Source organism: Prionailurus viverrinus, chromosome A1, assembly GCF_022837055.1.
Source record: "Prionailurus viverrinus isolate Anna chromosome A1, UM_Priviv_1.0, whole genome shotgun sequence".
NCBI classification, from domain to species: Eukaryota; Metazoa; Chordata; class Mammalia; order Carnivora; family Felidae; genus Prionailurus; species Prionailurus viverrinus.
In genome coordinates, this window is record NC_062561.1 from 175,533,107 (window position 1) to 175,676,655 (window position 143,549).

Below are 143,549 nucleotides of genomic sequence, written 5' to 3' on the forward strand. Positions count from 1 at the left end.
GAAAAAGGACTCATCCCGTAGCTCCCTTTCCTTGCCCACTCTGTGCCTCGGTTTCCCTTCTCACTCTCCTGTCTCGCGACACCAAACTTCACAATTTTTGCCTTCTTATGTGTATTTGTATTCACCTACTTTTCTATATTTTTTTAAATAATCAAATTGTTTTGATAATTTAGGAAAATTCCTTCTAGAAAATTATAAGACAAAGATCCTCCTATTTCCTTCCCACCCCCTGAAGATAACTATTTACTATTGAATTGGATTTCTTTGTATGGTATTTTTCTGTGGAGAAGGTTTTGCTGTTTTCACAGTTGTAATCATCCATAATTTCAATTTTGTATCCTGTTTCCTTCCCGGTTATTACCAGCTCTCCCCGAATAGAATTTTAATGACCGTAATATATTTCCTCATGTGTCTCGAAGTGGTTCACTTAATCATTTTCTATTTTGGAACGCCAAGTGGTTTCCAAATTCTTATCGGAGCTGATAACACAGGGATGAACCATTTTCTGCAGAAACTGATTTCATGTATCTGGCGGTACCATGAGGAGACCATCTTGGATGTAGAAATACAGGGACAAGAGGTGGGGGACACGTTTCCAGTTCTTGGTCGCCAGTGCGTCTCTCAAAATAGTTTGAACCCTGTGTGATCTTGCAGATATCTGTCGGGCCCCCATTTCAAATGCTTGGCCCGTCCTCGGGTGTGTGTGCAGAAATACACATGTGCGCTCATGCGTTTAGCATTTGTGGTGAGTCACCCTTCGGGCTAGGAAGGGTGGGTCTACGTAACCAGGGAAACAGCCCTTCAAAAACCTGCCACCCCCAGCTCAGTGTTAAAATAACCCGAAGAGGCTCCCGTAGGAGCAGACTGGCTTGCAGGTAGCATTTACCTTTCCAGTTCTGGCTCAGATTTTGGCTTTAACCCCGGGGCTCCTCCCTTGACTAAGATGTGGTCCCAAGACTGAACCTTTCTCCATCCCCCCCCCCCCCCCCCACACACACACACACCAACCCCGCACAGGGTAGAGTCCCCCGGGGCAATGTTCTCAGGGCTCATGTGACCATTTCCCTCCTCTGCTGTCTCCTCCAGCCAGGTCTCCGAGGGCCCTGGGAGGTACCCTCACCAGAGAGACTTCCATACAAATGTGCGGCTTCATGAATTGTCTTAAAATGAGCATGGTGTAACCACCACCCAGGTCGAGGATTCTCCAGACTAGGAAGGAGAGGCTCGGAAGAGTCGGGCAACTTGACCCCAAGGGCGCACCTCCCCGGTAAGCAGCGGATGCACGGGGATTCATTTGTTCATGTGACACATACTGTTGAGGTCCTACTATGGGCCAAACACTGGGCCGGATCCCTGCTCTCAGGGAGCTCACATCCTAGAGGTGGAGAGAGATTGTGCAGCAGGTAATCACGCAAGTGAACCAGGTGAGGGCAGGCTGTGGAAGTGGCCTGAAGGAGGGACACAGGGCAGAGAAGACCGCTTTGGACAGGCTGGTCAGCGCGGCCTCCCTGAGGAGGAGAGTTGGGAGCAGAAGGCTGAATGAGGAGGGGCTGCCCACACAAGGGGAACAGCCATCTTGGCAGAGAGAACCGCAAGCAAAAAGTCCCAATTGAGGGAACACGCCTGGGCGTTTGGGGAACAGGGAGAGGGCCGGTATGTCTGGGCAACAACGATGAGGGACAAGCGGAATGAGGGTGAGATCAAGGCAGGCAGGGGCTAGTCACACAGGGTCCTATAGGCTGCAGGAAGATTGGATTTGATTCCAAGTGCCATGGGAGGTTCCTGGGGGGGCTTTACCTACGGGAGGGGCACAATGAAATTTACAGTCCCGAAGGGGCACTCTGGGCGCTGTGTGGGGCAGGAGAGGAAACAGCCAGGCTAGTCTGATGGCCATGGCTTCAATTCAGGGGTGACAGCTGAGACTAGGATGGGGCAGCAGAGGTGTAGACAGGCCAAGGAAACAGAACCCCCGCACCTTCCAGAGTTTGTTTTTTTAATTGAGGTATAGTTCACATCCCATAAAATTTACCATTTCCAGGTGTACAATTCAGTGATTTTTAGTATCTGCACAAGGTTGTGCAACCATGACCACTATCTAATTCCAGAACCTTTTCGTCACCCTCCAAAGAAACCCCGTACTCATGAGCAGTCACTCCCCACTTCCTCCTTGTCCTACTCCCTGCCATCACTAATTTCGAAGGATTGGCCGATTTGGGACATTTCATAGAGAGGAAATCACGCAATATATGGTCTTCCACGTCCGGCTTCTTTCACGAGCATAACGCTTTCGGTTCATCCATGTTGTCCCATGAATCAGAACTTCATTTCTTTTTATTGCCAAATCATATACCATTGTATGGATATATCACCTTTTGCTTACCCCTTGGCCAGTTGATGGACACTTGGGTTGCTTCTACTCCTTGGCTATTATGAATAATATTGCTATAAATATTCCCACTCAAGTTTTTGTGTGGACATACATTTTCCTCCTAAGTACATTTCTAGGAGCGGAATCGCTGGGTCATGTGGTGATTCTGTATTTCATTTTTTTCGGGAGCTGTGGGACTATTTTCCAAAGAAGCTGTGCCAATTTGCACTTTCTCCAGCTGTGTATGAGAGTTGTGAGCTTCCACATCCTCACAAGCCAACCCTCGCTGGCCGTCCTTTTCATTCTGGCCATTCTAGAAGGGGTGAAGTGGGATCTCATTGCCGTTTTGATTTGCATCCCTCTGATGACTAACGATTGGGCATCTTTCATGTGCGTGTCGGCCATTTGTGCGTCTTCTTTGGGGAAATGTCTATTCAAGTCTTTTGTCCACTTTTTAATAGGGCCCCATGACGGATAAGACCCTGCACCACCCGGGTCCTTGCTATTTCTCTAATTCCTTCTCTTACTCCTCTCCTCTCATTCACTTGACTCCAGCCTTTCTGGCCTACTTACTGTTCTTAGAATCTGCCTCGGGACCTTTTCACATTCTGTTCTCTCTGCCCGGAATCCTCTTCCCCAGATATCTACATGACTCGCTCCTTCACTTCATCTGGGTCTCTGCTCCAGGGTCCCCTCTTCAAGGTCACTCTCCGTTGCCTTGCCCTGCTGTGTCGTTATACATGAACTTGTCTGTATGTCGTCAGCTTCATCAGAGCAAAGACTCTGTCATGTTCTTGTGTTCCCACCACCCAGAGAGCGCCTGGCACATGGTAGGCACCCAGTACAAATTTGTTAAACAAGTAAGTGCAAGAATGGAGACCAAGTCTGAGATCAGACAGCTGTTAGATATCCCAACTTAAAATTTCTAAGCATGGTAGCCCTGTTCACAGTGAGGTCAGGAGAGGAGGGTGTGGCAAGGGGAAAAAAGACGATGCCTTGGGTTGGAACAGGGCGGAGTTGAGATGTCTTTAAGACATCTTGGAAAATCAGCAGGAGGGTGGGCTGGGCTGGAGGCGGGCACTTAGGAGTCATTGGCACAGTGATGGTGACAAATCATGGGAGGCTGCCAAGGGAGTGTGAGAGGGTGGGAAGAAATGGGGACCTGTCCTGCGTGACTAAGGGTTCAGAGAACAGCAGGCCAAAGAATGCCAAGACAGGGCGTTGGGAGGGAGCGGGCATGGAGGGAGAGTCAAGTGTCACAGAGACACTGAGGAAGAGGAAACCTGAACAAAAGTAGTGCTTTCAGACACAGCGAGAAAATGAGACCTGGAAATACATTTCTCAGATCAATTGTTGCCTTAGTCATCCTTAGGAAAATAAACTGGCATTTCAAAAATAACCACAAAGTTTCAAACTAAAAGCAGACAAGTTATTTTCGGTGCAGAAAGGGCTGCTTTTGATCAAAGCAATGGAGTTTGGCATTTTTCCCAAAGGTCCCAGACTGGGCGCTCACCAGTTACGATGGATCCACCACAGGCCCCTGCAGGGATCTTCAAAAAAATGCAGAATTTGCTGTTAACGTTTACAAATTGGGAGAGTTCGTACAAAAACCCAACTTCAAGCTTCTTTGAAAAACTGGAGTATTTGGACACACTGGCCCCTCATTCCAATGAGGCATCGATTGGCAGCCTTCTTTATTTTATGTCTCGTTTCGGATGTTTCGGATAAACAAATAACTTGATTTAAAAAATTTTTTTCTTTTAATGGGTATCGATTCTTGAGAGAGAGTGTGTGTGTGAGTAGGGGAGGGGCAGAGAGAGAGGGAGACACAGAATCCGAAGCAGGCTCCAGGCTCTGAACTGTCAGCATAGAGCCCCATGCAGGACTCGAACCCACAAACGGTGAGATCATGACCTGAGCTGAAGTGGGACGCTTAACCGACTGAGCCACCCAGGCCACCCTGGATAAGCAAATAACTGAAAAAAAATTTTTTTACCATGAGAAATTTCAAGCATAGTAAGAAGTAGAGATGAGAATAATGTAGGGGCTCCCCCTGTATTATCGCCCAGGCTCGACAGTTAAGAACAGTCTACTTTTCCTGTTTCTTGAGGCTTCATCTCCAACAGCTTCTTTATCGTGAGGGACGGCCTGCAATATTTTAAGTCAAACTCAAGACATCATATGATTTCCCCCACAAATACAATAAAACGATTTCCTAAGAGACAGACTTTTAAAAATCATAATCGCAATGCTATTGTCATACTCAACAAAATTCGTGCTAATTCCTTAATATCATCTTACCGAAACTGTGTTTGATAAGACGCACGCATTACATTCGGTTGTTGTGTCTCTTAAATTTCTTCTCATCTGTAATAGTTCCTTCCCTCTCTCCTTTCCCCACCCCCTTCATTTGTTGAGGAAAGTGGGTCCTTTGTCCGGCAGAATGTCGTGTATTCTGGGTTTCACTGCTTGTTTCTTCCGGCTGTATAGACATGCCTGCCTACCCCGCTTCGAAACTGATGTGAGGTCACATTCAGATTCATCCGCTTTCTTTTTTTTTTTTTTTTTTGCAAGTATTACTCAATGCTGCTGTTTCCTTCGTATCGCTTTATATTAAGAGACTCACAGCGTGGGTCCACATTTTTCGGAATGATGAGCAGGTTCAGGTGGTGTCAACAGATCTCACCACGATCAAGTTCACCCTCAGATCACCAATGACCATTGCCTAAATCATGCATTCTCGGGGCGCCTGGGTGGCGCAGTCGGTTGAGCGTCCGACTTCAGCTCAGGTCCCGATCTCACGGTTCGTGAGTTCGAGCCCCGCGTCGGGCTCTGGGCTGATGGCTCAGAGCCTGGAGCCTGTTTCCGATTCTGTGTCTCCCTCTCTCTCTGCCCCTCCCCCGTTCATGCTCTGTCTCTCTCTGTCCCAAAAATAAAAATAAACGCTGAAAAAAAAAATTTAAATCATGCATTCTCAAAGGGGTTGATAAAGCCACCAAAGAGGCCAACATTAGTTTGAGAGGAGTTTAGAGAGGAAAAAGTCGTATTCTTTTAATGCATAAAGCAAAGGTATATATATATATCTATATATCTCTATATCTCTATATATCTATATATCTATATATCTATATATATCTATATATATCCATATATCTATATATCTATATATATCTATATATATCCATATATCTATATATATATACACACTGTATATATATACACACTATATATATAGTATATATATATACTATATATAGTATATATATATACACATATACATATACGTATATGTATACATATACATGTATACATACATATGTATACATACATACATATACATATATACACATATATACACTATATATATATATATATATACACTATATATATATATATATGTTCATATATAGTATAAACGGGTATGCAGTATATCTGTGCCATTAAAATTCCATGGTGTGGAAGGGGGCACCTGGGTGGCTCAGTCAGTTAAGCAACCGACTCTTGATTTCAACTCAGGTCATGATCTCCCGGTTCATGAGATCAAGCCCTCCGTCAGGCTCTGGGCGGACAGCACAGAACCTGCTTGGGATTCTCTGTCTCCTTATCTCTCTCTGCCCCTCACCCCCTCTCAACCTCTCTCTCAAAATAAATAAATAGACATTTAAAAAAATCCATGGAGGTTGTGATTAGGAAGAAAAAAGTGTCTAAAATGTCCCTAGGGGGATGATGATGAAAAGAAGTTTGGGAAACACTGGCATGGATGTATTCTTTCATTAGGGAAGGCAAACTGGTCATTTCCCAATGCTATCATTTTTTTGCCTGTGAGTCTTCTATAAAGAAGAACTTCTTATCAACAATTTGGCTTTTCTGCAATCCAATCTGTACAGGAAATGCAAGATAAATGCTTGTCTTTTGTTTATCAATTTTCAGCATAATGAGTTGGTGCCTAGCAACTTGCAAAGGAACCAAGGAGGTTTTTTTGTATCATTTTGAACTTACACATTTCATATGCTTTGCATGATTTTTCCATTCATTTTAGTGAGTTTTTTTCTCGATGCTCAAATTAATCTTGCTTTGACCAATGGAGTCCCTTCAAATAGGCTTCTGTGTCCCTTGCTGTGTTCCCAATAGTCTGTATTTCTTTTTTTTTTTTTTTTTGAATGTTTATTTATTTTTGAGAGAGAGAGAGAAGGAGAGAGAAAGAGAATCTAAAGCAGACTCCAGGCTCTGAGCTGTGAGCACAGAGTCCCATGCGGGGCTTGAACTCACGAACTACAAGATCGTGACCCAAGCTGAAGTCGGACACTTAACCGACTGAGCCACCCAAGCGCCCAGCAATAGTCTGTCAGTTATGACAAGATGTCCCAGATTTATTTTGGACATTTCTTCCCCAGATCTTCAAATCCCTGTTTCTCTGAAGAGCACTGATTCCTTCTAGAGGGGTAGGAGAATGGTGTGCAGACAGCACAGTGTGAGTGCTAAGGGTGCTTCTAGTTATATTGGGCGGAAATAGGAAATAAATACTTTTAGAAAGAGAAAAAAAAATAAGTTCATATAGCTGTTTCCAATTCAAATGAAAAATTACCTTTTGAACTGAACAGTTCTGATATACGTATCTTCATTTTTGAAATTATGCTAATTATCTTGGTTTCTGATGGAATTAATATAATTATTTATTTGCTTTATTCTCCATATTCTACATATCCTACATTCTATATATACATATATAAGATATAAATATGTATGTTTATATATATAAATTTATATACACATATAGGCTTCACAGAACACTTTTACTAAACATAACTAAACCTAACCCTTTTACATTTTTTTACTAAATATTTGACTACCAATTGCAGTTTAAAATATCTTCTTATGTTTTTTCCTTACTTCTAATTTTTTGTAATGTTTTATTTTATTTTTGAGAGAGAGAGCGAGAGAGCAGGCAAGTGAGTGAGCAGGGGAGAGGCAGAGAGAGAGGGAGAGAATCTGAAGCAGGCTCCAGCCTCTGAGCTGTCAGCACAGAACCTGACGTGGGGCTCGAACCCACAGACGGCGAGATCACGACCTAAGCTGAAGTTGGACACTTAACCAACTGAGGCACCCACGCGCCCCTAGTTACTTTTAAAAAGTAACTTGAAATAATTCTTCTGTGAATAGTTCTGCCACTCTCTTCCTATGCAGCGAGGTTTTGTTTTTTTCTTTTTGCTTTGCTTTTTAAAAATTATCTAAAACACCTACATCGTTACAAAATAAAACTATAAAACGTGGTATATTCTGAGAGACCTACCATCAGTCCCTGTCTATTTCTTTTGGTAGGATATCCCCCCTTATCCACAGGGAACAGGTTTCAAGACCCTGGTGGATGTCTAAAATCACAGAACTGAACACCATATACTGTTTTTTCCTATATATACGTACCTCTGATAAAGTTTAATTTATAAATTAGGCACAGTGAGAGATCAACAACAGTAACTACTAATAGAATGAAAACTTATAACAATGTCCTGTAGTAAAAGTTATGTGAATGTGGGCTCTCTCTCTCTCAACATACCTCATTACTCTGTGCTCACCCTTCCTGTGAGAATATATTATAAAATGCCTATGTGATAAAGTGAGGCGAATGACCCAGGTGTTGTGACGGAGCGTTAATTTACTATTGATCATCTGACCATAAATCAGAAGAAAGATCATCAGCACCTCTGGATCGTGGTCGACCACAAGTAACTTAAAACCACAGAAGGCAAAACTGTAGGAAGTTGTTGGGGGGGCGGTGCTATTGTATGTATGAAGTTTTGTATTTTCATTCTAATGGTTACCTTTAGATTAAAAGCTTTGTGTGATATCCATAGCCCTTTCTTTTTTTTTTTTTTTTAATTTTTTTAATGTTTATTTATTTTTGAGACAGAGAGAGACAGAGCATGAACAGGGGAGGGGCAGAGAGAGAGGGAGACACAGAATTGGAAGCAGGCTCCAGGCTCTGAACTTGCGGACCGTGAGATCGTGACCTGAGCTGAAGTTGGACGCTTAACCAACTGAGCCACCCAGGCGCCCTCCGTAGCCCTTTCTTTATCAGTGTGTCTGTATTGGTTTCCTACCAGGACAAATACTGAAATTAATGAGGACCTTTTTTCATCCTTCAGCATCTATTTTAAAGGAACAGCGTATATATTTTAAAGTAACATCGGTTTACTTCCAATGAATACCAATGAGGCCATCAATGAGATTATTCCACTTTTCATACACTCCCTTCTCTCCCCATGTTTTGAAAATTGTATCATATCTAGTTGTCAGAACATGTGACAATTAGATACCAGCCTGTCACTCCTGGCCCCAACACTTTAGTGTTTCTTTTAATGTTAAACACGCCCAGTGCTCCCCACCAGCCCTTGTGCTGAATCTTCTTCCTTTGTTTTCTGATTGTCCGAAGTTTATTCTTTAGTAGATTTCTCGGGAAAGCATTATGGGAATAACATTCTCTGCGTTCTTCGAAGTTCATGGCATTTTGTGCTAAGCCTTTTTTCCTTGGTCTACTTGACTGGATATGAAACCCTTGACTCTCATTTTCTTTCTTTGAACTTCTTAAATATGTCACTCTTTAGAATTCTGATGTTTCTGATGACAAACTCGGTATTAAACTGATTTTCCTTCCCGCTCAAAGAATTTGTGCATTTTGTCCAGATATCCAGAGTAATGCCTCTTCTCCCGTCCAAAAATTTTACTGAAATTTATCTTGGTGTTGGCCATTTGGGATTGTTTTTCTTGGGTTGGATAATTCAAGCGATTGCTTTTTCCAGAAAAGTTTCTCAGATTATAGTTTTGGCTATTTACTTTCTTGTGGTTGCAAGTTCCCCCTTTGGGAACTATCACATGCATGTTGGGCATTTCACTCTTTTGTAACTATCACTCTCTGCCAGATCTTGTCTTAGGGGCCTCTTCATTTCTGTTCTACATCTTTTTTTTTTTTTTTAAGTTTATTTATTTATTTTTGAGAGAGAGAGAGAGAGAGACAAAGAGAGAGGGAGAGAGAGAATCACAAACAGGTTCCATGCGGTCAGTGCAGAGCCTGATGTGGGGCTCGAACTCACCAACCATGAGATCATGACCTGAGCCGAAATCAAGAGTCAGATGCTTAACCCACTGAGCCACCCACGTGCCCTTCTGCTCCATTTCTTTTCCCCCTTCCCACCCCCCCACCCCCGTCATTCTCTCACTGTGATTTTCTTTTTAAATTTTTTTTTTCAACATTTATTTATTTTTTGGGACAGAGAGAGACAGAGCATGAACGGGGGAGGGGCAGAGAGAGAGGGAGACACAGAATCGGAAACAGGCTCCAGGCTCTGAGCCGTCAGCCCAGAGCCCGACGCGGGGCTCGAACTCCCGGACCGTGAGATCGTGACCTGGCTGAAGTCGGACGCTTAACCGACTGCGCCACCCAGGCGCCCCTCTCACTGTGATTTTCTATGGCATCTCTCTATTTTATCTCTAATTCGTTCCTGACCTTTTCCAATTCTGTTTTAGGTTTTTCTTTCTTGATTGCCATCCATAATCTTTTTATCCTTTTCTTCTCCTAGGTCAGTTTGGAATATTAGGTGATAGTTTTCCTCTGCTTGGAGCTATATGTTTCTTTTTTTAAAAAAATTTTTTTTTCAACGTTTATTTATTTTTGGGACAGAGAGAGACAGAGCATGAACGGGGGAGGGGCAGAGAGAGAGGGAGACACAGAATCGGAAACAGGCTCCAGGCTCTGAGCCATCAGCCCAGAGCCCGACGCGGGGCTCGAACTCACGGACTGTGGGATCGTGACCTGGCTGAAGTCGGACGCTCAACCGACTGCGCCACCCAGGCGCCCCTGGAGCTATATGTTTCTAATGGGTTTTTATTTTTCATAGATGTATTACTCTGATAAGTATCCTGTTTTTGGAACACTTTCATCACAATCTTCTTTCTGTTTATTTATATTTAAGTGAGATGGGTCTCCCCATACTTTTTGGAGGAAGTTCCTGCTGCTAAGAGATAATTTTCAGAAACAGATAAAATCGCACGTCTCATCCAGATGTAAATATGAACACATGTTAAAAATTGCATTCTGTTAATCCACCGGGGAACCGGGCAGATGTTGTGACTAGTTCAAAGACAGGGCCAGAAATGTACCAATGTATGTGGAGCAAAAGCGTGTCCAAATGAGTTGTAAATGAAGGCAAACTGTGTGTGTGCACAGAAGGGGTGACACGGGACAGAACCTATCTGTGTGTCAGTTACACACTATTTACGGGGCTGTAAAAGAGCCCCCACGAATCAGAATCTAATAAGGCTTAGGGTGAGCTGTAGACGATGCAGTTTTCCAGGGAAGAACCAGACGTCGTCGTCCCTGTGCAGAAGGTGGGGGTGGGTGGGCCAGCTCCCCCGCGACTCCCGCCCAGCACAGAGGACTTGCCCACACTGTGCTAAGAGACCTGACCCACCTGTAGCCGGGCTTGCACCCACACTAGGCCACGTCTGCAAAGGGGACCCCAGGCCCCGCGCTGAGTCTCCACTCAAGAAAACACAGGGTGGCCGAACTACAAAACGTACATTGTCCCAACCCACGCTACCAAACCGGTGAGTAATTCTCTACTTACCTTCTTCCTTTAATTTCCCATTTCCTCCTGGCCCCTTTTAACTCCCCCTCCATTCTCCCTTTAAGAACCTCAGTCACCTTTGTTCCGAGTCGGAGTTGGGCTCAGTTTATACCCGAGCCTACGTGCCCCGCGGCCCTGGTCTGAATAAAATCTGTCCTGGCACCTCCCACCCATGTCCAGGGCTGTTCCAGGGCTCTGGTCTGTTGTTCCCATAACAGTCTCTCAGTGCAGCCAGCTGGCTGTACTCACAGAGCTGTCTCTTCAGGCCCCCTCCCCCAGAAGCCTCTACACCTTTTTCCACCTTTGCCCACAGACTTCCTGTGCACGAGGTCCTTCTGCGTACTGTTCTCAGCGTTTTTCCCCTTCTGAGGGCGTTTCCCCTGCGTTTCGGAGAGCCCCGAGGGCCCAGGCCGTCCCAGCCCCCAGGCCCCCTCCAGCCCCTTGTACTTAACCTGCAAGTCGCAGCCTGTATGGGCCCCTGCCGGTCCTGCATTCACGTTTACTCCCCAGTCCTCCGGACCACCTTCGCCAGGTGACTAACGTTCAGCAGTCTGTGCAGGCCCAGCTCTTAGGACTTCTGGAAGCCCTCGCCTTCCCCTCCACCTGCTCTCACACAGCTGCAACCCAGACGTCTCTGCCCCCATCAGCGGCTTTGCTCCAGCCTCCCGCATTGTGGGATACTTGGTCACCAGGCTGTGTTAAATATGTCATCTGTGACTTCTTTTCTTTTGCTCCCCTACTTTTTCTGTGCATGGTTTTAAGAGGAGTTGGGGACGCTAAGAAATGACACTGTCACTGTCTCCACGGGCTTTGGCTGCGCCTTTTAGACAGGACATGTACCGTCCACAGAGCCAGGCAGGGTCCCCACCAGGCGGCTTCCCTTCCTTACTCATGACATATCACCTCTGGCCCCAGAAGTCTATTTCCACACAGCCTGTATTTGTTCTGGCTCTATTTCTAATACTCCACTTCTGTCTCAGTGCGTTGTCTCAGAACCTTTCCACTTAAATTTTTCTTTATTTTTTTAATATTTTAGATTTTTTTCTTTATAATACCTAAGGAATCTTTCCTCTTTCTTTCTTTCTTTCTCTCCTTCTTTCTTTTCTTTCCTTCTTCTTTCTTTTCTTTCTTTTTTTCTTTCTTTTCTTTCTTCTTTCTTTCTTTCTTTCTTTTCTTTCTTCCTCCTTTCTTCTTTCTTTCTTTCTTTCTCTCCTTCTTTCTTTTCTTTCCTTCTTCTCTTTCTTTCTTTCTTTCTTTCTTTTTCTTTCTTTTTCCTTTCTTTCTCATATCTCATTTTGTCTTTTTCTATACTATTTGCTTTGCTTTGTATTAAAAAAGGTGAGATTCAATCTCTCCCTCAGGCACTTTCCAGGTACCTTCTTGAATTCGCTAAACCTCAGTTTCCTCATCTGTGAAGTGGAAATGATATAAACACATCAAAGACTTTGAGAAGACTAAGCCTATGGTAGGTCCTCATCACTGCCCAGCAGCCTCTCTGACTGGACTGAGCACTGACAGTCAAGGACATTTCCAAGTGACCTATCGCATTTATCAAACAACTTTATGGGTTTTTTTTAAATTTTTTTTTAAATTTTTTTTAACGTTTATTTATTTTTGAGACAGAGAGAAACACAGCATGAACGGGGGAGGGGCAGAGAGAGAGGGAGACACAGAATCAGAAGCAGGCTCCAGGCTCTGAGCCGTCAGCCCAGAGCCTGACGCGGGGCTCGAACTCACAGACCGCGAGATCGTGACCTGACCGACTGAGCCACCCAGGCGCCCCTTTTTTAAAATTTTTTAATGTCTTTTTATTTATTTTTGAGACAGAGAGAGACAGACCATGAGCGGGGAAGGGGCAGAGAGAGAAGGAGACACAGAATCTGAAGCAGGACCCAGCCTCCGCATGGTCAGCACAGAGCCCGATGCGGGGCTCGAACTCACAAACCACGAGATCATGACCTGAGCTGATGTCAGCCGCTTAACCGACTGAGCCACCCAGGCGCCCCTTGTTTTGTTTTTAAAAACAGATGTGTATTCAGAGTGTTTTAAAATTCCTCTTTGAAGAAAGATCCCCTGTTGGGAAGAAAAAGAAGAAGAAAGGAAAAGGAATCCAGGAATCCAGATGGTTTTTCTTCTGCCTCCCCGGCCCCCGTCAGTCACTGCTTTTTCCCTGGGTCAGGGCTCCTCAGAGGAAAAGAAAAAGAAAAAGGCTTTCTGCCCACGATTCACATTAACCCCTCTTATGACCGTATTTTTTCCTTCTGAATTGATATCTCCCTGTGCCACATTTTTTAGTCTTCTAAAAAACTGCCAGAAATGATTAGACAGGAGAACAAAAGGACTGGGGACTCTGAAAGGTAAGGACTCCACACGTTTGAATTCAGTCACCTCTTTTATTATGCAAATACGGCCCCCTTTGATTCTGCCTCCCGTGTGTGGTTCAGTGGAGACTCCCAGGATAAATGGGGCACAGATGCAGAAATGAAGGTTCCACATTTCGCAAGCCCCTTTTCCTTAGAAATCGCCTCCCCACGGCCCCAACTGTTTCCTTAAAAATGTGGTCCAAATTCCTGGGGAGTGGGGTGGGGGGTATAAATTTTGAACCATTGTCCCTGGCTAAGAACAAAACCCAAAACCCCATTCGCTGGTGGCCTAGAGCTGCTGCCTCCGCCGTCCAGGTGCAGATCTGGGTGGTGTTTTCTGCCTGGGACAGGACATCATGGCTTTTACACTTCTGCTGAGCGCTTCCTGTTTGCCAGGCAGGGCGCCAAGTACTTTCCGTCTGCCCGTTGTCTCCGTTCACCCCCCACAGCTGCCTGAGGTGAGAGCTCGCTCAGATGATCTCGTGTCGCGGATGAAGAACCCAGGACTGACTCAGGTGGAGTCACTCTGGGATGGAAGCCCAGAAGCAGGTTCAAAGATCTGGGCACTGCGACACAAGGTGCACAGGGACCAGGTGCCCAAGCCTGGGGTTCTGTGTCGTCCTGGACACGGAGTTTGTAGAAACACAGCCAAACGAGAAAACTGGCACCATGTGCTCAGAAGGAACGAACGAATGAGTGAATAAGTGAGCGAATGAATGGATACCGATCTAAGAACACTGCGGGACGGAACTGCAGAAAGAACAGGGACCGTGGAGCCCGGCCTTTGGGTTTCAGTCCCAGCCGTGCCGGTCGGTGGTTTGCAGGGTGGTTTTGTGCAATTATCTACCTGTCTGGGTCTCATTTTGCTCATCCGTCAAATGGTGCCAGGAACAGCTCTATCTCAAGGCCGTGGGGAGGATAAAAAAATTTTAAATCCACAGGGAAGCTCCTTGTTAACAGCATCCTATAGAGGGAGACCTACAATTTATTGTCAAAACCAGATGTTACGTGTTGATTTGCTATGATTCCAGATCCACTTGTTCATGGCTTAAGTGGAGTTGTTTTGTTCGGGGGGTGAATTTGTTTACCCTGGGGAAGCGGCGTCAGGATAATGTCATCAAAACGTTTGTGCCACTGAGCGTTTATCCGTAGGAACATACGGGGTTGACATTAGGACTAACGGACAGTGAAACCTTAAATACCGGGCATCTGTGAGGACGTACCGAGAGCCATCAAGTCTGGGCAAAGCTACTCTTCGCTGATCTAAATAGCTCTTCGAAGACCTTGGGACATCAGTTCCTGCCATGGCAAGGCCACTCTTTGCCGGCGGTGGTGAAAACCATACAGTGGCCCCCGTGAAGGAGATCATCTTGCCTGCCAACACTGGGGTCTTTGTTCCACTAAAGCCTTGTGCCCCAGCAACAGCCGGCTTTCAATTCACGCTGGCAGCTGGACGTCAGCTGTTGGTTGGCTAAGCCAGCTCTTCCAAGAACTACGTCTTAGAAAGCTATACCGCGACCACACCTGGGCTTTCTTTCTTTCATCTCCCCTTTGCCTGGGAAAATGGTGTAATTAACCTATCAGGGGAGTATGGTATTTCTCCATTGGTTTATTAAGAGACATTATCCTGCATGCTATTGATTGTGAAATATTATCATACATTATAATTCCCACAGTGAACCCGTGTTAAGTAAATTATTGGCAAAGATGCTCTCAGTCTCTGAGCATGATTTGGACAAAATACCAGGGAGACTGGGACCGGGAGGGGGTGTTATGCAAAATGACACCTCGTCAACCCAAATGAGGGGTCACCCTCCTTCCCAGCGTGCAAACCGTGACTTCGGCTTCCCCAAGAACAGAAGAGCAATGCTTCAGGAGAAGGAGCCTGGAAGTGTTTTTTCAGGTCACTAACCTAGCCTTCTTGGCACCTGACCTTGAGTACCCGGCTCTGTCTCATCCGCTCACCGGTCTCAGGGGGCACTTCATAAAATCATACTGTTTTAGGTGTGTGGTTTGGTTTTGGTTTTGGTTTTGGTTTTTTTTTTTTTTTTGCATGCTGTTTCAGTTTAATTGAGCAGAGATCGAGATGATGGACGCCAGGAGTCTTATTGTGTGTTGGAGTCCCATGTCTGCCTCTTACAGGCTGTGTGATCTGGGGTATGATACGTAACCTCTCTATGCCTCAGTTTTGTTCCCTGCAAAATGGGGATGTTAATCCCCACGCTTATGAGTTGTGTGAGGATTGGGTGCTGAGCACAGCCCCCTAGCACCCAGAAGCCCTTGATAACTGGCAGTTCCCCTCCTTCCCTTTGCGTGAACCGGGGGGCCGGTGTGAGTACTGGAAATTGACAGTGAAATTGGATTGCGTGGCTGTGTGAGAATATATGACCAGGGCAGAAGCAACGGGCACTCTGCTCCACGTGCCCACGGCCCCCCCCCCCCCCCCCGCGGGAGCCCACTCAGAACAATACCTTACACTGGCCTTTCTGCCTTCACTTTCCCCAGTCTCCACTGTACCTCCTGGCCTCACCTATAAATAAACCACCACCCCAAGACCTGTTCTTTAAAGAACCCAAAGCGAGAAGGTGGCTGGTACCTGTTGTAGTCTGCATGCTTATGGGCCCTCCAAATTCATACGTTGAAATCCTAACTCCCAAGGTGATGGTACTAGGAGGCGGAGCCTTTGGGAAGTGATTCTGCCCTAAGAGTGCAGCCCTCATGATCGGGATAATGTCCCTCATGAAGGAGACTTCAGAGAGAGAGTCCCTTGCCCCTTCCACTGTGTGTGGATACGATGTGAGGATGGCTACGAAGGACAAAGCACGCTCTCTCTAGACGCCAAAGCTACCCGCACCTTGATCTTGGGGTCCAGAACAATGAGAAATAAATTTCTATTGTTTATAAGCCACCCGGTCGATAGTATTGTTATAATGGCTCCAACAGACTGAGACAATAGCTAACATACACTAAGTGCTGGCTGTGTGCCCAGCGCTGTGCTGAGCACTTTGCAAGCACCCTTTTGTGCAATCCTTGTAAAAATGTTACGAGATAAGAATTATTATTACACTCCTTTTACAGATGAGAAAACTGAGGCGCAAAGAGGTAAGTGATTTCCCCAGGTTCTTACGGCGGCTTAGTAATTTTCCAAGACAACGTACCCGGGCCAGAAGCCAGGTTTGCACTGGTTGATTTAGAGGGGTGGAAAAAATGTTTCCCTCTTCCCTTCTAGGTTCTTTGGCTGATCTAATAATTAAATTGACATAAGACAGATTAACGGGAGAAAAACAAATTTAATGTGTACATACAGGAGCCCCATAAAAATGTGAGACCCAGAGGCAATCAGGCAACGGAGGCTTATATACCTTGTGCGTGTGTGTGTGTGTGTGTGTGTGACAGGGCGGGAGGATTTGCTGGCAGCCGAGGAAGGACAAGGAGGTCGACAGAAGTGGTACAAGGTACCAAGGGCAGCAGAGAGGGCATTCCTGCGGCTCAGGCCTCCCCACCCATCTGGGGGTGCTTCTGCCACAGCTGGTTGTCCAAGGTGGCACCCGGGCCAAAAGACACGCCGCGGTGGCGACACGCAGAGCGGGAGCTGCCCGGCCCCAGACTGCGCATGCGGTGGTGGTATAGAGCTCACTGCTCTGGGCGCGGGCGTAGGATCAGAGCTCGCGTGTGCGAGCACCAGAGCACTGTCAGGTTGCTGCTGTTGGTAAAATGCTTCCGTACAACTCACAGACGCCCCCAGGCCCGCGGCTCTTGCCCCCTGGCTCTGGCATCTTCTTGGGGGACATCTGGCTCTTTGCAGGTTCATTTCTCTGTTCCATGGTGGTAGCTCCCCAGTTGGTCCCCCTGGGGCCTACCTGAGCCTCACCATCAGGAGGAGCCCCAGGTTCCTGGACCCCCGCTGTGATCGCGGCTCCAGTGCCTGTCCACCCCCCCCCCCACCCCCCTCCACCACCTGCGGCATGGGAGTGTGCTGGCTTCAGAGGGGCAGTGGCAGAGGCCTGTTCCAAGGTGGCCCTGCAAGGCTCTGAGGCTGCAGCTGCCCGTGGGTCTTGGGCAGTTGAGCTTGGTGCTTCTTGGTACAAATATGGGGACACGGGTCACAGGCGTAGGGCCACTCGTAGGGCCTGTATGCAAGCACATGTGCACTTGGAGATTAATGAGGGAGCCGAGGGTCTTTGCACAGACGGGGCAGGTGGGGTTCTGCTCACTCGGGGGCCTGTGACCTCAGCTTCTGACTTCACCTTTGCCGAGACAGCGGCGGCCACCTCTGCCAGGCCCGGCAGCCGGGCCTCGGGGGCCTCAGGTCCTGTCTGGTGGAAGGACAATCCTTGGTCCCACAGGGCACGTGCAGCAGCTTCCAGGCCCCTGTGAACTGTCTCTGGCAGCTGAGGCAGCTCAAGGCTTTGGGGTTCTTGCATTCTAAGTCCTGGCAGGGGTCGGACGTCTACGAAGCTGACAGTCCGGCTTCTTGTGTTCCGTGAAAGCAGTGATGGTCTCCAAAGGAAAGACCAACAGGCGGCGGCCGAGGTCAACAGATCTAAGTGTTTGTCAGTCCAGGGCTGGTGGTGGCGAGGGCGGTGGATCAGTGGCATCGACAGCACCCGCTCACTCTGCGCGCTGAGGTCGCCTGTGCGTTGGGGGCACCCAATGGAGTGGCAGGGTTCGCTCCGGGACTGCCCTGGTGCAGGCACTTCCTTTCCGGGAGAAGGCTCCAGCCCTGGCGCCAGTAGGGGAGGCGCATCTGGCCTGGGCTTCACTGGATGACAAGGCCCGGCCTTTGCATCTCAACGTCTGTGCTGGAGGCTGGCGGCTGGGGCCCGGTCTTCTTGGCAGGGCGTGCAACTGGCCTTGTGGCGGGAGGGACATAGGGAGAGGGCCAGGCGGGCTGGCCGCTGGAGGTGGCCTGGGCCAGGTGCCCTCAGACCGAGGGGTTCAGGTGAGTTAGCAGCTTGGGGCTTCCAAGGGGAGAAGAGCAGATAAGCACAGATGAATGGTAATCAAACGTTTGCCCTGCCATGCAGATAAGTCTTTCAGATAAAAAGGTTTCTTTGGCAATAACTCTCCTTCTGACACAGGACCTTTATCTAAATTCTTTCAGGCGCGTTAGGGAGAGGTAAAAGTTTCCCTGAGTCGGGTGGGTCTTGATTGCCTTCAGCTCAAAATAATCCCCGCGTCAAAGTGGCACATCTCGCGGTGGCCTGCTCTGCTCGCTTTCGATTCTGTTCCGCTATGTCTGTTTCATTCGTTTGATGTGAGCAATCCCTGCAGGGAGTTTGAAGGATTCCTCCTCGCGGGCGGTAGCGGGCGGATATCTAGGAGGATATCTAGGCGACACGGATGTATGGGTCAGGCGTTACGGATGGAATGAGGATTCTGACCAGGGGAAGAGTTTAGCGGAGGCTTAGCGGGAGGCTGTCAATGTGTTCTGATGGCACTACTCGAGGGGTACAGGAGTTGGTTCCCCACCAGAGGCGTTCTCGGTCCTCTTGACTCATGGTGAGGGGCTGGTCCTCCCTGGGGCAGGGAACTCTGTGCTTCTGTGGTGAGGCGGGTGCCGTGCGGGGAACCCCCCCCCCTCCATGTCATTCACTGGGGCACATTTCTGGTGCGAGGGGTCAACAGATCTCGCCCTTCCTCGAACCTGCAGCATCCACCCAGCTCGGGTCTTTTGGCTTGTGAGTCCCTGCCGAAGCTGGGGAAACTGAGCCTCGCTCATGCTCCACGCGCACGGGGTGCCTTCCTTCTGACTCAAGTCAGACTCAAGTCTCCGTGGGGGCCATTCTGACACAGGCACGCTGAGGAGAAGCCTTTAATTTTAGCTCTTGCTGATGAATGTCTGACCCGAGTCCCAGGAAACTTCATTCCAAAATTAGATTCCAAGAATTGAAGTGTGGTGTTTTCAGTTTGGAGGAAATGAAAGTCTAGAAAACCTGAGGCTGGGAGGCCATAGAAATGAGACTGCCCAGTCGCGGCCCAGGGACCTGCCCTCCGGAGGCGCAGACTCAAACACCCAGCCTGGCCTCGTACTGGCCGAAGGCCTCCGGGCCAGCCGTATAATCTCTCTGCTCCTCAGTTTCCTCACCCAGAGAATGGGATGATATCAGCCCCTGCTTCATACATTGCCGTGGGGACTAAACGGCAACGCGCACAGATCACTTAGCACGGTGCCTGGGGCATAATAAATGCTCAATAATCATAGCAGAGCAGAGGGCTCAGGGGGCATAAGGCCCATGAAAGATGAGGGCAAGGGGACGACTCAGGGAGACCCTCAGATGGTGGTACAGCTCTGACATTTGGCCAGGGCAGCATGCAGTTGTAGAGCAAAGATTGTTCTTAGAAGACTCGCACTGGACAGAAATGGCCTGGCCCGAGTGCCCCTGCCACGCCCAGCCACCGGCGGGTACTTCCCAGGAAGAGCGTGGCCTCAGCTAGAGCTGGTCCTGAGCGCTGTCTCCCAGCAAGAGGCTGGCGGCCAGACGCACGTCTTGGAACTAAGAAACTGTCGGGCCTCTCTCCAGCTTTTGGAAACCACCCCCCCTTCCATGGGGACTGGCTTCTCCTCAGGACCCACCTTCCTTCCCCACCGCAGTGGCTTTCCTCAAGTCCTATCCTGTTTAGCACCGAGGCTCGGAGAGCCTGGGGACTAGGGGACACCCAGGGGTGGTCTTGGGGCTCTAGCTCCCCTAGTGCAGGCCCAGGTGTGGGTGTCATCTACATCTGCTCCCTTTTTTTTTTAATTTTTTTTTTAATGTTTCTTTATTTTTGAGACAGAGAGAGACAGAGCATGAACAGGGGAGGGTCAGAGAGAGAGGGAGACACAGAATCCGAAGCAGGCTCCAGGCTCCGAGATGTCAGCACAGAGCCTGATGCGGGGCTCAAACTCACAGACCGTGAGATCATGACCTGAGCCGAAGTCGGACGCTTACCCGACTGAGCCACCCAGGCACCCCCACATCTGCTCCCTTTGACATCTCCCCACCTATGGGTGGACACACCCATCTATAATCTTGCTGGTCCAGCAGCTAAGTGGGGATCCAGCTTTGTCCCCTCTGCCACTGCTCCCATCGAGGGGCAGGGGCCAAGCCTCCTCCCCAGCTGACGCTACTCTTGGCCAGGTGACCTGCTTTGGTCAATGGGATACCAGTAAACACTGGGTAAACAGAGGCTTCGTAAGTGCTTGGGGGACTGGGACCTTTTCCTCTTGGAACACCGTCCTGAGGCCCATGCAAGGAAGCCGGTCTAGCCTATTGGAAGATGAGAGGCCGTAAGGAGGGGCACCAAGCAAGGTGTCCCAGCCAACAGCCAGCCTAAACTACCAGGCAGGGGCCATCTTAGACCTTCCGGCAACCAACGCAGCTGCATGAGGGAGGCCAGGTGAACCAGCCGAAGATCACCCAGCCAACCCACAGAATCAGGCAAAGTAACGAACCCTCACTGTTTTAAGACACTGCTTGGAATGTTTATTACGTAGCCATAGAGAGCTGATACACAGGTACCCATATAAACACCGCCCGAGGAGAGAAGCGAATTCTCTGAAACCTTACAAGTCCCCAGGAAGGAGACACGTGGTCCCTAGCCGCCTAATTTGTAGAGGTTGCCCCTCACACCTAGGGTCACGCGAGGGATCAGAGGGGGCAGAATTTGCTCCCAGACTGTGCCTTCCGCATTTGGGAATGGGACACGGGCCCATCCCTGAGTCACATAGATGATGGCTGCTCTCTTAGACAGCAAAGACTCAGAGGAGCCCTGAAATTGACATACATCAGGGCTTGCTGGAGGGTCACGCCCATCTCTAGTTTCTGTGGCAGGGGAGCCGAGGGGGGAGACTTCTTTTGAGTGCATGAGGGGCTTATGCTTTAGAAGTCAGCCAAGGTGTGTGTGAGGGTGTGCTTGACTTGTTAATTAATCAGTGCATTCAGCAGCCACTTATTGAGGTCCAACTATACGCCATCCACTCTGGAAATTTTCTCAGAAGGAAAGGACACCTACTTTGACCCCAATATAAACCAAAAAGCACAGACTAAAACGTTTCAGCTGAGACGTGTTCGAAAATTAAAGTTATTTTATTTTTCCTACTTATGAAAGTAATGGTTACTCGTTGCAAAACATTTAGAAAAAAAAGCATATAACAGAAATAAATATCACTTGAGTCTCTGTCACAGATAACATTTTGGTATTCTTGGTTTCACCTGGATTTTAAGAGGGGCCATTTTGGTTGGGCTCTGAAGGATGAGTAGGAGTTTTCTGGGCATATCAAAGATGGAAAGGCCATTCCAGAGATAATGGCATGTCCATGTGGAAGAACGTGGACGTGGTTTGTGAAAGCTGATGGGAAAGGGTCAGGAAGGCCAGAGGGAAAATGCCGACTTGGACAGGCTGGCAGGGCCTCAACGGTCAGATCCAGGAACCAGAACTTTGTCAAAGGGCTTCAGGAGAGGGTGAGCCTGTTCAGACAGCGTGAAGGATGAACTGGAAGGGGGAACCCCGGCAGCAGGTGCCCATGAAGGCTCTGGTCCAAGTGGAACAGACGATGGTCTGAAACAGGGTTGTAGTGACGGGGACCGCAGAAGATACGCAACCTCAAGGAGTAAGAAGCAAACCCAAAGACAGGTACCTTTTGATTGTTACTTCGCACAGAGACCATTACATCCTCTGTTGGGGAAGATGTGAAGAAAGGGGTCCTGTTGCTACAGTGGAAATTGGCATCACCTTTTTGGAGGACGGTCTGTTTACTGGCCATGTGATTTGGGGCAAGGGAGCCAACCTCTGTAGGCCTCAAGGTCACTGCATGAGAAATGAGGACAATGAGAGGATGTATCTTATAGACTTGATAAAAGACTTCAATGAAATAGTGAGTAAAATGTGCTTATAATGCCTGGCACTTCAAAGTCAATGCTAAATATAGTCAGCTTCTATCCTTATCGTCACCGCCATCACCATCAAAATTTGAAAAGGTCACAGCCTACGACCCAGCTAATCTCACTTCTAGGAATTTCTCTTTTTTTTTTTTTTTAATTTTTTTTTCAACGTTTATTTTTGGGGCAGAGAGAGACAGAGCATGGACGGGGGAGGGGCAGAGAGAGAGAGAGACACAGAATCGGAAACAAGCTCCAGGCTCCGAGCCATCAGCCCAGAGCCCGACGCGGGGCTCGAACTCACGGACCGCGAGATCGTGACCTGGCTGAAGTCGGACGCTTAACCGACTGCGCCACCCAGGCGCCCCTCTAGGAATTTCTCTTAAAGAAACAACAGTGTCAGGGGAATAGAAAACTACATACAGGAATATTCACCACAGCATTTTTTTTTTTTAAATAGAAAAACCACGGAAATAATGGCACTGTCGATTGATCGGGGAAGGGTAAGTAAATTCTAGGAATTATTATACTGAACTTCTGTAAAACTCCTAACAAGAATGAGGAAGACCTACCTTTGTCACCTTGAAAAATGTCCACAGTGGGGGCACCTGGCTGGCTCAGTCAGAAGCCCAGGTGATTCTTTTTGGTCTTTGGGTTGTGAGTTTGAGCCCCATATTGGGTGTAGAGATTACTTAAAGAAAGAGAAAAATTTTTAAAAGTAAGAAAAATACCCACGGTATATTTTTAAGGGGAAAGAATGAGGTTGCATGTAATTTAATATGTATACTAAGATTTCTTTGATTTTTATTTTTAAGTTTTGAGAGAAGAGAGAGCACGACCAGAGGAGGGGCAGAGGGAGAGAGAGAGGATCCCAAGCAGTCTCCACGCTCAGCGCAAAGCCCGACCCAGGGCTCAATCCCATGACCCTGGGATCGTGACCTGAGCCAACCAGGCGCCCCCTAAAATTTCATTTTTATAGACAAAGCCAAACCACACCCATTACAGGTGAGCATGCATGTTTGCATCCGCACATACGCGGTCTGGATAAACACAGACCACGTTATTCTGCAGGTTTCCCTCGGAGATGCAGTGTTGGGAGCTGGGACCGGGAAACGAGAAGAGGGAAGCTATCACTTGATCCATTTCCGTGTTCTCTTAGTCTATTCTTCGAAGCATGTATTATTTTTGCAGTGCAACTTAAAGAGCTCTTTAGGCCAGAGAGGTTGAGGCTAGACGGAAGGCAGGGGGAGGGGGAGGAGAGCAACACAGAGCCAGGGCGGTTGCTGGGATGGGAATGAACAGAGAAGCAGGTGCGTGCCCAGAACTGAGCACCTGCAGGGCTCCAGAAGCTTCATTTTTTTTTTTTTTTTCAAAAGGCAATCTCCCTTCCTACTAGAGTCTCTACAGAGACATCCTGTCCACAACCCACACGTTGCCGTCTTGGGGCCATCTACTGTTTGCATGCAACGCTCTTCCGGGGTCCTTTGCACAGGCTGCTCCGAACGGAGCCTTAGTGGTGGGGTTTGGGGTCAGAGGCTGGCTCCGCCCCTCCTTCGGGTGGCAGGCAGGCTGAGGGGAGGGCGGGTCCGGGCAGGACACGAGGCACAGCTGCTGTACTGGCTCAGTTCTGCCTCTGCCACGTATTAGCTGGAAGCTCTCGGGCCGGGGCCTGAAATGTCACACTTGCATCTGTGAAGCGGTTATTTCACAGCGTGTCGTGAGATTCAGTGAGGTGGTGAAAAGGCAAAATAATTGCGCGGTGAACGTTAGCCATCTCCATAAATGGGGGCTCACTGGTGTTTGGGTGGATTTAAAGGATGACACACGTCCGTCCGCAGCATTAGCTCAGCGGAGGACATTCATACACTGCGGTGCCTTAAAAGCCCCCCTGAGCACCTCCAAAGTCATTAAATTATTTGCAAGTAATGGGGTGCCTGGGTGACTCAGTCAGTTAAGCATCTGACCTCGGCTCAGGTCATGATCTCACGATTTGTGAGTTAGAGTCCCGCATCAGGCTCTGCACTGACTGTGGAGCCTGCTTGGGATTCTCTCTCTCTCTCCCTCTCTCTCTCTCTCTCTCTCTCTCTCTCTGCCTCTCCTCAAATGTCTCTCTCTCAAAATAAGTAAACTTAAAAAAAAATATTTGAAAGTACCCTCGATCTCCAGAACAGTGGTTCTCAACCCTGGCATGACCTGGGGAGCCTAAAATGCCAGTCCCCAGGCCACCCCCAGATACTGATGCAATTGGTTTGGATAACACCTGAGGCATGGGAACTGGGGAATGTTCCTCAGGTGGTTTTGGAAACCGGGCGTGAGAAACCCTACTCAGATGGGGCACCCTCTTAACACCCAGCTGACTTTTACGGATGCATCTCCCCATGGCTGCCTCACTCTGTGCCCAAAACCTCTCTTTCCTACTCTCAACTCACCGACTTAGAGCTGTGGTCCACGCTTCTCTGTCCTCTGCCTCTCCTCTCTCCACTTGACATTGTCAGGCTCTACCTGCAGCTTGGGATTCCTTCGTGTTTTTTCCTCCACTGTGCAGATTTTGCCCTTGCAAAATGGGCACTCATTCTTCTGGCCAGAGGGAAACATCTGCTGTGTTCCTGTGCTTCCTGCATCTGTCCCCACCTGCACCCACCCCAGAAAGCGCCAGCTGATGGGACTCTGCCCGGGAATGGGGTCCCGGTACCACCCCACCCCTTGCATTCTGAGCCAACATTATTATTCGATCTGTGCCAGGAGGTTGCATCCTTTAGCATTTCAATACAGTAGCTGGTTTAGTCTCTATTTTTAGCTTGTTATTATGTTTTTCTTTTTTTTTTTTTAAAGAAAAACTGTTCTCTGTGTTACCATCTTTCCTGGAGATTGCACATGATTAAAATACATTTCATTATAAACGGGAATAAGAGGGCAGAACGTGTTCTTGATTGCAATCACACACGATGAAATGATTTCCTGGCCACTGGAAGCTAGCTGGGATGACCCCCCTGGACTACTAATGTTTGCCAAGCTGACACCGTGGCCATACTGGCAATGGCGTTTGTCTGTTTTTTCCATTCGAATGCTATTGCAGAAAAAATAAAAAGACCAGGGAAGGAAAGTCTTGATTTGGGGTTCTCCGTTTACCTCTTTTTTAAATTTTTTTTAACATTTATTTATTTTTGAGAGAGAGACAGGAGTATGAGTGGGAGAGGGGCAGAGAGAGAGAGAGAGAGAGGGATACACAGAATTGGAAGCAGGATCCAGGCTCTGAGCTGTCAGCACAGAGCCCAACATGGGGCTCTAACCCATGAACTCTGAGATCATGACCTGAGCTGAAGTCAGAGGCTTATCCAACTTAGCCACCCAGGCGCCCCAAGCGTTTACCTCTTTTAAGCTTCGCAAGACCAAAGAGTGGGTTTTACTGTCTCCGTTTTACAGATGAGAAAACTAAGGCTCCGTCCGAGAGGGGAACTGGCTTTTCCCATATCATGAAAATAGCAAGTGGCAGAGCTAGGATTTGACTACTGTTTCTCCCCTGCACAAAACCCTTCAGAATGAGCCCAGGCTTTCAGGATGAACATGATGCTCCTCCTCTGGGCACTGAAGGGATCTCACTACTCTACCCCCCCTCCCCCATCCCCCACCCAGGAGCTGGCATCTTCCTGAGAGCACTGGCCTTTGCACAGCGTATTTAGCCACCCTTTCTCCGCTCTCCAGGTCCTCCCATTGACTGTTCCGTCCAACCAGAAGCCCCCATTTTCTTCATCGCCCCTTTCTCTTCCCCATCAGTAATTCCTCCTCATCCTTCTGATGTCAGATGATGTCCCATTCCCTAAAGTCCCCGCCCCCCATTCCCAGCTCCCCTCCCGGAGCTTTTAGGGTTCATCCTCCTGGTGTCACTGGCCTGTGTCACAGCGCCGATGGCCCTGAGGGTACGCCCTCGGTCCGTCTACCATTGTTCTGTGTTCTGCCCCACCCCCACCCGCATCAGGTGCTTCCACGGATAGATTCTTCCCCGCCTGTCCTACACCAAACCTGGCCATCTTTCCAGCTTGCCGCAGCTGGAGAGATCGTCTTTCTCAAAGCGTCCTCTCCTCTCTTCCCGAGTTGGCCTCGGAAATTCAGAGATGCAAGTTCTCCTGCCACCACCGTCCCTTGCCTTGGGACACCTGCGGTCAGCTGCGGGGAGCGTGGTGGGGGCTCAGCCGCGCGATCTCGCAGGCAATGCTGCGCCCTAGTGGCGCCTCTTAGCGCTGCAGCTCCCTCCCACCGGAGCTCGGAAACCAGGGGAGCCCGCTTGGGACTGGCAATGATCCTATGAGGCAGATAAAGCCAAGGCATTATTCAGCAGCCTGAACTTGACGTTCTTCTGCTTATAAAAGGAATACAGATGCATTCCAGAAAGTATGTGACACGGAAAACTATAAAGAAAACAAGGATTGCCTGTAAACCCAGAGACACCAACTGTTCACCATTTTGGTGTATATGCTTCTAATACGTCTTTTATACAGATCCGTGCATTTATTAGAAATTTGGGGTTGTCCTACACAGAGGTTTTAAAAAATAGTATTCAATGTGTCCTGAATTCCGGAGCAGAAGTCTGAAAACTCGGAAGAGCATAAAGGAGAAAATTTAAAAATCACTTATAATCCCATCATCCAGAGATTGACTTTCTTCTCGACTTATTTATATTAGCGACAATGGACTGTTATTAATCCATTTATCTATATATCTTGCAAGAATCCCAATCAGAAAAAAATTTTTTTTAAAGTTCCCAAGGGAGGGGCACCTGGGTGGCTCAGGCAGTTCAACGTCGGACTTCGGCTCTGGTCATGATCTGAGTTCGAGCCTCACATCACATTGGGCTGGCTGCTGTCAGCGAGGAGCGGGTTTCAGATCTTCTGTCCCCTTCTCTCTGCCCCTCCCGTACTTGTGGTCTCTCAAAAATAAGTGAAACCTTAAAAAAAATTAAAAGTTCCCAAGGGAAAACGTATTGTTATATTTAGATTACCCTACAGTAACTTTTTTTCCTGCCTAGTAATTTCTCTGGAAATACCCCTCAACCTCCCCCTTCCTCCAACCTCCGTCTGACCTTGCATCCATATGGCTCCCGTGGGAGTAGGCAGGCCTTCCAAGAACCTGAGTGTACTCATCTGTGGGATTAATTCTTAGAAGAGGAATTGCTTAAAACAGGGCATGTGCTTTTGTAAGTTTTCATAGATACCGCGGACTGTCTTGCAGGGAAATCATAGCAGGTTGCACACCCACCGGCGGTCATGGGAGTGCCTGTTTCTCAGCAGGATCCCCCACAGAGTGTCGTCAAACTTTCAGCCCCTGGGATCTGCACTTGAAGCTTAGCTACAAAGTGCTGAGGGCGTGTGCCCCGCGCCAGGCACCCGGCTAGTGTTGTCTCTTTATGAACACTCCCCGAATTCTCACAAGTAGCCCGTGAGGGAAGCGGTGTTACTTTCTTGCTACAGAGGAGGACACTGAGGTTCAGATTGCTTAGCCTGCCTCAAATCACGGAACGGAGCTGAATTCGACCTCAGCCTTTCATCCTAACAACACCGCGGTGGTTCATTAACGTTGGATGCATCAGAATCGCGCGGGGGAGGCTTGTTCAAAGCTGGCTGTGCCCCACCTTCAGACTTTCTGATTCAGTACTTATGGAAAGGGCCTGAGAACACGCATTTCTAGTTCCCAGTGTCGCCGCTGCTGGTCCAGGGAATGCATTTTAAGAACCGTCGCTCCATGGGGCGCCTGGGTGGCGCAGTCGGTGAAGCGTCCGACTTCAGCCAGGTCACGATCTCGTGGTCCGGGAGTTCGAGCCCCGCGTCGGGCTCTGGGCTGATGGCTCAGAGCCTGGAGCCTGTTTCCGATTCTGTGTCTCCCTCTCTCTCTGCCCCTCCCCCGTTCATGCTCTGTCTCTCTCTGTCCCCCAAAAAATAAATAAACGTTGAAAAAAAAAATTAAAAAAAAAAAAAAGAACCGTCGCTCCTGATTCTTATTTTAATCTGGGACTTTATCTGGAAACGACCTCGCAGACCTACACGTTCCACAAACCTTGTGTGTGTGTGTGTGTGTGTGTCTGTCTGTCTATGGGAATGTGAATAATCTTTCACAGTTCTTTGAATGAACCAAGTTAGGTTTGTGGCCAGTCATTCCACTTCTCCAAGTCTGTTTTCCCACCTTTGAATGGAGATGAAACCTTTGGGCGAATTATAAGGAGTGATATACGAAAAAAAAAAAAAAGCGTGCAACCACTTGGAATATCATAAAATGCTATTCCAAAGTCCGTTATAATTATTCCTATTAATGGAGAAGCTGTGAAATACAGTGGGAACTACTTGAGATTGACAGGCCTGGATTGAGATGGTGGCTGGGCCACTGTGTGACACTAGACAAGTTAGTGCACTTTGAGCCTCAAATTCTGTTTTTTTAAAAAGTTTATTTTGAGAGAGAGAGCGCGCGCATGTGTGCACGAGCGGGAAAGGGGCAGAGAGAGAGGGAGAGAGAATCCCAAACAGGCTCTATTCTGTCAGCACAGAGCATGGGGCTCGATCCCACGACCCCGAGTTCATGACCTGAGCCCAAATCAAGAGTCGGACGCTTACCCGGCTGAGCCACTCAGGTACTCCTTCTCTTTAAAGAGATGGGGATTGGGGCGCCTGGGTGGCGCGGTCGGTTAAGCGTCCGACTTCAGCCAGGTCACGATCTCGCGGTCCGTGAGTTCGAGCCCCGCGTCAGGCTCTGGGCTGACGGCTCAGAGCCTGGAGCCTGTTTCCGATTCTGTGTCTCCCTCTCTCTCTGCCCCTCCCCTGTTCATGCTCTGTCTCTCTCTGTCCCAAAAATAAAAATAAAATGTTGAAAAAATAAAGAGATGGGGATATGATGGGCTCCTTGAGGATTAAATGTGCATCGTCCCAAGTGTCCTTTCTGCTCCAGAGGCTTTAGGGGCAGTGATGTCCTCAGTGTCAAAGGAATGCAGCTTGGTTGCTGGCAGCCATTTCCCCTCTCAATTTCCAGGGACGATGTTTGTTTCGGGCTCTAGCCCCAGAAAATCCTACTCCACTCCTGACACATCCTGGTGATGACACAAAATGGATTCTTTTCTGCAAGGAAACGGGAGGCCTCGTTTTCAGATTCCTGGGAAGAGTCCAGTTTGAACCCAATGATCACACGGATCCTTGCCTGGTACCGGTTGTTCTAGGTGCTGGAGATATGGCAGTGGACAAAACAGAAATCCCCGCCCTCATAAGCTTATTGATACTGGTTTCCTAAGTACGTCAACACTGAGCCTTGAACTTTCTTGGAATCTGGTGGGGGGGCAAAATATGCAAACCCATGGAAAATTGTAGGTTGATCTGAAATTGACACAAGGACACTCAGATCTCAGGGAACACCAAGAGGTTCGGCTACAGCCAGAACTTGTCAAGCTGTCCCTGGGGCTCCTGTTATCCTGCAGGTTCTGGTTTGGGAGGTCTGGAGTGGGACCTGAGAAGTTTCCTTCCTTCCTTCCTTCCTTCCTAATGTTTATTTTTGAGAAAGTGAGAGCGAGCGAGAGAGAGCGAGAGAGAGAGAGAGAGAGAAGGTGTGTGGGGGGGAGAGGAAGAGAGAAAGGGAGGTACAAAATCCAAAGCAGGGTCCAGGCTCCGAGCTGGTAGCACAGAGCCCGACGTGGGGATTGAACTCGTGAACCGAGGGGTCATGACCTGAGCCGAAGTCAGACGCTTAACCAACTGAGCCACCCAGGCGCCCCGAGAACTTGCATTTCTAACACACTTGGACATTCTGGTCTATGGACCACGCTTTGAATATCTACATTTTAAGTGACATCTTATATTCATCACAACAAACATGACCTTATTTTTCTTCAGCTTTCAGTAAAATTCTGCATATGCAAAACCAAAACCAAAACCTAATTTTGAGTATTCCAGTGGTTTACGTTCTCAGACAGGGCTGGAAGTCTGGGTGTCTGATCTTGGCTGCCACCGCAGTTTTCTAGTGACCAGGAGCAGCCCTGGGCATGCGCTTCACCGTTGGAAGCCCCGCTTTTCTCATCTGCGAGCACAGACTTTTCCTACCTTGGTCTCGTTTAGGCAAAACCTTGTTAGACATTTGACAGGATGCATCCAAGTGTCTCCGTTTGACCATTTTAACCTGGGAATTGTAGTTAGGCTGTGGGTTATCTCTGGGAAGGTTGCTGGGGTTCTAAAATCTTACCATTAATACCGAGGAACTGGTATTCTCCGTGTCTCTAGAACTCATAAATATACCACGGGCAGCCATTCATTGAATGTTTACGAGGCGCCAGGCGATATGCGAATTGCTGTACGGGGACGGTCTTGCTCATGTTTACAACTCTATGAAGTAGCTTCAATTATTTTCTCCACATAACCAAAGCGAACAAAGGAAACTGAAGGTCACAGAGAATGTCGGCTGCCCAAACACATCGACTGCCACAGTGGGTACGACCAAGATTCTACCAGCTGTGACTTCTGGACCCACGTTCTTGAGTATAATTAATCTAAGTGATGGACGGAGGGACGGTAGCAGAACAGATGCAGAGACGTGAACGACAAGGTTACAATGCGCAATCTTTTATTGAGTCTGTTAGTAAGGCGCTCCCCAATCTTGGGTTAACTTAGATTTTCTCTCTGAACGACAGAAAATGCTAGCTCCACATTAGCAGCTGACAAACAGTATGAAAGCAAATTCACCTCACCAACCATGTGCAGTGGGACATCCCCCCCCCCAACCCCCCCCCGTGCTCGTAACAAACGTTCCTGGAATGACACCACGGGGCGGGGGGGGGCAGAGGGTGGGTGCCCGGCGCATATGGTGTTCGAGAAGGTGGAAGACTGGTAGCCCCACACAGGAAAACATTTCCTGCCAAAGGCACCACAGAAAACTGTCTCATTAGGAGTTCCTGATGGTAGCCAGATGTTAAGTCTGAACGAAAGTACCATCGACTGTAACACAAAACCACATCGCCCTTTACATACAAATAAGAGAGAGAATTTATTTTCAGTCTGAGTTTATTTAACATTTCATCCAGTTGAACGGAAATAATACATTGACTCCAACACTGGCAAAGACACCACGCTAATACTGAATAAGATCTGCCAGTCAGTAATACGTACAATCATAATTATCACGTGACTAGAAATATGAACAACTATTTACCTTTATAAGCTCATTGCACTTCATGTGGACTTTTCTCCAGAAAAGATATTTCTAAGAGATCAGCGAAATTGCCAATCTTGGTTCATTTGTTCCTTTTTATAAACCACGATTAAATGATACAGTTAATATTTCTATATAAAAGCATCAGGGGTTGGAAGCCTCAGTAAGTGTTTAAAAAGACACATCTCCATGTTCATTATCCCTTCTGCAACAGTGCTTTGGTCCTACCTTCCTGGTGTGTACAAAATTTTGGTTAGTTCATCAAGCGTCAAGCCAGTTGCTAGCTGATTTCTCAATGAAGGTTAGGATTCTGAAAGGGACCTACCAGTTAATGGGGGAGGGGGCGGTGAGAATTCTGAGATTAGCTGGGGCAGGTGGGGTTGGCGTCAAGCGCTTAGTTAGGTTAAAAACCACCCTTGCAGCACCTCATGGAGATCTGCCTTCAATTTCAGGCTCTTACCGCTACTTAAAGAGAAGCATCTACGGCAACAAAATACATCAGAATGTCATGGGGAACCAATTTGCCTCAAATGGTTTAAGACAGAAAATCTCAAAGAGAAAATTCTGGTGGCACAAAGGAAGGCTCGAGGTGCCCCCAAGCTTCAGATCCATAATCCTTTCAGAGAAAAAGAGAAACACGGACACAAGGCACACCATTTTTTCTTTATGAGGAAATACAGACTGGTCACATCGTCGGGAAAAATCTGTCGAAACTAGCTTCTACATTCCCCCCCCCCCCCCCCCCCCCCTTACAAGTCTCTGAATTACAAGTGAACTGAGTGGTCTTCACTCAACAGAACAACCACCTAGCATATGCCTGGAACATCTACAGACGTGAAACATAACCTGTTACGTTAAAAATAGGTGAAGCTACTACAGATGATGTAAACACTGGCCCACGGATTCGTTATTTTCAAACAGGGTAGAATGCAATAGACAATATTCAAGGAAAATTCATTTAGTCACTGATTCACATACACAACATTTCCGCATCTTTCTGAAAGCCAAGGAGATCTAGAAGAATGACCAACACAGGTAGCTAGCTGGAGCTGGGCTCTCACTCCTAAAGAATCAAACAAACCAGATCCAACCCAGTCACACAGCACCGGTATTGAATATACTTCCAAAATCCGACACGTGTAACATTTCTGTGATTTGATTATTTGGTGTAAATAACCGAATCTAAGGTCAACAAGCGCGAGGTAAGATTAACTTCGTAAGAATGTAAAACAGAATAAATTTAGAAGTCAACCAAAGAAATCCCCCAGCAACGTGAATGCACATGATCGTGGCCGGCAGGAACAGCTCATTGCACTTGTCTATTACTGTGCCTTGCGGGAAGTACATGGGGGAGCTTTCAATCCTACAAATCCAAAAGATATGTCACTTAGTTGGGGTTGCCCACTGCCCAGACTGGAAGTAAACTTCCCTTAATGTTTAGGAGTCCAGTTTTTTACAGCTTAGCCTCAGAGCTTTGTGTGTTCCCAAATCACTGCTGAGTGATTTGAAACAAGAACAGGAAAAACATTCAGTATTTCAAACGGATTTCCTTTTCGCTCACTGATAATCAGTAAGTATTTATTGAGTATATACTGAACATCTACTCTATGCCTAACAGTGCTTTTTAAAACTCTGGGGGAGGGCTGGTATATTGTCTTTGAAAAACAATTACTATAAAAGCTACAGGAAGGTATTTTTGTAGATTACACCGTGATTCAAATGTAAGGGAGCCAACGGGTGTCGGGCGCCAGGCCCACACCAGGTGCTGTGCTGTAGGTGGCAGCTTGACTCTAAAAGGCTAATGTGGATCTTGAAAAGGTTTCTGTCACTGGGAGAACCCGGGTTGAACAGGCTTCTCCTCACCAGGTCTGCAGCAGGCGGGACAAGCTGCAGAGTTTCTTCCCCTATTTTATAATCCCTTGTTAAAGTACACGCGCCGTAACTCAGGATAGGTCTCTCGGATCTTGGCTTGCAGCTCAGCCTCCAAGCTCGTCACAGACATGGAACTGGGATAACGGAGAAATGACAGGATTATTACATGGGCAGAGCAGGGAACTAGAATCTGCAGACGGCAGAGAAGGGACCTTTCCGTGCCACCCCTCACCACCCCCCCACCCTGCCCCGCCATGACTGGTATTGTAAAACAGGGTCCTGTTTGAAAAATGCTTCCTGGGCCCTGAAAGTGAGTGTCCAGTTCCTTTTAGACAATTAGTTGTTGCTAAAAATCCAAGAAATACACTTAAGAACCCAACAATTCTTAGTTTTTTTAATGTTTATTTATGTTTTGAGAGACAGAGATGGAGAGAGTGAGTCCTGGAGGGGCAGAGAAAGAAAGAGAGAGAGAGAGAGAGAGAGAGAGAGAGAGAGAGAGAGAATCCCAAGGAGACTCCATGCCTTCAGCGTAGAGCCCAATGTGGGGCTAGATCCCATGAACCATGAGATCATGACCTGAGCCAAAATCAAGAGTCAGATGCCTAACTGACTGAGCCACACAGGAGCCCTAAGAACCCAACAATCATTAAAGCTTACAAACTTCTTCACTGGGAAAAATAAGCAATGCCACTTCCAGACCCTGCTGGTATTGGGAAACGTGGTAATGCCACTGCCCAAAGAGAACAATCTAATGTTCACCATTAATAAAAAAGACACGTATTTAGTGGATTTTTTTTAATGTTTATTTATTTTTGAGAGACAAAGAGAGAGCATGAGCAGGGGAAAAGCAGAGAGAGAGGGAGACACAGAATCTGAAGCAGACTCCAGGCTCTGAGCTGTCAGCACAGAGCGAGATGCAGGGCTCGAACTCATGAACTGTGGTCATGACCTGAGCTGAAGTTGGACGCTTCATTGACTGAGCCACCCAGGCACTCCAATTTGGATTCTGTAACACTAACAATTCACTGGCACTAATATGCTTTTGTCCATTGTATAATAATACATGCTTATTGCAAAACTTTTAGAAAACACTAAAATGGGGGTGACTGGGTGGCTCAGTCAGTTGAACATTCGACTTCAGCTCAGGACATGATCTCAGTTCATGAGTTCGAGCCCTGAATCAGGCTCGCTGCTGTTAGTATGGAGCCTGCTTTGGATCCTCTGTGCCCCTTCTCTCTCTGCCCCTTCCCTGCTCATGTTCTTTCTCTCAAAAATAAATAAACATTACAAAAAAAGAAAATACTAAAAATTGCAAGAGACAAACATCACTCACAGTCACACACCACTGAGAGACAACCTCTGTTAGTCTTTGATGAATTTTTAAAAAGTACTTGAATGTATTATATGCGTATATATATTAAAGCTTTTTTTGTTATAAATGCATATTTATTATACAAAAGTACGAAGAAAAACTGTCCAGAATACTTACTACAGAAAACCCGGTAATATTTTGGTATGTAATTAATCTTTTACTTTTAAATGTTTATTTCTTTATTTTGAGAGAGAGAAAGAGAAAGCATGCGCTGGTGAGGTACAGAGAGAGGGAGAGAGTGTCCCAAGCAGGTTCCGAGCTGTCAGAGCAGAGCCTGACCTGGGACTCGATCTCACAAACCGTGACCGAGCTGAAATCAAGAGTCAACGCTTAACCAACTGAGCCACCCAGTCGCAAAAATAAACATTTATAAATAAATAAATAAATAAATAAATAAATAAATAAATAAATAAATAAATACTGGAGTAATATGTTTCTTGGCAGCTGAGTAAACTCCGCCTGTAAAACCACCTGGTTCTTGTGTTTACTTTGTAGGAAGAAGTTTAAATAATCCTTCTGCTTCCTTAATGGTGATATGCCAATTCAGACTTTCTAATGTTTTAGCATTGTTAACATTTTCTAGGAACCTGTCCGTGTGCCTGTTTCCAAATCTACTGGTGTAATGATGTCGATAATATTCATTTACCTTTTTAGACTCTGCGAGGTCTCTAGTTATACCTCTTTTTCGTTCACAACACGATTTGTTCCGATTGGCGTCACAAGATGACCATCCATTACTATTTCCAAAGAACCAACTTTTGACCTTTTGTTTCTGGGCCTACCTCCTTCCTTTCTCTTTCCCTGGAGTTTATTCTTTTTGTTCCTTTTGAACTTCAGTTGGACATTTAGCGCACTGATTTTCAGGCATTCTTCCTTTCTAATATAAACACTTAAAGCCAATCATTTGTCTCAGAGCAACGTTTTTGCTGCTTCCCACAAATTTTGATAAGGAGGGTTTTTATTACTTATTTGTACAGTAGAATGGGTAACTGTAACATATTTATACAACGGACTATTATATAGCAGTCAGGTAAATGAACTTAGCTACATGCAATAATGCGGAGGAATCTTAGCTGTAGGACATTGAATAAAAAAGAACGAATACCAGAAGACTCTACATAGTAATGACACCCTTGTCTAAAAAGTTCCCAAAGAGGCAAAACCAAACATTAGTAATACATATATGTGTGTGTATATACATTATATATATAAAATAAAAAATTTTAAGGGGCACCTGGGTGGCTCAGTCAGTTGAGCAGCCGATTTCGGCTCAGGTCATGATCTCACGGTTCATGGGTCCACAGGCCCCGCGTCAGGCTCTGTGCTGCCAGCTCAGAGCCTGGAGCCCACTTTGGATTCTGTGTCTCCCTCTCTCTCTGTCCCTCCTCTGCTTGTGCTCGGTCTCTCTCTAAGAGAAACATTAAAAAAAATTATTTTTTAAATAAAAAATAAAAAATTTTAAATGCAATTGTATGATAACTATGAAGTTCTGCATAATGGTTAAATCTGCAGAGGAGGCAGGGAAGCACCTACAGAAAGATGTAACTGACCGGTGATCTTTTTATTCGTGAGTGGGCAGTGGGTGCACGGATGTTCACTGTATCATTAAAGTAAACAAAATAAAATAGGGTCATGCTCGGACCAATAAGAACAGTGTGTAAAGAACCAGGGAACAGGAGTAATCCTATTCTAGGGAACTTATGAGTAAGAAACAAAAAGAAAAATAAGCAAATGTAGAAGCAAAAAAAACCCAGAGTGATAAGCTTCATTTTTCGATAGGGGAACACAAAAGAGTGCCCTTGGTCTCCCAAATGTGGAAACCACGTACTCTCCAAGGACAGGTGACCTCACGGCACCAGTTGTTACAGAAAAACTTTGAAGGTCCATACCTAGAATTTGAATCAATCATAACAACAAATGTTAGAACAAATACAGTGTTTTTTCTCATAACGCTTAAACAAAACCAAGGCCTATGTAAGGAGCTCCTTTATGGATTTTCAAATCCTTTAATCTCACAATTAGAAAAGCTATATTTATTAAGGGTTTACTTTGTATCAGGTGCTCTCCTCGGCATTTGACATACACTATTTCTGAGTCACCGAGTACAAGGTCAACTGTTGGACACTGGTATATACTGGGGAAATAAACTTTTCTTGCGTTAAGCCCTGAGATTCTGGGGTTTGCACAAGTAAATAGGTATGATTAGCCCTCTTAGGAGATGGAAAAAAAAATGCATCTGCCCTGGGCTTAGAAGAGGTTCTAAAGGTCCGGCCCTCTCCCAGGGGAGGGCAGGGCTCTAGGCATCCAAGTGGTACAAGGCTCCCTCTCCTGGAGATTTAGTGCCCTATTTAGTACCAGTAGGAGCCAAACACAGAAGTGAAAGAGCAGGTGAGAAGTGGAGTTCTCTCTCAGGTGGAGGGGACCTGATACAGTTAGTTCCAGAACACTTCATCATGCTTTGAAAGCCTAGGGCATTAGAGACCCTACGTTTGAAGCCTGTCGGCCCGTGAAGGTGCCACGAAGGCGGCAGCAGCCTGGTAATCCTCAGACAGAAGCCAAACAACAAAACGCTGCTCTCTGTGCTTTCATGTCAGACCAGGAGGAGGCTGAAGACCTAGATTTATCCGATGCTGATTTAATGCCCGTCAGTCCCGTTCTTACATCAAAAGCAGGACTGAAGGGTGGCCTGGGATGAAGGCACACGATAAGGCGTTTGAGGCGAAAAGCCAAGTAGGAAGAAGGGAAGCCAATATACCAATCACTGAGACTAAGTGTGTGTAGCTGCTGTCCCTGGGGCGGATCTCAAATTCTAGTGCGTCTGTGTTACAGCTGCATTTGCCAACGGACTGGGCGACCAGGAGCCGTATCTAAAGTTTTCTAAAAGCACACTTGTACCAGGAGTTAACGTGATTCTTACAAAAGAATAAAGCATTTTCAAATGTGATGGTAGAGCTGGATCAAGAGAGTTTTGAAATTAAGCAGATGTGTGTTTGATTCCTGCCTCTGTCTTGTCCTTTGAGGGACGTGGCTTCATTCATCTTTGTGAATCTCAACGTCCATACAAATGAAATGGAACAGCAGCACCTGCGTCTTCAAATGGTTTTTAGGATTAAAGCTGGTGATCACTCCGAAGAATAGCAAATACATACCTTTTCTGAGGAAACAGAGCACAACACAGCGGCGTAGCAAACACCAAACTTAGGAAAACGGAAAAGAAAAAGACAAGTCAGAGCCTTTCCAATGGCAACTTTCAGATCCTTTGTCTGTCTCACTTTTATAACGATCCTTCAAGTATTACATTTCCTCCCCAAAAATACGTCCTGTTTATGTAATTTTATCACCAGGGACTGTCAAAATAAGTTTAAAAAAAATCGGAGAAATATCCAGAACTTAAAAAAGAATCACACAGAGTCCCAAATGTTGTAGGTTTCCCTTTGCTTCTATCCAATTGTTGGGACCATAAGTGCCCTAAGTTCTGGGATCTGTTCTGGGTCTCACTTTCAAAACCTGTGTCTCACATTACCTACCCATTGCTTTGCCTTTCTTATGCTGTATGTTTACCTCCAAAAAGGAAATTAAGTATGTAAAAGTGATTCCACTCACCAAAAGCCAACTAATCCAACTTGAATAGGTGCACTCATCCACGGGAACCTCTGTGTGGAGAAATAAATTACTTTGAATGCTTTTTATACAGGCTCTTCGAGACAATTTCTCCTGATTAGCGGGAAGGAAACTCTCCACACTACAAGACCCAGATTAGTGAAATGTGGGGGGAACACTGCAGCAGGCACGTTAGTTCTGACTTCCTGCAGCCTCCTTGATCTGTCAGTAAATGCCCATGCAGAGATCAAGTGGCTTCTCATTTTTTTCTCTTGCACATATAATCTGAGAGATGCTTGGCTCTAAACAGGTGGAGAAATCATTACCATTTAATTGTAATTCACCTCTTGGCTGGGGAGGCTATACAGCCTGGTGTCAAGGTTGGAAGACAAACAAACCTGTACTCAAATCTCTGCCCTGCCAGTTCGCTCCTGACAGTGGGGGAAAGACAGGCAGAGCCCAAGCGCTCCAAGCTTTTGGTTTTCTCGTCTGCAAAACGAGGATCACAGCGGGTTTCCCAACAGTGAATGAGAGAAGGTATGTCAGGTATCGGTCACGAGGCACCTAGAACGGTGCCTGGAACGTAGCAGAAACCCAACATTTCCCTCCTCCCCCGCATCTTCCCTTTCTTGCTTTTAGTTGCTGTCAATATGGTTAAAACTATTGCTGGCACAGAAAACTTGTGCCTTTCACTTTTTTTTTTTTTAAATGGAAACGAAGGAGTTGGTTGGTCTTTCAGAGAATAAGCAGTTAGCTTTTTAGTTTTCCAAAAGGAGTGGTACCAAAAAACACAATATAAAGAACGGTGAGGTATACGGTTATAGAAACAAGGCCACTGAAACGTCTGCAACCAAGTTGTGAACCGGTCGTTATGAAATCAGCCAACTTAGTGAAGAGTCAACACAAGCTGTTAAAAAAATCACGACCCCCAAGATGCTTGCATGAGAGGCATACCCTCGTCCCCGAGAAGACTCCTCTGGAGAACAGGTACATCACGTAGGGTAGTGCGGGGGGGAGAGAGGCATGTACTAGAGAGGAAGGGAGAAATGTCATCAAGAGAGGACACACCCACCCCTCCAAGGACAGTAAGAAAAGGACACACGGTATCTTGGGCAACTGGCTTGGAGCGATGATGGATATTCATCAGGAGATGTAAATCCTCGCCCTGGCACTGCCCAGACTTGTGACGTCCGCGCTGGGTGACAGGAAGGCAAGCTCAGCAAGGAGATTTTGTGAAGGATGAACTTGAGCCCCTGAGAGCGGCCTTCTTATTTCAAGTGGACTCTTGTCTGAAGCGAAGGGGGCTAACCTATTAAACCAGGGAGCCGCTGCAAGTAATCTCCAAGGACGTGTGCAAGTGAGAGGCCGACTGTGCCTCATGCCAATGGTTTCCACGGAAAGGCTCTCGGTAGTGACAAGGATCCTGGAGAACTCTGACTTCATCCAACCTGGATGTCATCCTCTCTCCTGACTCCTCTCCAGCACCCCGTCCGCTCAACTCATCCCCGCTTTTTAAACAGCACTTAGCCTGAGACTCAGGGAGCTGTGGATGTTTGGTCTTCCCTCATATGCTCCCACACCTCGAACTGTGCCAACAGAGGCTATCCTAAATAATAGTTTCAATGAATGAGAGACACTACCCATCAATTTAAAAGGTATATATTCATGAGGCCAATGTGCAAAAGGTTAATAGGACTCTAAAATCTTCCCTCCGCCAGGATCGTGATCTTTTCCCCAACAGCTTTACTGACTTATGGTAAAACGCACATATTTGATGTATAAAGTTTTGATACATGTATTTGGCTGAGAAGCCATCACGACGATCAAGATAATGAACATATCCTTCCATCCCTAATGCTTTCCTTGTGCCTTGTGCCCTTGGCAATTTCTCTTTCTGAACCCTCCCCCACCCCCGCCCCCCCCCACCCCCCATTCCCTGGCAACCTCTGATCTCTTGTCACTATGTATCAGTTTATATTTTCCAGCATTTTATGTACAGAATATATTCTTTTGTGTAATCATTTTGAGGTTCATTCAGGTGGCTGCACGTTATCAATAGTTCATTACGTTTGCTTGCTGAGTTAGGTCTTCTATTGCATGGATACAGCACAACTTGATAATCTATTCTCTTGCTGATGACCATCTGGGTTGTTTCTGGTTTTTGGAGATTGCAAATAAAAGTAAAGCTGCTGTGAACATCCGTCTTTTATAGACACATGCTTTCATTTCTCTGAGGTAAGTACCTAGGAGTGACATGGCTGGGTCAGGTGGTAAACATCTGTTTCACTTTTTAAGAAACTACCAAACTATTTTCCAAAGTGGTGGTACTGGTTTTCACTCCCACTAGCAGGATATGAGAGTTCTGGTTTCTCCACATTGCCACCGACATTGGCTATGGTCAGTCTTTTTGACTTTAGCCACTCCTGGAGGTGTTTAGTGGTAGCTCATGTAGTTTTTACGTGAATTTCCCCAGTAACTAAAGACACTGAGCATGTATATGTATATAAACACATATATACATGTATATATATGTATATATGTATATATTTGGGGAAACGTCTGTTCAAACCTTTTGCTCATTTCTTTAAATTGGGTTGTTTTCTTGAACGAGTGTTGAAGGCTTTTTATATCTTCTGTATAGAAGTCCTTTATCAGATACAAGCTTGCATAGATTTTCTCCCAGTCTGTTTGCCTTTTCAAAACTATAAAGTTTTCAAAAAACAGAACTTTATCATTTTGATGAAGTCCAGTGTATCAATTTTTCTTTTATGGACTGTGCCTTTGCTGCTGTGTCTAAGAAATCTTGGCCAAACTCTCAAGTCTCAAAGATGGTCTCTTCTATATTTTGCCAGAAATTTTACAGTTGTAGATTTTTACGTTTAGAGTCTATGAACCACGGGGAGTTAATTTTTATATATGGTACAGTCAATTCCCTATACATAGCCCACAACCTGGCCATCTGGAAGTTTCCCAATAAGCCATGCTGTGTGTCCTCTCTGAGCTTCTGTGGACCATGTATCCTTGGCCACCATTCTTCAAGTCTCTGCCCACCTCCTGCATTTGGGGGAGACATTTCTAATCCCTCTGTGCTGCATTCTGTAATCACCAAGTGTTGGAACCACTGCCTTGTGCCTCTTCCTGTCACTGTGCTTTCTGGCTGTTGAGAGCAGGGCTCTGTCTCTATGACTCAATTACCCAGCACATTGCTTGGATTGTAACAGGGCATTCAGCAAAGGGCCGCTGAGTAAATACATGAGTGAATGAACAAATAAATGCTACACTCACACTTAATTAACAGAAAATCCTGAAAATACACTGAGTAGACAGAGCTGTCCACCTTTGTTAAAAGGAATAAGGAAGAAGCAGAACTAAGGGATGAGGAACTATTATCTGATCTAAACCATAGTAACTTTATTTATTCCTAATGAAAGTGCCAGCAAGGTAAAGAGACCACAGGAGTTATTCTTCAAGAATACCATTCTTCAAAGTGCCAGATTTTAGGCAGTGAACTTTCTGATTTATTGCAAAGGTTTCTGTGAGTCACCTGCCCACAGCTGATGCTTTTTTCTAGCTAGCACTCCACTTGGAAAAAGATAAGGCGTAGGGGGGAGGGATGAGTCATACCGAATGCTCCCCAAGCTCACCATTAAAAAAGCCAAGAATGTCCAATTCGTGTCATGTTGGCAGAGGAGTTTGGTCATGTCCAAGGTAAAAGCCCAGGCAAGTGCATCCTTACAGAGGGGCACATGCGGCCGCTAGAGCTGTGGGAACAAACAGGGGGCCAGGCGAGGCAGACATCACCCACATGGACGTTACGAGCTGCTGAAAAATGATCTCTGAAACCTCCGTGAAAGGAGCATGGTAAAGCTTGCCTTTCAAGATGCACATGAAAGCGCTCCGAAGATGGAAATGTATGGCTATTAACACACGACACCTCTGCCTATGTTTTAGTAGCAGCTACACTATCCCTTCAGTCCCATGGGAACTCTCTACTGAGCAAAATGCAGTCCTTCAGCCTAACAGCAACCCTGCACTCTTTCGGGGAGTGGAATGTGTGTATGAATAGCTCAACATTTAGCCACTGCTTTTTCAAAGCAACGTCCTCCACTGAGGTCTGAAGGGGTGCAGCCACAACCAGACCCCCGGTAGCTAGTGAGACCCTGGGACTGATCCACGAGCTACTCTGACCGCCTCTCCCAACCTCACCCCGGGGATCTGCAACCGGCAGCCTCTGCCAGCTCCAGGTGAGGGGCGGAGGGGCGGAGGGGCAGGCTGGGGAGCGGGGCAGGCAGAGGGCTTCTCCGTGAAGGATGTGTGAGGTGGCACACCTCCAAATTATTATTAAGTACATGATATTGAGCGAAGCTAAAAACTGCAAACTGAGGTGGGGGAGGAAAACAAAATATGTATTCATTTATTAACGTGAAAAAGCCTAAAAGAGAGTGGCAATGGGGGGTTAACTGCCTGGCTCATTTGCTGCTTCTTTCATGTAGAAAATGCTGTTAGGCCGAAACAAGAAAATGATGCAATATGCACAACTACGTCCCCTGTCCAGTGTTTGTCACTCAGAGTAACTACAGCAATTTTTCCAACAATGCCGAGACCCCAGGAGTGCCAAGGCACGACTGAACTGGGAGAAGGATGTACCAGCCTCATTTCCATGCGTTTTCTCCAGTGACCTAACTTTTCAGCATTAACGTAGCTTCCAATGCAGACTTTCCTTGAGAATTTCTGGGATCCCTAGCCATGATCGGGATACGCGTCAGCAGCCACAGGGCACCACGTGCCCCCAGGCTGCAGCCAGACTCTGCAGAATCGAGTCCCACCCGCGGTGGACACAGTGAGACTCGGAGCCCCTGCTCCAGAGCCAGGATGCCGAGATTCTTCTGCTGGGTGGCCTTTGAGAGACAGAGAGAAGAGGACGGGAGGGCTTCGGCAGTGGGGATGCCGTCACTGAAGGTGGCCTCCCAACAGCTTTCACAGTCACCTTGCAGATTCATGACAATCATAACCTTGTGACACGATCGGCAGAATGAGCCACACTGATGACCCGTCTCTTACGAAAGCGTCACTTTTATCGTCAGACGAACTATATAAGATGACAGCTTCCAAGTCTTGTAACCAACCTAGAAATCTGGTCTTGCTTCAAAAACCTGATTGTTTCTTCAGTTCAGCAGGAGTGGGGGGTTAGATTTATTTTGATCCTCCACTGCTCCTGAAGTTGGCACGCCAAGACCTTAGGAGCTATCAACCAGGCAGAGCCAAAAAGGCTGCCTGGGCTGACGTATGCCCTTGCAGAAACAGTGGGATCCTAATGCCTTCCCAGAGCAAGAGCCGGCAGAGAAGAACACAGGGCATCAATTCAACGTCTGCAAAGTTAGGCATGTACTGGATGGGCCACTCACCACTAGCACCCTGAAGAGTGATGTTGAAAAACCCCGTTGAAATGAACGTGATAGGTGTTTTCCTTCAAAGCCGAAAGCACTTCCCATAAGTAAAGCGGGGATCAACAGAAGAAGGAGCACTGCATTAGTTTTTTTCAGATTTTCTGAAAAGCACTGAGATGTCAAAGCTGATGAATTCCAGATGTATATATAGTCTGGTAGTTTTAGGATACAGTCACTGTTCAAGTACGTAAACTAACCCGTTAGCAGCTTTTAAGAGTCCATCTTCTCTAAGCTTTGCACCAGAAGGAGAGATGGGCAAATTTTTTTCATTAATTCTTAAAATAACAGCTTAGTGAAGTAGGTAAAATGTCACGTGAATCCACAATGACATTTTGGTCTATACCGATAGCTTTACTGCTTAAATACATATATATATATATATATATATATATATATATATATATATATAAAGCTGTTTTGTATCTGGGGACAGTTCAATGGCTACAGGGCCACCATGACATGCTACTGCACAATTCATACTGATGTGCAAGACTGCTGTGGGAGGGTGCTCAGGGAATACAACTCTTTCATGTGCCCACAGCTCCCAAGAAAGAATACGAGAGAAGGTGCTGGAGAGAGGGTCCCCTTTCCCTAACATGGGGTTGGTGCAGGGACAGGCCACAGCCTGGGTACATGGGTCAAATGAGGCACTCGACGTTACCGTCTCCTCACGGCATACTTTCTGGTTTCCTTCTCTAAGAACATAATTGTATTGCAAGTGTTTATGAAGTGTTCACTTAGTGGTGACTGTAGCTTTCCTCCTGGGGCCCATTAGAATTCTCCTAATCGTGAGATTAGGATTAGGAAACCATTCAGGAAGTGTTTGGCCTGTGAACTAGGTCCTTTTTCAAAGCTTTATCGTGTCTCTTCGATGTTACATTTCTGTTTCTAAGACCCAAAACAATTCACCCCAAGACAGCTGCGGTCTTTCCCACAATACACTTGTTCCTTCAGCAAGGAGCCTGCCTCCTTTCTCCTGGTAGATGTAACAAAGCCACTTTCCAAACCGCATGAGCCACGAGTCACCCGATTCTACCATATCCCAATTGTTAAAGCACTGGAAAAAGAAGATGATGCGTGAACACTATTGCTTTAAACCGCGGATGCTACAAACAGCAGTGTAGGAGCATTGAGAGTCCTCGGTCACAGTTTCATCCTGTGATGTTTTCAGACCTTGAAGGGAGGTGGCTGAGAGACTAATGAATTACTAGATATGATCACCAAAGAAAAATACACGGGGCACTATATTCAGGGTTCAACAAAGCTACTACTCCAAATGACGTTTCCATTTCCGGTAGTCGGCATAGTGACCTATCAACACATCACTCCAAATTCACACCATGTCTTCATTATCACCTAGCTAGGCATCCCAGTGATGACGAGGATGAGTGTCTCACTCATCCCGAGGGTGTGACCTCTCGAGAAGTGAGCAGCCACCTTCCATGTATGAAAGCTTTTTCAAATATCTGAGATCACAAGTAAAATGTTCCTCGAAACATCTTTTTAGTTACGCGAGTGCCCAAGTGCCAACGGCCTTCAAACTCTTTACTCGCTGTGTAGGAAATATTCTGCACAGTTTGAAATCCGAAAGGGTTGAGGCAGAGACAGAAGTGGGGCTTACCTTTAGGAAGGCTTTCTTCTCCAAAGTGTTCATGATAAATGGAGGGATGGCTGCGAGTAAAGACAGATCCACCTAAGTCTTAATATTTATTTTCAGCTTACGTTTTTTTCAACAATTTCACAAAACGCTTATGTCACTTTTAGGCTATTTTCACTGGCAGAGTGCAATTATTTGCAGTAATTCTTTAAAATACTTTAGTATTTAAAAAAGATTTTAAAAATAATGTGATGGTCTTTACCAGCCAGAAAATTTTATAATCTTGAAGGGAACTTTAGATTTTACTTTAAGTATGCAATAGTACACATATCAGGAACTTTTTTCTCCTGTGTTAATAAAACACATGCAACCTCCCCCAGGCATCCATCCCACGTAGGGGGAGAAAAAAGAGAAAAAAGAAAAAAAGATTCCTGCCTGGAGTGACCCTAGAAAAGTTACCTAACTTCTCTGAGCCTCCGCTTTCTGTTTTCCTCATTGATAAAGTGGAGAAAATTCTATCAAACTGGCTGTGACGGTCAGATACAATGATGCACATAAAACTTCGGGGAGTGGTAGTTCATTTATTATTTACTCACAATTTCCATCAGACTAAACTGTCACGTCAACCACTTCAATATGGCAATTACCTCTATAGATTTCACTGGGAAAGAAAGATTGTGTTTCTCTTCTGGGGACTAAATAATGTTTAAAATAACCAAGCCTCTAGAAATAGATCTGTTGGGCTGGCTGAACTCCAAAGGGGAGCCTTGTATTTCAAAATGAGAAAGAACAAAACTAAAATCAAACACAGATACGGGACAGAAGCAGGAGTTGCAAGCTTGATTTTGGCAAATCTGGAAACCCGGGCTCAGCAGGCGCGTTGGGGAGGGCGCTGCGGCCCCTCGTAGGTTGGGGACAGTGTATTGGTGCCAGACTCGGGGGGACTCTTGGCCTGTTTCAGGACTGCGGTTTCCACAGTGCACCCACCTCCAGAGCATACACTGCTGTCTCGTGAGGGTGCCACGAGGGTGCCTCTGTTGAATGAATTAATGGTGGCGAAATCGGATAATCCCAATTGGCTGGGATGCCACTACCACGTTCCTCAGAGTTTTCCTTCAGGCCCTTTTCTTCAACTTTTGCTGCCTACTCCTACTTATCCCCTGATGAGATTCACAATGACAAAATGAACTTAAAGACAACAAAATATACTAGTGGGACAACCTGACAGCAGTTGATTAAGTAAGTAGGCTTCCCCTGAGAGCCTGGTTAATCGCCAAGTGCTTTCTGCATTCAGTTTAGATGGTGAAATTAATCATACGAGTTTCCATTTGCTGCTGTAAACAGCACTAGACCTTCCAGACCATCTGGTTTCTGAGTAAGTCTGAGAATCTTCTCTCGGCCTTTGGTCTGAGGGTAGCTCTAGAAAGCCCTAGGAGTGGCCCAGAGTTTCTCAGAGGAACTAAACACAATGCAGATTTTGGCTGGCGCTTGTGTTGACTCCAAGCCCTGCGAACAAAACTGAGTAGAAGCTTGGTGCACATCTTAAGAGGTGCTCTAACCATCCTGACTTGGTGTGTGTTCTAAAGGGTCTCCAACTGATACAAATCAACCTCCAGCAGAAATTATTCTGATTCAAGAACTTTCGAAGTTTCTTTTTAAGAGTGATGAAAATCAAATTCTTTGCCTTCAGGTTCTCATAACCCATACTGTCACCGCCCAGGTCCACACCTGTCCCCAACACTGGTCTGCTGTGGTGGGCCAGCTTCCCGGCCAGTCTCCCCAACCATCCCACCACCACCGCTGGCTCCCTCTGGCCTCCACACGGCACCCACAGCACCCCCACAGCGCCAGGCGTCGTGCAGCAAAAGCCTAAGAAAGATGACCCCACGCCCCTGCCCAAACTACCCCGTGGCCACTCAGACTACAGTCAGGCCTCGCTGACTGAGAGCTACTAACCCATGCCCGGGGCTGCCATGAGAATCCTGGAGACGACCACCTGTGTGATGGCTTGTTTTGCAGCATTGGCCGACTCGCCCAAGCGGTTCCCATTCTCGTCTGTGACGGGAATGCCGACTTTGAGTTCCCTGCCGAGCAAAACACATGCAAAGAGGTTCACAGACGCCCTCTCGTGAAAAGGCTGGAAACAGCACTGTGCTGTGGAAGATCAAGTCCCCACTTAATCCAACTAGCCACTCAGGTGTCACTTTTGGCACTAAGGGGCCTGTTTTCAAACACCACGAACAAGTTGTATGACGGGCACAAAAGTAAAATAACACTAGCGAACTCCATTACAGAAAGTATCTCATTTTGAGTAACAATAGGACTCAAAGGGCAAGTATGCTAACTTAAAGATAAAGCTAATTCTTATGCTCACGTGCAAACCTGAGCAACTCTCCAAATGAGAGACACATATATGATATGTGCCATCAGTAACCTAACTGCCTAGACTGACGTAGGACTCGTTAGTACGTGGCACTACTGGGTATTAAACTCTAGTTACTAACACTAAAAGTACAGCTCCTATGTGTTACCCTTCCTCGTTATCCATTCCAAACTGCTTTTCCTTGTCCTTTCTTCTCTCCTAATTTTTTGCCAGTGCTATAAAATACTTTCAAAAATAGACACGAATATTATTTTAAAGCCAAGAAGACGGTTCTGGACTGTGGTGGGGGAGAACCTATTTTAGAGAATACACTTGCAGTGCAGAGACCTTCTCTGCCTAGCCCTAGCACAAACATTATGTTAGCTTGAGATCCTCGTTTTAAACGTTTTACTACACAGAAGCAGAAAGAATATTCTATCCCCCCACATGCCCACAGAATACTTTAGTAACTAGCAGGTCATGGCTAAGCTTGCTTCATTAATGGACCCATCTCCGCGCCCGTGACGGATTATGCTGAAGCAAACCCCACGTCTCCCGTAGTCTCCCGTAATTCCGTCTGCAAAGATTAACATGAACTTGTAATAAAAGTTCCGACAAAACTAATTATTCCAAGCGGCTCCACTGTCAAGCACCAGTCCTTTCGACGACTGCACGTGGATCTTACCTTTGCCTCATTAACGGGATATTAATGCAATTAGCAGCAGCTACCGCAGCAAAGGGAACAAAACGTCCTATGAGTGGTGAGACGTGCTGCAGAAAAGAGAATTCCAAAAGCATTACCTTACTCTGCCCGGATGACTAAATGCAAACACTTATTTCTCCCTGAAAACCGCTAAAAACCCAGAGCCTTCTTTGCACGGACGCTCAGGCCAGGAGTACTTTCAAAACTCGTGGCCTGGTGGTGTCCATCTATTTCCCGCATGGGCGCACTTCCGGGACACGTGACAGCTTAGCCTGGCTGACGGACTGGGGGGCTTTGGAGTCGCAGAGTCTGGAGTCCACGTACTGGCATCCCTACCTCTCCGGAGGTGTGGGCGCAGGCACGTTCTTCTGCACACAGCCTCTAGCGGGCAGTTAGGGTCAGGGGACATGGGGCACGGTGCCAGGGACAGACCAGGGGCTTGGCAGACGGTGTGGGTGACGGCACCTCCCAAGCTCATTGGAAGACACAACCGGACCTGAACTATTCTGGGAAATAACTGAGAGGCTTGGAGCCAGGCAGGTGAGAAGAAATTCAGAAGCTCTGCTACAGAAATGAGAATCTGGGTACCTTGGTCAATGCATTGAGTCCCAGAGCTGTTGCTACGGCTCCAGTTGTGGCGGAAACATAAGCTGTTCCCAATTCACTGAAAAGAAAGAGAAAGAACGGTGCGTGAGAAAGGAGGGCCATCAGGAAACTTGGGCTCGCCGTTTTCTAAAGAAATGAGGGAAGATGTGAAAGAGCGTGACTAAGAGCGGAGAGCCCCCAAAACAACACCCGCTATCAGTCTACACATAGAAACGCCGAAGGGGAGCAGGCGGACCCCGGAGAAGGGGCACCCCTAGGACACAAGCCGACTGCCACGTACGACGAGCGGCCACAGGGAGCCGGTTCCAGGGTGGGACGCAGGGGCCGTGCGTGCACGACGCCACAGTGCGGGGTGGAGGGAGGAGCAGCCGGGTCTGCGTGTTGGCAGCACGGCTGCTCAAGCGAAAGATACTTCCCCAATATAAACATACACACCGAAAGCAAACCTGCGCCGCTGTCGTTCTTAAAACGATAGAACCTGTCGTATGGAACTACTGAAAGTCCCGTCCTCGACAGGCAGCCAAGCACAGCGCTTTTCTCTCACTTTAAAAGAAATTTTAGTTCAAAGGGTTGGAAGAAACGAAGGTGTGATAAAACTGCTGGTGGCGGATTTCCACAGCCTTTGTTCCATTTGGGGAAAGAAGACCGTGTGGACCGTCAAAAGCCATTTGAAGTGATGCAACGAAAAAGAAAACACTTCGAAGTGTTGTACAAGTTGAGCTAAAAGCTGTGGTTAGCTAATCTCTTCAGGACATTGAAACAGTTGTTTACAGGACTGGCTCTGTAGATGATTTATTTTAAAGACAAATCCTGGGGCGCCTGGGTAGCTCGGTCGGTTAAGCATCCGACTTCAGCTCGGGTCATGATCTCCCGGTTCGTGAGTTCGAGCCCCGCATCGGGCTCTGGGCTGACAGCTCGGAGCCTGGAGCCTGCTTCGGATTCTGCATCTCCCTCGCTCTCTGCCCCTCCCCCCGCTCATGCTCTGTCTCTCTCTAAAATAAATAATAAAAACATCAGTAAAACCCCAGAAAGACAAATCCTGTATGAGAGTCCCCCTGATTTCCACAGAGATCGCACTACTGAGCCTGCTACTTTGAACGCTGCTGTCTGGCCACAGGCTCAGGGTAGGTGGGGGCTGTCTAAACTTGCCACAGGCGTTCTGCAGGGGGAGCTCGAGGGTGTGGGAGACAAACCCACCTACCAGCACCACTAACAGCACGAGCCCTGAGAAGGGAGGAGAAGAAACACTACTGAAAACTATGCCCCGTGATATTCCGAACAGTATCAACAATTCGTACGGCACTGAATCAAGGGCACGCTGGAGAAGTCAGGGAACAGTTAACTCTTACAGTCTTACTTTACAGTGAGGGGAGCGTCTCCACTTCTGTTGGTGTAATTGACCACGGCATTGAAGGACTGGTTAATCCACTGCCAGAACAGCACCGCCGGTGTGGTCCTAAAACAGAGCGATCCATCACACACCGGCCATCGCCTGTGACCTAGCCGCTGTGCAGAACAGAAAATGTGAACACCAGTAACCAGAGGGGAGATGGACTGCGGAAGGAGGACGCTAGGGCAGAGACCGTGCATTCTGGGTCGAGGGCTTCGGACCTGTACGGCGGGGCAGATGCTCGCCCTCTGGTTCTCAGCTCCCTCGTTCTTTAGATACGAGTAACACCAAGCTCAAAGGGTTACAGTGAGGAGCAAGTTATCTTCCTTACATTTTATCTTAAATCTGTAAAGAGCCTGGCATACATACAGTAGGCACTCAACAAATGTCAGGTTCCTTCTCTTGGGGAAAAAAGCAGCCATTTGTAGGCAAAGTAGCCCTGATGCCTCCTGACCAACCACATGCACAAGCCTAAGTGTCCATGTCTATAGCTGCACCTACACTGTGTGTCATATGAACGGATTCAAAAGAGAATCTGCTTAGAGCGTTTTTTAATTTTCTTCCCTCCATCTCATTTTCTTTTGGGTCTAAGATTTAGGGAAACATTCAGTCTCCTTTTGAACAACGAAGAGAATACTGTTTATTTAGCACAGGGAAAAGTTAAAACAACCCCCTAGAGTTACAACATCTATACGAAGTGGAACTCAACGTGAAATGACATTTCTTTCAATAAAACTATTCACATACAAAACTGTACTTGAAGCTTCTGTGATGTAAAACGAACTGCTGTCGGGGCGCCTGGGTGGCGCAGTCGGTTAGGCGTCCGACTTCAGCCAGGTCACGATCTCGCGGTCCGGGAGTTCGAGCCCCGCGTCAGGCTCTGGGCTGATGGCTCAGAGCCTGGAGCCTGTTTCCGATTCTGTGTCTCCCTCTCTCTCTGCCCCTCCCCCGTTCATGCTCTGTCTCTCTCTGTCCCAAAAATAAATAAAAACGTTGAAAAAATTTCAAAAAAAATAAAAATAAAAAAAATAAAAAAAATAAAACGAACTGCTGTCACATTTCCAGAACTTACCTATAAAACGTCATCATACAACCTGTGATGGTCATGTTCATTGGGACCTGAGCTGACATTCTGCCTATCAAAATCATCTTTTCACCAGTGTCAGGATGAAAAGCTGAATCATAGATGTATTTTGCTCTCCATAACTCATTTTCTGTGAGACCAGGAGGAACAATTCCTTGCCTAGGGAAACAAGAAATAACAAGGGAAATTTCATCTTAATTATCTCACCAGTGCTCTAGAGATGTGTAGCTAGAAAGTTCTTGAGTTTCCGCTTACCTGAAACAACCGTGCCTGCAAGTTACTAAGTGAAATTTTAGTAACACAAAAGACAGTAAACACAATGTACATTTCACACCCGTATATCTCAAATCATCTGTAATTTTGAAAAACAAAAACTTACCTTATATCTTGAAGTACTCAACTCTGAAATATCCTTTGTTTTAAATGACGTATTTAAAAACGTATCTTGAGGGGCGCCTGGGTGGCTCAGTCGGTTAAGCGTCCGACTCTTGATCTTGGCTCAGGTCATGATCTCACAGTTTGCGAGTTCAAACCCCATGTCGGGCCCTGCACTGACAGCACAGAGCCTGCTTGGGATTCTGTCTCTCCCTTCCCTGTTCTCCCCCCTCTCTGTCTCTCTCTCTCAAAATAAATAAGTAAAATTTTTAATAAAATTAAATAAATACATTTTTATTTATTTATTTATTTATTAATTATTTATTTATTTATCTTTAACTTTGCAAACTCTAAAACATTTTTAACCAACTAGACAAAAGCCGTGGCGATCAAGAACATTAATTTATTTTTATTTATTTTATTTATTTATTTATTTATTTATTTATTTATTTATTTTTAAATGTTTTTTTATTTATTTTTGAGACACAGCATGAGCAGAGGAGGGGCACAGAGAGAGGGAGACACAGAACCCAAAGCAGGCTCCAGGCTCTGAGCTGTCGGCACAGAGCCCGACGCGGGGCCCAAACCCACAAACCGCGAGATCGTGACCTGAGACAAAGTCGGACTCTTAACCGACTGAGCCACCCAGGCGCCCCATTAATTTATTTTTAAACCTACAGTTTGAAACCCTAGGTTAGAAAGGCTCATGGTCTTGTTATCAAAGAAACGCATGTTCGTTGCTAAACGTTTAGAAAACGCAGAAATTCACTACTGCAATGAAAACCACTCAACCCTGTAACTACTCATTCCCACCGGCGCTGTTGTAGTAAACGTGCTGCCAGTGTCTTGCAGGACCTGAATACGCCACTTAGGACCTTTATAAAACAGCAGACCCACTGCCTTATGACCGCCTTTTTAAAACGAGAAGTATTTTGTAAATACTTCTATATCATCTATACTGGGTTGAATTCATATCCACCCAGAACCTCAGAATGTGACCCTATTCAGAATCAGGGTCTCTGCAGATGTAACAATTAAAATGAGATCATGCTGAATTAGGGTGGGCCCTAAATCCAATGACTGGGGCCCTCAGAAGAGCCATGTGCAGACAAAGATGGCGGTCCCGTGGTGGCAGAGGCAGAGACTGGAATAATGTAGCTGCAAGTCAAGGAACATCAAGGAATGCCTCGGGCCACCAGAAGCTGCATGAGGGGAAGAAAGATTCTCCCCTAGATCCTTCTCAGGGAGAGGGAGATGGCTCTCCCCACACCTTGACTTCAGACTTCTAGCTTCCAGAACTGCAACAGAATAAATACATTTCTGTTGTTTTAAGCCACTCAGCTTGTGGTAGTTGGTTACAGCCGCCTGCCTTAGGAAACTAACACATCATCTTTTCAAATGCTACAGCATTCCACTGAACCTCAGATAGCAGATTATCCCAATCCCTTATTGTTGGACATTTTAATTGCTGCTAATCTTTTCATTTGTAAAGGATGAGGAAGTTAATCTTCTTATAAATAAATCTTTTCTGCATCCAAGATTATTTAGAAACGAGTACATTTGCTGTGGCAAAAGTTATATGAAACATTGAGACTCTAAATATGCCTTTTATCCTTTTCTTTACTTGACTGTTTTTTTTATTATCAGTGGCAGCAGCAACCTCACTGTTTAAGCAACTCACATGTACACTTAACACACTGTGGTTGATCTGGTTAGTTGTGTTACCGGCTGTCCAGAACATGTTTATCTTTATGTGGTCAGGTAGGAACAAACACCTAGAAAGGCCTGACCCACTGCAAGGTTGTACAAACATTCACCTCTACATCCTATACTTTCAACATTGTTTTGTTGTTGTTGTTGTCAATGAAGTTTTTAGTTTATTTGGAATTTATCTTCAGTTATGAAAATGTGAAATTTGCTTAATTTTGCTTTCCCCCTGGCTGGTCTACCGTGCTAACACCAAGATTTAAATGTTACAGTCATCATCTGCTGACATCCTGTGAATGCCAGGCTTGGTTTTGGGGCTTTCTGTGCAGTTCCCACTATCTACACCTTGTGGGGCCGATTACCACCCTTTTACAGTGCATTTTACGCCTGGTAAGAACAGAGGTCTCTCCTACCATGACTCCTCATTTTCCCTTTCAAAAGCCCCTGAATTATACTCATTATTCTTCCAGACAATGCTTAAAATTATTCTGTCAGTTTTGGGGGCGCTTGGGTGGCTGAGTGGGTTGAGCGTCTGACTTTGGCTCAGGTCATGATCTCGCCCTTTGTGAGTTCGAGCCCCTGGTCGGGCTCTGTGCTGGCAGCTCGGAGCCTGGAGCCCATTTCGGATTCTGTCTCCCTCTCTCTCTCTGCCCCTCCCCGACTTGTGCACACACGCATGTGCGATCTCTCTTTCTCTCTCTCAAAAAAATTAGTAACTACTAAAAAAAATTAAAAAGAACTATTTTGTCATTTTTCAATACCGATTTACTTATTTTAGAGAGAAAGAGTGGGGGGAAGGGGCTGAGAGAGAGGGTGAGAGAAAAACCCAAGCAGGGTCCAGCACAGAGCCTGATGTGGGACTTCATCTCATGAACTGTGAAATCATGACCTGAGCCGAAACCAAGAGTTGGGATGCTCAGCCGAATGAGCCACCCAGGTGCCCCTATTTTGCCAATTTTATATGTGAACACAATTGTATTTGGATTGAAACTCTGTCCAGACTGACTGCATGTTTCTCCAGTTACTCAAAGGCTTCTCTTAATGACCCTCTGTGGTCGTCTAACTTCTTAACGCCTCCGGGTAAGTATATGCCCAGATGTTTCATATACAGGTATATACGTGTTTTGGTCTTAGGAATGATATTAAAAAATATTGTCTTATTATTGCTGGTATACGGCAAACTATTGACTCTTTGGGTGTAGCCCACTCATATTCTCTTATTTGTCCCACTAGCTTTTTAGTTGATTGGTAAGAATATCGGAAGGAAGGAAGGAAGGAAGGAAGGAAGGAAGGAAGGAAGGAAGAGGGAGGGAGGGAGGGAGGGAGGGAGGGAGGAAGGGAGAGTGGGAAGGAGGAAGGGAAAAAAAGAAATTGTCTCATGTTTTTAGATCTCTACATCTTTTTTTAAGTTTATTATTTTTTTTAATGTTTATTTATTTTGGAGAGAGAGAAAGACAGAGCATAAGTGGGGAGGGGCAGAGAGGGAGACACAGAATCTGAAGCAGGCTCCAGGCTCTGAGCTGTCAGCACAGAGCCTGATGCGGGGCTCAAACTCACGGACCCCGAGATCATGACCCGAACCAAAGTCGGACACTCAACCGACTGAGTCACCCAGGCGCCCTTTAAGTTTATTTATGGAAGCAATCTCTGCATCCAACACAGGGCTTGAACACAGGACCCTGAGATTAAGAATCACATGCTCCACTGACTGACCTGGCCAGGTGCCCCTCTTCCTCCTTTTTTTATGTTTACTGAGTTAGTTAGAGCTTCTAGAAAAATACTATACAATACAAGCATCCCTGACTTGCCCCTGACTTTAGAAAGAATGCCTTCTAGTGCAGGATTTTTAGGAGTGTTCTCCTGGATGTAAAAAGGGCCCACGTTCAAGTTTGAGAAAAAGGATTCAACAGCTTTCTTTAGTCCAAGACTTCATGGAATATTTAAAAAGTCAATGGGATAGGACATCCTCAAGAATGGCATGCAGGGGCATGCCTGGCTGGCTCCATAGGTGGAACGTGCAACACTTGATCTGGGGGTTGTAAGCCTGAGCCCCATGTTGGGTTTGGAGATTACTTAAAATCTTAGAAAACAAAAAAAAAATGGGATGTAAACTTACTCAAATTTGACTACGGAAGCCAACTTGTCTCTCCCTCTCTGGGTGTCTCTCTCCTTCTCTTGGTCTCTGGTGTTGGGGGGAAATATCCCACAGGATTGCTTTTCTGCAGAACTGTCTGGGAAGTTCAGTTCTCCTGTTTCATCATTTAGTGCGATACTGGCTGCTACTGTGGAATGTGTGTTTCTTACCATATTAAAGACACACTGTACCTTATTCCCAGCTGAGAAATTACTTTCTGAGAAACACATGGATAATTTCACCTTTTTTTGGGCATCTATCAAGATGTGACTTTCCTGCTTTGGTGTGATAGATTACAGTGACAGATGCCCTAAAGTAGATCATCTTTTTTATTCCTGGAATAAACCCTACCTGTTCAGGTTTTAACGTAAGGCTGGATGTGATGTGCCAGGATTTTATGTCGGAGTTTTGCCTTATGAATTTGTAAGATGGGCCACTGCTTTCTTTCAGCACACTTCTGTCATTTACAGTACCAGGGTTGCACATGAATTGGGAAGGATCTCCTTTTTTTCAGGAAATTACATCAGCTTTATTAAGGTATAATTTAAACGCAATAAAAGTCACCCATTTTAAATGTACGATTTGATGAGTTTTGGAAAATGTACACAGTGGTGTGGCCACCTCCAGAATCATGGTATGGAATATTTTCATCTCCCCAAAAGTTCCTTCCGTTCCTTTCTGCCACTTCCTGGCAACCCCCAGTCAGCTTCCACCTTTTCCTCTGTATCAGAACTGGCAAACTACAGCCCATGGCCTGCTTCTGAATGGTTTGTGTGCTAAGAGTGGTTTGTACGTTTTTAGACAGTTGTTTAAAAAAAAAAAAAAAGAAAAAAAAAAAAAGGCAGCGTGCTTGGGAGGCCCAGTCAGTTAAGTATCTGACTCGTGGTTTCGTTTCAGGTCATGATCTCGTGGTTTCGTGAGTTCGAGCCCCATATCAGGCTCTGTGCTGACAGCGCAGAACATGTTTGGGATTCTCTCTCCCTCTCTCTCTGTCCCTCCTCACTCATTGCTCTGTCCCTCCCTCTCAAAATAAATAAATAAACATTAAAAAAAAAAAAGCAAAACAACACAGAAGAATATGCAAGAGAGAATATGCAGACTGTATGGCCTGCAAAGCTGAAAATATTTACCACCTGGCCCTCTGTGGGAAAGGTGGGCCACCCCACGCCCTTCACCGCTGGAAGAGCACCCCGGTTCACTCCCCACGTCTTTGTTTCTACTCTCTCACCGAGACAGCTCCGTCATTAATGCCCTGCCACTGCCTCCCGAGAAGCTTCATCATGCTCTTACAAAGAACCGTTAGCTTCTTTGCAATGTGTTTGTGCCTTTTCAACCCCTCTGTCTTTTCCTCTCCACCTCTCCTCTTTTTATGGCGCTTGTTCCAGATTCATAGAACACCTGCTTTTCTGAATTCCTGACTGTGCTTCTGCTGTCCTCCCTGCCTTGTTCTTCAGTACTTTCGTATATGCTTCTAGGACTGCTGTCCGGCTATTCTCTCTTTACGCGCAAGCACATGCTAAGATCCGGCCAGACTCAGAGCTGGTCACAGAGTTTACAGGCTGCCCTTGGTTCCTTCCCCAACCACCCACGTGACCAACCACCAAACTCCCGCCTTGTGTATGCGGCTTGTGGCCCGAGTGCCCACTGCTCCGATTCTCAGCTTCCGGCGGACTCTCCCCGAGAGCAGGAGTCTGCAAACTACTGTTTCTGGCTTGTCTGCCTCACTAGCTAAGAGTGGCTTTTAAGTTTTTAAAAGGATTGTTTAAGAAACAACAACAACGCAAACGCCAAACTAAGAAAAACAGGTGACAGAAACCCTTTGTGGCCCACAAAGCCCGAGATATTCTTGTGTGGTCTTCGATTGAGACAGGTGTGACCACTGCCTTACTAGAGCATCTGTCTTCTCTGACCTCACGACCGACTCTTTGAGTTGATGAACTGCAGCCCAAACCTACAAACCTGCCACCGGCATCTTTCCATCTGAGCTCCTGCCTATGCGGTTTATTCACTGAGGTTCCAGCTCAGAAGCAACCAACCTACCCTAATTCTTAACAACTTGTTTTCTACACGATGCTGTCTCCATCTGGAGACAGAAAGATACACAGGGGGCTACAGATGCTGGGGTGTACTTAAGAGGAGGAGGCAGAGCGCTGGGAGAGGGGACCTCACAGATTGGTACTTAGGAGCTGGAGGGATGGCTGTCTTATTTCCAGGTTACTGTGAACCCTGGGTATCTGCACTCAGGCTCAGCATAAAACAGGATAAGCTGTGTGTTCCTATTTCCTCTTCTTTTTGGTTAAAAAGAAAGTTGTAAAATCACTAAGTGAAGGTTTAGAGACAATAGGTCACGTGACAACCTATTACTATAGTCACCAAAAAGCATAGCCGTTAACGTTACCTGTAATCATGCACCACTCTTCTAGCATTCTCTAGTTGTTCGTTGCTTAACAGAATATTCCTGGGGTCTGTCACAGTGAAGAAATGATTGGCTCGTCCAACAAAGGTGCTTTGATCCCATCGAGGTTCCTTGATGTTAATGTTTGCTGGAAGTTCTCCAGACATCGTCCTGGACTCTGCAGAGGGTCAAAAAGACAAGTCTAGTCAAGGCTCACAATGTTCCAACAGGTTTCACAAACTTAGAGTCACATCAGCCTTCAGGCAAAGATTTATGTACATTCCTATTTACAAAAATAACTTGGCTATAACTGGCAGAAGGACCATCTACATCCAAAGCTTACTTTGTCCACAAATCCCACCTGATCTTAACCAAATTTCACTAATTTCCCACCATATTTCTCTTTATAAACACATAGTATCTCATCACTCCTTAACTTTTGGAAGCCTAGAAATACTCTAGAAAAAAAGAAATATAAAAAGTTAAAATTAACATCAGCAGTAACAGGGTCTGAAGTTTGAAACCCCTTTTCTCAAACTACTACTGCACTCTGGTCTATTAAATTTGTTGTTTCTACCAGTAGAAGTGACTAATGCAAAAAAGGGTTAAGTAAATGCTAAACATCCTACAATTAGAACAAGATTCAGATTCAGGCAGGCTTGTTGAGCATATAAGCCACCAATCAAAAAGACAAGTTATGTTCTTCAATCTAACATAGTGGAAAAAGCACAGTGACACAATCCCATGAATAAGAGTAAAACTGTAGCATTTAGTGTAGTTTGTGGCTAAGGACCATTACTATTTTCCCCAAAGTAAATAATTTCTTCCTCTGAGTGATACGCACTTATTTTTAAAACTGCACTGAATTATTAAAATGCATGCTTATGGTAGTATTCTGAATAATGTAAGCTTATTGGAGAAAACACAGAAGAAACAAAACCTCTGCTAATTTAGCCACACTGAAATAAACATCTTTAATGTTTTGGTAATTCCTTGCAGGCATTTTTTTATACATATTATCATATAAGTAAAAAAATAAAGTTGATATCATACTCTGTATTTTAATTTCCTCATTTTTTTTGTTTTGTGCTTATTTCATGAGCATTTCCCACGGCACTAAATATTCATTTTGGGTATATAACAACACCTTTAATGTTTAAGTTATTTCCAGTTTTTCACCATGATAAATCATGTTGTATCCTTGTCTCTGATCTCTTCAAAGCTGGTGATCTCCTTAGGCTTGATCTCTGCATGACATTAGCAGATTGAAGGACTGGATCACTATGAAGGCTTCAAACCATTGCTTTTGTATTCCTGTCTCCCTCCCCTACATTTCTAATACCAGTTCGAACAGCAGCTTTCTTCTCCAGGTGCTTCACAAGTTCTTAGGTACGGTAAGATGCCAGGTGCAGACGCTAGGCACTCTGGTCACCGGGCTTTATCAAACTCTCAATACGTATCACAGCCCACCGGATCAAAAGCGACGTGTTAGGACAACAGACGTGAGAAATCTAGTGCGTGTGACATAGCCGGTCAGGAAGAGTGAGAAGGTAAAAATCAGGTCGGCTCTTCATAAAGCCAGCTGGACTAGCAAACACAGATGAAGCCAACTGCAAAGTTAATGGGAAACCATACTTCTCCCAAGGTCACGATGCAGCTGTAAAGTGTCATAACACTGTCCCCTTCTTTGAGTGACCACTGCTTTCTTATCTCACCCAGACACCTTGTTTTCTATAATCACAAACTGTTAGAAACTTTGCTATTGGAAATCCAACAGAAAGAACGAAACATTCCACTCTTCACAAAGAAAAGGAGCCTGCTAGTATCCAAAATCTATAAAGACCTCACCAAACCGAAAAAGACCTCACCACACCCGAAAAACAAACAATCCAGTGAAGAAATGGGCAAAAGACATGAATAGACACTTCTTTAAAGACATCCAGATGGCCACCAGGCACATGAAAAGATGCTCAACGTCACTGCTCATCAGGGAAATACAAATCAAAATCACACTGAGATATTACCTCACGTAGGTCACAGTGGCTAAAATGAACAAATCAGGAGACTACAGATGCTGGCGAGGATGTGGAGAAACGGGAACCCTCTTGCACTGTTGGTGGGAATGCAAACTGGTGCAGCAGCTCTGGAAAACAGTGTGGAGGTTCCTCAAAAGATTAAAAAATAGCACTGCTAGGAATTTACCCAAGGGATACAGGAGTGCTGATGTATAGGGGTACTTGTACCCCAATGTTTACAGCAGCACTCTCAACAATAGCCAAATTATGGAAAGAGCCTAAATGTCCATCAACTGATGAATGAATAAAGAAATTGTGGTTTATACACACAATGGAATACTACTTGGCAATGAAAAAGAATGAAATATGGCCTTTTGGAGCAACATGGATGAAACTGGAGAGTGTCACGCTAAGTGAAATAAGTCATACAGAGAAAGACAGATACCATATGTTTTCAGTCTTATGTGGATCCTGAGAAACTTAACAGAAGACCATGGGGGTGGGGAAGGGGAAAAAAAAAGTTAGAGAGGGAGGGAGGCAAACCATAAGAGACTCTTAAAAACTGAGAATAAACTGAGGGTTGATGGGGGGTGGGAGGGAGGGGAAAGTGGGTGATGGGCATGGAGGAGGGCACCTGTTGGGATGAGCAGTGGGTGTTGTATGGAAACCGATTTGACAATAAACTTCATATTAAAAAAAAGGAAAGAAAAGAAAAGGAGCCTGGATTCCCAGCCTAGGTGTGGAGTTTATCACAGAGTTTCTGGACACGACATTCCACAAATTTTTAACTCTGTAATTTCCAAGGAAACAGGGCAGTGGGACCACTTCAGGGTCTAGACCTTAACACGCAGCCCTGGTTGAAGCCAATGAAAATACTGTTTCACTGAACTTCATCTAAAGTCCACTGTTCTCCAAGATGCTCTATAAGATTTATCTCCTCCTTTGTTGGTTCCTCTGGTGTGTGGTCTCCCTCAACGCAAGAAGCCAACGAACGTGACTTTGTTGACTACAGCTTTGTCCCTGCTGGGTTTTGGCTGACTGGGCTATGGTAAGAGAAAACGTCTTAAATTTCAAACTAGAACACATCAAAATCAAGGGCTATGTAGTACACATCAAAGAGTTGTGCCACTGTTATGAGAAATGTCTAAATTATGAATTCGAATACATCAAATGTGTTACTTACAAAACATACAAAAAGCAAAACAAGAACTCCAATTCACACCCAGGAGAGCAGTAGCTTCCAGACTTGTTTGCTGAGACACCTTCGTGCCCCGCAGGGAGTGGAGGGGACTCAGCAGGTGGGGCTACAGCAAAGGATGTTGACAAGGAGTGACCAGCATGAGGAAAAGCAGGACAGGGTGGTGTCCTAGAAAACAGGCCAAGTGAATCCCTTGGTAGTCCAGCTGGCCAAAATGGAGAACACCTTGGTAGGCGGTTACTCCCATTTTGGGAATGTGAAGACGGGAGAATACAGCCCCCTGAGGAGCCTGTCTAGGGGGAGGGGAACACTGCAGAACTCTGCACGTTCTAAAAACTCTCAGCAATGGTGGCTGCAAGTAGGGAGAGATGGTACACACACGTTAAGTGTTCCTCCTTAGGGACCGGTTTGTCCCCGCAAAGGCAATTACTATCTCCTGTCTAGAGATTCTGACCCAGTAGGCCTAGCAGAAGGCCAGGCATGAGATTTTTTTTTTTTTTTTTTTTTACATTTATTTGTTTTTGAGAGACAGAGAGACACAGAGCACAAGTTGGGGAGGGGCAGAGAGAGAAGGAGACACAGAATCCGAAGCAGGCTCCAGGCTCTGAGCTGTCAGCACAGAGCCCGATGCAGGGTTCGGACCCATGAACCGTGAGACCATGCTCTGAGCCGAAGTTGGACGCTTAACCGACTGAACTACCCAGGGGCCCCTGACCCGCCATTTTTAACTGCACCACACAAATGAGGAAGACGGAGGCCCAGAGGCTGCAAATAACTTGCCCGGGTTGTGTGACTGGTGCTGGTGGCTGAAGACAAGCTGGACAGCCCAAAGCAGGACTGCACTCCCGGGCATTGGTCTGACAGCTCTCTCTACTCTACCGCTCTCATTTAGCTATTTTTCCCCTCAAAGTACATCAATTAACGCCTGCACAGAACTGGTATCTTTGAGGCCCTCCTTTTTTGTTTAAATACTAACATGTCTACGGACACACTGAAGTTCTGCACTACAAGGACCCTGTGGTGACCCTAGAACATGTGAGCAAGAAGCAAGCTGTGGAGGCCTTCTTTGCCTAAAGGAGGAGTCCTTCTTTAGGCAAAGGAAAAGGGGAGAGATGGAAGAAAGGAACCCCAACACGTCTGGAGTTTCTATTACATGCCAGGAACTGGGCTAGATGCTAGCCTAAGAGTGCCAGCTCCTGCTACACGCCGTGGCAGAAGAGTCTACCTCAGCTCTCCTGACAGCGTGCTCAACGAGGAGGAAAGCAAGATCCTGAGATGCTACTCACAACTAATCCTCACCTACCCAGCAAGGGAGCTAGGAGGCTGATCTTCAGACTCCTGGCCAAGCCCACCAAAACCCCAACCCTGAAAGCTTTTAGTGATGGGCCCTGTAAGGACCTGTGGTAGGCAGAATGATGCCCCTCCCCAACATGTGCACGTCTTCGCCGCACGCACGGTCACCTTCTGTGACCAAGGGACTCTGCTGCTGTGACTAAGGCAGGGCTCTTGAGACTGGGAACCACCGGGGCTTACTCAGGTGGGTCTGATACGATCACAAGAGCCCCCACGAGAGAAAGAGGAGGGCAGGTGAGGCAGAGCCGGAAGAACAGATGTGAGACGAGCAGACACTGGGGTGACGTGAGGCGGTGAGCCAAGGAACATGGGCAGCTCCTGGAAGCTGCAAAAGTCAAAGAGCCTCCAGAAGTAACACAGACTCATTTTAGACCACCGGACTCCAGAACTATCAAATAATGTGCTGGTTTACAAATATTAATTTTGTCGTGGTCTGTTATAGTGGCGAAAGGAAACTAATACAGCACCGTTCTCCCTACTTAGAAAGGATTTCAAATAGCACATTGTACATTGTACTGTACACTGGCATAAGAAATACCAGTTAGCCTTCATAACCTGTCTCTGCCCCCCCCCATGCATTTCAAAAACATGAAGCCTCATCAGGAATGTCATATTAACACGCTTACCAAGACAGCTGGTCTCAAACCAGGTAAATTTTTAATTATTAACTGTGATGCCCATGTTTCAATTAGCCAAGCCTTTTTCACACATGAACCTTCAAGCACACTTCCACTTTCTCAACTTTAAACAAATCAACCAGTGTCTAGAATCAGGAGTTCCACTTTAGGGTTTTTTGGTTTTTTTTTTTTCTTTTCAAAAATGTATTTCCTATTCCACATTAAAAACCAGTAGGGCCATGGGGCACCTGGGTGGCTCAGTCGGTTAAGCGTCTGACTTCAGCTCAGGCCATGATCTCACAGTCTGTGAGTTCGAGCCCCATGTTAGCTCTGCACGGACAGCTCAGAGCCTGGAGTTTGCTTCAGATCCTGTGTCTCCCTCTCTCTCTGCCCCTCCCCTGCTCATGCTCTGTTTCTCTCCCAAAAATAAAATAAAAACATAAAAAAAAGGGGGGGGCCCAGGAGTGGTCCCACCACTGCCCTGGGGTACTTGTCTCCCCTCCTGTCCACGCCCGGGCCTGGGTGCTCTGACTGCAGACCAGACAGCAGCACTTTGTGCACCGAGCCAGGGTGCTGGGGGCTGCAGGCTGAGGGGGCACCGAGGCACTGCTGGGGACCCCTCTTATCATTACCCCAGGCACGCTGCATTTTGTACCTGGAGCTGGCTAAGGGAGGGGACTGAGACCCATCTGGATCTCTGATCACGCAGCCATCTCCAGGGTGAATGGGCCAGCGTGGCCTCTGCCACCACGCGGGGGTCTCTGAGGCATGCCCCCTTTCTGCCTACTTGCTGGGCCATGAATGGGCCTGACCGTTTGGTCAAACCACCACGTCTTGGGTGCCCACTGACTGGCAGATGGCACTGGCCCCCACATACTGGGTACTGACCAGCTGTTTGAGCTGGAGGGTTGGGGGTGCCCCCCTTGGGCACCTCTGTAGGGAGGAAGCCGAGTCTCCAGGGGTGGGAGGAGAAGGAATGAGCTTGGTTTCCTCACAGTCTGGTTCACCCATAAAATGAGCAGTCATCTGAAGGTTTGGGGTTCCTGGGCTAGCTCCCTCACCCTGACTGGCTTGAAACTGGTCCAAGATCAGACACCTTTTTAGAGAGATGTTCTCACACACAGCTGAGCACATGGTTCTGACAGTTTTTCATGAACAACGGATGCTGACAGTTTTATGACAGATACTCATCAACTAGGAATTTCTGCAGAGAACACCGGAGGAAGTCATCATGATGTACAACCTTGTGATACTGGTGGCAGGAGGAATGATCAAGAAGCCAACATGGTTCAGAAGAAAGTTTCAGAGAACAAGATGTACGTCTCTGGACTGCCAAAGCAGCACGGATAAGGAAAAATGCAATACCTTAAAGGGATGCCTGCACAGGACGCCAAAGAATGTGTTCAAGAATGCGTGAGTTTACCGGCTTTATCACACCTGAAGCGAATGAAAGAGTCATCTCGAGAATCAGAAGACAGCAGTGGGGGGGATGTCCCCTTCGCACATCTACCTGAGGCCTTCACAGTTACGCGGAACTGCTGAAATACCTTCAGAAATGATGCCACAGAGAGAGAGACAGGACTGTGGAACATCACAGCCACGGAGGCAGTAAGTGAAGACCTCCCCCAGCAGGAACTTAGGAGCCAGTTCCCGGCCACTGTGACAACTGCACATGCCCAACAGCAAAATGTTACGGTTTACACAACACCATCTTGGCACACTTCTGACGTTCAACAGACTCAGCTTGCACGATCTGAAATGATGGAATAGGGGTTGCTGAGGAGGGAAGGAGGCTGTGAAGAGTCCAGAACAGAGATATTACGGGGAAACGGCTGGTGAAGGTGACCTCTTTATATGTTAAAGTAGCTGTAAGGAGCTTCCTGAAGCCTGACCAAATGAGGTATGAATTCTTACTCAACAATCTTTTCCATGAGGGGTGCCTGGGTGGCTCAGTCAGTTGAGTGTCTGACTCTTGACTTCAGCTCAGGTCATGATCCCAGGGGGTTGTGGGATTGAGCCCCGCATCAGGCTCTGCACTAAGCATAGGGCCTGCTTAAGATTCTCTCTCTCTCTCTCTCTCTCTCTCTCTCCTTCTGCTCCTCTCCTCAGCTCATGTGCTCTCTCTCTCTTAAAAAATACATACATACAGGGGCACCCGGGTGGCTTAGTTGGTTAAGCATCCGACTCTTGGTTTCGGCTCAGGTCATGATCTCATGGTTTGTGAGTTTGAGCCCACACCTGACTCTGTGCAGGCGGTGTGGAGCCTGCTTGGGATCCTCCCTCTCTCCCTCTCTCTCTGACTCTTCCCCGCTTGTGCTCTCTTTGTCTCTCTCAAAATAAATAAATTAATTAAATAAGCAATTAAATAATAATTAAAAAAATATACAGACATACTTTATAAGTTTTCTGTGGATGACTGACATCACTTTGCAATTAAAAGAAAGGCAAAGCGGGGCGCCTGGGTGGCGCAGTCGGTTAAGCGTCCGACTTCAGCCAGGTCACGATCTCGCGGTCTGTGAGTTCGAGCCCCGCGTCGGGCTCTGGGCTGATGGCTCAGAGCCTGGAGCCTGTTTCCGATTCTGTGTCTCCCTCTCTCTCTGCCCCTCCCCCGTTCATGCTCTGTCTCTCTCTGTCCCAAAAATAAATAAACGTTGAAAAAAAAAATTTTTTAAAGAAAGGCAAAGCTTTATCACTTAGAGACAAAATCACTTGGAATGAACTCAGGATGTGGCTATCTGGCACCATTAATAATTAGAGAATTAGACTGGATTTAAATGAAATTTCCAAAAAGATTATTTTACAAACTATATATGTTGATTCATTAATTAACCCCTGAGAGGGGACAGAAATAATCTCTTAGGAGAAAACTGTCAGAATTCAAACCCTTGGCTAAGGGTTTGCATAAATATAGTATCAGGGAGCTTCATCAAAATAAATTTCTCCAAGCCTTTTTATTCATTAATTCACAAACAAAATTACTTGATATATTCAGTATCCACTGAAGGCCTCCCTTGTACCCAACACCGGCTTGGTCTTGCGTTTGGAAAGACCCAATATATACTGTGAACAGTAGTTGAAAAACAAACATTTTAATGATCACAACCTAAACTTCCCCCCAAAAACCTGCAGACATCCTTCGTACACAGAGCTTATTATATGCATGGACATCGCCCAACTCTGCCGATAAAGTCTTTAACTGAGTTATCAGATCACAAATCTTGCTGAGTGACTCTGGTATCCAACTCTGTACATAATTCTCAAGAATATCCGTCATATGGAGTAAGCCTGCTCTGAAGTACACAATGACTAAGTCACAGAATCCATAAGCTTTTAAAGCCAGAGTGGCATGACAAAGTTCCTCTACTCATAACACAGGACTACATTATCTATCATGGGCCTACTGGCAACGTTAATGAACTCCATCTCCTTCCAAGTCATTATTCAAATTACATCACAATCTTCGCGAACAATTCTGGGAGGGCATTTCTGTTAGGTGTCACACAGTCCGTGCACAGATATACAAAGGCGAAAACCACCCCCCAGTTCCTAGAACCAGGACCACCTTGTACTACAGATAAGCCTTCACGGCTGCTGAAGTCTGCACCAATTAGGCAACGGTGATCCGTTTGGTTTCCATCCGTTTGGTTGTACTTAACCAACTGTCTCATAACTTGGGATCCCTGAATGGAGGTATAGTGGTTAGGAGACTGTGTTTGTGGAGGCAGCAGATCTGAGTTCAAATCCCAGCTCCACCAATGACTCTGCGACCTTGTATGCATTAGCCCACTGTTCCAAGTTTCTGGATCTTTATGGATGAAACTGGGATATTACCTAATAACCACCACTAATATTTAACAACCATCTGTTCTAAGAGCTTTCCTTAGATTACCAACTCTTCTAACCCTCACAACAGTTCAGTTTCCTGAGCTAACCTGCTCAAGTACGTAGGGGTATTGAAACGTTAACCTAAGTCCTCTGGCTCCTCCAGAACCCTGCTCCTGGGAGAAGGGGTTGTAACCAGGATAGCATTTCCCCGGAGATTCCGATTCAGTAGAGCTGTGGATGTGGTCTTGGAAATAGATTTTTAAGAAATACACCAGGGGAATCCTATGATTAGGTAAGTTTGAGAAACACCATGGGAAGAAGATAAAAATAATAAATAAATAATGACCAAATGCCCTCCCAGTTAAGGGAAGATGCTTACCCTTTTGGAGGGCCAGTGTAGACATTTAGATGACTCCCTGGCCGTTAATACTGGTTGCTGGGTCTGTTCTTTCTGGCTGGTTCCTGATGAGAGTAGCTTCCTGCCCTATGGCCTGGTCCTGCGAGCACTTACCCTGACAGTGTATGGAATCAGAACGGGACTGGACCAAATGCACTGTGGACTAGAGTCCTGATTCTGTCACTTCCTTTGTAGGCACGTCACTGGGTGACTCATTTCACATCTCTGAGCCTCAATATTATCATCTATAGAATGGAGATAAGAGATGGCTCATAGAGCAAGCTGAGGTACACAAGACAGCTTTAAACCTTTATTAATTGTAAAATGCTAAATAAAGGTAGGAAACGTTTCTAACAAGCCAGTTTCCTGTGAGTGGATGTCCTCACTGGCTGAAGTCCTGCCCATAAATACAGTCACTGGCAATGGTGGTGGTGATGGGGTTGGGGGAGAAACGGACTGGAGCTTGGCTGCTTGAAGATGATGATCGAAAATGTCTATCAAAAATAACTTCCCTCCAAGATAAACTTTGTTTCAAACTTTTAGCTACATGCCAAGAAAATGCTTAAATATTGGAAAAAATTTTTTTGCCAAAACTTTGCAGGAAACAAGTTAGCAGAGAATATGCTTTTTATCAGGGACTTAGTAACAAAGACCTTTAACCCTGGCTAAAGATTAACGATGGAAATTAGATTATTAAACTGTACCCTTGCTGTTGATTAAAACAACTGCAGTTTGAAAGAGGTAAGAAAGCCTAGTTGCCCTGGTTTAGTTAGGGCCAGGCAGGTGTGAAACACCCCGTCAAAGTCACTGTCTGGGCGATGTGACTGAGTGCCCACTATGCCAGATGCTAGGCTTTCCGGGATTATTCGATGCCGAAGCCTCATTTCTGTTCTCCAAGAAAACGTCCCCAGTTTTGTAGAGTTGCTCAGAAAAATCAAGTTCCACACCCAAGATGGCACAACCTGGAATCAGTGCTTCTGTCTGACTTTCCACCACGTTTCTGACCCCGGGGGGCCCACAGGTGATGTGCCTGCCAGGGGCAATCACCCTAACTCAAGAAGCCTAAACAGCACATTTACTAATTTGTTTGGGCTGGTCGTCCAGGCACAGGGTTCCTTTCTCGAGGGTGTGGCCACACAGGAGACCAAATTACAGACCAGGAAGTTGAATCCTGTGCAAAGAACTAGATTCCTTCAAAGCGCATTTCCACTCATCAATGGCTTTCTGTTGCACACTCTCCTCTATTCCAGGGGGGCTTTTCTAGAACCGAGGGAAGACATGGAGAATTAATGCCTTCTGCCTATCTCCCTGTCAGCACCCTCCCCGCCCCCTACTTCCCACCCCACAATGCAGATCCCACTCTTGGATTAACTTTAAAACATCCCAGTGACAATACAATCATCAGTCATATTCCAGCAGTCAAGATCAACTTTGGGTATGGGTTTCTTAATCAATTTCTTAGGATGGGGTGAAGTTCTCATCCATTTTCTTTCTTTTTTTTAATGCTATTGGTTTCTACTTGAGATGGTGGCATCAGCCTATACAAATGTTAACATACTATTTTAGACATATTCAGTTGAATATTTTACCACCCACTTTAAAGAATCAAATCATGGGGGCGCCTGGGTGGCTCAGTCGGTTAAGCGTCCGACTTCAGCTCAGGTCGTGATCTCGCGGTCCATGGGTTCGAGCCCCGCGTCGGGCTCTGTGCTGACAGCTCAGAGCCTGGAGCCCGTTTAGGATTCTGTGTCTCCCTCTCTCTGACCCTCCCCCGTTCGCGCTCTGTCTCTCTCTGCCTTTCAAAAATGAATAAATGTTAAAAAAATTTTTAAAAAAAGAATCAAATCATGTTATAGATACTGTACCTGAAAATATGTGACAAAGTAACAGTTAACTAAAATGTCAATAACTTTGAACTTTGTATAATTATATACAGGTTTGATACTTACTTTAATTTTTCACTTTCCAGATAAGTCAGCCTTTTTTTTTTTTATTTGATTACTGCTACCGATGTCTTACCTTTAACCTCATACAAAAGGTCAGTTCCACCCATGATTATACTCCAACTAAATACATCTGACCACTGCCTGCATAGGGGGATGGACGTAGATGCCATCCATATTTTTATTCTAAGGCACTGGAGAGCAAAGAAGTTGGACGATGGACCGATTCGTAAGGTCACTGCTGCTCTGGTCGTCCTCTAAGATTTCTGCCCAGGAAGCGAAGAGGGGGAGGGATGTTTCCTCCCTGTTGGCATCTTGCTACATCCATCTGCATGAGATTTCATGAGACTTCTACAGAGCATTAAGAGCATTCTAAATATATGACCACCTCTGAAGTCCAGCCAGACTTTGCTTTGCTATGCACGTTCCTCTCTGACAACTACACCAGATACTGTCCCTTTTCTGAAGGCCCACGGGGCTTAAAAGCCTGCACCCTCAATCTAACCCTTGAGGGCATACTTAGAGCAATTATACGTAGGGCTAAGACAGGATCTGATAGATCTTCCCTTCCAAACACTGTCATTTTTGCAAGCTGGACACCTGCAGTCCTAGGGAGAAAGGACCTGCTAGAGGCCCCAGAACTTCTTGGTAGAGCCTCCACGCATCTTTTCAAAGAGATCCCCCCCAATCCTGTATACCTTGTATGTCAAGTCTGACTCCAGCACCGTTAAGAGTCGCAGAGCCTCCTTATTTACCTGCATACCCACCTCCCACCTATTGCAATGCCTGGAAGCAGCTCAGTGAACTGGGGATAGACCAAGGAAGAGAAAAGCAAGAGGCACCCGAGTCAAAATCTAGAAGGCGAGGCAGAAGAGAGAGTATGAGTTTGAGAGAAGTACAAACAAAATGCAGTGGGGGTTCAGAAGGCAGCTGTCCATGAGGTGGTTAAGTGCTTACGCTCCGAAGTCACTCGGAGGTAGGTGTTGTCATTCAGGCACCCAACGCATATTCACTGAGGGTCTACCTAGTACAGGAGATTGCTGGATGTAGGTAGGGACAGATAGGTGAGCACGACAAACAGGCCCTGATCACAAGATGAGAGAAGAAAACGAGCAAGTAAACAGTTAATTCCAACTGGTGACAAATGCTATTGAAGAAAACCCACAGGGGTAACCTAACAAAGAATGGTTGCGTGAGGGGGCAATTTTAGACAACACAGTCATGGGCAACACTTAAGCTGAGACGTGGCCTTGCTCTACAGATGGCCAACTGTGCGACCTTGTGCTGGTTACTTAACCTCTCTGAGTACCAGCTTCCTCATCTGGATCATGGACACCACCACCAAGCACCTCACGGGGCTGAAAGAATGTAAAAGTAAATGGACCGAAAGAAATCACTGCACAAGCTTAGCAGATACCGTGGTTGTCATTCCGGGGAGGTTGGAGACCCGTGACACGTGGGAAAGATCAAGAGGGCATGGAGATGCAAGGTGGGGCCAGGACCACTCGCTCCCCTCTTTCCTGCAAGATCACGAGTTCTAGGGCAGGGGCCGGGTGGTCTCTAACCCGATCAAGGAGCCCTGCTCTGCGCCGGGAGGAGAAACCAAGAGCTAAGAGTGTGGGGACATGAGGGTAGGGTCGGTAACACCTGGTCACCAGGCAATCACTCGCGCCCGTAGCGCGGTGGCCTGTCCCCGCGGCAGCCATTTTGGGTGTCCTCACCGCGGGGAGTCTGGTCACGCGGCCGAGCACAGCGTGGCAGGGCGCGTGCGGGCGTGGATGGGTGAGCCCCTTCCCGTCCGGGGCAAGACCGCACTCCACCGCCGCGGCTCAGGGGGCCTCGGGGACAGGTCGGGCTGCTGCAGGTGGGGGGCGGCCAGACAGCGGGAGGGCAGGGGTCCCCAAGGTGCCGGGACCCCTGGCCCGGGAGTCCCCGGCACGGCGCGGGGGTTCCCGACCTCCGCCCGGAGGGGGAGGGGGGTCTCCGCGCAACCCGCCTGCCGGCCCGCGCCGCGCCGCCCCTGCCCGCGCCCCTCCGCCGGGCTCCCCGCGCGCTTCCCACCCACCCCGGCTCGGCCCGACGCCCGCAACTCACCGCTCCCCGCCACCCGCCGCCCGCGCCGCTGGCACTCCCCGCTCAGCGCTGCCCGCGCCGCCACCGGAAGCGATTCTCCCGCCAGGGCGGCCCCGCGCGCCGCCGCCGCCCCGCGCGCGCGCCCTGGGAGCGCGTCCCCGTGCGGAGCCAGGCGGCCGCGTGGAGCCCCGGGCCCGCCCCCGACTCGCCGCGCCCTCCGCCTGGCCTCGCGCTGCGCCCGGCGCGCTCCCTCGTGCCCGCGCTCTCGCTTCTGGCCCCTCCCCGCTCTCGGGCCCCGCGGTGAAGTCCCAACTTCGGCCTCCAGGCGGTCGGGGGCCCTCTCTGCTCAGGCCGGTGCCAGCGCTTCCCATTTGGGCTTGCCCAGTGGAAATTGGGCAAATCATTTCTTCAAGGCCAGCGTCTGGTATAGAGTTCGCAGCCGCTCATTCAGTCGCTCATCCATTCATTTAAACCCGTGTCCCCCCGAGTGTGGAGTTAGCCACAACTGGTGCCACAAGGCCATTTTAGGTGGTACAGGTGCCACGGTCTGACTTACGTCTTTGAAAAGACTCGCTCTGGCTACGGTATGGAGAATAGGCTGCAGGACATGGAGACAGAAAGAGGTCAGTAGGGTGGCTACCCTGGTTAGCCAGGGAAATACGATGGCGGCTTGGACGGCTTGGACCAGGTTGATACAAGTGAGGCGGTGAGAATTATTGGGTTCTGGGTATATCTTGAGGATAGATGAAATGCAGTATATGGTGAATTACATCATGTTCATGGAGAGGAAGACTCCATTTTTTTTTAATTTTTTTTTCAACATTTATTTATTTTTGGGACAGAGAGAGACAGAGCATGAACGGAGGAGGGGCAGAGAGAGAGGGAGACACAGAATCGGAAACAGGCTCCAGGCTCTGAGCCGTCAGCCCAGAGCCTGACGCGGGGCTCGAAATCCCAGACCGCGAGATAGTGACCTGGCTGAAGTCGGACGCTTAACCGACTGCGCCACCCAGGCGCCCCGGAAGACTCCATTTTTAAAGTCCTAAATTCTTCCCCCAAATAACCTGTAAATGTAATGCAATCCCAAACAAAATCCTGACAAATCCAGTGGGTATAAGAGTGTGTATGCACAGCTAGATAAAAGGACTATAAAATGTATAGGGAAAAACAAAGAACCAGAAATAGCCAAAACAATTTTGAAGAAACAGAGGAGGGGGGAGTGATTCATGCTATAAATACAGAGAGGTAGTATGTTTGTGCAACAAATAGCTTAGTGCAGCCAAACAGCGATACCCTACATGGACCCTGCACGTATAGAAATGTGCTCTGAGCTGGCATCCCAAGTGAGGGGCGTAGGTTAAATATTCACTAAATAATGCTGGGGCAATTGAATCTTTACTTCTACCAGACACAAAACTCAGCTCCAGGTGGATTAAAGACCCAAGTATGAGAAACAAAGCTCTCAAGTTTCTAGCAGACAATAGAGGAGGGTATGTTTATGACCCTGGGAGAAGGAGTCACTCTTAAGGAAACACAAAAAGTACAAAATAGAAAGGCAAGATTGAAAAGTTAAACCTTATGAAAACTCAAAAATTCATGCTCACCAACGATACCATAAAAAGTGAAAAGTTCACAGACTGGGAGGAAATATTTTCAATGCATGGATATGGTAAAGAATACCTACCCAGAAAATATTTTTTAAAAATTTACAAACTAATAAGAAGAAACCACCCAATGGAAAGACATACAAAAATCATGGCTATGCAGCTCACAGAGAAGAAAAAAGAAATCGTCCCGATGCATAAGTAAAGATTTTCAAGCTGGTCAGTAATTTATTTGGACACTCAGCACGGGTTTCACAAAATTTTTGGTAGCACTCCTTATCCTCAGAATTCCTACGAATGTTGAAGCAGTTTATGTTCCTTACCAAACCCTGTGCAAGTGTTTGGCTCAAAAAGATGGAAAAAAAGAAAAAAGAAAGAAAGAAAAGAAATCGTTCCTTCACAGGGCTTATTGGCAAGGAGATAGAGATGTAAACAAGTAATTACAAGAAATGATTACAATTCAATATAAGAATTGCAACAGTATAATGCGGGCTGTATAGCTAAGTGCCGAGAGCTTGGAGGAGGGACTGACTAGCTTGCCTGCAGAATGGGGTTGCAAGAGAGGTAGAGTAGATACAGAGCGTATCAGTTATCTGTTGCCACAGTGATGTTCTAGCACAGCCACGAAACCTCAGGAGTATACAACAATGAACATTTATTTTTGTGCCTGAGCCTATGTTGACTGGACGTTGTGCTGATAGGAGCTGGGCTCAGCAAGGCTTACTCATGTCTGGTCAGCTGTGGGCTGTCAGTGGCTTTGTGGATCCTAGCAGGGCTCTTTTACATGTCTGGGGACTCAGCTGGGACAATTGGACCGACAAGGGGGTGGAGGGACAGAGATAGATATAGAAGAAGGAAACTCAGTGCTTCTTGAGGCAAAGGCTTAGGAGTGACACATCTTCAGGATGCCTGGGTGGCTCGATAGGTTAAGAGTCTGACTCTTGATTTTGGCTCAGGTCGTATCACAGTTCATGAGTTCGAGCCCCGTATTAGGTTCTTCACTGACAGCCCACAACCTTCTTGGGATTCTCTCTCTCTCTCTCTCTCTCTCAAATAAATAAATAAACATTAAAGAAAAAAAAGAGAACTGACACGCCTTCACTTCCAATTCATTCCCCTTCTTGTTTCATTTGATCCTAGTCAGATCATCAATCTTTTATCTTCTCATACCTACCACGTTCTGGGTACGAGACCCAAGCTGGACCAAGCAGAATCCTGTCCTGTGTTTATATGTAGACTCGTCCCCTTCCCTCGCCCCTATTGGAGTTACAGAGCTGGGAGAACATGGATAAGGGGCTATTGGTCAGGGCGGACTTTCTGCCAATCTACAGAAGAGAAACTAAGCTGAAAGATGCAAGGGAGACAGAGTTCAGATGACATCATTTCAGGCCTTGGAAAGCTACTCACATACACTCTTTTCTTTTTTAAATCACAAAGTTCTTTCAAGTTAGATTTCCATTCCTGATAGATTTGGGGGAAGGGGACTCCCAGAGATGGTTGCACTCAGCTCAGATTTGAAAAAGTAGGAAAAACGAGGCAGAGGAAGGAAGTAGAAAGGAGCTGAGGATGCAGAAATAAAAAGTGTCCATTGTATCAAATAAACGGCCTTTGGAAACAGCTTCCATGGAAACTAAGATCGTAGTTTTCAGTTTTGTTGATAAGGAAGCTGAGTGCTTGGGAATTCTTGCGAGGCTTGCATCAACAAAGGTTGCAAAACCCTTGCATTTTAATGTGGACTTTGAACTGTTCAAGGCATGGCAAAAATAAAACAATGCTTAAGTCAGCAAAGAAGGGGGTACATTTCTGAGCATAGTAAAAGTTCAGTGAGCTGGAGAAAGATCTTGCTGAGTATCTCACAAGATGACGTTTTCCTCACAGTAGAACAGGGAATTTGGTGAGAATCTTTTTTTTTTCCTTTTATGTTAACATGCTAATGAAAACTTTAAGCTCCAGATTATATCGGCAAAGTTATTTATGATGATAAACTGAATACATAATCGTATGAATGTGAAAAGAATGGAAAAGCTCTTGTACACACTCCATGCTATTCCCCAACGCTCTCCCTGACAGACTTTTTTTTAGTACGTTTCCTTCCAGTATTTCCTTTTCTTTTCTGACCCACCAAACTTCGGTTCATCCCGTGCTTTGGCTTCTGCTTTCTGTCCATATAACAGAAGCATGTGGCCCAGTGCTTAAGAACACAGGCTCTGGACGCAGACCAACCTGACTTCTGGTTCCATCTCTGCCCTGATTGGTTTACGAGACCCAAAACCAGTGGGGACCTTAGCTTCTCTGTCTCTAAAAACTTCGCGGTGCTGCTCTGAAAATGACCTGAGCTGATCCTCTCCTGAGAAGGAAGGACCTGGAGGCTGTGTGTCCAGCAACTCAGCAGAGCCTTATCGAAGGGAGGAAGGGCAATAATACTAGTTGTGTGCCCACTGTGAGCTGGGCACAGAGCAGTCCTTTTCACAACGCTCTTCTCTAGTCCGCACAGAAACCCTGAGGGGTGAACTACTTGTAGCGGTCAGGGTTCACGAGTCAGAACCAAAAGGATACATCTCTCTTTCTTTCTGCGCCCCCCCCTTCTTTCTTTCTCTTTCTTTCTTTCTTCCTTTCTTTCTTTCTTTCTTTCTTTCTTTCTTTCTTCCTTCTCTCTCTTTTTTTCTTTCTTTCCTTCTTTCTTTCTTCCCTTCCTTCCTTCTTTCTCTATTTTTCTCTTTCTCTTCCTTCTCTCTTTCTTTTTCTTTCCTTCCTTCCTTCTTTCTCTTTTTCTTTCTCTTTCCTTCCTTCTTTCTTTTTCTTTCTTTCTTTCTTTTTCTTTTTCTTCTCTTTTCTTTTCTTTTCTTTCTTTCTTCCCTTCCTTCTTTCTTTGTCTCTCTTTTTCTTTCTTTTCTTTCTTTCTTTCTTTCTTTCTTTCTTTCTTTCTTTCATTCTTTCCTTCCTTCTTTCTCTGTCTCTTTTCCTTTCTTTTCTTTCTTTCTTTCATTCTTTCATTCTTTCTTTCTGATGAGAGTTTCTGATAAGGAATTAGCTCACACAGCTGGGGGCAGCAGGCAAGTCTGACGTCTGTAGGGCAGGACAGCCCCAGACAGGAGTTGATGCTGCAGTCTTGAGAGACGGAACTTCTCTAGGGAAATCCGTCTTTGCTCTCAAGGCCTTCAACGATTGGATGAGGCATACCCTCATTGTGAGGGTCATCTTCTTTATGTAAAGTCACCTGCTTGTAGGTGTTAATCACATCTACAAAGCACCTTTGCAGCAGTTTCTCGAATTGTGTTTTATGGAATAACTGGGTCTATAGCCTAGCCTAGTTGGCACTTTAAACCTCAAACTCCTCTTCACCTGATTTTACAGCTCCACTTCCACTCGTGCCTCTAATAATCCATTCTCTGGTCTTTTGAAAAAGTGAATCAGGGGCGCCTGGGTGGCGCAGTCGGTTAAGCGTCCGACTTCAGCCAGGTCACGATCTCACGGTCCGGGAGTTCGAGCCCCGTGTCAGGCTCTGGGCTGATGGCTCAGAGCCTGGAGCTTGTTTCTGATTCTGTGTCTCCCTCTTTCTCTGCCACTCCCCCATTCATGCTCTGTCTCTCTCTGTCCCAAAAATAAATAAATGTTGAAAAAAAAATTTTTTTTAAAAGAAAAAGTGAATCAGATCATGTCATCTCTTGTTTTAAAATCCTCAGCATCTCTCAATTTTACTAATCATAAAATATGAACTCTTCGCCATGGCCTGTGGGCCCTCATGCTCTGTCTTGTCCTATTTGTCCAGTGAGACCATATGCCATCCTTCCCCTTGTCCGTGTTAATATTGCCAAACTTGCTGAACCCTGAACAGGCCAACTTATTCCTACCTCAGGACATTTGCATATGCTGTTCTCACTGCCTAGAATGCTTTCAGGTCAAATGTTTCCTCCTCAGGGAAGCCTTTCTTGGCCACCTGAGTAGCCTCTCCTACGCACACTGGAGCTCTTCGTTCTTTTCCTTCCTTTCCTGTATGGTCACTATCCAAAATGACCTTGTTTATTTGTTGACTTGTTTCTTCTCTGTGTCATCTACCATCAGAGCAAGTGTTTTATCTGCCGTATTCTCCACTGAATCACTCCAGAAATTTCCCTCATGCCCTTTCTTGGTCAGTACATTCCTACTCCAAATGTAACACTATCCTGATTTCTCTTACCTGCTTTCCATGATTTCCATCACTTGTTTCTTTCTTTTTTTTTTTAATTTTTTTAACATTTATTTATTTTTGAGACAGAGAGATAGAGCATGAACGGGGGAGGGTCAGAGAGAGGGAGACACAGAATCCGAAGCAGGCTCCAGGCTCTGAGCTGTCAGCACAGAGCCCACCACGGGGCTCGAACTCACGGAGCACGAGATCATGACCTGAGCTGAAGTCGGCCGCTTAACCGACTGAGCCACCCAGGCACCACCCCATCACTTGTTTCTAACTGGTTTTGTCTGTTCTGAAACTTCATCCAAATGGAATTATACAGCAAATGCTTGTGTGTGTGTGTGTGTGTGTGTGTGTGTGTGTGTGTGTGGCTTCTTTCACTCAATATGTTTTTGGGATTTATCCGTGTTGTTGGATTTAGTTGTAGCTAGTTTTTGCTCATTGTGTAGAATTCTGTTTTATAAGAATTTACCACAGTTTTGGGGGAATGGACATTTACAGTGTTTCCAGTTTAGGGTCATGAAGAAAGTTGCTATGAACATTCATATGATTAACTTCTTATGGATATAAGAACAGATTTTTTTTTTTTTTTTTTTTTGCATTTAGTTCTCAATGTGCTTTGACCCATAAGCTCTGCCTCCGGGGTGATATTTCCAAGATATGAAGCTCATGTTACACTGCAGCTGAAAGCCTGTTCTTGCCCTCCAGTTAAGTTCAACCTCCTTGGTATGGCATTCAAGGCTTTTTGACACTGACCTCAACCTCCAATCAGTTTCACCTCCTGCCTTACACCTGCTACAGGCACATCTTCCAGCTCACTGTTTCCAGAATGCCCCAAGCTGTTTTCCTCCTCCTGCCTTTGCATACACTTTGGCCGGAATAACTGTCTCCCAGAGAGTCTTGATACGTGGACAAACTGTTACACGTCCTTCAAAGCCCAGCTCGAAAGACACCTCCTCCAGGAAGCTGCCCTTCATCTGCCAGGCACTTTATTGTACTTGCCATTGGGTGCTTTAGTGTTAATCTCTGGCATTCATCATGCTTTGGTTTTAATATTGTGAAATCACTTATTTCATCACATATATTTCTGTAATCACGGTCTGTTTCCTCTTCTTGTCTGTGAGCTGCTGGAAGGCAGACAAGGAGCTCGGAGTTGTGAAGTGACATACCTAAGGCCACGCAGCTGCTGTGACGCTAAGTCAGGTGCTCTTAACACTACAGCACACGGCGGAGTGCGGGCCAGTCACCGCGCATGAGGCTGAGACCGGGGGTTGGAGCTCAAAGGCCCTCGAGGGTCAGCTGGGTCGTGAAGGCAGCAGCGAGTATGGAGCTGAGCCCAGGGAACGTGGCAGAGTCTGCCCAATCCGGCAAATTATTGCCATGGAAATACGGGCTTTGGGGGGGGCTCCCTGTCTGAGAAGCCAAAAATCTGTAAAAGCTGTAGAATTTCCTAATTGTTGAATGTTGACAACTAAGTTCTTATTTTATTTATTTTTAATTTTTTAACAATTTTGTTTAAATCCAAGTTAACATAGAATGTAATCATGATTTCAGGAGTAGAATTTAGTGATTCATCACTTACATGTAACACCCACTGCTCATCACGGGTGCCCTCCTTAATGCCTGTCATTAAGCCTTTAGCCCTTTGGCCCTTCCCCCCTCCACCTCCCCTCCCGCAACCCTCCGTTTGTTCTCTGTATTTAAGAGTCTCTTATGGTTTGTCTCCCTCTTTGTTTTTATCTTATTTTTCCTTCCCTTCCCCTATGGTCACCTGTTTTGTTGCTTAAACTCCACATATGAGTGGAATCATATGATACTTACCTTTTTCTGCCTAATTTATTTCCCTTAGCGTAATACACTCTAGTTCCATCCGTGTTGTTGCAAATGGCAAGATTTCATTCTTTTTCATCACCGAGTAGTATTCTGTTTTATAGGCACACCACATCTTCTTTATCCATTCATCAGCTGAGGAGCATTTGGGCTTTTTCCATAATTTGGCTATTGTTGATAGCACGGCTATAAACATTGGGGTGAATGTGCCCCTTTGAATCACATTTTTGTAACTTGGATAAATGCCTAGTAGTTCAATTGCCAGGTCATAGGGTAGTTCTATTTTTAATTTTTTTAAGGAACCTCCATGCTGTTTTCCGGAGTGGCTGTGCCATTTTGCATTCCCACCGAAAGTGCAAAAGCGTTCCCCTTTCTCTGCATCCTCACCAACATCTGTTGTTGCCTGGGTTGTTCATTTTAGCCATTCTGACAGGTGTGAGGTGGTATTTCATTGTGGTGTCGATTTGTATTTCCCTGATGACGAGTGACGTTGAGCATCTTTTCATGTGTCTGTTAGCCATCTGGATGACGACTAAGTTGTTATTTTAGATACGAGGTAAGACAATCAGCAGACATCTGTGGGCTGGATTAAGGCCTCTGTTCACTAATTTGCTCCTTGCACACAGAGCCTTATGGTGCTAAGCCTGCCATCTGATTTTTCTTACCATTAGGATGCTAATCTTTAGAAGGCTAAAAACAAAAATGATCAATGACTGCTTGTGGCCCAAGCACAGATTCCCCTGTAAACCAAGCGAAATCTCCTGGTTCTCCCTGACATCCCATTCGTTTATTGGTCCGCTTGCCACATTCTCTGATGCTGCGTTGGGTCGGGGCACAGGAAGGTGCTCTGGGCACCAGGACGAGTTAGACAGTCTTGCCGGTAAGAGGCTTCGGGTCCAGTGAGCCAGTGAGCACAACGCAGGCAGGGCCAGGTGGTCTAAGCAGCCGACCTAGAGCCCAGAGGGAGGAACAACTGGCCTGTTCTGGGCACACGTCAGGGAAGGGCTCCCACAGAGGTGATAGGTGAACCAGGGCTTAAGCGACAAGGAAGAGAAAGTGAGGTGAAGAGGCTTGAAAGGCTGTTCTCTGCAGAGGGAATAGTATGTGCAACAGTGTAGAGGCCCAACCCGTTGGGGGCGGATGAGAAAGCTGCAGCTCATGTGGGCAGTGCTGTGCATGGGGTAGGCCTGGGGTGGCAGATCTCAACGAGCAGGGGTGGGTGGAGAAGGGGCAGGCCTAGCCCTCTCCCCGCCCCCGATGGGGGTTGTGTAGCTAGGTGATATGCGGGAATTCTGCCTGGGAGGCGGGTTGAGGTCAAAGCTGGAGGGAGTGGGGTCCCTGAGTGGCTCAGTCGGTTGGGCATCTGACTCTTGGTTTTGGCGCAGGTCATGATCTTATGGTTCATGGGTTCGAGTCCCGCATTGGGCTCTGCACTGACAGCACAGAACCTGCTTGGGATTCTTTGTCTCCCTTTCTATCTCTTACCCTCCCCTACTTGTGGGCTCTCTCTCTTGCTCTCTCTCAAAATAAATAAATAAAACATTAAAAAAAGAAGAAACAAAGCTGGAGGGAGTATCCTCATGGGGTTGCTTTACTGAAGAGGTTAGGAGAGAGTGGGGTCAGGGCCAGAAGTCAGGGACCAGGAGGCGTCAGCAAAGCAGAGAGGCCTGAGTAGCGAAGTGGACAAGTGGGGAACCAAGGGCATTTCTCCAGGCAGAGTACAGGCAGCATGAGATTTCACGTTGTTTTGCCCAAGTCCTATGAGGGACCTTTTAAAACAATGACTTTCAACCCCGGCTCCAGCTTAAAATCACCTGGGAGCTTTGGAAAATTCTCATTTTTTCCCCTATTCCTCGGACAAATTACATCAGGATCTTAAAAGGTGGGACCTGAAATCTAGATTTTTAAAAAAAAAAATGTTAATGTTTATTTTTGAGAGAGAGAGAGAGAGAGCACAAGCAGGGGAGGGGCAGAGAGAGAGGGAGACACAGAATCCGAAGCGGGCTCCAGGCTCTGAGCTGTCAGCACAGAGCCCAACGTGGGGCTTGAGCTCATGAACCGGAAGATCTGGGCCGAAATCAGATGCTTAACTGACTGCGCCACCCAGGCGCCTCTGAAATCTGGATGTTAAAGCTTCAAAGTGCAGCCAGGGATGGAAGCTGTTGCTCTTAACAGGATGAACCAAACACCAAAGAACCAACAAAGTCATCCTTCAATTGGTTCAAAGCGGCCCTCCATTCTGGAGACACAGGGGGTCTGCCTCAGGATGTAAAGTGGTAACTGTAAAGACTTGACCTGCTGTCCCCCCCCCCCCCCCCCCATTAGTAAGGCTGGATTGTGGTCAGCAGGCGAACAAGCCTTAGACTCCTGCTCCTCAAATGCGCAGACAATAATCCTAAGAGCATTCCTGTTTGGGGGTGAAAGCCCAGCGTGTGTCACATACAGAGCATCTGAAAAACACATCATGAATTGGCTCTTTGTTTAAAAATAAAGCAACACTAAGTATCTCTTGGAAGCCAATTATGTCTTTAAATAGGTCCTGGAGGCTAAACATAATGTTGATTATTCTGAGAAAGCTGACTCACTCCATTATGAGTTTTAAGGGACTGCTTCATTAGTCAAATTAATCTTAACATAATAGGGCAGAAGTGAGGAAGAAATAACGCTTCACATTTCTTTTTGCTCCGGTGAAGTACGTGCTGTTCCATTTCTTTAACTCTTCAATGAAGAATCCATATCCTGCTTACTCTTCAGATCGGATCCATTCATTCGTCCGACATCTACTTACTGAGCACCTGTTCTGTGCCGGAGCTAGACAGGCACCCGTGAGACTGAGCCCCTCCCTTTGTGCAGTTTACTTTCCCACTGGGGAGAGGGGCACTGAGCCAATACATATGGGATTTCAGGAAGTGAATAGTGGAATGAAGAAAACTGGTTAAGAGGACAAAGCAAGGTGAGGGGCTCCTGGGTGGCTCAGTCGGTTAAGTGACCGACTCTTTGATTTTGGCTCAGGTCATGATCTCACGGTTCACGGGTTCGAGCCCCACGTTGGGCTCTGCACTGATGGCATGGAGCCTGCTCCGGATTCTCTCTCTTCTCTCTCCCTCTCTGCCCCTCCCCACTCATGCTCCCCCCCCCTCAAAAATAAATAAATATTAAAAACAAGAGATCAAAGCAAGGTGAGGATGGGGTTGGAAATTCAGAGGGGATGTTCAAGGAAGGCTTCTCTTTGGAGGTGATGTTGGAGCAGAGACCTGAATGAAGGGAGAGAAGGAGCCATGCAGAGGTCAGGGGAGGAGCATTCCAGACAGGTGAGGGCAAGTGTGAAATAGCCTTAAGACTGAACTGAATGCAGAGGCTGCAAAAATACCTTTGAGTCGATATGTGAATTTCTGAGAAGAATATTGATGAGGCAGACTCAGGGCTCCAGCTGGCACATACAGTGCCTCTGTAGCAATTATAAAAAGTCACCCTCTTTGGCAAATGAGTTGCAAAAAGCCACTCCTACCTGTGATTGAAGGAACCCCAGGTCAGCTGGCTTATAAGCAGAGCCCCTGCTGGATTCTAGCTCCTCCTCATTCTCTTGAGTGGGGAGGCATATTTGTGCAGTGCACAGACTATACGACTGCACATAGCAGCCCTCACTGGGATTCATTTAAAACTGACTAACCTAAGTTGCAGGAAAATGGCAAGACGGAATACTTTTTTTCTGGTTATTTTTTCTGGGTTTTAAAACTCTCCCCGAGAAGCCTGAAACAGTTGCAGTAGAATAATATTTTGAGAGTTTAGCTGGTTAGCTGATTAACTGATCTCTATCCTCAACACTCTTTGCTGTCTCCCTCACTTCTCTCCGAATGACCCGGCTGTTCTGCGTTAATTTCCTCAGTGGAAAGTTGCCACAGGGCAGAAAGGAAGTTTTTCCACTCTGATCTTCAGTAAACCTGAGCTCTTAGGGTAATGCAAAGAGGTTGAGTTGGAGACACTCTGTTTGGATTAAATGTACGCTTACATTTATTCACTTTATCCCCATTCTCTGCTTTTCATTTTCCTTCCCTTGGTAGGCAACAGTTCTAACATGTTACTATGTATCCCGGTAGAAAGTGTAATGTTGTTTTGGCCGCATGGTTTTTAAATGATACAAATGGTGAAATCATGCTCTGCTGGACACCTCCTTTGGTGTCTTGCTTTGTAACTCAACACCAAGTTTGGGAGATCTGTTTACATCGTTTTGTCTGCGCCTCGTTTGTTCCTTCTACCTATGGATAAATTCTGTGGTGGAGAGCCACTCGCTATATTTTACTTATCCAGCACCCATTACGAATACCCAGGGTGCCCTCCACGTCTCAGTGCCGTAAACAGATCTGTGATGAATATCTTCTCACGTGTCCAGTGATAGTCTTGCTTGATAAAGACTCTGGGAACGCGCTCAGGGGGAAGGTTTCTGTGCATACAGACATGCTCAATGTGGATGAGCACCGCCAGAGGACCCTTCCCAACGGCGGCAATATCGAAACACGCCGGCGGTGTGCAAAAGGGCTCCTGGTTCTCCACCTCTCACCAAGAACTGACGTCATTCTTCTCTCTGATCTTTGCCCCTCCGGTGAGAACAAAGCACCGTGTGGTTGTTTTACTTTGTATTTCTTTAGCTGTTGATGAATTTGAAGATCTTCGTATCCATTTATTAACACTTGCTTGGGCATATTCTCTGCCTATTTTTTTCAAACAATTTCAAAAGCTTCCTGCTTTTGTTACTGTGCAGATATTCAGTGTCTGTTACAAACACGGCAAGTGCCTTCTCCCGGTCCGTCATCTTTCTCTTAACTCTGTGGACAGTGTGGTTTTCCGAGCAGAAATGTTTAATGTCAATGTAATTAAATCCATCAACGTGTTACCTTATGTTTTGAGCTTTTGAGGTCTTGATTTAGATGGTCTCCCCAGATATGCTCCACTATCTAATTCTTAAGTTGTGTAGTTTTATGCTTCACATGTAGGTCTTTAATCCATCTAGGATCTACTTTTGTATATAGTGTGAGGTAGGGATTCAACTTTATTTTTCTATACATCCTTTGTATCATATAGGTGTGTGTGTGTGTGTGTGTGTGTGTGAACACTTGAATCTGTTCACTTCATCCCACTGCTCGGAATCCTTCAGTGGCTTCCTGTCACACATGGAATAAAATCCAACCTTCTCACTTGGCTCTTGAGGTCCTTATGCTCAGGCCCACATGTCTCCCTAGCTTCATCTCTCACCACTCTTGTCCACTCCAGACGCCCAGGCATTGTTTCCTCAAATGTGCCAAGTTCTTTCTCACCTCAAGGTATGCGCACGGGCTATTTTGTCCTTTCTGGAAAGCTCTCCTGTCCCGCTCTTTACCTAGCAGAATCCTTCATTCAGGTCTCAGGTCCTCTGTTACTTCCTCAAAGGAGTCTTCACGGACCCACACTCTGTTAAGAAGGTGTGTGAGTTAGGATAGGTTGTGTTATGCTGCACTAACAGATCGCCCCCAGATCTCAGTGACTTATAGCCACAGCATGTCCATCAAGGGTCAGCTTGATCCACAATGGCTTCACTCTGGGACAGACTGATGGACAGCCTCTACCTGGGACATTGCTGGACTTAGGGAAAAGAGAACAGAGATGATGAACCATGAGCTGGATTAAAGGAATCCGTCTGACAAAAATGCATGTCGCTTCTAGCCACATTCTAGTGCTCAAAGTAAGTCATATGGACACATGCACAACAGGGTGTGGATGCTTAATGTTCCTATATGGAGGGTACCATGACTTCTATGGACAAGCTTGAAGTCAGTGAGCTTGAGAAGTAGAATCTTCTCCCAGGAAAGGGTAAGAATTATTTTGAACGATAATATAATCTACCAAAAAGGTTGTTCCCAGCCTATATTCTTATTTCCTCCTTTTTTTTTAAAATTTGTTTATTTTGAGAGAGAGAAAGAACCTGAGCAGGCGAGGGGCAGACAGAGAGGGAGAGCGAGAATCCAAAGCAGGCTCCACGATATCAGTGCAGAGCCTGACACAGGGCTTGAACTCAGGAACCATGAGATCATGACTTGAGCCGAAATCGAGTCAGACGCTTAACCGACTGAGCCCCGCCCCCCCCCCCCCCCGCCAGTGCCCTCTTATTTCTTCTTTTTTCTTTCTTTCATGGCAAGTTATAGTTGTCAGTTTTAAATATATCCACACTTATTTAAAAACTGTGAGGGGGTTCATGGAAGGTTTTCGATAAATCATTATGGAATGAAAGAACACATAAATATGAAAAAACACAGAGAGAGCCCACTCTTTTCAATCAGATGGAGTTAGGTGGGAAGCCCAGACCTGTCTCTTATTAGTATGTGATCTGAGGCAAATTGACAAATATTACTGAGCTTTCAGTTTTTTCTTATTTAAAATAAAGACAGTAAAACTTCCCCCCGGGCTGGCCCATAGATGGCGCTAAAGACATCAGTTTCTTTCCTACATTGTTGCTTTAGTAGCTGTCATTCTTCTGGTGTGTGTTTCATTTTAGCCCACCTGAGCATGAACACGACCCACCGTTATTGTACTGCAGCAAATACAAAAGAACCTTTTTATAGTGCTTTGACTCAGAAACATCATTGATTTGGCATTGGCTGTGCTTTGCAATAATTTGACCCAAGTGGATCGTAGTGATCTATGGCTTTGCCACTGTGTCTCATATTCTCTAGTTACCCTGCTAACTCTGGCTTTAAAAAAGCAACGACATCTGGGGCGCCTGGGTGGCTCAGTCGGTGGAGCGTCAGACTTCGGCTCAGGTCATGATCTCGCGGTTCGTGCGTTCGAGCCCCGCGTCGGGCTCTGTGCCGACAGCTCAGAGCCTGGAGCCTGCTTCGGATTCTGTGTCTTCCTCTCTCTGCCCCTTCCCCATTCATGCTCTGTCTCTCAAAAATGAATAGACGTTAAAAATTAACAAAAAAAAAAAAAAAGAAAAAAAAAAAAGAAATGACATCTGGTAAAGAAAAATGCAGTTTAAAAACCTTCCAGGAATGATAGATGCCAATTTGAACAGTGTTCCCTATGATGGCCAATGATTACGAAAGGCCTTGTGTGAATGAAGGTGTATTACACTGGCAAGACCCTGAGCTCAGGCATCACCAAAGAGACTTTTATAGATACTTGAGGCCTCTTGCATGGTTATTAAACAGAAAACTGAGTTAGATTCTTGTAAATATTTCCTTCCTCCAACCTTATCTAAATGTGTTTCCCCAAAGGCTGTACTGTTTAGGATTTCTTCCCCTGAGTAGAGCTGTGGGCAGCTATTTTTTTGTTCCTTTACCTTTAATTAGGAGGGATTCCTCTGCAAGCCTGAAGATAAAATTCCTCTTGCTAGGATTAAATCCAACAGGGTGATGCCTAAAGAAATATAAGACCTAATAAAATAATACATTAGGGGGCGCCTGGGTGGCTCAGTCGGTTGAGCATCCGACTTTGGCTCAGGTCATGATCTCGCAGTCCGTGAGTTCGAGCCCTGCGTCGGGCTCTGGGCTGATGGCTCGGAGCCTGGAGCCTGCTTCCAATTCTGTGTCTCCCTCTCTCTGGCCTTCCCCCGCTCACGCTTTGTCTCACTCTCTCTCTCAGAAATAAAATAAACATTTAAAAAAAAATAATACATTAGGAAGTAATAGATTTTTTAAGGGGCAAAGGGTGAATAATAGTTGCTGTGATATCTGGTAGCCTCAGGTAACAACATGGAGGGAACAATGAAAGATTCTGCTCATCCCTGCCAATCCCAGTTCACAAGGTGGCTCTGACGATTAAAGCTATATATAACCCATGACTTAAAAGCTGGTGTCCTAGGCATATGATTGGGAGGCTGGCTGTGGGAACCAAGTGAGAGATGTTGAGACCTGAATTAGGAGAGTATTTGCAGAAGTAGAGAAAAGGGGGCAGATGCCTCCGTGAATCCCAGAAGAACGGGCAGAGGTGTATGACTTCGAACATCCAAAGTCATACATGAGATGAGAAAAGGCGACAGGTTACGCGTAGGTTTCTGTTGTGGTACCTGGGAGGGCAGAGGCGTCTTCGACCAAGAAAGGAATCACAAGAAGAGCAGCAAATCTTGAAGGAAGACGACGAATTCAACAAAGGACACAGCCGTACGACCTGGTGGAGATGTTGAGTAGACAGTTTGCAACGCAAGAGTTTCCGAGAGGTGGGCGGCCAAACTCTGGGGCTACACGACGTATGGGCAGTACGGAAAGGAAACCTGGTCCCGAGGCCCCCAGGATTCTGGCTGCAAGGTTATTGGCCATTCTCCCAGCCCTTCTCAAAGTTCCCTATCTCTTCCAAACTGGAGCCGCTGAGACATATGGGGGCTTCTGTGTCACGAACACAAGACCTGTTGGGTATGCTTGAGACTCCCCCTCCCCATAAGCCTCTAAGTAAAAACATATTGGCCTTGGGGCGCCTGGGTGGCACAGTCGGTTGAGCGTCCGACTTCAGCCAGGTCACGATCTCACGGTCCGTGAGTTCGAGCCCCGCGTCGGGCTCTGGGCTGATGGCTCGGAGCCTGGAGCCTGTTTCCGATTCTGTGTCTCCCTCTCTCTCTGCCCCTCCCCCGTTCATGCTCTGTCTCTCTCTGTCCCAAAAATAAATAAACGTTGAAAAAAAAATTAAAAAAAAAAACATATTGGCCTTAAAAATGCTTTTGGGTTTCCAAAGAAGGGGTGGGTGCTTTTTACATGTCTTCCGATCGTCCGACTTCATCTTTCATTTCTTCTCTTCCCTCCCCGACCATCACTTTCTCCAAGTCTTTGCACATATCGTTCCCTCGGCCAAACATACCTTTCCCTCCTTCTTCATCCCGATGATTCCTGCCTTTATTTTGCCATGTCTTCTCTGGGAAGTCTCCCTTGGGCCCAATCCAGCCTCCAAAAGCTGGGATGGGAGCTTCTACTCTTTGGAGAAGCAGTCAATCAGTTAAAAATCCCAGTGTCCAAAAGTGGGGATTTAGTGAACGTTGGCTCCCAGGGTTCCAGGTGGAGGTGGCTGGGGCAAGTCAAAGGATCACTGGAAGCAAGTGGGTACGCTACATTGTTCACGGAATCTACTGAATGTGATTGTTGGAGGGAATGACAGCTTTATTTATTTATTTTTTTTAACGTTTATTTATCTTTGAGACAGAGAGAGACAGAGCAAGAACGGGGGAGGGTCAGAGAGAGGGAGACACAGAATCCGAAACAGGCTCCAGGCTCTGAGCCGTCAGCACAGAGCCCGATGTGGGGCTCGAACTCGCAGCCCTCACGGACCGCGAGATCATGACCTGAGCTGAAGTCGGCCGCTTAACCGACTGAGCCACCCAGGCGCCCCGGGGAATGGCAGCTTTAAATGAAATAAGTCAGTGGGAGGACCCACCACTATAGAGAATATACAGGCTCTTCTGTTAATTAGGAAGATTCAGGCACTTCCTGTATCCACTATTCCTCCTTGTGGGCCAGGCAGGTAACACTGGTGTCTCTCATTGATTTGAATCCAAATAAAACACAAAATGCGAGTTTTGTTGGGTTTTTGCTCTTTTGTTTCTCGCATCAGATAGAGCTCCCTGTCGTAAGTAACAGAAATGCACTACGGCTAACCTCAATGAAAACAGATTCCCTGGAAAGTTAGCACTGGACAGAGGGCAAGGTGGCAGAACACGCCTGGGAGTGGATGGGGAACAAAGCGTTCTCCGGAGGCAAGAGTTACACAAAGTCTCACAGCAGACGGTCAGGGTGACCCCGATGGGATGGGTGACTGCCAAATGCTTGCAGCCTCTCTGTCGTCCTGCTTGCGAGTCAAGTCTCAGGGAGGAAGCATCCTCAGGTCATTGCCCACCCTTTCTGCTACAGAGGGTCAACCGACCTTATCACACCAGCAGAACGTGATCAATAGAGAACAGGAAACTCCCTGCTACAAATCTCGATGCTTCTACCGGAAGAAGGGGGACCGGTTGCTGAGCTGCCAAAACCCAACAAATGACATTTGACCAACAGCATGTACTAAGACAGAATGGAAAGTGAGGTGACATTTCCTGATCTCCGCCTGCCTACCTACCTGGCATTTCTTGGCCGGGATCCCGTTTAATCTCAACAACCTTGTACGGCAAATAGTAGTGTTTGCATTTTCGGGGCGGGGTGAGCAAAGGAGGTCAGAAAGGTGAAGGCACTTAGACTAAGTTCCCACAGCTAGATTCGAATGGAGCCAAGATTCAGGGCCAGGCCTGTCTGACTCCTTGTCCCTTCTCCTGCATTCCACGCTGTTTTCTTGCAGAGTTGGGACACCTGAAGCTGGGGGGTAAGACTGGCTGGTGATTACGTCCTGAGGAGGGGACATAATGTAACCAATGGCAGAGGTAGGCTGGGAGACGGGCCTCAGCTCACGAAGTCTGTTCTGAAGGATTCTCTGGGCCTTTCCAATCATACATTGTCTCATGGACCCAACAGACAAATCATCAGCTTTTGTTCTCCACAGAGCATCGATTTCCTGCCTTAAGAGCCTGCTGAGGCATTTTCTCTGCAAAGCGTCTCCCCTGGGCTTCGTGTTTTCTGTAAATGGCCTAAAGAAGTATCTTTAAGGTGACTTAAATAGATTCTATATTTACACAGTATAAACAATTTTCTCAAATTAGGCTGTCTTTCATCTTAACTTAGTTTATGATTTTGCCAGCAAGAGCATTAATTTTTTTCTTTCCACGAAACTGAGACTCTTAGCAAGGCTATATTGTGTTGTGTGAAATGTATCTATCATTTATCACAGAAGTATAAACTCTGTGAGGATAAGAATGTTTGTTTTGTTTGCTTCTGTATTCCCAGCACCTAGAGAAGTGCTTAGCCAATAATAGACACTCAATGAACATTTGTGGAATGTGTGACGGCATTTGTAAACATTCCGTCTTTTCTCAGAGAGTTGGCTCTGTCCACAGCCCCAGAAGACCATGCTTGGCCAAACTGATTCCTTGTGTCCCTCAAGACTGAGGGATTTAGGCAAGGGGAAGGGAAAATTCTGTAGCTACACTAACAAGTGAGCCAGGGCTAGATTTGGTGCTCGTGTCAGCCCAGAGCAGTGGGTCAGCAGCAGTCGTAGGGTGCAAAAAAACACAGGAAAAAAAAAATCAGTATCGTTTAACAAGTCTCCACTGCCAATCCCGGTTTAACCTTCCCTTCCCTTGCCAGTTTCCTTTGCTTTTTTAGATTTGAAATCTAAAATGTCAACACTTCTATTCTCTTGGGATGAGCACTGGGTGTCGTATGGAAACCAATGGGGCAATAAATTTCATGTATTAAAAAAATAAAAATAAATGCGCTTTTGCTAAAAATAAAAAAAATAAAATAAAATAAAATGTCAACACTTCTCTTTCCAAACAAGATGGCATAACCGGGCCTAGATCGATCCCGCCCACTGAAGCAGCCAATAAAATGGGCAGAATCTACAAAACGAAACAGTGGTTTTCAAGACAGCAGACAGCAGGCGACAAAGGACAGGGACCCCAGAGAGACCGGAAACAAATAAGGTCAGCCCGACAACCACCCTTGCTTACTGACTCGGGATTTCCGGGCCATGGCGCGGGGCGGGGGTGGGGGGACACACGTGGAGTCTGGTGGACTCCTTGAGTTGAAGAGTCAGAATTGCAAGTCCAGGAACACCAAGGCATCTAGAGGACCTAGAGGTCGTAGAACAGAGTACTGGAGAGGAGAGACATGCAGAGAAAGAGACAGAGAGAGAGAGAGAGAACTCCAGATTCCTTCAGAGTCCTTTTGAGCATTCGGCAGAGAACCCATGAGTGCATGATATGAGGAAATGGGAGTGTGATGATTATAAGGGACAGTATCTGGAACTCATACAGGGCCAGGAACAGTACTTGCTCCCACCAACCAGACTGGAAAATCTCAAAATTCGCAAGGTGTTTGGTAGAGTTCACAAAAGAATCTGGCCTCAGTCATGGCAAAGAATTAGCCCTGGACTAAATTCTGCTCTGGTTCTATCTAAAAAGCCTTAAAAGCAATACCTGAAAGGATCAAACTGTTCTTAAGTATAAATGGGTTCTGGAGCAAAGCTCAAGGATATTTGTAGGAGTATTAAAAGACCTAGCTAGCACCCAGACCAGATAAAATTCACAATATGTAGCATCCAATCAAAAATTGCCAAGCGTCAAAAGAATCAGAAAACTACAACCCATACTGAGGGGAGAAAGCAATCAATTGAACTGACATACAAGTTGGAATTAGCAAACAGGGAGGTGAAAATAATTAGAGCTGTATTTCATAGAGTCAGAAAGTTAAGTGGGGGCATGCGGAATGTAAAAAAGACACAAAAGGAACTAATAGAAATGAAAACTACAAAATGTGAATGAAAAATACTCTAGATGAGATTAACAGTTTAGACGTCAAAGGAAAAAAATATAGCGAACTTAAAGATACGGCAATAGAAACTATCCAAAATGAAACACTAAGGGAAATGAGTAAATAAAAGAGATTAGCATCAGTGAGTTGTACGTCAACCTCATATATACGTCCAATATATACGTAATTGAAGAACCCGAAAAAGAGAAAAAAAAAAGGGAGGGGGGAAGACAGAAAAAAGAATATTTGAAGAACTAGTAGCCCCCAAATTTCCAAATGACACGAGAACTATAACCGGAACAAAAACATCTCTCAAAAACGAAGGGGAAATGAAGACTTTTCAGAGATACAAAGGCTGAAAACGGCACTCACCAGCAGCCCTGCAAGGCCACAACGTTTGGAGGTCATCGTGCAAGTGGGAAAGATGATACCAGAGGAAAGGAGGAGTCTACGCGAAAGAATATGAAGAACATCAGAAATGCTACACAGGTATTTTCTCCCTACTACTTAAATCCCTTAATGACATAATTGGCTGGTTAAAGAAAAATGATGGTGTATTGCGGGGTTTCTATCATGTGTAGAAGTAAAATGTATGTATTGGGGCGCCTGGGTGGTGCAGTCGGTTAAGCGTCCGACTTCAGCCAGGTCACGATCTCGCGGTCCGTGAGTTCGAGCCCCGCGTCGGGCTCTGGGCTGATGGCTCGGAGCCTGGAGCCTGTTTCCGATTCTGTGTCTCCCTCTCTCTCTGCCCCTCCCCCGTTCATGCTCTGTCTCTCTGTCCCAAAAATAAATAAACGTTGAAAAAAAAAAATTTAAAAAAAAAAAAAAAAAAAAAAAAAAAGAAGTAAAATGTATGCTAATTGGGGCTCCTGGGTGGCTCAGTCGGTTGAGCGTCCCACTTCAGCTCGGGTCATGATCTCATAGTCCGTGAGTTCGAGCCCTGCGTCGGGCTCTGTGTGCTGACAGCTCAGAGCCTGGAGGCTGTTTCGGATTCTGTGTCTCCCTCTCTCTGCCCCTTCCCTGCTCATGCTCTGTCTCTGTCTCTCAAAAAAGAATAAACATCTGGGGCGCCTGGGTGGCTCAGTCGGTTAAGCGGCCGACTTCGGCTCAGGTCATGATTTCGCGGTCTGTGAGTTCGAGCCCAGCGTCGGGCTCTGTGCTGACAGCTCAGAGCCTGGAGCCTGTTTCAGATTCTGTGTCTCCCTTTCTCTGACCTTTCCCCGTTCATGCTTTGTCTCTCTCTGTCTCAAAAATAAATAAACGTTAAAAAAAAAAAAAGAATAAACATCAAAAAAAATTTTAAATGTATGCCAATGGCAAAAAGACTGCCGGGGAGACATGGAAGAATATTACCTTAGGAGTCTTAACTGTACATGAAATGACATCGTATCACTTGAAGACAGGCTTTAGACAAGATACATGATGTAAGATATAGATATGTACCCTCTGTGGTATGATACAAAATATGTATCATATATATTCATATACACCAGTGCCTTATATAGATACATAATATATATCATGTAACTTGCATCATAAAACTCTTACCATATATATGATGTCAACTCTAAAGCAACGGTGAAAATAAAAAAGAATGGGAGAGCATAAGGCAATGCAGGAGATAAAATAGAATCTTAAAAACTATTCAGTTAAGCTTAAAATTTTTTTTTTAATGTTTATTTATTTTTGAGACAGAGAGAGACAGAGCATGGATGGGGGAGGGTCAGAGAGAGAGGGAGACCCAGAATCCGAAGCAGGCTCCAGGCTCCTGGCTGTCAGCACAGAGCCCAACCTGGGGCTCGAACTCACGAACTGTGAGATCATGACCCTAGCTGAAGCCAAGAGTCGGATGCTTAAGTGACTGAACCACCCAGGTTCCCCTCTAACATAATTCTTTTCTTTTTTTTTAAATTAGTTCAGTGTTTATGTATTTTAGAGAGAGAAGGACAGAATGCAAGCAGGGGAGGGGCAGAGAGAGAGGGAGACAGAATCCGAAGCAGGTTCCAAGCTGTCAGCACAGAGCCCCACGCGGGGCTCGAACTCATGGACCGTGAGATCATGACCTGAGCCGAAGTCGGACGCTTAACCGACTGAGCCACCCAGGTGCCCCAGTTAAGCTTTAAGAAGGCAGAAAAAGAAGAGGAAAAAGGGGACCATGAACATAATGCAGCAACAGCACAAAATAGCGTGCTGAACTGCATCTCAACCATTACACAAAGTAGTATGTGTTGATTTAAAATTTTTTAATAATGTCGATTTTTGAATTCCGTAATAACTACAGGAGAAGAAAATTTGACATGGGATTAGAAGTTTCAGAGATGCTATATTTCTGGTCGAAAACAAGCATTCTAGTTACTTAGTCAAGGGCAGCCAAGCTTTATTATACTTTTTTTCATTGACATTATAAACAATCATTTTTGGTACAAAACCAGCTTTAGTAATCCTAAAGCCTCCCAAATATATCATTTGTTATACCTGACAGTTCAGTTGTTTCATTTATTCTTTTATGAGCTTAAGACACCCCCGTGATAACGTGCCCTTTGTATTGATTTACTTTTACAAACTCTAAATAAAAATTTGTTTAAAAGCATCATTTTAACTTCCTCCTTCCTGCAGTGCGTAAATCGCAGCAGAGCTTAAAAGACATGCCAATTTGGGAAATAAAGGTGCTTTTGTGTTTGGGTTTACATTCTCAGCATGATCTAGTTGCTAATACCTGCTTGCATTTATATTCCTGTTCTTGATGTTTGTGGGGGAGATTTTTATAGAACAAAACGGAAGCCTTTGTTTCACCTTGGCTTCAAGAGAGAAAAAATGGAAGAAAGTCCAAATCTCTAGCCAAACGGTAAGTTCCTCTGAAATTCACCCTCTGCAAAGTGCAAAAAAAACCCATGAGATTTAAGCTACATCTTACTCTTTCCTGTTCCCTCGGCAATCGTATTCAAAAATCAGTGAACTAAGTCTGCTAGAAGGAGAGCTCAGGTATTTTGTCTTGGAATCCTAAGAAATGGTTCAACCCTCTTGTTTTCCTGATGACAAGAAGTAAAATCACCCCCTTGGGTATTCCTTCCTTCTGTAGCTGAGTTCCTGAGTTTTTTGGTGTGTATTGTGGGTAAGGAGGCGATTTGATGGTCTGACACTGAAAACGGCAGACGTTGACTTGTAGACGAGAAATACCTCTCAACCACCCCAGCAGTATTGTAGGTTGATTTGATCGCCTAGACCTGTTGGGTGAATGCACTGAGAGAAAATGACAAAGGTCAGCGTGGGCTAGTTTGGAAAGAATTTAAGGGATTTTTCAAGCAAAGAAAGAGAGATTTTTTTTCTTTTTCTGGAGCAGCTGCCTAGCTTGGGAGAAGCGAGGGCAGGAAGGAGTATGTTATGAATGTCATTTGTTTCGAACAAGCTTTTGGGTGGTAGGTAGATTTCATATCAAATACCATGGAACTGGTATTTCATTAAATATGATGCTACCTGAAACCTGTCACCACCGGGCTTTATTTAGATGAGACCCCCCCCCCCCCCTGCCGCCGTGTTTCCTTGTGGTTATTGTCCTTATTTTAATTTTATTTAAAAAAATTTTTTTTAAATGTTTATTTATTTTTGAGACAGAGAGAGACAGAGCATGAATGGGGAAGGGGCAGAGAGAGAGGGAGACACAGAATCGGAAGCAGGCTCCAGGCTCTGAGCCATCAGCCCAGAGCCCGACGCGGGGCTCGAACTCACGGACCGCGAGATTGTGACCTGAGCTGAAGTTGGACGCTCAACCGACTGAGCCACCCAGGCGCCCCCTTATTTTAATTTTAAAAAGCAGTGGGCCTTGCTGGGGCTATAGGCTCGGGAGGCACTTCTCAAGGGCTATCACTAGACAGAAATTTCCCCCCTCAGATTGGCCTTATCCTGACCCGTTACCTCTGTCTTGGTAGTATGTTCTTTTGGGGGGGGTCTTCCCATACGGAAAATGCCAGGGATGCTCTCCCTCCCCTAGTCCAATCCCATCTACCCCTTATCATGGGAAAAAGACCCCACTCTTTCCAATGTTCCAGGGCTCATGCTGAATTTCTCCTACTCATGTACTTCAGGTAGAAAGTATTGGAAACATTTCAGGATGGGGTGGTTAGAATGGGAGAGTTAAATGTTCAAGCTCACATGACCATCTTGCATCAGAAGCCTATCCTGTAATTTGGACTTAGTAGTAAAAGGGAAAGGAAGAGGAAATGAAGTCAAAAAGGGACTTGGGGGAATGACTGCTTTAAGGAAAACGATCTGGAAGTATTATGTTAAGCATGGCTTAAGTCTCTACAAGAATGTGGTTTTGGGGGCATGTATGTGGCTAAATTGTCTGTGACCTGGGCTCGCGGCTCATGGTGTCCCTGTGTGCGTGTGCGACAGCGAGGCTGAGGGTGGGAGCACAGAGGTGGGGGCGGAAACACCCCCAAGGTCTGTATCAGAAATACAGTCCTTTCACTTAAAGCCAAGGTGCAGGTTGTACTGATTACTTGAATGGAATTATTAGGTTCTGGATTTTTGCAGAGAAAATTGTAGCTTCCGATGTGGTGCTGGGTTCTCACAGTGGAGCTAAGGCTGTTGGTTTTCTAATGAGCCCTCAGGGATTTCTGCCCTGGAGGACTGAGCAGCAACGAGGCTCAGGACCAAGCCCTCTGTAAATATCATCTCATTTAATACTTAGAACCATCCTGCTCTGTCATCACCGTTTTAAAGAGGAAGAGTCCAAGCTTGGAGCACACACAGCCAGCAGTGGCAGGGTAAGGGCGGGAAGCCAGACAGTCTGGCATGCAAACCGCCTGCACAGGAAGGCATGACGATAGCGCCATTTATGTACGATTAGCTCGAAGTCTGACCTGTGAGGCATAGTCCAGGGCAGCTGGGAAGAAGCTGGGGAGATCCTTCTCCGCTAGGCCCTCTTGCCTCCATCCTGTGCCCTATTTTAGACCTGTGGGTAATTACTTATTTAGCTTGTTAGCTCCGGCACTCGACCCGGAGCTCCCCCGTATACCGGCAGTGACGCGTAAGTGAAAAGAACACGCAGGCGGGAGTCAGGCAGCCAGCACCTTCCCTAGCCCTGTGACTTTGAACACCTTTCTGAACCCCATTTTCCATTTGGGCAAAGTGGAGGTGAGCGGGCCTATGAGGAGGGATTGTTTTAAGGGGTGAACAACAGAAGGCGGGCGCCCGGGACACAGAGGCTGCTCAGCCAATGCCAGTTCTCTCTGGTCTCCTTGAGAATAAGGCTTGCATCTTGCTAACCCTATCTATCGCCCCTGCTCTTGGCACCTAATGAGTGCTCAGGAGAATATATTCCATTCAGTGAATGCAGCTCCAGCAAAAGGAATTTTTCACCCTTATGAATTTTTAGGGGTGTCTGAAGCCCAATGAACCCTGAGTGAGGGATATTGCGCATCCCCTTTTCCAGATTCCGGCAGTGCTGGTCGAGGAAGTGCGGGTCCCGCGCGAATCCGGGAGGGAGCCGGGGCGGGTGAGCTCTGTACCTGCGAGGGCGCAGCCGGGCCTTGGGTTGCCGCCGCCGCCGCCGGCAGAGGGCGCCCCGGGCCCGCTGAGCTCGTGGCGCTGGGGCTGGGGCGCTCGCCCGGCGCGGGGCGCAGGCTGCAGTCCGGCGTTGACCGCAGCCCGCGACGCGCCCGCCGCCCGGGCGGAGCTTGAAGTGAGCGCCCTCGGGGCGCAGCGGCGCGCGCCTGCCAGGCGCGCCGCTGCGCGGAACCCTCTCGGAACGGTGAGTGCAGGCGCCGGCGGGGCACCCCTCACCCTAGTTGGGGGACACTTGGAGACGCAGGTCGGACGGACGCGGGCTGTTGCAGGGCTTGGTATGCGTGGGAGAGTGGGCAGGGTCCCTGCTTGCGTCGGTCTTTGGGAAGGGCTTGGGGTCGTGCCCGGTGGGTGTCCGGCCGAGCTGCGCTTTTTGGAGACTCGGGCTTACTTGAGGTTCTAACACAGGGATCTGTCTCGCGGGCCCTGTCGCATGCTCTTCGGGGGTCCGGGGGTCCGGGGGTTGGCGGGTAACCCAGGGCGTGCGAGCGCTCACCTGGGCGTTCCCCACCCCGTTTCGCCCGCGACATCACCCGGGGAACCACGTGCAGGCTGTCGCCCGCAACTCTGCCTGTCAAGCGAAGCCCGCCTCCAGGGCAGGGGAGGGGACGCGGGGGCGGGGTGGGCTGTGCCCCGCGGGAACCCGGCTGGCCCGTGCGCCCTCCGGTGCCAGCTGGGCTCTCTTCGCCTGGTGTTCCCACGGGCTCCCGGGAGGTAGCGGACAGTGCGGTGGAGAGGCGCAGAGCCCTGCCCCGAGGGGCCGGAGGCCACCCAAGGGGCGCCCGGGCGCTCGGCCCCGGGGGAAAGGCAGCGAGGAAGAGAAGCTGCCCAAGTGACTAGTCTTGGAGGTGCCCTCTCTCGAGGAGGAGCTGAACGCCCGGGAGCCCTTTTCCCGGGTGTCATTGGCTTGAACAATCTCTGGCCGCTGGAGAGGTAGGGCAGCGCCGGCTCTGGGGGACCTGGCCCGGGATCATTTTCCGAACCTGCCCCGCGATTTTTGCGCATCAGGAGCCAGACCCCGGCTGCGCGCGCGGGTCAGGACTCCGGCGCGCCTCCTGGGCGTTGTGGTGCTGCGGCGCCTAGCGAAGCCCGCTTTCGGAGCTCCGGGGGCTTTTGAGAGACACAACCTCGAGGCAAGGTAGGTGGCTCGCCCGGCGGCGGCGTTGAATTGGGGTTGATGTGGGTAAAGCTGCGATCTGCTCAAGGCTTGGCGAACGACCTTTGCCTTCTTTTTGCTTTCTAGGGCGTATGGAGGGCTGCTGTGGAGCCAGGGACTTGGAGGAGTGAGGCGTGTATTTTCAGCTGCACCTCAGAGAGGGGAGAACTCTGTCACCACCAGAGAGGCAACCGCCCCAAAATGTGACCACGATTGACTAGATCCGCAGAGGCCTGGGAATCTCCGGATTGATAGCCTAGAATATGCTAAAAAGCCAGTGCTTTCCACTGGGAACTGAAGGGTCAGCTGGTGAATGCAACAGTGACCTGGAGCAAGGGAGTCAGAAGACAGTTCTAGAGAGCAGGGAGGACCTTCCAAGGGGCTGACTTGGGTGGCCAAGGGTAGGCTCCTGCCCCGCGATTGTTGCAGCCCTCTGATGGGATGCTGGTGAGGTCCTGCGGCCCCGGGAGCCGGTGGGGCTGTGCGAGGGGCCGCCCAGTGGGTGAGAACTGCAGGTTTGAGTGACCTCTCATCCCTGCTTAGGAACTGGAGGGTGTCAGAGCCCCCCGCGTGCACCCCCTCAGCAAGATGAGGACTCTGAACACCTCTACCATGGACGGGGCTGGGCTGGTGGTGGAGAGAGACTTCTCCTTCCGCATCCTTACAGCCTGTTTCCTGTCTCTGCTCATCCTGTCCACGCTCCTGGGGAACACGCTGGTCTGTGCGGCTGTCATCAGATTCCGACACCTGCGGTCCAAGGTGACCAACTTCTTTGTCATCTCCTTGGCCGTATCGGATCTCTTGGTGGCTGTTTTGGTCATGCCCTGGAAAGCAGTGGCGGAGATCGCTGGCTTCTGGCCCTTTGGGTCCTTCTGTAACATCTGGGTGGCCTTTGACATCATGTGCTCCACTGCGTCCATCCTCAACCTCTGTGTGATCAGCGTGGACAGGTATTGGGCCATCTCCAGCCCCTTCCGGTATGAGAGGAAGATGACCCCCAAGGCAGCCTTCATTCTGATCGGCGTGGCATGGACCTTGTCGGTACTCATCTCCTTCATCCCAGTGCAACTCAGCTGGCACAAGGCCAAACCCACAAGCCCCTCCGATGGGAATGCCACTTCCCTAGGTGAGACCATGGACAACTGTGATTCCAGCTTAAGCAGGACATACGCCATTTCGTCCTCCCTGATAAGCTTCTATATCCCCGTGGCCATCATGATTGTCACCTACACCAGGATCTATAGGATCGCCCAGAAACAAATACGGCGCATCTCGGCCCTGGAGAGGGCAGCCGTCCATGCCAAGAATTGCCAGACCACTACAGGTAATGGAAACCCCGCGGAGTGTTCTCAGCCAGAAAGCTCCTTTAAGATGTCCTTCAAAAGAGAGACTAAAGTTCTGAAGACCCTGTCGGTGATCATGGGGGTGTTTGTGTGCTGCTGGCTGCCTTTCTTCATCTTGAACTGCATGGTGCCCTTCTGTGGGTCTGGGGAGACCAAGCCCTTCTGCATCGATTCCATCACCTTCGACGTGTTTGTGTGGTTTGGGTGGGCCAATTCCTCCTTGAACCCCATCATTTATGCCTTTAATGCTGATTTTCGCAAGGCATTTTCAACTCTCTTAGGATGCTACAGACTTTGCCCTACCACGAATAATGCCATAGAGACGGTTAGCATCAATAACAATGGGGCTGTGGTGTTTTCCAGCCATCACGAGCCTCGAGGCTCCATTTCCAAGGACTGCAATCTGGTTTATCTGATCCCACATGCGGTGGGCTCCTCCCAGGACCTGAAGAAGGAGGAGGCGTGTGGAACGGCCAGACCCTTGGAGAAGCTGTCCCCGGCCCTGTCTGTCATATTGGACTATGACACTGATGTCTCTCTAGAGAAGATTCAGCCCATCACACAAAATGGACAGCATCCGACCTGAGCTCTGAGATGAATCCTGCCAGACAGGCTCACCCCAAAAGCCGGAGGAGACTTTCGGTGGCTCGTTGTTAGGAAACTAAGGTGCAGTGAGGCCCTGAGACGTCAGGCAAGCCCCCCTCTGCTGCTTTCCCTCAACACACAACTAACTACGTTTTAAAATACATTCCAGTGTGTTTTCTGTGTTGTTCGTAGTGAATCAAAGAGGGACATATGTGAAGTGAACGTTCACAGGGACATGTCTTTGGCTCCAAAGTTATTTTTAGAAACTGGTTCTTATCTTAGGACTTAAAATATAGGGCAAAGAATCAACAGTGAACGGCATCGATTTAGAAAATTAATCCTTTCCAGGACGGAAGGACATGAGAAGGGTTGAGTTTGCTGTGTACAAACAGGTGCTAACAGATGTCCAAGCAAAGTTTTCCGATTGTAAAGGTAGGTGCATGCCTTCATAAATTATTTCTGAAACATAATTAAGCCTTACAGTAGGAATGGGATTTTTTTTTTCCAGACTTGAGAGATGCTTTGTTGATACTGGTTTTATTTATTTATTGTATTATGTGGGTATTTTTAATTTATTACAATAAATCTATATTTATCATATGTCATAGGATAAACTTATGAGTTATCTGAGACCTTGTTCGTCCATCTAAGTAGTACCTTATTGGCCAGTGAAATAAACACACAAACTCTCTGAGATGCTAAATGCCCGTGTATCACTTCCGGCAACACAGCAAAGACTGATAGGAAATGAAGTTGTGATAATTCCTTAAAGTTCATGGGCATAAATAAATAAGAGGGGAGAATTGACAAATGCCGTGGATGTTTTTCTGGAAAGATTCTGAAGAACTTAAAAAGGCATAGCTACTACTGTGTTCAAATGTTTTTTAATGACAGAGACTTTCCCAGGAGAAAGATTTGCAGTTCTGTAAATATCTTTCATAAAAGCCAGCTTAAGAAGAACCTGACTTGAAACTCATGAGCTTAGTTGGTAATAAAAAGTATGTGCCACTTTGTATTTATGTAAAATAATTGGCCCTCTGTGTCTTTTCTCATTTCCATGTCGGATAGCTTTTCCGAACCAAACAAATTGCTGTCCTGGTTAAACATGTGTAGTGAAGACAGTAGGTTTCCTTAACTCTCGCGTGACAACAGTCGCACCAATGGACAAAGGTCAAATCCTGCATTTCTGTCTTACCAGGTCAAAGCGCACCACTCAGTGGGGTGACTTTTTGTAGTGCTTTAATCTGAAATTAGAATTGATTTTTTTTTTTTCCTAGTCTAGATGTTAATAGTGTACTAACTAACGAATAGTGCCTCATTATCATCCTCGAGTTAGACACTTCTCTGGGTGGAAAAAACAGGAGACCCCTTCTGGGTGGGTGTGTTAAGTGCCCCAAAGCCATCAGTATCTCTTGACAAATGCTAGCTCCTTCTCTGTGCTTCAGAATCAAGTTCCTATCTCATCATCTCAACTGTATAAAGTATCAGTATAGAGTCTCTCTTGCCAGATACTCATTCACGTGGGGCGTTTCAAGAGGATTTCTTTGAAATGTTTACAGAGTATTGTTGACAAGCAATTTACTTAACATTTAGATGACATGGGTCACAAGAAATAAATTGACTGAAAAGTATCTCCTGCATCAGGTCCGTGTTATTTATGCATTGTGAATGTTTCTTCCTTTTATTGCCTGTATGCTTTCTTACATATAATAAAATTATTTTGTGAACTCAAATCAACCCTGAATGGGCTGTGTCGTGTTTGTTAAATGTATTTTAAAAACTAGGCTCCTTCAGACCTACAAGTAAGAAAACATGAGCATTTTTGAGGATAACCTTACTTTTGTTTTTCTTTTTAATGGAAATTTCTCCTTGTTACGTAGGTCACATGTTGCCTTTGAATATTTAAACAGGAAATGTTTTTGATTTCGACTATATACTCTCGGGGTGTTTTTTTTTTTTCTGTCATAAAACATTTTTTAAAAAGAAACTCTCCTCATGTGAGGGATTACTCTACTTTTCGTTTCACAGGTTTGAAAGCTTTCTAAAATCTCTGCTTTTTTCTTTCGAAGAGCCCAGAGATGTTAAGTCACATAAAAATCACAGAAAAAACTGTGGCTCGCTGTGGGTTACGGGGACCCTCAGCTTATATGGCAACCACTGTATTTATGGGTAGTGCTTGTTTTAAGAGTAAAACATAACAAGAATTTCTTTCTGGAGGAAATACACAGGTCGTGATGTTGGGCTTATCAAAATACCTTACGGGGCATATCCCTCAATCCTGCTTAACCTGCTTAGTTTTTTTCATCCGGAAGAAGGAGAACGCCTGAACAGCAGGGGAATGTAGAAATTAAGGGTTAAGTTTATAATTTGGAACATGACACAACAGATGGTCTCTTTTTAAATTCCATATTTGCCTTCCCCAGGCTTTGGCATATAATGAACATATCTAGAATAAACACCATGAAGCATGATGCCTCTTCTCTCTGCTTCCTGGCTTTCTGGATATCTTTATTCTTTGCAGTTTGATTCTGTTCCTTAATGAATAGTCTGGCAGCACCAACTGTGACACTCAGGGTTGTCGTTGTCCAACCACTGGAACATGGCACAAAAGCCATCACTGTTTATTTCCTCGGCAGAGCGAAAAAGACATGACATGTCTAGAAACGGTATTAAAGAACTGTAAAATTCAGTACACCGTGGATGAGACGGTACTTTGGGTTCCTGGCACGCAGGATTGATGGAAGTATCTTATGATGTATTGGTTCCCCTGGCAGAATCTTTCAGAGAATTTCCTGTACAACCAGAAAAGTGAAATCACCTGATGATTTTCATTTCATTTTTAGCTAACGTGATAAGGCTTAGTAATGCTAACTGTACGTGAAATACTTTAGCAAGATAGAGACAGTTGAGAAAAGGCGTGCTTTTTCCCTTTCTTTCTTAAAAGAAGATGCCTTTCCTGGTCACATAGAGGCAGGACTTTTGCTGGTGATGGAACAACAGGGAGTCTTATGGAAGGGGGACTGAGCACGGGGCTCCAGTGGGTAGATGTGGGGTGTGTGTGGCAAAGTCACTGGTTTCTCTTGGGACCTACGCAGGCACAGTCTCCAAGGCTTCCTTGTCCTGATTTATTACCCAGGAGGAGCAAAACCTGTGCATCAGCTTCTTCAGTGGAGGGATCAACCCTCGATATGTAATCCAAATATGCAAATCGATATGTAATCCAACTTCAGGGACTTTCTGAATTCTCCACTCTCGGTGGGGGGCTCCGACGTGACTCCCGCCCCAGCTTGTTCCAGTAGCATTTCACCTCCATCATTCCACCCCCTGGGAGCCAGTTCACGGACAGGGGCCTGGAACGCAGAAAACACAGGCTTTGTTTCCGACAGACAAGGGTTCACCTTGCAGCTACCACTTACAAGCTGTGTGAGAGTAAATAACTGTACCTCTCTGAGCCTGTTCACCCATTTGTGACATGGAAATAAATACGCAGCCTCTCGTGAGGGTTTAAATGAAGCTAGTAAGGTCCTTAAGGGTCCAGAGCAGTGAAATGTTGGGCTCACTGGGTCTTTACGGGATCTCTAATTTGAAGGAGTTGATGATGATATTTATTGCATTGGTAATAATGGACCTGCTTTTCATTTGTCTTCTTGCATGTTTGCTCGAAGCAAATGGAAATGTACTTGTGGTTTGGGATTTTCCCAGACACTATTCTAGTTTGCTGTGGTTCTGTGGTATTCCAGAAGCAGGCAGCTGTTAATATCTGCGTGGTTAAGACAACTGCCTTAATTTATCATGAGATACTGACTTAAGAAACATTTATCCATGATGTTTCAGTCTATGAGACCGACTTACCTTGCAAAATTTGTTACAGAAATAATGAGCTGATGGCTGGTTGCCTCTGGGCTGTTAAAACTAGGACCTGGTCCTCTGCAAGCTCTGGTTACTGTGGTCATTTGAAGGAACGAACCCAGTGGATCACGAGATTGTAGCATTATATAGATTAGATGCACCTCTGTGGATTTCTTTGAGATTTCCTGGATGGAAACCTGATATCACTTATTTTTACAGAGGATTGAGGGATGGCGAGTATTATAGCACAGAGAACCCCTCTGAGATTTTGTTACCAGGCCAATCTAGCCATCTTGCCTTCTGTCATGTTAAGTAACTTCCATGTGAGGTATAGAATTAAAAAAAAAAAAGCGGCATTTGGACTTTAGACTGTTACATCATTCAAGATTTGGGAGTTGTAATTTAAATAGTATTAGAAGCTCAAGAATAATCTCTGGTTTAAAAGGGTTTAACTTTTTAATCACTATGCGACCATGTACAAAACCACTTAAATTCTTTTTTCGTGCTCATGGAATAGATATCCTACTAGCTCTCACAATTGGTAAACGTTTTTAGCCACCAACGAGGAATTTCCCTGAATTCTGTCCGCAGAAGTGACCCCACCTAGCAGAAACGCTAGCAAAGTGGCGGGTGGTAGTGGGACCTAGGAGGACTGAATTGAGGGGCAGAGTTTTTTTTTTATTTCATTAAAAAAAAAATTTTAGGGGCGCCTGGGTGGCTCAGTACATTAAGCGACCCACTCTTGATTTCAGCTCAGATCATGATCTCACGGTTCATGAGTTCGAGCCCCACATCTGGCTCTGCACTGACAGCTTGGAGCCTGCCTGGGATTCTCTCTCTCTCTCTCTCTCTCTCTCTCTCCCTCCCTGCCCCTCCCATGTGCACCCTCTCTCTCTCAAAATAAATAAATAAATAAATTTTTTAAAAGGTAAGTAGTTTGGATGAACTACAGCCCTTGAAAATAAGTGTTTTCATCTCTGTGATAACAGGGTTAGAAGAGATGATTTCTGAGATATGATTTTGGCTTGACAATACCAGATGTGAGATCCATCATGGACAAAACAGGGGTCTGGTGGGTTTCCCATGACGCATTTCCCAAACCTCCATTCTCTTGGCCATTAGAGTGATATTTATAAAACGTAAATAAGACTGTGTTATGCCCTTGCTTAATATTTTTCAATGACTCCCAATTACTTGCAGGCAAAAACAGTCAAGGTCGTGCAAAGCCCGTCGTGGTCACGCCCCTGGTGGCCTCTGAACCCTCATCTATTGCCATTACCCCACTAACACTGTTCCTACAGACATTCCAGACTTTGTATACAGTCTGTATCGTGTGCAAAGTCCTTTCTTGTCTTTTATGCCTTTGTACATGCTGTTCCTTCTGCCCAGAACACCCTTCCCTGCTGCTTTTGTCTGCCTGATCCTACCAATCTTTTAAGACACAGTGGGACACACTTGCAGAAGGCCTTCTTTGCCACCTTCTTCTTGCCTCTACTTCTCTTATTTCTTTCCAAGGGCTTACCTTGCTGTAATGAAATAATCTCCTTGCTTCCCTATCTTTCTCCCTAGATGATGAGCATTTTGAGAGCAAAAGCTGTTTGACTTTCTTTCCCTTTCTCTAAATATTTCTAAGCACCCAGCTCACTGTCTGGCTTACAGGATTTGCCCAGTAAGCCTTTGTTGAATCAAAGAATGAACACGTCAAAACAGGATATTGGAGCCACACGTTTAGTGAAGTTTATTTCGGTGGGGGGTTGGTACAGATGTATAGGTCTGCCAGTCTCTCTCTAATGTCTTTGGTCTCTCATCTCCATGTGGTCTTTGAGGCTTGCGATTCCCTGATGTCTGACATGACACGTGCACACACACACACACACACACACACAAAGACACACACACACACACAGTGTTTTGTATGTAATTGATGCTACTTGCTATCAGTAACATTTTTTGAGCGCTATCTGTGATTCAGGTCATGTGCCAGATGTTAGAAATGAACCCGACACCGTCCCAATCTTTGAGGAGTTACAAGTAGAGACAGATAGGCAAATAAGCCATCACCAAAGAATGTTTTAAAAGTAAAATGCATGAAGAAAGAAAACGGCTTTGTCCAGGTGGTGCCCATAGCTTCATTCTATTGAGTGCCGGTAACCATCTGCCCGTATCATGCCAAGCACTGTCCATTCATCGTCTCATTCTGTCCTCACAGCCATCCCGTGAGGTGGGCACCAGTATCACCGTCCCCACTTTACAGGGCAAAATAACAAGTATTCAGAGAGGGCATGCAATGTGTGGAAGGTCACACAGCTAGTAAACTTTTTTTTTTTTTCAACGTTTTTATTTTTTATTTTTGGGACAGAGAGAGACAGAGCATGAACGGGGGAGGGGCGGAGAGAGAGGGAGACACAGAATCGGAAACAGGCTCCAGGCTCCGAGCCATCAGCCCAGAGCCCGACGCGGGGCTCGAACTCACGGACCGTGAGATCGTGACCTGGCTGAAGTCGGACGCTTAACCGACTGCGCCACCCAGGCGCCCCGTAAACTTTTTTTTTAATGTTTATTTTTGAGACAGGGAGAGACAAAGCATGAGCGGGGGAGGGGCAGAGAAGGAGACACAGAATCCCAAGCAGCTCCAGGCTCTGAGCTGTCCGCACAGAGCCCGACGCGGGGCTCGAACTCGCAGACGGCGAGATCATGACCTGAGCCCAAGTTGGAAGCTCAACAGACTGAGCCACCCAGGCGCCCCACACAGCTAGTAAATGAGGGGGAGGATTGAATCTGGGCCCCACAGGCTGTCAAATTCATTGCTTTGGGGTGGTCTCCACCCTCTGCAGGAGCCCCCCTCCAGTGCATCTGGAGGGTTAACCAGGTGGTCTGGTGATAATTGTCGGGCATGCATACAAACCCCTCCTTCACATCCTCCCTGCAGCCCTATGTACCTGTTTACGGCTCTCAAATAGACTCTGATGGCACCCCTTTGCTCTCCCTACAATGGGGACACCCTTTCTCCTGTCATCTTCATCCGTTGGAGCCTCATCTCAGGTGTCAGCCTGACTGGGAATCCTTCTCTGGCCTTCCATCCCCAGGCTGGTGTCCTGCAATGGGGCACGCATTCTGTCGTGTGCCGTCGTATCTCCTGTTTCTCAAGGCAGCTCCCGGAGGCACAGACTGTGTCCTTTTCAACCCTCTATTCTCAGTGCCCAGCACAGCCTGGCACACAGGAGGCATCTGAGTTAATACACTTTTTCAGTGAACGAGTAACTTTATGAAAAGGCTTAGGTAACTGCTTATCCACACACCTTAATTTTTACTTAAGGGTTGAGCCTGCTGAAGTTATAAGGGCCGATCTCTACTGAGTTAGGTTTCTCCGTCAAGGACACAAGCGCAGAAAAATAATTGGAACGGTCTTCAAACGGCAAGCTCGGGCTCTCTCTCGCATCGATGTGCACGGATAGTGGGTGACCAGCCCTTTCACACGGGAGAGGAAATGTCAACCAAATGTCACCAGTGTGTTCTGAGATTATCTAGCCGCATGCATGCTGTTTTGAGACTCAGTTTTTAGGTCAGATGTATTTAGCATCATAAACATGTTGCCTGTAATTTAGATAATGTCCAGTCCCATTTGTAAGATGCTGCTTTAACACACATTGCTATTGGCTGTTAAACTGGGGTGGGGGGGTGGGGCAGGAGAGAGCGCCACGTTAATTCTGCCAAAAACAGCTGTGGGTTTTTCCTAGCTTGATGGTGGGGTCACCATAAAATAGCGCTTCGGTTACAGGGGAAGATTAAAGAGGATCTGCTCTGAGAGGGGACCAGGGGCAATAAGGTGACAGTTTGTCTAAAAAGCTTGGCCGTAATACTTACAAGGCAAAAGCAAATTTTAATGGCATTTTAAGTAAGAACCCATTGCACCCATATTGCAATTAAAGCCTCCTTGTTGGCTCATGCAATTCAGAATGTCGCGCGGGGACGAGGCTCCATCAGCCGGGTAGCAGAACCTCTGGGCTGGGCTGGCCAACAGGCAGTTTCCTGCTCTGCTCACAGGAGTGTGAACTGATATGGCTGATGGGAAGGGGAAGCTGGTAATAGCAGCCAAACTTACAACATGCACACGGTCTGGTCTAACAGTTCCACTTCTGGGAGCCTGGCTTACATCCATCCTTACCTACGTGCTCAGGGATGCCCGTGTGAAGGGCGCACCCCTGCTTGTAAGAGCCTGCCAAAGACAACCTAAGGGTCCCGTGAGAGGGGAACGCATAACGAAGATGTAGGATGTCCGTGGGGCGTGGTAATTAAAAAGAAAGTGGATCCATATGCACTGTGACAGAAGGGTTTTCACGAAGGGGAGAAGCGAGTTACGAGATTACATGGATGATACGATCCCTCGTATTTAAAACAATACAGGGATTCTATGTTTCTTATGTAACGTCATAGAAAAAGATGTGGGAAAATGCCCACCCTGGTAAAAAACAGTAGTATCTCTAGGGAGAAGAGTGAGCTTTGGGGACAGCTTTCAATGTTTTCACTTTGTATATTTCTTGGCTTTTGTAAGAAGCGTGTGTTTAGGTGTATTAGGCCCGCAGTTAAACGATGTTTTAAAGACACAGGCTGAACTGATGTGAGGCGTGTTGAGTTCTAGTTGTGGCTGCGGGGGGCAGAAGGGGAGGTTTGGGGGCGTCCTGGAAAGAATGACCGGTCATTGACCACCTTATGTGCTCACGTGTGAACATTTCTGGATTGATCGGCAGGGCCTGATCTGGTTGAGGCTGGGTGAGGCTCTGGACTGACTCGTGGATGCTCAAGGCCCCGGGCAGGGTGGGGGCTCCTGACCTGCCAGCTCCAAAGCCCCTTCCCTCCCCTCAATCCCCGGACACGACCCTCCTCCACTACACGGGGGTCTTTTCCACACAAATCTCCTTTTTTACTGAGCTCAAATTTGGAATAATTTTGTGGATCAAACGCATCTCATTTAGAAAATGACAGGATGTGTGGACTTTCGATTGGAAAAACAGAAAGCATTTTCTCTGTTCGGCTTTTGGGAAATGATGAAACCCCGGCTTGGGGGTCACGAGTGAGAGCCCATCTGAAGTCCTGGGAGCTGACAAAAAGCAACCCTTTCCGGAGCCTGGGCTGTTTTAAACCTTTGCAGACCCTACGCTACTCTGACATGCGTTGTCCTGTCACACATCACATCGAACGTATAAAGTAGCTCTCGTGTCCTCTTAAATATAATTTTTTTTAATGTGGTTTTGAAATTATTCACAATTTCCATCTTGGAGTTATTTTGTCATATTTTGAACCAATGCGCGCCCCCCCCCCCCCCCCCCCCCCCGCCACTGCCCCAGTCTCAAACATTTCTGGACCCCTGGCAGGGCAAGAGAGGCCACTGCAGCTGAAGTCTCTTGCTCTCCAGCTGAGTCATGGGCACACAAGCATTTTAGGGCCTCTTCTAAAACGCGGTCTACAAGGTTAATACAAACCACTTCAGATTATTTTGAAACTGAAAAACATCCCATCGTTTGTTCTCAGGCTTAACCTTTTGGGAGACTGTCAAATTCTATTTTTCTCATCGTTGACATAGATATTAAATGTTTTAGTGATATTTTTACGTTAAATGCTCCCACAGGCTCATTTTAGATGTTTCCAGAGAATAGATAGGAAGGCTTCAGGTGGTAAATTTGAAGTTTGAGGATAAAAACGTTTAGGGCAGGTTTGAAGGAAAAGACAGCCTTCCTTAGTGGATCTTGTATTCTAAGAGGAGGAAGAAATTGAAGTGTGAGAACTCAGAGTCAATAACCTAGAAGAGAAAAAAACAGCAAGTCAGGTGCGCCGGGGAGGCCGAGGCTAGATATTGATCGGGGACAGTGGCTAATGTTCCAATGTGGACAGTGGCCGTTAAATAAGTTATTTCAGGTGCAAGGTTTGTATGGCAGAGGGTCTTTGGGGACCTGGTCCGAGGATCAGTTCATGTTAATGGCTGATTTCCTTGGGGAGACCGAGGTTACTTGTCACATGACCTCTGCTCTGACTTCCTCTGGCTTCACAGTAAGGAGCAGTGAGGGGTAGGTGGTCAGCTTTATTTCTCTTGTTTTTCTGCCCGGGAATTTTCCAAATTCCAGAGAAGGGGGTAGGGGGAGGAAGGAGGGAAGGGACGGAGGAGGAGGAGAAGGAGGAGGAGGAGGAGGAGGGGAGAGCTGGCAGAGCACCAAGTTTGAGATTTGTCAGGAAATAAGTACTGACATCTCACTTTTTAAAAACTCAAAACTGGGGGCGCCTGGGTGGCTCATTCTATTAAGCGTCCGACTTTGGCTCAGGTCATGGTCTCACGGCCTCATGAGTTGGAGCCCCCCATCAGGCTCTCTGCTGCCAGCATGGAGCTGGCCTCAGATCCTCTGTCCCCCCACCCCTCTCTCTCCCCTCTGCTGCTCACGCTCTCTCGCTCTCTCTCAAAAATAAACATTAAAAAAAAGAGAGAATGGGGCGCCTGGGTGGCTCAGTCGGTTAAGCGTCCGGCTTCAGCCAGGTCACGATCTCGCGGTCCGTGAGTTCGAGCCCCGCGTCGGGCCCTGTGCTGACAGCTCGGAGCCTGTAGCCTGTTTCCGATTCTGTGTCTCCCTCTCTCTGCCCCTCCCCCGTTCATGCTCTGTCTCTCTCTGTCTCAAAAATCAATAAACGTTAAAAAAAATTTAAAAAAAAAAAAGAGAGAAATCCTGAAAAAACGTTATTTTAAAATAGTTTTCGATTTATAGAGAAATTGCAGATAGCACAGAGAGTTCCCAGGTACCCCACCCCTGTTTTCCTATTGTTAATGCCTCGCATTAGTATGGTTACAATGAATGAGCTAATACTGATGTATTGTCACTTACTAAAGTCCGTGACTTACTCCGATTTGTTTAGTTTTTACCTAATGTCCATTTTCTCTTCCACAATCCCGGCTAGGATACCATGTTACGTGTGGTCACTGTGTCTTCTTAGGCTCCTCTCGGATGTGACAGCCTCTCACACTTCCCCTGTGTTTGATGGCCTGGCAGTTCTGAGGGGCATTGGCTAGGTATTTTATAGACTGTCCCTTGGTCGGAAACAGCCTGGTTTTCTCTCTTCCTTTCCAAAGGCACTTAGGTCAGCCTTTTTGTTCTCCACCCCCTTCCATGAGGTTATTTCATACATTTACACTCCAGTTACATTCTTATGTTACAGTCTGCATTTCATCCTGGAATCCTCCGACCTCACGCTTGATTTTTTTTTTTTTTTTTTTTTTTAATTTCCATACACTGGGAGCACCTGGCTGGCTTAGTGGGAGGAGCATGGGACCCTTGATCTCAGGATCATCAGTTCGAGACCCATATTGGGTGAGGAAATTACTAAAAAAATAAGTAAAAAAACTTAAAAATTTTTCTGTACATTAAGATGTGTTCTTTGTGCTGTTCGAAGGGATTTGAAAATGGCATCATGGCTTGTATCTGGCAATCGTTGTTTCATTTTTCCTTTTTTTTGGTTTTACATTTTTTAATATATAATTTATTATCAAACTGGTTTCCATACAACACCCAGTGCTCATCCTAACAGGTGTCACAATAGTTTTAATGCCCTTACGGTTATCTCCTCTATGCTTTCCTTATCCAAGCCTCCCCCTGCCAAGCTGTTGGTAACCACTAATCTGTTTCTCTCTAGGTTCACCTTTTCTAGAATATCATATAAATGGAATCATACAGTATCTGGCCGTTTCAGACGGGCTTCTTTCATTTGCTGAAAGATCCTTGGTTGCTTCTAGTTTGGGGAAGTTATGAAAAAAAGGTGCTATAAATTTTTGCATGGAAGTTTATGTGTAGATGTAAGTTTTCAGATCAGTTGGATAAATACCTCGGGATGCAATTGCTCATAAAATTCATAGGAAATATTTTCTCTCCTTCTGTTTTCTGGAAGAACATGTAGGGAATTGGCATTACTTCTCCTTTAAATATTTAATGGAATTTAGTAGCGAAACCATCTGGGCCGAGTGCTTTCTTTTTTGGAAGGTTACTAACTATTGATGTGATTTCTTTAACAGATAAAGGGATTGTCAGGCTGTGTGAGTTTGCGTCTTTCCAGAAATCGGTCCATTTCATCTCAGTTATCAAACTTGGGGCATAGAATTGTTCATTTATTATGCTTTTAATGTCTGTGGAATCAGTCGTGATGAACTTTCATTTCTCAGATTGCGATTTGTGTCTTCTCTCCTTTTTTCTTGGTTTATCCATTTTTTGTCAGTTTTATCGGCCTTTTCAAGAATTGCCTTTTGGGTTTGTTGATTTTCTTTAAAGCTTTTCTGTTTTCAATGTCATTGACATTGATTTCTGCTCTCTGTTATTGTTTCTTTCCTTTTGTTTACTTTAGGCTCATATTACTTATGGTTCTTTAGTTTCTTAAGGTGGAAGCTTAGGATATTGATTTGAGACCTTTCGTTTTTTTTTTTTTTTTTTTTTTTTTCTTCTTCTTCTGGTATATGCATTTAATGTTATAAATTTCCTCAGGAGAACTGTGTTTGCTGCATCCCACACACTTTGGTAATTGTACTTTCTTTTTAATTTTTTTTAACGTTTATTTATTTTTGAGACAGAGAGGAACAGAGCACGAATGGGGGAGGGGCAAAGAGAGAGGGAGAATCTGAAACAGGGTCCAGGCTCTGAGCTGTCAGCACAGGGCCCGACGCGGGGCTCGAACTCACGGACCACAAGATCATGACCTGAGCCGAAGTCAGCCGCTTAACCGACTGAGCCACCCAGGCACCCCTCGATAATTGTATTTTCATTTTCATCTAGTTCGAAATACATTTTTTTTTTCAACGTTTATTTATTTTTTTTGGGACAGAGAGAGACAGAGCATGAACGGGGGAGGGGGCAGAGAGAGAGGGAGACACAGAATCGGAAACAGGCTCCAGGCTCTGAGCCATCAGCCCAGAGCCTGACGCGAGGCTCGAACTCACGGACCGCGAGATCGTGACCTGGCTGAAGTCGGACACTTAACCGACTGCGCCACCCAGGCGCCCCTGTTCGAAATACTTTTAACTATGCTTGAGCCTTCATTGACCCATGCATTCTTTAGAAATGTGCTGTTCAATTTACAGATATCTGGGAGCTATCTTTCTGTTTTTGCTTTCTAGTGTAATTGTATTGTGGTCCGAGAGCATACTTTGTATGTTTCTATTCTTGAAAAAATTTTAAAGAGGTGTTCTGGTCTATGGGCTAGGAAATAGTCTATCTTCATGAATGTTCCATGTGAGTTTGAGAAGAATGTGTACTCTGCTCTTGTCTGATGAAGGATTCTGTACGTTCTACACATAAAAATAGGCTAAGTGGCATAAACAGACTCAGAACCAGGTCTGTCTTTCCAAGTGCAGTAAGTTTATGCTATGTTGCACCTATAAGTCAAGTTTTGCCCTGGAGATTTTTCAGGTTATTATTATTATTTTAGTTTATTATTTGTTTTGAGAGAGAGAGAGAGAGAGAGCGAGCACATGGGTGGGGCAGAGAGAGACAGAGAAAGAGAGAAAAGAGAGAAAGACAGCCTGACATGGGGCTCGAACTCACAAACCATGAGATCATGACCTGAGCTGAAATCAAGAGCCGGACACCTAACCAGCTGAGTCCCCCAAGATGCCCCTTTTTTTCAGGCTATTTGCAAATTTGTCAAAAACCTTAGGACTGATGGCATTGCAGGGGAGCCAACTGAGGCACATGAAATTAAAATCGCTTGCTTGAGATCTTTCTGCTCGTAGGTGCCACGTCCCAGGACTGACAGCTGCACTGCTGTGCTTTCTACCAAACGCCGTCGCCCCAGTTGCTCTGGTTCTGGGATGATTGATTAATTGGAGTTTTATGGAGGAAGAACTCGTCCTCTTTTTCAATCTAGCTGATTTAATCAGTGTAGGTGGCAGCAAGACTTACACAGGTGAAAAGAAAAAGTCATCTTTAACATGAACAAAAGGAATGTGGGAGGAACCAGGCAAGAATGGATTAGTAACAGGGTATGGGGCTAAAGAATGTGACATTTGAAGTCAAGGGCAATTAGAAAAGAAGTTTTAGTTCCAAAGAAAATTAAGTAGTCTGAGGAAGAGGGAAGAGAACTGAAGTTTATTGGTGTCTATGTGTCGGGCACTGCTCTGGGCACCTTTGCGTCCATCTCCTCCCGTAACGATCAGACCAAGCCAATGAAGGTACCCACAGCCTGTAGAGTCTCCTTCCCACTGCATAATAATGCTTTCCAGGGAAGAAGGGGAGGATCTCGGAAAACAAGGTGGTGGAAAATTTGGAAAAGAATACAGGATGGTGACTGGGCATCTCAGATTGGGGGACATGTGCCATTATCCGTCTTTCGGAAGACAGGGATAAGAGAACGGCCATTCCAACAACCAATTATCATGGGGCAGGATGTAGATGGGCCGGGTCTGGGGGGAGGGAGGGACTTCTTCTAGACCAGACAGGGGCGTGCGCAGAGGCCAAGCCGGGGTTCTGGTGGTGGGATGAGCCCCTTGGCCTTGCGAAGAACCAACCATTGGGCCCAATGATCTGACTCACCTGCTTCTTTGCGTAAACTCCCCTGAGAATTTAGAGGAGGACTAGTGCTAGGCAGAGCACATGGCGTGATACTTGGATTTTCCTAACACAGACTTCTTGGATCATGGATAATGCATGGAAGTGTGCACACATGTGGTATATGTAGAGAGAAATGCGTCCCCAAGAAGCTTTGCTCAGGACAGTAGAGGATTGTTGCTACCATCTAGCTGACTCATAACACTTGGAGAGAGGGGATTCTTTATGCCCCATTCTCGCTTCCCTCCTTCTTGTGCATCTGGAGAAAGCAGTAGAGGCCGTGAGGATGCCTGTCCCAGGTAGAGATGGCCCTGATGTCCGGAAGCCAGTGTCAGATTTACAGTAGTGTGGCCCCATCAGCTACAAAAGCTAGACAGCCACAGTTAGGCCAACTGTTAAGCCAAGCAGGGATTTTTGTTTTCTGACCTTTTGATGATGGCTACCAGACCTGTCTCCTGAGGCCGAACTGACTTCCTGCTGGGTCATCCTGGGAGGGAGGAAAGATACTCCTTGAGAAGTAGGATGGGAGGTTGGCCCAGTTTCACCTGAATATTGGGAAAAATACGTATGTCTCAAGCTAGTGACGTGGGATGTGTCAGCTGTAGTTAGAACTAGTCAATTTGCCTTGGATGAGGATTGATAAATGTCTCATGAGTAATCCTTCGCTGTTGGGGTGTAGTAGACGTAGAAGGTAAATGTATTCTGGATACTGAAAATAAAAGGTGTACGTTTTGTGTTAAGACCTGTCAGAATCCTTTTATGCCCCTCTAGCACCTAGTACAGAATTCAGTCTGCACTTCAACCTGGTATTATTATAAAGATTTTGGCAGTTTCACCAGGAGGAGGCAAAGAGAATAATCTCCGTATATGTTTGTTGATGGGTGGGTGACTGGGTCGATGGATGGATATATGGATGGGGGGGTGGTGAGTGGATGGGTGGGTGGGTGGATACATAGATCTATGGATGGGAGGGTGAGTGGTTGGATGAGTGGGTGGATAGATGGATATATGGATGGGGGTAAGCAGATGGATGGGTGGGTGAGTGGATGGGTGGGTGGGTGGATAGATAGATCTATGGATGGGAGGGTGAGTGGTTGGATGAGTGGGTGGATAGATGGATATATGGATGGGGGTGATGGATGGATGGGTGGGTGAGTGGATGGGTGGGTGAGTGGATGGGTGGGTGGGTGGATAGATAGATCTATGGATGGGGGTTGAGCGGATGAGTGGGTGGATATATGGATGGGGGTTGAGTGGATGGGTGGGTGGGTGGATAGATGGATCTGTGGATGGGGGGGTGAGTGGATGGGTGGGTGGGTGGATGGGTGGGTGGGTGGATAGATAGATCTATGGATGGGAGGGTGAGTGGTTGGATGAGTGGGTGGATAGATGGATATATGGATGGGGGTGATGGATGGATGGATGGGTGGGTGAGTGGATGGGTGGGTGAGTGGATGGGTGGGTGGGTGGATAGATAGATCTATGGATGGGGGTTGAGCGGATGAGTGGGTGGATATATGGATGGGGGTTGAGTGGATGGGTGGGTGGGTGGATAGATGGATCTGTGGATGGGGGGGGGTGAGTGGATGGGCGGGTGGGTGGATAGATGGATATATGGTTGGGGGTGAGTGGTTGGATGGGTGGGTGAGTGGCTAGATTGATGCAGGGAACCATGTTACTAGAATGCCGAGACTCAGAGGCAATAGCAGAATTGAACAAGCCCAAACTCTTGTGTGTCTGGTTGTCAGCAGCCTTTCACTACTGTCGTGTGGTGATGGCACTTCTGAATTTCTACTTGTGGGACACGATTCAGCTAGAGCATGAATCTTGCAGGCAAATGTGGGTACAGAGCCCAGCGGCTAAAAAATGAATTAAGCTGGGCTAAATGCAACTTTTCCAGAGGCTTCCCCAGCCATAGTCGCTTTGTTGCTCTGAGCCTCAGTTTCCCCATCCCCCAGAAGAGGACAAGAACCCCTCAACCACAGGATGGATGTGAGGCTTTGATAAGGCAGTAGTCATAATTACTCTGGATACTTACAGAGAGGCTCTCACTGTGTGCCGGGAACTGTTTCAAGTGCTCGACATGTCCTGCCTGGCAATGATCCGATGAGGTAGGTACTGTGCGCCCTCATTTTGGAGACCCTGAGGCATAGAGAGGCTAAGAGACTTGGCCAAGGCCTCCAGCCAGTAAGGCAGATGTGGGCTTCAAACCCAGACAGGCGGGTTCCTGAGCGTGCACATTTAGCCCTTTTGCTATGCATCCTCTCAAACGTATGCAGTGCTGAGCACAGCCCCTGGCATGTGGTGAGTCTGAAGGAAGGGGTAATCCCTTTCTTCTTGGTTCATTAGTTGCTCTGAAATGGCAGTGGTGGCCTGTCCCCCATGGCCAGCGCTGACAGGAGACTCGAGCGGCAGCTGGTGAATCTGTCTTGGCCAGCCAGGCAAAGCCCCTCAACCATGACTTTTCTTTTTTCTGCTTTTAGCTTGACCCTTAAAAAGTGAAGGGCGTAGATTTCAAGATCATTATGAATACAATCAATATGCCTCACCTCAGTCCAGGCCTTGTTAAGGAGCAAGGAACACATCCGCTTCCAAAAGCATTTTAAGACAGTTCTGGATGGGGCGCCTGGGTGGCTCGGTCCGTTAAGTGTCCGACTTCGGCGCAGGTCATGATCTCACGGCCCGTGAGTTCGAGCCCCTCCTCGGGCTCTGTGCTGACAGCTCGGAGCCTGGAGACTGCTTCGAATTATGTGTCTCCCTCTCTCTCTGCCCCTCCCCTGTTCATGCTCTGCCTCTCTCTGTCTCAAAAATAAATAAACATTAAAAAAAAATTTAAAGACAGTTCTGTGAACTCTTCTGCAGTTTGGGTGCACAGGCACTTTCGAACAAAGTCATAAGGAAATTTCTTTTTCAAGCGTGTCAAGGGTTACGTTCAGTAGTAGTAGTCAGTAATAGTATATCTTGTGTGTGTGTGGGAGAGATACATGGGGCAGTGGTCAACTTTAGATTCTTTGCTACTGTAAGTTCAGTGGATATATTATAATGAGATTAGTCATTCAGAATCGGAAATCAAAGATGCATATCAATCCAGGCGGGAATGAAGCTCCTAGGAAGCAAGCGGGCAGGGTATCCGAATGGTTAGGACCATTGTCTTAGAAGGCTGGATACAAACCTTGCTTCCCTTCCTCGCTGTGTGACCCTAGGCTAGTCACTGTCCCTCTCCAAACCCTACCCTCTCCTCCTGGAACATGGCAATGGTTTCGTGGGGAGTTGCTGTGATGATCAAACAGGATACTGTTATGTTACTATGAATCAGAAATGCTGGAGAAACAGAAGGAATAGCAGTCATTTCTGGAAGGCACCGGTGTCCGGAGTCAGGTTAGATCCAGTTTGAGTTCCTGCTCCGGCACTCTCTTGCCGAGTCTTGGTTTTCTCATCCTCAAAACCCAGATGGTGATACTCACAGAACAGCGTATTTTTTTTTTGTAAAGATTCAATGAGATTAATAAAATGCATAAAACGTTTGGCACAGTACACGGTGCACAGGAAATGCTCGGTAAGTGTTAGCAGTTATAAATGGATTATGACCGCTGCCTCAGAAAGGATGCAGTGCAAGGAAAGAAATAAAAAAGAGATTCAAACTTTGATGGCTCCCCTGAGTGTTCTATTTATTTCCTCCTGTGTGTGTGTGTGTGTGTGTGTGTGTGTGTGTACGCACGCACGCACGCGCCTTAGCATGGCTAATGACACCGATGACATGGTGAGAACCGGATGTGTCCCAGAATCATTTGCAACAACTGAAAACACCAGGAAGCGAGTCCCCCTTCTGGAGGCCACGCCCACTCTCGGCCACCTCCGTTTCAGCCTGCCTGCTAGATGGACCCTGACTCTGCTGTAATCTGTCACTCTACCAGTGTAAGTCGTGCTGCCGGCCCAAGCAGTTCCCACTGGCTGCGTGTCCTTGTAGACTGGCTCTGCAGGGGAATGTCAGAGAGCCACTGGACGCACCTCTTTCTTCCACTCAAGGGACACTCACTAGAATGCGCATCTCACCCAGAGTAGGCATATGGTCCTCACGCGCGTCTGCCTGCCTGACTCCCGGCTCCTAATAGCTGCCACCCCACGATCACATCCACTGTTTACTCACCCCTGTCTGATCATGGCCACTCCCCAGCCCAGCCCCTCTCACAGGATCCCCGTCACTCTCCAGGGAGAGTCCTGGCGGCGGCACAGTTAACAGACTTTTTCTGAGTTGTCCTCAACTTGCCTCTTCAGCCCCAGTCCTGCAGGCCCTGTCAGCTGTAATTATCTGTGCAGGCATTTATGTATCCCACTCCCTAAAAAAGACCAATTTAGACTTAGATGAAATAAACAATTTTCCAGGGAAGTGTGATTTTTCAAATCTTATCTTAGAAGAGATTAAAGTCTAAATAAACTGAATATAAAGTTTTGAAAGAGCTATCATCCCTTCCATAGGGGTGGGGGGGGGGGGAAGCTATGAAGTTTCTAGAGGAATTTTTACCAAACTATTTAAGAACAGATACTCTTTAGGGGGAGGATCTGGTAGACACCACATTCATCAATGATCAAAGTTAGCATGACTTGTTAACAGACGATTCATGTGTCTCCAGATACCATGCACTAAAAAGGACATAACCGCCTCTCCGTGGCATTTCTCACACAAAATGTGTAACTTGAATCTAGTCACGAGGAAGCATCGGACAAACTCCGGTGGAGGATATTACGCAAAAGAAATAGCCTGCACGCGTCAAAATGTCAGGCTTGTCGAGGACAAAGACTGAGGAATTGCTCCAGATTAAAGGGGACTCAAGAGAGGTGACAGCTAAGTGCATGTGTGATGCTGGGCTGGCACTAACTAGAAAACAATATTTCTATGAAAGACACTTGAGAAAACTGATGACACTTGAATAAGGCCTGTGGATTAGATGTTAGCACTGTATCAGTGTTAATTTCCTGGTTTTGACGATTGTATCGTGATCGTTGTAAGGATATATCTTTGTGTTTAGAAAACACACACCGAAGTGTCCAGGGCTAGAGGGATATATCTATAATTTACTCTCAAAAGATTCAGGAAAAAAAAATGATATATGCATTTCGGGAATCTGGGCTTATGGTAAAGTCATACTCTTTTTTTGTTTTTGTTTTTTTACAATTTTTCTATAAATCTGTAATTCTTTTTTTTTTCAACGTTTTATTTTATTTTTGGGACAGAGAGAGACAGAGCATGAACGGGGGAGGGGCAGAGAGAGAGGGAGACACAGAATCGGAAGCAGGCTCCGGGCTCCGAGCCATCAGCCCAGAGCCCGACGTGGGGCTCGAACTCACGGACCGCGAGATCATGACCTGGCTGAAGTCGGACGCTTAACCGACTGCGCCACCCAGGCGCCCCACGTTTTCCATTTTTTAATGCAATAACATTAGTAAATATGATAAAAATTGAGACAAAAAGAAAACTACAATGGCACTTATGAATAATAATACAAAATTCTGAAGTATTAGAAGCCATACTGCAACATCTAGTTAAAAGTGAAAGACTTAAAAAAAAAAAAAAGACCTCTCAGAAATGAAAGAAAACATAAACAATATGATAGGACCAAGTAGAGTTTATTTCAGGAATTCAAGGGTGAGTTCATATCAGAAAATGACTGAAACTAATGACTTAAAGAGAAAAATCAGGGAGTGCCTGGGTGGCTCAGGTGGTTAAGCAGGTCATGACTTTGGCTCAGATCGGTGATCTTACAGTTTGTGAGTTCAAGCCCCACGTTGGGATCTCTGCTGTCAGCACCAGAGCCTGCTTCGGACCCTTGTCCCCACTTCTCTCTGCCCCTCCCCTGCTCACACGCTGTCTCTCTTTCTCTCAAAGATAAATACACATTAAAAAAAAAAAACAACCCTTTCAAGAGAAAAATCACGTGATCACCTCTCTGACTGCTGAAAGGCCTTTGCCGCAATCCAATGCTTAATAATAAAATAGGAATTCACCAATTCTTCCTTAACGTGATAAAAATATATTTATCTCGGTTCCCAAGCCAGTATTATGCTGAATGGGGTAATGCTTCCAGCATGCGAACGTAAGTGAAAGGGAAGGCTACCCTTCACCGCATGTTGATTACACACTTGATGCTCTCCATGCAAGACTGAATTCGTCTCCATTTTAGTGAATTAATTTCTGTGCTTTATTATTTCCTTTCTTCTATTTCATTTGGGTTTAATGTGCTCTTCTTTTTCTAACTTCTTGTGACGGATTCTTAGAGGAGGGTCTCCCAGACTTTCTTCTGGTTAAATATAGGCATTTAAAGCTACGTATTTGCTTCTGAGCACTGTTTGAGCTGGGGCTCCCGACCAAGTAATATTTTCCTTAGCATTTAGCTCAAGGCGGTTTCTTATTTCAATATGCTGTAAAGCAAAATAAAATGCCCAAGATATATTTGTGTAAGTTTTGATTTCGTGTTTTAAGCAAACAATTTCCACTGCCAATTGCTTTGAATAAGGTAGGAAACTTGAACACCTCTCTGTCAGTAAGAGAATAAACAAAGCGCAAAGTAGGGCCACTTGTAAAGTGTTGTTGGAACACAGCCCCACCGTCTGTTGACCGGTTGTCCCTGGCTACTTCTGTGCGATGATGACTAGGATGAGCAGTTGTGACAGAAGCCGGGTGGCCTGCAAAGTCTAAAATACTTACTATCTGGCTCTCTATACAGTTCACGAACTCCTGCTGTAGATCAGGAGCTACTTAGGGCAAAGGTCAGGTCTCCTGGAGCCCTGTCCCCAGGCTAATGGCTAATAATCTAATGACTAATGACTAGTAATGGCTAATGCCTAGTAATCAGTGAGTGTTGGGGGATGAGGGGTGGGCCTGCATGGTGGGAAAAACAGCAAGTCGTTGACTTGCCCACAAAAGGGCAGGCCGCAGCTCAAGTTCAAATCCAGCCACACGCTCCCCTCTTGCTCCTTTCTGCCACGCAGTATTTTGATAAGACGTGACCTTTTCTCATGTGGCTCAGCTGATTTAAAAATGAATTATCTAAGTACTGCTACCCTCTGGGAATCCCGAGTGGTGCTGGGGAGGAAAAAAAAAAAAAAAGTCCCCAGCTTAGTGTTGATTTTCAGAAAGTGGAAGCATTTGCTTCATAATGAAAAATTCCGACGCTGTAGACGCATCTGGGGACCTTCCAATGCCGGCTTTAGTTGCGATCTTGTTATGAAGCACTCATTACCGGGCTTTTTAATTTATTTATTTATTTATTTAAATTTTTTTTTTCAACCGTTTATTTATTTTTGGGACAGAGAGAGACAGAGCATGAACGGGGGAGGGGCAGAGAGAGAGGGAGACACAGAATCGGAAACAGGCTCCAGGCTCCGAGCCATCAGCCCAGAGCCTGACGCGGGGCTCGAACTCACGGACCGCGAGATCGTGACCTGAGCCGAAGTCGGACGCTTCACCGACTGCGCCACCCAGGCGCCCCACCGGGCTTTTTTAGACGTATAAACTTTACGGCACCGTGAATCACAAAATAGCAGCTAATAGGAGTTGAACACTTGCCGTCTTGTGGGTATTATCTAGTGGCTGATATGCATTAGAAGAATATTACGAGGTAGTTCTTGTTCACCCTCATTTTCCGATTTGGAAAACTGAGGCTCCGAGAGGGAAGGGACTTGGTCAAGGTCAGGTGGCTGCCCAGTGGGGGAGCAGGGTTTGACAAGCTTTGTTAGGCTGCAAATCCAATGTTCTCTCTATTTAATCAGGAGATTAGTAGCGATAATAATAATGGAGTCGGCGTGTTTTCCCGAAGCCAGATTCCAAAGACCAGGCTCCTTTTGAATGAACAAAGAGCGTAAGGAGGTTTCCCCAAACTAGGAAATGAGATTCCCAGGTTTTAATGACGTTCAAGGGAAATGGGGTTGCTTTCAGGGTAGAACTCATGCACGAGAGAGTCCCCCTTGAAGCTCTGGTCTTCGCGCCATCTGTCCAGTCCACATGTCACCTGGCTGTCTTGCTTGCCTCCCTCTCTGTTCTGTCTCCTTGCCCAGCACAGCCTGATCATTACCCTGACTCTCCCAAGCTCCCTCCCAGTTATCTTTCCACTCCCTCCCTCCCTTCTATTCCCAGGGCTACTGCCCAAGCTCAGGAACTAACCCCGCTCTCCACCCCCACCACCCGAAGCACTTTGAAAGTTCTATCCCGTAGAAAGCCATCAATTCCTTGGGGCGCCTGGGTGGTTCAGTCGGTTAAGCGTCCGACTTCAGCTCAGGTCACGATCTCGAGGTCCGTGAGTTCAAGCCCCGCGTCGGGCTCTGGGCTGCCGGCTTGGAGCCTGGAGCCTGCTTCCGATTCTGTGTCTCCCTCTCTCTCTGACCCTCCCCCGTCATGCTCTGTCTCTCTCTTTCTCAAAAATAAACGTTAAAAAAAAAATTAAAAAAAAAAGCCATCAATTCCACTCTGTGTCATCACTTTACTTTGATCACATACTGCTCTGCCTTCCAGAAACCATTCCCTCTTCTGTTGACAGCAGCTGAATGTCCTTTTGGAGAGCCGCACCCCTCCCACTCTTTCCCATGGTGTTCAGGGGGCTCTGACACAGGCCCAAACTCTGGGGGTGAGCCATGGCCCAGGGCTGTTTGGACATCCCTGCCCCCCATGCCTACCTACAGGGATGGGTTCAGAGATGGGCGCAGGACTCAAGACATGCTAATGGGACTCAGTTCTGAGACTTCCGCTGCCGCTGCTGGAACACTGTTGTTTTGTTCACTGAACTCGCTGGCAGGATCAATGATGTAAATCTGAATCTGAATAAAGTCAGCCTGGAAGAAGACGGAACTGAGAAGCAGGAAAAGCCCCCAGCTCCAGCTATTCTCAAAGATAATATGCGCCCTGGACTCCCCATTACCAGAGCCAATACATTCCCTGAACTCCGTTTGAATGGGGTTTCCATCCATTTATAAGTTGTGACTAATAAGGTAAATTGGATGATACAATTTTTCTCTCTCTATTTCAGTTTCTGCAGCAAGAACAAAAATGAGGAATCTTTGCCCACTGAATCGAGACGCTGGAACTCGAAGCTTAAAACCAAAACAATTTTGCAGAATTACTTCATCGAAATTCACGTTCTACCTACTATATGAATGTATAAAACGGCTACTCTTTTACATGTTGACCCAGTAATTTACATATTTCTATATTCATGGAGTTACATATTTATGTATATGGTCAAGTATTGAGGTATTAATGTAGCCGGTTTCCTTGCTCTTTTGCTCCTGCCTTTCTTTCCTCCATTGGGTGCCAGCTATGCGCCAAGCATGTGTTAGGCTTAGCCAGATGAGTCAGCGTGACTCTGTCCACAAGGAGCCCTTCATCTGGTGTGGAAATACAGACCAGAAGTCCGCAGGTTGCAGGGGGTGCTGTGATAGAGCAGGGTGGAGGGCAGGTGTCTGAACTACACCGGGGTGATGGTGGAGAAAGGGAAGGCCAGGCTGTTCAGAGGAGAAGTGTTTGTTTGTTTGTTTGAAGGATGAGGAAGTGAAATCCAGTTACTGGGAACAGCATGTGCCAAAGCAAGACATGACTGAATAAAGACCAAGTCCCTGAAGGTAGCTGGAGCCACCCTCGGGGTCATAGCAGTTACCATGTGACCCCTGCCAGCAATATCCCCAAGCCCACTTCCGGAGCTGCAAAGACACTGGAGGATTTGCTCTGACAGTTCACTGTTACCAAAATGACGCTCTGGTTGCAACATCAAATTCTGAAAGTGTCCACCTCCAAAGGTGCCCATTCACCAAAACACGGTCTAGGAATCTATGCCTGACACGTAGATGCTTCACAAATATTTGTTGAGTGAGGAAAGCTGAGGATAACATTCAGAAAATTGTTCTAAAATTAAACTTCATTAAAATTCATACCTCGCAGCTAATAACTCCTTTATAGTCACCCTACCTTCCTTTCTTACCTGAAATGTACAGCTGAGAGATTTTAAAGGAGTCACGGATAGTTATTCAGGTCTTAAACTCCTCTGCTGAGTATCTCATCATTGTGACAGATGAACAATGTTACATAAAATAAGAAGGAAGGGGAAGAAACCTTCTACGGACTTATTAAACATGAGCGTGTGCCAATCTAGGGATGTTATCTTTTTTAAAGTGATTTCTTTTTTTTTTTTAATTTTTTTTTTAACGTTTTATTTATTTTTGAGACAGAGAGAGACAGAGCATGAACAGGGGAGGGGCAGAGAGAGAGGGAGACACAGAATCGGAAGCAGGCTCCAGGCTCTGAGCCGTCAGCCCAGAGCCCGACGCGGGGCTCGAACTCACGGACCGCGAGATCGTGACCTGAGCCGAAGTCGGACGCTTCACCGACTGAGCCACCCAGGCGCCCCTTTAAAGTGATTTCTGCCTGCAATGTGGGGCTCTAACTCACAACCCTGAGTTGGAGAGTTGCCTGCTTCACTGACTGAGCCAGCCAGAGACCCCTGTTATTTTAATTTCCCAGAGGTGAGGAGTGTTCTCGATTTGCAGACAGAGAGATAGAAGGAGCTCAGAGACTCAGCTGCGGAAGGGCAGGGCTCGCTTAATCTCTGATTTTACTCCAGAGCCCCTTTCTCTAAACCTTGGGAAGGAAAATTTCACTCAAATTCTCCAAATAGGGGCACTTACAGATAGGCTCAGTGTTTGGCTCGGATCACCTTTATTCGTGGTTTGTTCTGGTTTTATTCACTTCCTCAAGTTGATGTGTACCTTGGCGTACAAACTTGAGCTTTCTCAGATACCTTCCACTGTTTCTTTTTTTCTCTCTTGGTTGACACCTCCCCTGTGCTGGGCCACCTCTCTACTTGTGAATTCGGGTGTGATATCACGTCACAGGGTGTGGAACCTAGGGACGTGGCTTTCTCAGCAGCCACCCAGAGGCCCGATGATGCGTTGGGAAGTGCGCGAAAAAGCCTTCTTCGCCTGGTTGGTTCTAGGCTTCAGCAGAAGACGTTAGAACCTTGCAGTAACTGGTCATAGTAGCATAAGACCATGAGGGGTCAGAAGGTTGCAGAAGGCTGCAGACAGCAGACATTGGTCTGCGGTGACTCTCGCATGTGGAGTGAATTTACAGAACCCAAAAAGTTACTGGGAACAAACAGTCAGCAAGACCAACGACAATACCTTGGGCCAGGGAAGGCCAGCAGTTTGGGCAATTTAAAAAATTTTAGGTTGGACGATCCTGTTAAGTCACTCAGCCTTACCTGATGATTGAGGGTGACAGGGACAGTGTCAGTTCCAAGGCGTTTGTAAAGTTTTTGTTAAGGCTTGTATGATTTGTCCTGTGCAGCAGGTGCCTTGATCACCGGAGACTCTGGAATGTATGCCCCAAGTGGGAAACATATTCTCTAACACTTTAAACAATTTTTTTTAATGTTTATTTATTTTTGAGACAGAGAGAGACAGAGCATGAACGGGGAGGGGCAGAGAGAGAGGGAGACACAGGATCTGAAGCAGGCTCCAGGCTCTGAGCCGTCAGCCCAGAGCCCGACGCGGGGCCTGAGCTCACAAACCGTGAGATCATGACTTGAGCCGAAGTCGGATGCTTAACCTACTGAGCCACCCAGGTGCCCCTCTCTAACACTTTTTTTGCCACCGTCACGGCAGGGGAAAGTTTCAACCCATCCGGAAAACATATGTGCAGTCACAGGAACATATTGACAATCCATACTAGGTGGCAACCGAATGAAGTCAAGCTACAGGTGTTCAAAGATCCACAGGGAGGTCCTGATGCCTCTGGAGACAAAAATAGGTTTTCCAGGATCGTGGACCTGACAGGTCAGACATTACTGATAGACCTTTTTTGAAATTTTACAGCTGGCTCCCTACCCATGTCTGCTCACAACCCGAGTCATCTGAAATGCACTGTGGCTGGTGAAGGAACGCAAAAACTGGTAATTTCTCAGTTTCAGGAGCACGCTGTTGTCCCGTTGCCAGGATTTCAGGATGGCAAAGGTCTGGCAATGAGGGGACGTTTTTGCAGAAGCAGAACGAACTCCATCCACATGTGCCACAGTCTTTATGGACTTCCTTGATGTTGCCTTTGTATAAAAGTCAGCTGGGACACTTTCTGGATTCTTGGGGTCAGTCTGTTTAGTGTGCGCCTCGATTTTGATGACAGCAATTTCAGAAGCCAAGCGAGTAATAATTACAAGTGATGACTTTGTACCAGGACATATCAGATTTACAGGACTTTCACATAATTTTTAGAACACTTCTATGTCTATACAAACACAACAGAAAGAGATCACAGAATCGTTGTCTTCTAAGCATCCCTTAAAAAGTACAGAAACTTCCACAATCTGTTATTAGAAGGAGACCAAAAGTCCAAAAAAGAAAACAAATAGGAACGTCTGGGTGGCTCAGTTGGCTAAGCGCCAAATTCGGCTCAGGTCATGATCTCGCAGTTCGTGAGTTCGAGCCCCGCGTCGGGCTCTATGCTGACAGCTCAGAGCCTGGAGCAGCTTTGGATTCTGTGTCTCCCTCTCTCTCTGCTCCTTACCCACTCGTGCTCTGTCTCTCTCTGTCTCTGTCTCTCAAAAATAAATAAACATTAAAAAAAAATTAGGGGCGCCTGGGTGGCGCAGTCGGTTAAGCGTCCCACTTCAGCCAGGCCATGATCTCGCGGTCCGTGAGTTCGAGCCCCGCGTCGGGCTCTGGGCTGATGGCTCAGAGCCTGGAGCCTGTTTCCGATTCTGTGTCTCCCTCTCTCTCTGCCCCCCCCCCCATTCATGCTCTGTCTCTCTCTGTCCCAAAAATAAATAAATGTTGAAAAAAAAATTTTTTTTAAAAATTAAAAAAAAACCCAAATAACTTTGTCCTTTTAACAGAGAGAAAACTAAATTCTAATTCTGCACTAGCTTACTTTTGATATTAAAATGTATTCATTCCAACCTTACTCCTGACCAGGCATAAAATTATTTTCCAAAGATTTCTTTTTTCACAAACTCACTACAACTTTCTTTTTCCTCAAAAAAATTGCATCTCCATTCCTCATACCTTCTTTTACTGGAAGCACACATCCTACTTTCTTGCATATGGAAGCATTTTCTTCATCATTTTTAGTAGCTCTAACCACATACATTAATCACAATTCTTAACCCTGGGAAATTTTAACTCCTAGTGAAATCCAAGTAGTAAACAACTGTGAACTACTATGTGGGCATTCTTTAGGTTGGCGAGTATACGGACACATTTCATAATTTCTAAAAACGTGCTTTTTTTGGGGCGCCTGGGTGGCGCAGTCGGTTAAGCATCCGACTTCAGCCAGGTCACGATCTCGAGGTCCGTGAGTTCGAGCCCCGCGTCAGGCTCTGGGCTGATGGCTCAGAGCCTGGAGCCTGTTTCCGATTCTGTGTCTCCCTCTCTCTCTGCCCCTCCCCCGTTCATGCTCTGTCTCTCTCTGTCCCAAAAATAAATAAACGTTGAAAAAAAAAATTAAAAAAAAAAAACGTGCTTTTTTTTTTTTTAAGTTTATTTGCTTATTTTGAGAGAGACAGAGACAGCACAGTCAGGAAAGGGGAGAGAGAGAGAGAGAGAGAGGGAGACAGAGAAGCCAAAGCAAGCTCCACACTGTCAGCGTGGAGCCTGATGTGGGGCTCGAACTCTCTCAAAACCGTGAGATCATGACCTGAGCCGAAACCAAGAGTCGGATGCTTAACCAACTGAGCCACTCTGGCGCCCTTAGAAACATGCTTTTTAATAGCATAGTCTTTTAAGAAAGCACACACATACATGAAATGTTTATCAACAGACCCAAATTTATCTTTGGTCTCTCTGTAGTAAGGAAGCCAAAATTAGATAAACCTATGTTCAGTAATTAATGATTCATTATTGTATCTTATTTGGAAATGATCTGGATAGTTAATGAATTTAACAACTCTTGACTTCACCTAAATCAGTAAAACTTTAAGGTTTTAGATTACCAAAAAAAAAAAAAAAAAAAGGGAAACTATTTAAAATTTTACCTAAAACTTTTAAAAATTTTATTTACATCTGTTCAATTTACTTGTTCTTAACAATTAGGCTGAGATTACCCATAAAAACTTCATGAGACATCAAACAAAGCCAGTCATTGTTCCAAGCTATTTTTAAAAACATTTTGTAACAGGGACGTCTGAGTGGCTCAGTCGGTTGAGCATCCAACTCTTGATTTCAGTTCAGGCCTTGATCCCAGGGTTATGGGATCGAGCCCCAAGTCTGGCTGATCATGGAGACTACTTGAGATTCTCTCTCTCTCCCCATCTGCCCCTCTCCCCCTACTTGTGCTCTATCTCTCTAAAATAAAATTAAAAAAAAAAATTAAAGACATTTTGTAATAGAGATAACACTGACTGGATGGACTTCAAGTAGACCCAGGCGGAAAAAGTTTTAATTTTCATGCTGAAACTCTAAAGACATGTCTGTTTTAATTAAACCGGCAACCTTAAGTTAGCTTTGATAGTATGTTCCCAGATCAGGTGAACTTCAAAAACATTTGTGTTCATTTCTGTCTTTCTGAGAGTTTTAGGATCCTTACAAGCACATGCCTTCAAGCCAACTAAAACAGCTCTTTTACAAATCAATTTTCATCATACCGTCCAGAAGCAGAAAAAAATATCTCACATTTACAACATGTATGGTGCAAAGACATCAAAGACAGATGCAGAGACTTTATAGTTGCGAATATTTGTGGAGAAGATACTCTTAAGGAGGCCTTGCTAGGGTTTGGGCACATGAGCCCTGTTAGCAGTTTGTGTTTTTAAAAGGCCAATTTCCCCCGCCCCCACTTTTTTTTTTCTTTTTTTTAGCTTCAGTCTTAGGAGGTTGTTGGGCCGTGTTTATGTTTCAAAGACAGGATAAGATTTATAACCTCAAGGGACAAAGAAAGATGCAAGTTTCTCCAAGAGGGACTTTGGTTTTCTGAAGCTGAGAATTTACAAGACTTTTGAGATAAACAAGGATAGTTTGGGGATTGGTAAAGGAATAGGGGAACTTTGAATTGCCTCTGGAGCTGCCTTTTGTTTAAGGTCCTGTAAAGGCCATTCAGCTAGAGGGTAGTTTAGAATGAGTATTCAAACAAAAGAAACAGTAAGAATTAGGCAGTCTTGTAACCTTTCGTATTAGGTACTGGTGTGGGGAACAAAGGCAGGAGGACACGTAGGTAAAATTAAATTTCCTTAAAATCTGCAGCCCGTTTGGCAAATACTTGAGGCAGGCGGAGTATGACATTTTTCCAGGAACTCCCAACTGTCTTAATGTTAATGCTTTGCTGCAGGGAAAAACAACCTTAGCTCGACAGCAGCCAAGCCTCCAGGATCCTGTGACTCTTTTCTAGCATCTGAAAGTCCTTTTGGAAACCTCCCTTGCCTTTACCTCCATCACCAACCCCCCAATATATAATCAGTCACTCTGACCGTGCTTTAATATAACCACCTTTTGAATTGAAGATGTCTCAAGAGTTCTTTCTTGGCCATTGGCGCTGAACCGTAAAAAAAAAAAAAAACCACAACAATTTTTTTTTAAATTTTAGAAAGAGAGAGAATGAGCGTGGGCGGGAAGAGAGGCAGAGGAAGAGAGAGAGAGAATCCCAAGCAAGCTCCGTGCTGTCCTGTCCGTGCAGAGCCCCATGTGGGGCTGGAAGCCACAAACTGTGACATTATGACCTGAGCTGAAATCAAGAGTTGGACGCTTAACCAACTGAGCCACCCAGGCGCCCCTGGAATGAAACTTTCAATGAAGTTATTTTGGGAATTTTGAAACCTTTGCTTTGAAGTGCATTTCTTAAATGATCTGATCTAATTGGAACGTTCCTCCTACTGGCCATTGTAACCCTAGGCTGTGATGTCTCTGAGATCTGGTAGCGGTTTGGTGGGACCCTAGCCACAGCCGGAGTTCAACTCACATTTCTGTCCAGCCACATCTAGTCCCAAATAGGATGCAACTCTCACATTTCTGTCTGGCCTTATTTTGCAGCCCTCAACTTGATGGTTACCAAGCCAAGTTCCTACGGTCACAAAACAAGCTTCTAGATTTTTACGGTTTCTGGGACTATAGTTCTGACATATAAAATAAGCAGGTGTGCTGGAAGACGGAATGCTTAACTCTCAGATTTTAAGGATCCCATCCCATTATTATTTATTTATTCATTCGTTATTTTTCTTTTAGCTAAGCCTTTACCTCCTGTGCACATGGACGGAAACCAGCAGTGCCGAGGAAGCGGACTATGGACACTAGGACAGCCGGAGAAGTAGGGACGGGGGAGAACTGAAGCAGCGAGCCCCGGAGAGTGGGGATAGTGGATTGATTTCCAGCAAGTGGAGAAGTGCACCTGCCCCCAGGCGTTCCCAACACGGAGTGCTAGGACCCAACCAAGGGCTGGCTTTTGGAAGCTGCTGCAGGCTGGCCAACAGGGGGCGCTGGGCGCCACCAGTAATTGTCAATGTGGGCTAAACCTGTAGATGCCATTAAGGGACACTGGGGACTGGAAATGGGGGAAGGACTAAACCAGGAAACCCCAGTAAATGGGCACTGTGGCTGGAACTGGGGAGGGGATTCGATGTGGAATTGAGGAGGGAGCATGAGGCAAGCGGACATCCCACAAACACCCTCCCCCTTCCCTCCCCCAAGGTGGGATGTGTGTGACACTCCTCAGGCGCTCCCGGCTGCCCAAGAACAAAGCACAGGGGAGAACAAATGGTTAACTGATGGAGATCACAGTCACGAGGGCCCGAGTCTCCATCAGTTTACAAATATCTTAATAAATTACAAGAAAAAGGCATTCATTTCAATAGCCTCATCTCCAGAAACCTATAGACTCTGTTTCCTGGAGCCCCAACATCACCTTCCCCTCCATAGTGATGTGGGAAACAAATGCTAGAAGGAAATGGCAGGGAAAGGTAAATTTCCTTATAACCTGCAGCCCATTGACAAATACTTGGGGCAAATACAGAGTATGACATTTCTCCAGGAACCCCCTACAGTTGTCATATTAATGCTTCACTAAAGGGAAGACAGCCTTGGCTTGACAATAGCAATGCCCCTGGCATCTCGTGAGTCCCCTTTGGTATATCAAAGTCCTCCTGGAAGCCTCCCTCAACTCCATAGTATACAACCAGTCATTGTTCACGACCCCCGTGCAGCTCTTTCTGCCCATGGGTCCTGTCCCCCATGGGACCTTTTTTGCACCAGAGACATGTCAGGAATTCTTTCTTGGCCGTCAGCCCCGGACTCCCGATCCCTACAAAACCCCATCAGAACTGTGGCCTGAACCAAGGGCTGTGGGCCAAGGGCTGGTGCTCTGTCAGAGCCTCCTGTCAGCTCCGACAGACCTGTTCACGCCGGCCTGGAAAGCCAACTCGATCCAGAGTTTGAATGTAAAATGAAACCTCCAACCAAGAGGGACTCGCCAACTGCCCCCGGAAACACAAAGGCGGTGAGCTCGGAAGGATTGGTCGGGCGCCACACCTGTGTCTCTTTCTGTCCCCAAAGGCCAGCAGAACTGCACTTCGGATCCCAATGCCATCACCGATCGGTTTTCAAACGAAATTCAACCAAGTAAATTTGAAGATCTAACAGCTGGCTCTGCCTCTGTGGCCCTTTCATGTACTTTCCAGAAGCCCCTGCTGGTCCTCCCCCTGTAGGTCCTTTTGATGTAGTTTGAAGTGTTGGGGTTCAGAGCCGAGGGCCAAGAAAGAAGTCTCGAGAAGTCTTTGGTGCAAAAAGGTGGCTTCATTAAAGCACAAGGACAGGACCCATGGGCAGAAAGCGTTGCACTGGGGTTGTGAACAGTAACTGATTATACTGGAGGCTGGGAAGGGGTTGGGGATAGAGTAAGTCTCTAAGGTATTTTGGAAACCAGGTTTCCAGGACCTTGAGGGGTTAGCTGCTGTTAGGAACAGGTCATTTATTACTATTTAGTTAAAACTCAGTCATGAGACCCTTCAGATGCATATCAGCGGGTCATAAGCTTGGAGTACGATTGTCACCATGTATCTTGGGGAGGCAGAGATAAAGGAAGTTTCCAAAGGACTTTTTTTTTTAAGTTTTTTTTTTTCAACGTTTATTTATTTTGGGGACAGAGAGAGACAGAGCATGAACGGGGGAGGGGCAGAGAGAGAGGGAGACACAGAATCGGAAACAGGCTCCAGGCTCCGAGCCGTCAGCCCAGAGCCCGACGCGGGGCTCGAACTCACAGACCGCGAGATCGTGACCTGGCTGAAGTCGGACGCTTAACGGACTGCGCCCCCCAGGCGCCCCCCAAAGGACTTTTTACATGTTAACGTAGACTTACGGGATCCCGGGGGGGACAGGATAATGTTTAAGCTAAGGTTGCCTTTTGCCCTCAGCAAAGTGTCACTGTAGAGGCCGCTGAGCTCCCAGAGGAAGGGCACTCTGCCTGTCTCAAGGACTTGTCAGTGGGCTGTAAGTCGTAAGGAAATGAATCTTTTTTCTTCTGCCTTTGTTTCCCACATCATGTTGACCCTTCTTTATTTGGAGGGATGGCTTTCAAGTCCTTCCCCACTCTCTAGGAATTCAGTCCGGCTGCTGGGGAGACTTGGTCCCTCCTCGCTGCCTCATGTGACAGGAACTAAGACAAATCAACTGCCTGCGCTCTGTCCCCTCTATGGCCTCATTTGGTTCAGAGGAAGCCACCCAGCTGTCCCTGGTCCTGACCACCCTGCAGTGAGGTCACCAGCCCATTCCTCCCTCCCTCAATTTCCCAGGCAGGAGTCAGACCCCAGACCCCTGAAGTCCCTAACGCCTCAGTCACGTCTGAGTAGCCCTGCGGAAGGAACCCCCTTACCAGGTGAGGGAGGAAATGAGACCTCCAGGCCAGCTCTCTCCACAAGGAGCCTCCTCCCAAAATTCTCTAGCCTCCACTTTTCGACACTTGCATAGCATCCAAGTAGGTAAGGGGTCCAGGACACGTTCTCAAGAATTTCCCTTGACGTCCCGGGGCGCCTGGGTGGCGCAGTCGGTGAAGCGTCCGACTTCAGCCAGGTCACGATCTCGCGGTCCGCGGTTCGAGCCCCGCGTCGGGCTCTGGGCTGATGGCTCAGAGCCTGGAGCCTGTTTCCGATTCTGTGTCTCCCTCTCTCTGCCCCTCCCCCGTTCATGCTCTGTCTCTCTCTGTCCCAAAAATAAATAAACGTTGAAAAAAAAAATTTAAAAAAAAAAAAAAAAAAAAAAAAAGAATTTCCCTTGACGTCTGCCATCGTTCCCTGTTTGGGAAGGTCATGCCTGTTGTATATTGGTGCCTGGTTGAAAAGTCAACAGTAACGCCTTGTCACGTACGTACATAAAATTGTGCTAGAGAGCAGGGGTAATGTATTAGGCTGATTGAGTCTTGTCTCTGTCCCTTCCCATGAGGCCTTCAGCTGCTACAAACGCTGGGCTTTGATTTGCTTCTTTGAAAGTTGGGAGTCATATTATTTAAAAAAAAAATTTTTTTTTTAACGTTTATTTATTTTTGAGACAGAGAGAGACAGAGCATGAAGGGGGGAGGGGCAGAGAGAGAGGGAGACACAGAATCGGAAGCAGGCTCCGGGCTCCGAGCTGTTAGCCCAGAGCCCGACGCGGGGCTCGAACCCACGGACCGCGAGATTGTGACCTGAGCTGAAGTCGGACGCTCAACCGACCAAGCCCCCCAGGCGCCCCGGGAGTCATATTATTGACCTCACAGTATTGTTGTAAGGACTAAGATGAGGCAGAGTTCCAGCCGGCAACCCGGCACATCCTAGGCACTCAAGAATTGGAGCTGCAATTATCTACTGGATAACAGCCACCGGAAGATGTGTGCTCCATGATACAGGCAGTGACAACCAATGTGTCAAGAAGGACCAAAGCGTTCGCACCTCGCTTCCTTTTCCCATTAAAAAAAAAAAAGTCATAGGGGCGCCTGGGTGGCTCAGTTGGTTAAGCGTCCGACTTCAGCTCAGGTCACGATCTCGCAGTCCGTGAGTTCGAGCCTCGCGTCGGGCTCTGGGCTGATGGCTCAGAGCCTGGAGCCTGTTTCCGATTCTGTGTCTCCCTCTCTCTCTGCCCCTCCCCCCTTCATGCTCCGTCTCTCTCTGTCCCCAAAATAAATAAACGTTAAAAAAAAATTTAAAAAAAAAAAGTCACAAACACAGGGGGGCCTGGGTGGCTCTGTCAGTGAAGCATCCGACTCTTGGTTTCCGCTCAGGTCGTGATCTCGCAGTTTGTGAGCGAGAGCCTCGTGTTGGACTCTGCCCGGATGGCTTGGAGCCTGTTGGGATTCTCTCTCCCTCTCTCCCTGCCCTTTTCCTGCTCTCTCTCTCTCTTAAAATAAACATTTTAAAATAAGTGAATAAATAAATAAATAAATAAATAAGTAAGGGGCACCTGGGTGGCTTAGTCAATTAAGGGTCCAACTCCCGTTTTTGGCTCAGGGCATGACCTCGTGGCTTCAGGGGTTTGAGTCCTGCATCATGCCCTGCGTTAGCAGCGAGGAGCCTGCTTGGGATTCTCTCTCTCTCTCTCTCTCTCTCTCTCTCTCTCTCCCCTCTCTCTCTCTGTCCCTCCCCCCCACACACTGTCTGCCTCTCACAAAATAAATAAACCTAAAAAAAAAGACAAACTTGAAAAAATAAATAAAAATAAAAACCCCACAAACACAAAAATCAGCTTTCTTCTTTTGAAAAGAAGACCAGTATAATTCGTAAAACATTTTAAGTATGAAAAAAGAACCAAAAAAACATAATCCCTAATAATGTTATTGTAAGTGCTTGTATGTATACTTTTACATAGCTGTAATTATACAGCGTATAAATTTCACACCACGGCTTTTTTCACAGCTATCACATTATAGGCATCTCTCCGTTACTGTGTACCCTACTGACCATAATTTTTAAAAAAATTTTTTTTAACGTTTATTTATTTTTGAGACAGAGAGAGACAGAGCATGAACAGGGGAGGGTCAGAGAGAGAGGGAGACACAGAATCGGAAACAGGCTCCAGGCTCCGAGCTGTTGGCACAGAGCCCGACGCGGGGCTCGAACTCACGGACCGCGAGATCGTGACCTGAGCCGAAGTCAGACGCTTAACCGACTGAGCCACCCAGGTGCCCCGCCTACTGACCATAATTTTTTAATGACAGCATAATATTTCTTTGGATAAACTATGCTTTGCTATGCTGTGTTCTAATTCTTTGACACTTAGATGGTTTCTGTGTGTTTTTCTACCTTTATAAATCAAGTCCGTTAGGGGTCTTTACCAGCAAGTAACAGAAGCCAAGTCTGGAATGCTTAGACAGGAAAGGGATTTACTTGACGGGTATAGACAGGCTTGCGGAATTCACGAGGGGAGTGAAGATCCCGGTGACTTAAAAGTCCAGGAATTGAAGAAGTTCCGAGGTTCTGTGTGGCGAGAACTACTTGACCGTCTGGATGCAGCTCTCCTTTAGGCTACATGTCAGCTGTGGTTTCCTTGCGTTACTGCCCTGCAGAGAGAGAATGTGATTCATCTAACCTGGGTCGTGTGCCCAGACCTGACCGATCAACCAAATTACTGCTACGGGAATACTCTATCTTTGCACATACAGCTTTTTCTAGATTTTTAAAAAGGTCTGTTTATTTTGAGAGAGAGAGAGAGGGAGTGTGAGCTGGGGAGGGGCAGCGAGAGAGGGTAAGAGATCCAAGCAGGCTCTGTTCTGTCAGATCCCAATGCAGGGCTTGACCTTACCAACTGAGATCATGACCTGAGCCGAAATCAAGAGCTGGACGCTCAACCGACTGAGCCACCCAGGCGCCCCTTTTTCTAGATTTTTGAATCTTTTTTTTTTTTATGTGAAATGTCTCAGAGCGGAATGACGGGACAAGAGGGTAGAACTTTGGAGGTGGCTCTTGATGCACGTTGCCACATATATAGGAGTATAGGAGGAACCTTTAGAAGCAATCGGAGTGGTAGTTCGTTGAAATGGGGATTCAGGGATTATACGACGCATTACACAAAGCATTTTATTCGATCGCTGTCCTTGGCTGTATCTATTACACTGCTAACCCTTGATATAGAGCCCTGGCCCTTGTGTGTGTCCTCAGATTGGTCTTTTGTGTCGTCTTCCCTGCATGAGCATCGCTCACGATGCATGTCCAAAATTTTCGGTTTAGGATTCTGTAAAAGGGAGCAAGAACTCAGAGATCTTTGGGAAACGATCGGAACGCCTCATCCTTTCGGATTTTTGAGATTCCTACCCACTCTGATTCTTTTCACTGTTGGCTCGCCCACACCTAATTCAACATCCATACTTTTGTATGTGCGATTTGCTTTTTTTTCCCCCCGAACCTTTCCGAAGACTTCAATTTAGTTTTCATTGAAACCGCAGGTCCCTTACTTATCCCACTCATACTTAATTGGTTTTTATTAGGTTTATTTTAATTAAGTAATTAGACAAACAGTTCAAGTGGTCCCAACAGGCTTGAGAACAAATACTACTCACTCCTGGTAAATAGACAGCTCACCTGGTGGGAGCATTAGCGCACAGATGCTGGAGAGTAGCCTGCGGTGGTGAGTGATGACATCCCAGGGGGCATCAGTCCATGCTTTATGAGGTGACTGACCTGGCTGAGTGGAGCTGTTTAGGAGAAATTCTATCGTGCCAGTTTAAATGAACCCTCTCCATAGCTTACGTAAAATCACAATATCAACACCATGAATCTGACATTGGTACAATGTGTGTGCTTCGTTCTATGTCATTTGTGGATTTGTGTGACAATGCTGCAATACAGACCCAGAGCCAGTGCGACGCCACAGGTGTCCTTCTGGTGCTTCCATTTTGTAGCCACACCTACTTCCTTCCCCTTCACTCTCCCAGCTCCTGACGACAGCCCTGCTCAGTCTACATGAATACAATTTTCTCATCCAGGGAACGTTGTTTAAACGGAATCACACAGTATTTTCCCTTTTGAGATGGACTCAGCGTAATCCCCTGAGATCCATCCAAGTCATTGTATTTTTCAATAATTTGCTTCTTCTCTTTCTTTCTTTCTTCCTTTCTTTCTTTCGGGAAAAACAGATCCCATGAGAGCAGGGCAGAGGGAGAGAGAAAGATCTCAATCAGGCTACACGCTTCGCGTGGAACCCAACGGAGGGCTCAATCCCACAATCCCGGGATCATGACCGGAGCTGAAATCAAGAGTCAGCCGCTTAACCGACTGAACCACCCAGGCACCCCAATAACTCACTTCTTTTTATTATTGAGTAGTATTTCCAGGTGGGGATGGACCAGTTTGTTTAACCAGTCATCAACATAAGGGCATTTTTGTTTGTTGCGGTTTTGAGCGATTACAAATAAAGCTGTTCTAACAATTGTGTGTAGGCTTTCAGGTGGACATATGTCTTCATTTTTCTGGGATAAATGTCTAAGATTCCTCGCAATTCCTTGGGTTGCTTGGTGTGTGCCAAACTACTTTCCTCAGGGGCTGTGCATTTTATATTCTTTTTTTTTTTTTTCAACGTTTATTCATTCATTTATTTATTTAGGGACAGAGAGAGACAGAGCATGAACGGGGGAGGGGCAGAGAGAGAGGGAGACACAGAATCGGAAACAGGCTCCAGGCTCCGAGCCATCAGCCCAGAGCCCGACGCGGGGCTCGAACTCCCGGACCGCGAGATCGTGACCTGGCTGAAGTCGGACGCTTCACCGACTGCGCCACCCAGGCGCCCCATATTCTTACCAGTTACTAAGCAAGAGATCTAGTTTCTCCACATTCTAGCCAGCAGACATTGTCACTATCTTTAATTTTAGCTATTCTAATAGGCATATGGTGACAGTTCATTATCTTAACTTGCGTTTCCCTGATGGCCAGTGATATAGACCATCTTTTCATGTGTTCATCTGTGTCAGGGGTTTGAGGGATCTGGGGCGGATCAAGGAAAAAGGTACGGTCGTGAGAGGTAGTAACGCACAACCAACTTCATTGGGCGGTGCTTGGACAGAGTGGTGAGGGAAGTGCCTCATAGTGGGAGTCTGTCCAGAGGCCATGGCTTGAGAGGTTGTTACTCAGAAGGGGAAGAGGGCAGGAAAGAGGAGGATCAGAGAAGAGGATTATGCGTCCAGACGGTGTTGGTCAGCAGCATGGAATGGCCTTTCTGAATCACAAAGCTCCTAAGGGCCAAAGTAGCTTGGAGGTTTTACAACCGCAGGCTCCAGCTGTGGTCAACAGGTATGGCGTGAGGTTTTTCGGGGAATGCCAAGCAAGCAGGCTCTAAATGGCCAAAAATCTGCTCGTTTGGGCCATGATTAAAGCAACCAGACTGACACAAATTTGAGTCTGGTGCCAGCAGGCCTCGAAGCTAATGGATCTCGTCCCGCACTGAAGAAATAAGCAACACAGAGGCCATCTTGGCCTTATTTATGTAACAATTCGCCATCTGTCTATTCTCTTCTAGGTAATACCTCTCCGTGTCTTGGCCCATTTTTTAACTCGATTGGCTTTTTTTTTAATCTTGAATTTGGGGAGTTCTTTGTACGTTCTAGATATGAGTTCATTGTCGCATAAGTGGTTTGCAAACATTTTCTTCCAGTTTGCAATCGATGGTCTCGTGGCCTTACAGTGTTTTTCACAAAGCAAAAGCTTTTCATTTTGATGAAGTCTGATTTATTGATTTTTTCAAAAAAAGATTTTATTATTTTTAGGCAATCTGTACACCCAGCGTGGGGCTCAAACTTACGACCCCAAGATCAAGAGTCACACGCTCCTCTGACTGAGCCAGCCAGGCATCCCACATTGACTTTTTTTTCTTTTGTGGATCACATTTTGGATGTTGTATCTAAGAACTCTTCACCAAGTGCCAGGTCTCAAAGGTTTTCTCCCATGTCTTTGTTTTTCTAAAAGTGTTAGAGTTCGATGTTTAACGTTTCAATCGACAGCCGATTTTGGATTGATTTTTGTATAAGGGGTGAGACTTAGGTTGCGATTTATTTATTTTTGTTATGGATATTTTTTTGAAAATTTGAAAATCTGGTACCATTTTTTTGAAGACTATGCTTTCTACATTCAATTGCTTCTCAAGGACCCTTCTCGAAATCCGTTGTCTGTACTTGCGTGGGGCTATTTCTAGGCTCTGTATATATTCCACTGAAGCCTCCCTTTCACTTCATCCTGTTAATATTTTCTAACTTCACTTGTGATTTCCTCTTCGACCCATGGATCATTCACACGTATGCTGCTTAATTTGTAAATATGTAGGGTTGTCTCAGATATCTTTTTTTGTTATTGACTTGTCACTTAATCCCATGTGGTTAGAGAATATTTCCATGTGGCTGCAGTCCCTTTAAAAATGTTAAGACTTGTTATGACCCAGGATTTCATCTAACAGTGTTTTCCATCTGCATTTGACCAGAACGTACATTCTGAAGTTGTTGGGTGTTGGCTGGGGTCTCTCCTGAATGCCCTCAGTTTTTTGTGACTTCTCTCCACTCTGGCTGGTGGGAACTCAAATGTCTCCCAGCTATGTGTGGGCAATGGAAAATGTTCAGCTTATAGCTCTGTTCTTTGCACAGCCTTGTAGAGTCTCACCCTGTGCACACATACATTAGTATTCATCCAATGACAGGAAGGGGAACCCTACACAGATTGTCGAGGATGCTTCTCTGTTTAGTTCTGGTACTCTTCCAGAATTCTTTCCAGTATTCTTCCTTACAAATTCCAGTCACCTCTGTCTTCTAGTGTTTATTTAGCAAGATTTTAGTCTCCGCTTGGGCTTCTCCTCTCCATTCTGATTGCCAGAAACTAACTCCAGACAGAAAGTCGACGCATTTGTAAAACTCGTCTGATTTGCTGCCCTACTCTTAGTTAATTTTTCACAGCACTTTTCTGCTTATTGTCCAATGTCTGAAAAGAGTTTCTAGTATTTTGTCCAGTTTTTTTAGGTGTTTATGGTGCAGATATTGAACATTTCTTTTACACGTGAGCTTTGGACCAAGATTTTATTGTTCATTCATCATGATTACTTTTTTTAAGTAGGCTCCATACCCAATATGGGACTTGAACTCATGACCCTGAGATTAAAGGTCACGTATTCGGGGCGCCTGGGTGGCGCAGTCGGTTAAGCGTCCGACTTCAGCCAGGTCACGATCTCGCGGTCCGTGAGTTCGAGCCCCGCGTCGGGCTCTGGGCTGATGGCTCAGAGGCTGGAGCCTGTTTCCGATTCTGTGTCTCCCTCTCTCTCTGCCCCTCCCCCGTTCATGCTCTGTCTCTGTCCCAAAAATAAAATAAACGTTGAAAAAAAAAATTAAAAAAAAAAAAAAAGTTCACGTATTCTACAGACTGAGCGAGCCAGGCGCCTCTGGACAAACATTTTAATGAAATGAGCAAGCAAGCCATGGAGATAAGGTGTAGGAAAGAGCATACTAGGCAGAAGGAACTATGGGTCAAAGTCTCTGATGGCTGAACCATGTGTGGCTCGGGTACCATGATCCCTGCTTCAGAGTGAAGAGATTAAAGATCGTAGAGGTTAGCTCTTTACCTAAGACCTTATAGGATAGGGGCAGATTCAACCCACACTTGAAAAGAGCATCTGAACTCCTTCCCCTGGGTCTCACCACCTGCCTAGAAGGCTGTTGCTTCAGTGAAGAGGAGATTTATGAGCTATGACTAACCAGGGCAACACGTTATCTCGGGAGATGTTACGAATCGAAAATACAAATTGCTCAACGCGAGCTTAGACAAATGCAAGTCTGGAAGATTTGTAATGGCTTGGGGGCACCAAGGGGATTTCCAGTGAATGTTTGTTAGTTCTGGTAACGGCGTTCCACAGGCCGTTTTCCTTCATGGAGCTTCCAGCGTGTTCTCCTCCGTCGGGGAAGTGTGCTCTCTTGTCTGACGCAGCCAAGTGACTTCTCTCACTCAGTACATTTGGGAGCCGTCAAGGAGGCGTGTGTGCTAACAATAGTTGCCATTACCCGAATGCCTAGTATACTCCAGATGCTTTACATACGTTATCTGAAGTCCACACAACCCTATGCAGTAAGTATTCTTATGCTATTTTATTGAGCAAGGATGGAGAGCTTTGAGAAATAACGTACCAAGTCCTCTTTGTTTCCACTACACATTGCTCTAGTGTGGGCTAAACTCTGGGGGGAAAGGATCTAATGCGGCTGTTTTTTTTTAATCACTCGGTTAGATAGGAGTCCTTCTCTTTTCTTTCTTTTTCTTTTTCTTTCTTTTTTTTTTTTTTTTGTGGTTTCCATGAGAATGCTAAAGAAGAGAAAAATAGATGGCCAGGTCAAGGGGCGTTGCAGCGAGGTGTGGAAAACCCTGCAAGAAGTATGCCAAATGCTATCGTGGAAAACAATCGTGGGAAAAATTGGAGCTGAGCCCTGGATGTTGCCATTAGGGGCCAGGCGGGGCCTTTACCCCAGACCCAGCTCCATACCAGGGAACGAACATGTTTCTGCAGCCTAGAGCAGAAAACCAAAGCGGTATGGATTTCTGCTTCTTCATTCCAAAGAAGACCAAAAAAAAAAAAAAAAAGACTTTATGTCTATCCCTTACTATTTCTATGGGTGTCAAGCACCATTTGTTCAGGAACTCAAGGATAATCCAACTTTTTTGCTTTTGACTTGTGTGGGTTGAGTCTGAAGGTGGCACTTATCTCATAATACATTTCTATCCCTGACTCTCTTTGTTCTAAGAATTTCCTAGACAAATGAAATCACTTTAACAAAAACAGGTTCGGTTAATTCCTGATCATTTAACATGACTAGGTAGGCAGTTTTACATCCCTGACTCCTACTCAGACAAGTGTCACCTGCATCTGGCCCCAGAAGGGCCCCACAGGTTTATGTCATTGCAGCTGTGGTCAAGACTTTTGTGTCTCTAACTTTGATCGTGGGAAAAATGTAATCCTCTACGTTGCTGAGGATTTAAAATAAGTTCTTGGCTTTCTGGATCATGAGGCCTCCCTTATTCCTCTCTCTTTGTAGAAATTCCTCACGTTGGTGCTTGGTGCCTATCAATGCTCAGGGAAATTAGACGTTTCTGTGGTTACCTTGAGGACTCGACCAAGTTCATACACGTCGCCTGCTCAGTTGTTCAACACGGCCGGTCTGAAACAGACCTCCCGACTTCCACTGCCAAGGAGTTGCTCCCCAACTCTTCCCTAACCCCACTCATTCAAGCTCAAGCTCAATCCTAAAAGTCATCCCTGACCTTGACTTTTCTCTTTCCCTCTCCTCCACATCCGGTCCGTCAACAAATCCTGCTGGCCTACACTCCCAGTATAGATCCTAAATCTTACCACTTGGCTTTGCGACACCGTCCTCTCTCAAACAGACCAGTTCTCTCTGAACAGTTGTGTTAGCGCTTGGGCTGCCATCACAAAGTACCACAGACTGCGTGGCTTAAACTACGGAAATTTATTCTCTCATAATTCTGGAGGCTACAAGTCTGAGATCAAGGTGTCGGCAGGGTTCTCCTGAGGCCTCCCTCCTCAGCGTGTAGATGGCCGTCTTCTCCCTGTGTCCCTACGTGGTCTTCCTCTGTGTGTGTCTGTGTCCTAACCTCCTCTTCTTGTCAGGACATCAGTCGTGCTGGATGAGGGCCCACCCTAACGACCCTTATTTGGACTGAATTACGTCTGTGAAGACCCTATTTCCAAATGCATTCTGAGGTACGGCGGGTTAGGGTTTCAGCCCACGAATTTTGCGAAGATCCAATTCAGCCCTTGGCACGGGACTTCCTGCTTTCATTCTTGTCTCCCAGAGTCTGGCTTCCATATTTAAGCAGAGTGATCTTTAAATACGGTGAAGCAGATCTTGTCACACCTCCCTGCTTAAAACTTGCCGACGCTTTCTTATTGCACCTATGTGTGCATTCCAGATTTCTATCTGGGCCCAGGAGGCCACCCCTACACCTCTCCAACCTCGTTTGTTACGACTTCTGTTTGCTCGGCCCCTTCACCCTTCTTTCTACTCCCCAGGCGCGTCACAGTCATTCCCACCTCAGGGACTTTGCACGTGCTGTTCTTGTTGAAGCGAAACACTTCTTCCAGGTCTTCCCCAAGGCTGGTTTCTTTTTATAGCTCAGATTCACCCCC

General features: G+C 46.4%; 2 protein-coding genes and 1 pseudogene across 6 annotated transcripts; 1 reads left to right on the forward strand and 2 right to left on the reverse strand.

The window, feature by feature from the left end:
- Window positions 1-16,985: 16,985 nt before the first annotated feature.
- On the reverse strand, window positions 16,986-18,853 carry LOC125164603 (zinc finger protein 296-like; annotated as a pseudogene).
- A 12,347-nt stretch (window positions 18,854-31,200) lies between these two features.
- SFXN1 (sideroflexin 1) lies at window positions 31,201-71,568 on the reverse strand. Of its 3 annotated transcripts, none has more exons than XM_047855148.1 (11): window positions 71,471-71,568; window positions 58,032-58,206; window positions 51,406-51,576; window positions 50,301-50,399; window positions 48,926-49,001; window positions 48,320-48,405; window positions 47,229-47,356; window positions 45,297-45,346; window positions 38,232-38,281; window positions 37,778-37,825; window positions 31,201-33,390 (listed from the first exon to the last, which is right to left on the reverse strand). In XM_047855148.1, exons 2-11 carry the CDS (start codon window positions 58,193-58,195, stop codon window positions 33,294-33,296), a joined length of 969 nt encoding a protein of 322 aa, XP_047711104.1. In that variant the 5' UTR covers window positions 58,196-58,206; window positions 71,471-71,568; the 3' UTR covers window positions 31,201-33,293. The 3 variants fall into 3 exon arrangements, with proteins under 3 accessions (XP_047711104.1, XP_047711095.1, XP_047711109.1); XM_047855139.1 differs by lacking the exon at window positions 71,471-71,568 and adding an exon at window positions 67,416-68,728; XM_047855153.1 differs by lacking the exon at window positions 71,471-71,568 and adding an exon at window positions 60,053-60,086.
- Window positions 71,569-97,141: 25,573 nt separating this feature from the next.
- DRD1 (dopamine receptor D1) lies at window positions 97,142-123,577 on the forward strand. Of its 3 annotated transcripts, XR_007153309.1 has the most exons (3): window positions 98,038-98,110; window positions 98,216-100,488; window positions 123,491-123,577. XR_007153309.1 is itself a non-coding variant. In XM_047864198.1 (2 exons), the coding sequence occupies exon 2, from the start codon at window positions 98,717-98,719 to the stop codon at window positions 100,055-100,057; it is 1,341 nt and encodes a 446-aa protein (XP_047720154.1). In that variant the 5' UTR covers window positions 97,142-97,159; window positions 98,216-98,716; the 3' UTR covers window positions 100,058-101,740. The 3 variants fall into 3 exon arrangements, 2 of the variants coding, with proteins under 2 accessions (XP_047720154.1, XP_047720144.1); XM_047864198.1 differs by lacking the exons at window positions 98,038-98,110; window positions 123,491-123,577 and adding an exon at window positions 97,142-97,159 and having other exon boundaries at window positions 98,216-101,740; XM_047864188.1 differs by lacking the exon at window positions 123,491-123,577 and having other exon boundaries at window positions 98,216-101,740.
- Window positions 123,578-143,549: the final 19,972 nt, after the last annotated feature.

Excerpts from the sequence above, each read along its gene's own strand:
- DRD1 (XM_047864198.1), top strand. The coding sequence starts at position 98,717 with ATGAGGACTCTGAACACCTCTACCATGGACGGGGCTGGGCTGGTGGTG.
- SFXN1 (XM_047855139.1), bottom strand. The coding sequence starts at position 67,440 with ATGTCTACACTGGCCCTCCAAAAGG. Across the intron at positions 50,400-51,405 it reads TGTATGATGACGTTTTATAG|GACCACACCGGCGGTGCTGT; the intron begins GTAAGTTCTGGA and ends GCTCTGTTTTAG. Across the intron at positions 48,406-48,925 it reads GACTCAATGCATTGACCAAG|CACGTCTCACCACTCATAGG; the intron begins GTACCCAGATTC and ends TCTTTTCTGCAG.